Consider the following 123,542-nt stretch of genomic DNA (forward strand, 5'->3'; position numbering starts at 1 on the left):
TCTAGACCTCAGATTTCTCACGGCTGGGTATCTATCTGTTCTAGCAACAGCATTTTTACAATTGGGCAAATTATTCATTAGATTTAGGCGTCAACGGCCAAGAGTCTTCAAATAACGTGGGGAAATAACTACAGTTATTGGCAAGAATGGGGGGAGACTATTTCCAAGTAACTTCAATCCCTTGAGTGTCAGTTCTTTCTTTTGTGGAGATGTGGCCAAAATAAGGGGCTAATTGAGAAGGAACTGTAGCTCCCTAGTTGTAGCCTTGGTGTATTAAATGGATCCTCTTTGGCTTAGTGAGATGGAGAATCCATTCTTCTAATTCATTTAAGAATTGCTGCTATACTCTGTTCCTCTCTACCTTCTCCTTTCCCCAGTCTCAATGACTTTCAGGGGTGCATTTTCCAGAACACCTGGGAAACGCACGGGGGCAGAGGATGTCCTAGTCCAGTCAGCTGCTGCCTTTAGCACATGCTGGAAGGGCTTTAAGCGAACAGTGCAGGATGCCGATCCAGAGAGCTGCCCCTCCCAGGCCATTCCCTAGAGCTGGAGTCCAGCCAGTTCTCCCCAGCTGGCTCTGAAAGCCGATGCCTCAATGATTGATTTCACCATCTGACTCCAAGAGACTTGCACGCCAGGGTAAAAGGGACCTCTCTCAAGAGCGTGATAATCCACACTTCCTGATAAGGTTTCCAAACACCAGCTTCCCAGTTTTTTTCTCACTTGGTTGCGGCTCTTTCTCTTGATATCTGAAAACATCCCTCAATGTCTTGTATGAGGAAGTGGATTTTGTGGGGGGGGGGGGTTTATCCCTGGAATGTGAGGGATCCAGAATTCGTGGTTGGGCTCCTTCATGCCCACTTTGTGTGTTTCTCTCCGTTGCCCCATATCCGGATGTATTGTAATTATTTGTGTACTTCTTCATTTAACAGTGATCTCTTCGAGCTGGGTGGCATTTATTTCCTTAGATTCAGCAGCTAGCAACCCATGGTTCTCAGAACATAGTAGATGTTAGCTAAACAGTTTCTGAATGGCTGCTCTGCATGAACTACATGAGGGCTTTTGATAATTTCCAGGAAAAATGGAGACCACCAAATGTCAAAATATTAGAAAACTGCATGGTTTTAAGGTATCAGTGGGGAAAATACATTTGACTGAGTTCTGAGCCTGAGATAACTTTTGGTGTCAGTATAATCCAATTGGTCAAATCGGTTTTCTGTATTATTTGACTCCAGAATCTCCTAAGATAACATGAAATCCTATGAGGCCTTAAACACATAGAAGTAAACAGCCTGTATCTTCATTTATCCGTCCCTAAGTCTTTGTCAAATGCATGAAAAGAATGAGTCTCTTAATAAACAGAAGGTATATAAGCGCCCTTTAACTCTCTTTGAACTCCATTATTTTTTTAAAATCTACCTTTAAATCAGATAACACATATAAACTTGGTATGATGTGTGGCACATAAATGTTAGCTGTTTTGATCATTTTAATGTGGGTAATGAATTGGCCTGCTTCCTCATTCGGTACAAATCACAGCTAATGCCAAGAACTTCCCCACCCTTTTGTTACATTAAAAGCAAATTAAAAATCACTTTTGGGAAATTTTATAGCTAAATATACAGACTGTTTATATCCAAAGCCCTTTGTGTTTTGTGGTCTTTTTTTTGTTTAGGCACGCCTTGATATAGCAAGGCAAGAGATATTATCTTCAACTCATAGACGAGAAAATGGATGGTTTAGTAGCAGATGTGGCTAGATCTCAGGTCCCAATCTCTCTTCAGTGACCTGAGTTGGTAGCCCATTGTTTTTCTCCTTTTTACGTCTGCCTCATTCCCTTTGCTTCACATGGAGCCTGATGAGGCCGACTCTGTAACAGGCATACTTGTCCCCAAAAGTTCTTAGAAAATGGGGCTAGGAGTTCCCATCGAGGCTTAGCAGAAATAATTCTGACTAGTATCCATGAGGTCGCAGATTCGACCCCTGGCCTCGCTCAGTGGGTTAAAGATCCGGTGTGGCCGTGAGCTGTGGTGTAGGTCACAGACACAGCTGAGACCTGGTGTTGCTGTGGCTGTGGTGTAGGCCAGTGGCTACAGCACCGATGCAACCCCTAGCCTGGGAACCTCCATATGCTGCAAGTGCAGCCCTAAAAAACACACACACACGCCAAAAAAGAAAATGGGGCTAGAGTAAAGGAGAGAGGGGAAATGGAAATTGTCTTACTTATTGGTGTCTTCAAAACTCTTGAGAGAATTTAGCTAATTCTATCAGAAAACTAGAGAGGGTCATCCCCATGCAAGAAGGTCTGACACTTTTAATAACCCTAGTGAGCGAGGCCTTCTTATGGGACAGGCAGTCCCAGTCCCTTCACCCCGCTTCACCAGCCCCTCTCCCCATCTTAGTAGTGAGCCTGGGTTCCATCCTCCAAGCCTAGGTGGGGGTATAGGTACATCTCCCCCCTTCCTCCCTCTCCCTGTAGGAGGCACAGTTTGTAGGTACAGTTTCTGGCTTCACGTTAACCGGTTGTCCCCAAATATGGGCACATGAGCCACGCCCATTTCGAGGGCTGTTTTGCTATTTGGGACAGGAAGACAGACAGGAGATGACCCATCGTACCAGAAGCTCAGAGCCACCATCTCCGGAGCAAGGCTGGAATGCAAGTGAGGTGCGTGAGGCTGAGTCATGCACATGGAGAGTCTGACCATGTCTTTTTTTTTTTTTTTTTTGCCATGCCTGCAGCATGCACAAGTTCCCAAGCCAGGGATCGAACCCATGCTACAGCAGTGACAATGCCAGACCCTTAACCCACCGAGCCACCAGAGAACTCCCTGATCCCGTCTTTATTTAAAATTTGGGTATTTTGTTTATTGTGGAGATTTGGGCATTAAAATTATAATTGCCTGGATTGCTGACTTCTTTGCCCCCTTCCCCTCACATTTTGACTGAGTCAGCAGTATTTTAATCACCAGGACTGTCAGACGAGGTAGCTGTTGAATGGCTTCCATGAGGGTCTCGAAGCATACGCAGGCCCTGGAACTTCTGTCATGTCACAGAGCGCCGTGTCTTCTGAGGGCCCGGCCTGGGGGTGGGGGACTTGACAAGCAGCTTTGCTTCCTTTCACTTGAGTGGAATCGTCTCAAAGCTTGACGGGACCTTCTTCACCATAACTAACATGTCTAAAGCGAATATGGTTGGTGAGCATGTCTGCAGTCTGTTCTCCACTGAAACAGAAGAGTTGTTTTTCCTTCAGAGGGAAGGAAGCTATTGGCTTCCACCTTTGGGCTCCCACAGCACTTTGCTTCTCCTGGATGACAGCTCTTACGCTGCTGTTCACATGTCCTTTGTTCCCCCCCACCACCCTGCCCCATACCCCACTGTCCCCTGACTGTGGGTCTCTTTACCCGAGGATGCTATCCTACTCTGTCCTCCCAGTGTCAAGTCAGTGCCCGGCCAGAAACTGCCCAGTAAGTGTTTATGGAGTGAAGGAATCAGGTAGGCAGTGTTTCTGTCTCACACAAAATACGTTTGGGAGATACCTTATCATGGTGCTTTTTCTTGGCATACATTTTTGGTACCAGAAATTCTATAATAAATCCATACTTTCGGTGAATGCTATCTGGCTCTCACTTCCAATATTTTCATTTGTGAGAGTTCAATATATGTCGGATCTAGCCATTTTGGGATGTTCTCAGGACCTGGCCAGAATGCCTGTCCCTTGAAATCATTATTTTGGTGACTGAAAGTTTTCTTGAATTAATCAGGAATTTGGGGGGTGCAAGCAACAGATGCCAACTTAACCTGGCTCAAGCAAAAATGGGAATTCTCTCAAATAATGGAGAGGCCCCAGGGTGGAGAGGCTGAGATGATGTAATCAAGACCCCAACTCTTACTAGTGAAAATAGTTTTTAGCATCCCAAGAAGTCCTTCCCTTGAACTCCAGCAAGAAAGTCCTGGCAGAGACTGCCTGGCTGAGCCTAGGTCACATGCTCACCTTTGAACCCATCCCTGGGGCCTGGACAGACCTGGGTTAGATTCCCACACCTCTGGTGGGGGCAGGGCCAGACCTCCGGTTTGCAGGAACGCATGGCCTGGGAGGCTCCATTACCGAAGACTGGGGGTGAGTCTGGGCAGACGGAAGCAACAGATGCCCCTACACTTGTTACGTTGGATTTACTCATTTTCCATTTTTGCGTTGTCTTTTTTATCTTATCTTTACTTACGTTGTAATTTTGATTATTATTGGAGCAGTTTTATGGTTTGATCTTTACCTCTTGTTTTCCCCTTTGGGAAGTGGTTCCAGGCCTTTCCTGAGGTCGCTTGTTGTCTTGTTTTCCCACCCTCTGTCCTCAGTCTGCTTTTCTTTATTTTATCCTTGGTTCAGGGGTTGGTCTTTATCATCCACTGTGTATCTTGGGCTTCTGGTTATACACAGCCATGTCGTGTGTCTGTGTGTTGTTTCCAGTCCTGACTATCTTCAAATGTCACTTCTGATGGCTTCTAGATGGTTTCAACAAGCAGGCTGGTTCACTTCACAGGGCCTGCTTCTGATAAGCCCCACGGGTACTCCCTGGGAGTGTTGGTGAAGACACGTCTGTTCTCCTGTATATGCACTGTGCTCTCACTCTGCCAAGCATTTGTGTTGTCATCTCTGTCTGAAATGCCCTCGCCTGGCCAACTTCTACTTGTCCTTGTCCTTCAAGTGGCTAATGAGGCCTCGTTTCCTTCAGGAAGTCCTCCTGACCAACCCAACTGGGCGAGCACAGAATTCTTTCTTAATCAGCTGGGATGGCCATTTATGGAGCCATCCTTTATGGCTGGAGTCCATTCTAATTGGTCAGTTGAGACCCTATGGTCGGATCTCCTTCTCTGAGTTCCACTGCATCCCATATCCATCCCTGTTATGCCCTGTATTACATTGTTCTAAATTCATCTGTTTATCTTTTCTTTTCTTTCTTTTGTCTGGTGTATGGAAGATCCTGGGCCAGGGGCCACAGCAGTGACCTAAGCCACTGTAGTGACAGTGATGGATCCTTAACCCACTGCACCACAAGGGAACTCCTTCTTCTGTTTATCTTGCTCTCTTAGTAAATGGTGAGCAGCTTGAAAACTGGGAGTGTCTTTTACCTCTATTCATAGCATCAGGAGCGGACTAGGCCTTTGATAGATGTTTGGGGAGTGACTTACCCCTCCACCCGGGGTTTCTTAAGCTCTACCGTGGGGCCCTGCTCTTCTCAGGGCTCATACCTATTAGAGTACCACTGCTATTTATTTGTGTGTCTCATTTCCCCTATTACATTGTAAAGTTCCTGAGCTAACCAACTGTGTCTTCATTCATTTCTGTGATCCGGTATCTAGTTTACTGCCTGGCATATATGGCAGGTACTAAATGAGTGTAGAAAAAATATTTTAAACTCTAATTAAAAAGTTTTGAAGTGGCGGCTTATTATATACCATTTTTTTTTTATCCACTGAAGTGCTCAGTTAGTTTCATACGAACTACACCAGGTGATTTTTGTCAAGCGCTTGGTTTGGATGTTCCGTAGGTGTCCTCAGATACCAGACCATTCAGTAGCATGACTTGACTTCTGTTACTCTTGATATTAAGATGAGAACAAACTCTGAGGGACAGTGAGCACCATCTGAGCATTCTGTGCATCGCATCATCCTATGGATGTCCTGAAGTGTGTCTTTATTAGGCATTTTGCAGGTGGGTCCCAAGCCTTTGAGGAGCTGGGATTGCAAGACCTCAGGCTGGTAATGGAAGTGAATGGGGCTCGAGTTTGTATCCCAAACTGAAGGTAGGGTTGGCATCAAGTCCACACTAGTAGAGAGAGAGCAAGAACTGATTCTGAGCAGAGAATGCCAAGGGAGAAGAGGCTAGTGAGACCCCTGAAGGGGGTCCTGGAAGACTTCAGAGGCAATGGGATGCAGCAAGGACCTCATGGCTGCAAGCCTACCATTGGGTCTGTGGGAGGAGGGGGATGTTTGGGACCGTGGATGAGCTCTGAAAGAGGCAGGGAGAAGTTGGCCTCTTGGCTTTATGCAGTGGCGAGCCTGAGGGCCACCGCAAACACACCCTGTGTAGGACACGGTGTAGACAGAACACCCTAGATGAGCGTACCTTGAATTGGTCTCAGCCTGGCATCCTCAGTGCAATGTGGTGGGAATCAGTGTGGAAAGGTTGGTGGAGGGACTCTCTTCTGCGTTCTGAGCAGCCTGACTCGGGCAGCAAAAGCTCTTTCTCATCTCAGGATGGGGCCAAATCAGCGTAAATAAATGTGATTCATGAATGTGTCAGAAGAGTCCAGATAAAGGAGCTCAGACCCGGCCCTGGTTACGCAGCCTGTTATTCCTACTGGCTCCCTGGCAGTGGGCTCACAACCTGTGCTGGACAAATGAGGGGAGCCTGGGACAAAACTCCAGGGAGGAAAAAATGGGAAAACTCACCACCATGTTTTTATAATACCAATCAGGTGGAGCAGGACTGAGTATGGAGAAAACAGCCTCCATCCACTTTCCTCTGGGGAAGGAGACACTTTCTTTCCTAGCCAGCTTACGTCAGAGTAGAAGATGAGGATTTGATAAAACAATGTCTTTATTTCCTATGTATATTTCTTTGTTCCAAAAAGAGCTCTAATGTGTTTTCATGTTGGGTTCAAAGAAGAGATTGTCCTGGAAAATCACAGCTCCTTTTGGAAGGGCAACCGGGACATGAAAATCCTCCTGCTAAATTTTCACCCTGTTAAGCTGAGAACTGAATTTCCTGAGCCAGGGTGAGTGCTCTGGCTCAGGTGGTTTAGAATTAAAGCAATTTATATTCAAAGAGTGTGCACGCATGCCGGCTCACACAAAATCAATGAAGTCAAGAGAGGAAACAAAAAAGCTAATGTAACCAAGAAGCACTTTACAAGGAAAGGCAAAATAATGTGTGTGTGTGTGTGTGTTTAATTTCTGTTAAAGGATTTGCACATATAGTCTTATTTCAGCCAAAATTCTAAATGTGTTGCATGCTCTTTGCTATACTCCCTGTCCCCTGCTGCCCTCCATGAGAAACGAAGGCGAGGTTTCATCTTAGGTTGGGCATTGCTCCTTGTTTTTCTTACATTTAAAACAAGCCCACAGTTTGAGGGCTTAGCAGAGCACACGGAGTAATTTGCTGCCACTTTCCTTCCACCAGAGCCATGAGAGTGAGGTATGAATGAGAGCATCCTCTTAAACAAGCTGCACAGTTTTGTCCTGTCCATGAGGTTTGCGGGCGTATGAATATAACCCCACATTCTTTTATGAAATACATAAAGGCAGTGAAGTCGTTGCTTGGGTTCTTTTCTGGAAGCCAAAGGAGAAAAATGTCAAACTCTCATTGTTCAGTGTTTCTAACAGACCCCCTTTGTATAACTGCTATGACTTTTCCAGCACAAAGTTCCAAACTGCAGATAATAGCTTAAAAGGCTATCTGAACCCATTCTGTTATGGAGATGAAAGGAAGTCTTTACAATTAATCTGTGGCATCTCTGAATAAAAAAGAAGGGCACTTATCCAACTCATGTCCTTGGGCCAAGGCAGTGAGCAAGCAGAACGAAAATGTCCAATTCTGCTGCTCCAGACCAGCGTTGGACATGGCACAAGGGTAGCCGAATAGCAACCAGATTTTTGCTTCTGACCTGTCACTGTTTGGAAATCTGAAACAGCGTGTTATTATTCACTGTTTTCATTAGGCTAACGCCGTAATAAAAGGCATCTGACGTTTTCATTAGGTTAACGCCATAGTAAAAGTGCAGTGTCAATATTAAGAACCTGTTAGAGTGCCATTTTATAAGCAAATATTTTACGAGAGATAGGCATTTAAAAGGAGATGAAATAATCCTAATTTAAAAATCAGAAGATTATTTAAACCAAGGGAAGCAACTGGAAAACTACGTTTGTCAAATTGGAATGAACAGATGGGGAACTATGCCTGACACTTCATCCCAAAGAATCACTTTTATTAATACAATTGTATCTCCACATGTATTTATCTCACAAGAAATACCGTATTGAGGAATCAGATGCACGTAAGCGCAAAATAAGACATGTAGAGAAATGCTGAGTTAATGACATCAGTTAAAATGCATCTGCCATTTGGGGCATTCAGGTGAACCGACTCGGGGTTACTCGGTTATCAGCATGAATAAGCATTTAGGGGGATGAGTTACAAAATAACGATGCAGGTCAGTACTGTTCTATGGGCAAGCAATTTATGGAAAATGTAATAAAAATACAAATCCCGTCAATTTAATTTTAAAGTTTTTGAGGCATCTTTAAGGTTGAACTGAAATTCTTTCTCGGACAACAAGCTATCACCAGGCTCGTTAGCCTTTTCACCTCTACCTACAAGTCTTCTCACTATTTTGCTACATAGACGAGTCAGTTCTTTTAAACTGCTCATATTCCCCAGAAGACATGCACACACACAAAACGTAAAATACTTAGGATAAGGAATATGCTAAACCTATATTTAGGAAAACACCCAATTCCTTTTGAGACAGGAAAGGAAGATTTGAATACACGGAGAAACGTGTTCTGTATTTCTACCACCGAAGACACAATATTATTCATAAGTCAATTTCCTCACTTAAGTTCTGACTATTAACACGTTCCTAATGAAAACACCAATGTGATCTTAGGGAGAACTTGACAAAAATGTTCTAATGTTTATCTGAAAAAAAAATGTAGGAGTATCTAGGAAAATCCTGAAAAAGGAGAATAATGATGAAGACTTACCCAGGTTTAAAAATGTGTCAAAAACTTATTTTGATTAAAAGAGTATGATGCTATCATAGGACTAGGTAAACAGGACAGGAATAAATAACATATTGGTCACTCCACTAATAGGGTAGACATACTCAGAGGTAAACACATACAGCTGGAGTTTTTCCTCCCCAAACAAGCTTCTCACCTCCCAGGCAAATAGATTCTACTGGATATTCTTAGCTTTCTCAACTATGCTGTGGACCCTGAGGGTAAAAATACCATCAAATTCCTCCTTCTCATTCCTGCATGGTGCCTGGAAATAGTAGGTATCTCATGTTTGATGAATGAATAAATGAATGTATGAATACATGTGCCCTGAAAAAGAAAACTTTGAAAAATCTTAGGGAAATCCACCAGCTTTACATTTCTGCTCGAAAGTTACTGACAAAACTCCTTTAAAAGAGCTAACATTAGAGATTTTCTATTTAATAAACAAAACCCAGCTAATTGCTTAGTTCAATGTTTTTCAAATTAAATTAATTTATAAAGTGCTTTTCATGGAAAAAAAATTCTTAGTAGCCCAGGTGATGACTCGAATTTCCATTACTTTTAAAGTAACATTACTTAAATAGAGACAAAATTTGTAGACAAAACTAGGTATATACTTCTTCGGTTTATGACCCTTTAACAAGCATAGCGCCAAAAGACATTTATCAAATTAAATATCCATATGTGTAATATCAGTAAAACTTCAATAAGCAACAAAAAAAAAACATGTTGTGGAAACTGAAATTGTCAATGTTGGGTTTAATAATAGAAATACACGTTTCATCACTTCACATTTCACTAGTTGACTTGATTCTTTCTATCCTGAATATGATAGGCCATTGTTTGAGCCTTCATTGTTGTCACTGCTCTTATTTTTAGTTTTTACTATTGGGTCTCTAGCCATTGGTCCATTATATTCGTTGTCCAATCAGCTTAGTACATCGCCTTATATACAACCTGTGTCCAGTGTTGCAGAGAACACTGAGGGTTTAGCACTAGGTCCCTTGGAAACAGACACAAATGCAGATGCTGAACTCAAGACGGTGTTTGGTTATCAGCTGGTCTTGACGGTCCAGAACACTCTTGTATTATTTTTCTTAGGTCATAGTTTTAAGGAAAAGCCCAAATCAGAAAATTCTTTCAGAATTTGTGAATCTCAGTTTGAGAAACATTGCCCAAGCTTATTTCAAGTCGTGATTGACTTTTGAAAAACTTTGGAATAATAGAAGGCATTGGGCAATCTTTTGTGATTGTCATAAATGAAGTTTTGTGACTGTTGGGCTGTTTTCGATGCCCATCTCGGGCATGAACCAGTTGATTCTCCTTTGGAGACAGGCACTGAGAACCTTATTCTGCAGATGAGGAAACTGAGGCAGCAAACAGCACTGCAGGGGCACAGAGAACGTTGTGGTGAAATTTAAATGAGAGGTCAGAGTTACATCCAGTTGAGAGGGAAAGTGAAAGCTAATCAGTCGCATGGATTGCTCAGCCTTTGGCCGGCTGGGACATTCGTTTCAGCTGCACCTGTCTTCCGCCTAGTTAGGATTCATTGGTGTCTTAGACCACAATGCACAGAGCCTCATCGAGCACTTGAGCTAAATACACACCCCCTGTGCCTTACTCCCTTGTGTCCTATTCAGCTATAAGGGATTGAGTGAAAGCTCATCGCTTGTCTGAGACCATGAGAGCCAGCAATCAGTTTGCTAGGTGTTATGGCTTCTAATGATAGGTCTGCAGGGGTGAATGCTTAACCCGGGAGCTACCAGGCCTTCCCCAGTACAGGTGTCCCTTTTCTTGAGTGGCTGCCAGGTGCCCAGGAGCTTAGAAGCCCTTTAGATAAACAAGGCTCTGAGGTTACTTTGCCTCCCTGGCAGCAGGTACAGGCACAGTCCTCAAGTATTTGGGTATGGACTTACCTTAATCACAGTGAGACTGGAGACAGTGTTTCTTCAAATCAGACCAAGTTATAACCACCTCCCCAAATATCAGGGGGCTATCACCTAGCCATCGTTACTATTATAACCAAAAGGGGAGTTCCCATTCGTGGCACAGCAGAAACGAATCCAACTAGGAACAATGAGGTTGCGGGTTCAATCCCTGGCCTCGCTCAGTGGGTTAAGGATCTGGCATTGCCGTCAGCTATGGCATAGGTCACAGATGCAGCTCAGATCTGATGTTGTTGCGGCTGCAGTGTAGGCCAGCAGCTGCAACTCCAATTGGGCCCCTAACCTGGGAACCTCCATATGCCACGGGCACGGACCTAAAAAGCAAAAATAAAAATAAAAATAACCAAAAGAAATTGCCAGAGTACACAGAACACCAGATAGATTGTGCCAGGGAGATTCTTAATCAGTGTTAAATAAGAGCTTTCCTATGCTTGAAACCTTTCTGCAATTCAGCAGAATAGCATTGGAAAATGATTTGAGTTCCACAGTTCTTATTAACTCTAGGAACTCCGGAGTCCTAGAGTTCCCGTTGTGGCTCAGTGCAAACGAATTCAACTTGTATCCATGAGGATGAGGGTTCGATTCCTGGCCTCGCTCAGGGGACCAGGGATCCAGCATTGCCGAAAGCTGAGATGTAGGTTGAAGACGAGGCTCAGATCCCATGTTGCCCTGGCTGTGGCAAAGGCTGGCAGCTGTAGCTCCCTTAGTCTGGGAACTTCCATATGCCAGGGGTACAGCACTAAAAAGCAAAAAAAGAAAAAAGAGAAAGAGCTGAAATCCTGTTTCTAAATTACCAGATTTGACTTATTTGCATGTTTGAGATAACCTGACAAAGCTACTAACAGCAAGCCAGGGTGCCCTCATCCATATGTATATGCTTTTGTTTTTAGGATCCCCAAAGTTAGGCTTAATACATTGTTAAAGGGGACTTGACCTATGATCTTTAATGAGGAGCTTCTTTTGTCAACGTTTGAAAACCAAATATTTATAAGCATGTTCCAGCTTGCATAAAAGGGAGGATGTAAACTAAACTGTGAACAATGATTATCTCAGGGGAGTGGTACTGGACGGGGTGGAAAATGTCACTTTCTGTTTTGCACATTCCTATTGTCTAAGTTTCTTTGTTTAATAGTGAGTAGGTGACTCATACTTTAACTTTTTAAAAACATTGTTTTTATTTAGGATAACTTCATTCACTTACGAACGATTAAATTGGATTCACACTCATGCCAGGAGCAGGTGTGATTCAAAGTGTGTTAGAATACGTTGATTTGAATGGATTGACTTTAGAAGATGAGACTGACACCATCCAGGGTGGGGCCTCTTTCCTGAGCAGGAGAGATGCTTTTCCTCTGTTTCTTCTCATCCCAACCCCTGGATTAGAAGGAGAGTGAAACCAGGAAAACTGCAAGTGCTTGTGTGGAACCTGGGGGGGCAGTGACTGGTGACCATCGTGTCCTGTTCAAGTAGACAGGATCCCGCTCAGTGGAATGTGATGCCAGGACCCAGTCAGGGAGTCTCCTTGGCCTCTGCCTGGTGATGGCTTGGCAACAACTTGAGGGTTTCTGGGCAAATAGGACTTTCACGGTCCTGTTCCACTGCAGAGCCCTATGATTTCCAGGGTGTCAGGTTGCTGCTGAGAAAAAGAACTCGCCACCTCTATGCTGCTCTGGTCTGCTGGGGAAAATGCTTGGCAAGATCAGGGAGACTCATGATCCACTCCTGATGCTGTTGCTGATTCTTTATGGGCCTCAGTTTTCTCAGCTCTACACATGTGAGATTGAATTTAACATGATCTCCAAGGTCTCTCTTTACACAAAAACTTTATGACCTCCAAAGTGGTCCGTAAACCAGAAATTTTGAGTAGTGAGTACCACACCGTTCCCTTCTCATTCTTTTTTATGGTTAAGCCCAACTTTAATACAACACAGCGACTCCGTCAGATGTGTCTTTGTTGTATGTCCTCTGTGGTGTGACATATCAGTCAGAGGAAAGTCAGCCCAACCTGCTTTCTAGGAATGTAAATGGGAGAACCGAGGGGAGCGGGATGCTCAAGGATTCTCATGAAATGCGCATGGATTTGGGATGAGGATGCAGCCCTCGGTGCTCTAGCCTGGAGATAAGATGACCTCCAAGTCTCTCTTCATCAGCCCAGGACCTTAGCCTCAGGGACCATGTGGCCCATTTCCCTTCACATTATACCCAGGGGCAGAGCTGTGTGTAGGACAGGCAGTGCAAGCTGGCACCATTGTTGATATTCTTCTGGCCAAGGCCTTCCCATTCTGATGGGGCTGCTCTCAGGTGGGTTCCTGAGGGGAGCTGGTGCATCAGTCTTGGCCTGCCTCCCTCTGGTGTTTGAGCTGTCCCCCAGAGGGTCCTCTGGAGAGTGGGGGAGAGAGGCTGCACATGACCTACTCCGACTCCCGGCTGCTCTATTTGTAGTGCTCAACTTGGGTCCCTTCTTAACCAGTGTGTGATTTGATGATGACCACCCTGTTACACTCTATATTGTGCAGAATGAGAGAGCTCAGAGTGGCCTTGGGATGTGCCAGAGAGGTGAACGCTAGCTTGACTGCCTCCACTACGTCCAATATTTGTTGGTGTCTTCTTCTTCCTCTCTTTTTCTTCTATACACTTCCTATTTCTTCCTTCTTATCTGATTCATGGCTTCTCATGATATCCATGCGGGATCATTGGGTATTTGTGTGGGCAGCTCAGATTTAAAGAAGCTACTGAGCTCTGTTTGTCAACCATCCAAGACGTCCAGGTGATTTCTAAATTTCTCCTTGAACATCTTCAGGACTAGACCTTCCTTGACCTTCATCTGTAGCATACCAACAGACTCTTCCCTGGGTTCAGCAGAAAAGCTTTGACCGAAGCTCGTTCCTACTTCTATAAGTACAAGACATAATTGGGATTGGAAACCTTCCATGTTCTTGGAAACAATAAAAAGTCCCTTCTCAGCTTTCTTTTCTCTAGACCAAATAGCTCCACTTTTTTGTAGCTTCACTTGTAAGTCATACTTTAATCATCGTAATTGCTCCTGGAACCCTTGCTAGAAGCTCTGTATCTCTATATCTTTTCTTTAAAGGGTGCTAAAATGTCCCCGTGTGGGAGTTCTTGTCGTGGCTCAGCAGGTTATGAACCTGAATAGTATCCACAAGGATGCGGGTTAGATCCCTGGCCTCAATCAGTGGGTTAAGGACCTGGCATTGCCATGAGCTGTGGTGTAGATCACAGATGCAGCTCAGATCCTGCATTGCTGTGGCTGTGGCGTAGGCCTGCAGCTGCAGCTCCAATTTGACCCTTAGCCTGGGAACTTCCGTATGCCCCAGGTCTGGCCCTAAAAAGCAAAAAATAGGAGTTCCCGCTGTGGCGCAGTGGAACCATGAGGTTGCGGGTTTGGTCCCTGCCCTTGCTCAGTGGGTTAAGGATCCGGCGTTGCCGTGAGCTGTGGTGTAGGTTGCAGACGCAGCTTTGTTCCCGCGTTGCTGTGGCTCTGGTATAGGCCAGTGGCTACAGCTCCGATTCAACCCCTAGCGTGGGAACCTCCATATGCCGCGGGAGCGGCCCAAGAAATAGCAAAAAAAATAATAATAATAATAAAATAAAATAAAATAAAAAATAAAAAGCAAAAAATAAAATAAAATGACACTGTGTGCTAAGCAAGATTTGATTAAAATAGAAAGTTTTTTTAGGAGTTCCCGTTGTGGCACAGTGGTTAATGAATCCGACTAGGAACCATGCGGTTGTGGGTTCGATCCCTGCCCTTGCTCAGTGGGTTAAGGATCCGGCATTGCCGTGAGCTGTGGTGTAGGTCGCAGACGCAGCTTTGTTCCCGTGTTGCTGTGGCTCTGGCGTAGGCCGGTGGCTGCAGCTCCAATTGGACCCCTAGCCTGAGACTCCATATGCTTCAGGAGTAGCCCTAAAAAAGGCAGAAAGACCAAAAAAATAAAAAATAAATAAAGAAATAAAAAGAAAAGTTTTTTTAAACCTAGCTCTTAAAAACCATAATTTATGTAATGTATTCCTTTTCATGTAGATCAATATTGTATTGGGTTTTTTTAATTTGTTTGTTTTGTTTTTTGCTTTTGAGGGCCACATGTGCGGCATATGGAAGTTCCCAGGCTAGGGGTCGAATCAGAGTGTAGCTGCCAGCCTATGCCACAGCCACAGCAAGCATAGATCCTTAACTCACTGAACAAGGCAAGGCTGGGGATTGAACCCGCATCCTCCTGGATACTAATCAGGTTTGTTACAGCTGAGCCACAGGAGGAACACCTATATTGAATTTTTTAAACAATGGTTTCACATAGGTAAATGATTCTTAATTTTGCATTATTTTCTTATCAATATTTTTCTAAGCTATTTTGGAATAGAGGGATCTTGTCCAAAAGTGAACTGCTTTTCACCCAGTTTTTCTGTTTGTACAGAACAAAGGCTGTCTTGAGTTATCTAAGGCTGTGAGGCTCGTGGACTACAGTGGAACCCGAGAGCCACCAGAAGCTTCAGCAGCTCAAACCACGGCCACTGTCTGATTTCTTGTGTTCATTCATGTATACTTCTCCCTCCCTTTCTCTTTCACTGTATTTTTGCCTCATTCTTCCCTCTAAACTGACCACCTTGCTCTGCCCACTTAAAACTTCTGCTCCCTCGTAGCGTTAGCTTGCACATGACATGGCCACAGTGGCCTCCCCTTTCCTTCCCTACATCACAACTTTTGAACTTAAGTTACTATTGCCAAGGGGGTCATTCTGTTTTCCAAAGCAAATTCCCATGAGGGGGGATCTGATAGGCCCAGCTCATCTTTTCACTCCAGCCTGTGGACTGACTGTGACCCAGTGGTGACCTGACACCCATGGGTTAGGTGTTTTGTCCATGTCCAATCATCTGTGCTGGGCATGGGAGGTTGCCATTAAAAGAATATGCAGGGGGCAGTGGCTGGTTTGGCACTGTGATCAATAAACATCTCTGGGCGTTCCCGTCGTGGCGCAGTGGTTAACGAATCCGACTAGGAACCATGAGGTTGCGGGTTCGGTCCCTGCCCTTGCTCAGTGGGTTAAGGATCCGGCATTGCCGTGAGCTGTGGTGTGGGTTGCAGACGTGGCTCAGATCCCGCGTTGCTGTGGCTCTGGTGTAGGCCGGTGGCTACAGCTCCGATTGGACCCCTAGCCTGGGAACCTCCATATGCCGCGGGAGCGGCCCAAGAAATAGCAACAATAACAACAACAACAACAACAACAACAACAACAAAAAAGACAAAAGACAAAAAAAATTAAAAAAAATAAAAAATAAACATCTCTGTACATCTGGCACCTCTACATTATTTTCCCTATTTTCGGAGAGTTTGAATTTCCATTGTCTTTCATGATTATCAGTAATTTCATTAAAGCCATTATCAAGTAAAAATTTAGGGTCTGTATTCTAATTTTTTCTTTTTTTTGGTTGTCTTTATGTAATGATTTTAATTTTTTTCCATTATAGCTGGTTTACAGTGTTCCGTCAATTTTCTACTGAACAGCATGGTGACCTAGTTACACATACATGTATACATTCTTTTTTCTCACATTATCATGCTCCATCATAAGTGACTAGACATAGTTCCCAGGGCTACACAGCAGGATCTCATTGCTTATCCACTCCAAAAGCAATAGTTTGCATCTATTAACCCCAAGCACCCCATCCATCCTACTCCCTCCCCCTCCCCCTTGGCAACCACAAGTCTATTCTCCAAGTCCATGATTTTCTTTTCTGTGGAAAGGTTCATTTGAGCCATATATTAGACTCCAGATATAAGTGATATCATGTGGTATTTGTCTTTCTCTTTCTGACTGACTTCATTCAGTATGAGAGTCTCTAGTTCCATCCATGTTGCTGCAAATGGCATTATGTCATTCTTTTTTGTGACTGAGTAGTATTCCATTGTGTATACATACCTCATCTTCCTAATCCAGTCATCTGTCATTGGACATTTGGGTTGTTTCCATGTCTTGGCTATTGTGAATAGTGCTGCAATGAACATGCAGGTGCATGTGTCTTTTTCAAGGAAAGTTTTGTCCAGATATATGCCCAAGACTGGGATTGCTGGGGTCACATGGTAGTTCTATGTATTGTTTTCTGAGGTACCTCTCCATACTGTTTTCCATAGTGGTTGTACCAATTTACATTCCTGCCAACAGTGTAGGAGGGTTTCCTTTTCTCCACACCCTCTCCAGCATTTGTTACTTGTGGACTTATTAATGATGGCCATTCTGACTGGTGTGAGGTGGTATCTCATGGTAGTTTTGATTTGCATTTCTCTAATAACCAGTGATGTTGAGCATTTTTTCATGTGCTTATTGGCCATCTGTAGATCTTCTTTGGAGAAATGACTATTCAGGTCTTTTGCCCATTTTTCCATTGGGTTGTTGGCTTTTTTGCTATTGAGTTGTATACGTTGTTTGTATATTTTAGAGATTAAGCCCTTGTCAGTTGCATCATTTGAAATTATTTTCTCCCATTCTATAAGTTGTCTTTTTATTTTCTTTTGGGTTTCCTTTGCTGTGCAAAAGCTTTTCAGTTTGATGAGGTCCCACTAGCTTATTTTTGCTTTTATTTCTGTTGCTTTGGGAGACTGACCTGAGAAAATATTTGTAAGGTTGATGTCAGAGAATGTTTTGCCTACATTCTCTCCAGGAGTTTGGTGTCTTGTCTTCTGTTTAAGTCTTTAAGCCATTTTGAGTTTATTTTTGTGCATGGAGTGAGGGTGTATTCTAGTTTCTTTGATTTGCATGCAGCTGTCTAGGTTTCCCAGCAATACTTACTGAAAAGACTTTTTCCAATTTTATGTTCTTGCCTCCTTTGTCAAAAATTAGTTGACCATACGTGTCTGGGTTTATCTCTGGGTTCTCTATTCTGTTCCATTGGTCTGTATGTCTGTCTTGGTACCAGTACCACACTGACTTGATGATTGTGGCTTGGTAATATTGCCTGAAGTCTGGGAGAGTTATGCCTCCTGCTTGGTTTTTGTTCCTCAGAATTGCTTTGGCAATTCTGGGTCTTTTGTGGTTCCATATAAATTTTTGGATTGTTTGTTTTCTGTGAAAAATGTCATGGGTAATTTTATAGGGATTGCATTGAATCTGTAGATTGCTTTGAGTAGTATGGCCATTTTTACAGTATTAATTTTTCCAACCCAGGAGCATGTGATATCTTTCCATTTTGGGGAAACCTCTTTAATTTTCTTGATTGATGTTTTATAGTTCCCAGCATATAGTCTTTCACCTCCTTGGTCAGGTGTATTCCCAGGTATTTGATTTTTTGAGGTGCAATTTTAAAAGGTATTTTTGTATTCCTTTTCTGTTTATTTATTTGTTTGTTTGTTTATTTTGTCTTTTTTCTTTTCAGGGCCACACCCACGACATATAGAGGTACCCAGGTTAGGGGTCAAGTCGGAGCTACAGCTGCTGGCCTATGCCACAGCCATAGCCACAGCAACGCCAGATCTGAGCTGCATCGGTGACCTACAGCACAGCTCACGGCAATGCCAGATCCTTAACCCACTGAGTGAGGCCAGGGATCAAACCCGAAACCTCATGGTTCCTAGTCGGATTTGTTTCTGCTGCACCACGACGGGAACTCCCTATATTTCTTTTCTAATATTTTATTGTTAGTATACAGAAATGTGACTAATATCTGAATGTTAATCTTATATCCTGCTACTTTGCTGAATTTGTTGATCAGTTTGAGTAGTTTTTAAGTTGAGTCCTTGGGGTTTTTTTATATATAGTATCATGTCATCTGCATACAGTGACAGTTTTACCTCTTCTCTTCCTATTTGGATGCCTTTTATTTCTTTTGTTTGTCTGATTGCTGTGGCTAGGACTTCTAATACTATGTTGAATAACAGTGGTGAGAGTGGGCATCCTTGTCTTGTTCTAGATTTTAGTGGGAAGGCTTTCAGTTTTTCTCCATTGAGTATTATATTTGCTGTGCGTTTGTCACAAACGGCTTTGATTATGTTAAGGTATGTTCCCTCTATACCCACTTTGGTAAGTTTTTATCATGAATGGATATTGGACTTTGTCAAATGCTTTTTCTGCATCTGTTGAGATGATCATGTGGTTTTTGACTTTTCTTTTGTTAATGTGGTGTATGACATTGATTGATTTGCGTATGTTGAACCATCCTTGTGCACCTGGGATGAATCCCACCTGGTCGTGGTATATGATCTTATTTTTATGTTGTTGGATTCGGTTGGCTTAAATTTTGTTGAGAATTTTTGCGTCTATATTCATCGACGATATTGGCCTATAGTTTTCTTTGTCTGGTTTTGGAATTAGGGAGATGGTGGCATCATAGAATATCTTTGGGAGTGTTCCTTCTTCTTCAACCTTTTGAAAAAGTTTAAGGAGGATGAGTAAAAGCTCCTCTTTGTATGTTTGGTAGAATTCGCCTGTGAAGCCATCTGGTCCTGGACTTTTATTTGTAAGGAGTGCTTTTATTACATATCCAATTTCATTTCTAGCGTTCAGTCTGTTCAGTTGATCTATTTCTTCTTGATTTAGTTTTGGCAGGCTGTAAGTCTCTAGAAAGTTGTCCATTTCTTCTAGGTTGTCAAATTTGTTAGCATACAATTGTCCATAGTATTCTCTCACAGTTTTTTGAATTTCCATAGTATCTGCTGTGACCGCTCCTTTTTTATTCCTTATTTTGTTTATTTGGGTTTTTTCTCTCCTCTTCTTGGAGAGTGTAGCCAGAGGTTTGTCAATTTTGTTTATCTTTTCAAAGAACCAGCTCTTGGTTTTATTGATTTTGTCTATTGTTTTTTAAATCTCTATTTTATTGATTTCCTCTCTGATTTTTATGATTTCCTTCCTTCTGCTGACTTTAGGTTTTGTTTGTTCTTCTTAATTTTTTCCTACCTAATAAAAACTGATGTTGAATGAGATAGATTCTAAGAATGAACCCAGTGAGACTGTCTTCAGAACATCACAGGAGGACACTGTTCTACTGAGCACTCCTACCTTCTGAGTTTGATCCATAAGCCCTGACTCTAACTTGGACCAAAATAAAGTAAAAGATAACACTTTTTCTTGACTGATAAAGTCACCCAGTTGTTTAGGTATGTGGGTCATGCATGAAGGCTCTGGAGCCAGCCCACCTTGGCTCAAAAATCTGGCTCCAACACCTCTGATCTGTGTAACTTGGGGTACTCATGTAACCCTGCTGCTCCTCATGTATAAAATGGGATTGTTGGAGTTCCCGTTGCGGCTCAGTGGTAATGAACCTGACTAGGACCCATGAGGACATGGGTTCAATCCCTGGCCTCATTCAGTGGGTTAAGGATCCAGCGTTGCCAGTGAGCTATGGTGTAGGTCACAGATAAGGCTCAGATCCTGCATTGCTGTGGCTGTGGTGAAGGCTGACAGCTGCAGCTCCGACAGGACCCCTAGTCCGGGAACCTCCATAGGCTGCGGGTGCAAACTTAAATTGAAAAAAATTAAAAATGAAAAAAATAAAAACGGATTGCTAAGAGTATTTATGATACAGATTATTGCAAAGATTAAATGACTGAATTAATGAAAATCTTTGCTGGGAACAGTACCTACTACAGGGCAAATATCCCATGAATGTTAGATATTATTGTCATAATTAGTTCCATAACCTTTGTGGAATACGAGCTGTATAGTTTAAGCTAGTTTCCAGTGAGATTCTGTAAATTTTACAACCACAGTGGTCTTAGTCAAGAAAATGCAGGTAGGGAGTTCCCATCATGACTCAGTGGTTAACAAATCCGACTAGGAACCATGAGGTTGCAGGTTCGATCCCTGGCCTTGCTTAGTGGGTTAAGGATCTGGCATTGCCGTTAGCTGTAGTGTAGGTTGCAGACGCGGATCAGATCCTGCGTTGCTGTGGCTCTGGTGCAGGCCAGTGGCTACAGCTCTGATTCGACCCCTAGCCTGGAACCTCCATATGCCGCGGGAGCGGCCCAAGAAATGGCAAAAAGACAAAAAAAAAAAAAAAAAATGCAGGTAGACTCCTTGTCACTTTCTACCAGTTTACACGGCCATCATTTTATTATAGAAAGAAACTAGACTCGTTTATTAGGCAAAGCTCTTCACAGAATCATACTGCTAAATTTCTGTCACCTTCATGTATGTAATTTCGAGAATTCTGTTATGAATATTTTCAAATGCCTGGGATCAAGTTGAGAGCACTTGCATGGTTTTTGTTGTCTCCCAGAATAGAAGATATTTAATTTACTCCAATCAAACTTTCCTTAATATGAAGTGTTTAACAAAGCTAACTCTTTGAATCTTGTAGTAACATTGTTCTTTGTGGCTCCCCCCCACCCCACCCCCGTATTCCTCTGGATATAGTGACTTAACACTGAGAGTATATTCATACGATGTCTACACTGACATGGACGCAAGAGTCACCCTTGACTCCAAGTTCATGAACTGCTAAAAGCCTAATAAAGAAATGTTGTGTTGGTCGTATTAGTCTTGAGCTGAGTTGCAAAATTCTGCTCCAAGGTGCTGTCACACTAAATACACTCCTCTTGCTAAGTATCTATAGCAGGTTCACTGCCTCTAAACAGGCAGCCTCTCCTAGCTTAGTAGTAAACATTTTGATTAGTGAGAAGTGTTTTCACATCTGCTTATTTCAAGCATAAATGCTTTTCTCCTTCTCACAGAAAAGTGGGGATAAGGCAAATATCATCATCTCTCATTCATTCCCACTTGCAGTTTCAGCTGATATGTAAATACAAGGCTCGGAGCACCAGAAAATGTCTTAACACGGTACTTCAACTGCATTGCCCAGTGCTAGGGAGTGATGGGAAATTGGCATTCCTAATGGAGCTGTGGTGAATATTCATTTTTCCATCTGGAAACTAAGCACATGCGATTTAGGAGATTGAAAACTGGTGTGACTTCAGAACTGTAACTGTCTAAACTTTACAATCTTGAGAGTGTAAAGCACATTTAAAAATGAATGCGTTGCCATAAAAGTATACAAATGAGAACTAGAACTGAATTTGTTGCTGAAACTAGTTAAGTCCATTTATCAGCGGTAACCTGGAGTACAGCCATGTTAAAAAAATGTTCACGGGTAGGGATTCAGGACCCCACTTTGATCACTATTAGGAGGGGCCGGAGGAACTTGGAGGCCTTCTCTGCTCGTTTCTCCACCGGATTCCAGTTCCAGCAAGAACTGCCAGGATCTTCTTAGAAATGCAGAATATTGAGGAAATGGAAAGAAACGGAGTAACTCAAAGACATACCTTATGCCATAAATAAAATCCTGTAGTTAGAGCTTGGATTGAAAACCTCCTGGGGACTGCCGGTTCGCTCCTCTGTTAGAACCGCTCTCTGGAAATTAATGGGCTTGGCTTTGTATCTCCAACTGTTCTGCACAAATGAACCAAACTGGGAATCAGTTGGAGTCACTGAAGCTTAACACAGCTCCAGCTATTGTTTACACGGCTCCCATGAAACCCTGATGCCAAACTGATTAGATTTACAGTTCATTCGATAAGCTTGTCTGCTCATGGCACATAAGGCAGTGAACCTTTTCACAAAATGAAACTAGAGCTGGAGAGAGAAAGAGAAAACAAGGCCTTTAATGAAGAGGGAGGCTGAGAGACTTTGGTGGGGGATCGTTTACATTTTTCAGAAGCCTCCCTTGAGCTGAGATCCTTCTGCTCCGTGTTGGGACGACACTCTGGGATCTGCCCTCTTGCTTACCCAGAAGGTCTCCAGTGCCATTTTCAAATGTATTGTGATGGTGGATATGTGCACTGTCAATGGGTACTAGGGGCTATAGGGCTCTTAAAGATGAAGTGGGTCAGGGAGCACCATGTGGCTCAGTGGAAACCGTGACCGACCACACAGACAGAGCTGCTTTGTTTTCTTCCCTAACCCCTATGCTAGATGCTGGGAGAAGCCCTGAAAAGCCTAGCCTATTCACACATACTTGGGACCTCTTATTGAGTGGTTGAGAATTAGTCATGGAGCCTTGAAATCATCAAACCCCCCCCCCAAATTCTTTCTAATCACCTTTAATAAAAGTGTAACTGACCTCATTTCCCCAAGAGTGACTCAGTAGCTTAGTCAACCACAGCCTGGCACCATGGACTTGCGCCCACAAAGAAAGATGGCAGAGGAGGGGTTGGCTGAGTAGAGGCCGGTGCCCACCGTCAAAAGAGTCCCACACAGGAACTTTATACTACATGTTTTAGTTATCGATCGCTTCATCACAAACCACGCTGAAATTTTAGTGGCCTGAAACAACAATCACTTTATTAATATCTCATGATTCTGTTGGTTTGGAATTCAGATAAGTCTTGGATAAGTGATTCTTCTGTTCCACACAGCGTCAGCAGGGATTATCCTGAGGTGTCTAGCTAGTGGGTAGATAAGTTTGTGGGGTTTCAGATAGCATCATGCCCATACCTGGCACTTTGGTGTAGACGGCAAAAAATCTGGGCTCAGTCAGCCATCCCCCCTCCCCCGTGTGGTCTCATGGCTGCTCCACCATGGAAGCTGGACCTCTTATATGGTGGCTCAGGGTCCAAGAGTCTCAGGAATGAGCTATAAGGCTCCTTATGTTTTAGCCTGGACCATCCCAGAATGTCACATCTGCTCATTTTTGTTGATCAAGAAAGTCACTAAGGCCAGTTCAGATTCAAGGGTAAGAGAAGTCGATGCTACTTCTCAATGAGAGGAATGTCAAAAGATCTGTGGCCATCTCAAGTTTGCCTTTCTTGTGACCTTAGAGAAATAAGTCAGTATTATAAGTCATTTCCTTAAATCCTCTAACCCAATAATGGGGGGAAAGTAAAGGAAAATTCTTAAGAAACTCTTATATACACATCGAGTAGGTACTGAGTGCTTTATAATATTTAGTAAACTCTGGTATGCACTGGGTGCTTAATAGTATTTAGTAACAATGTAGACATCCATTAAATAGAATATATAGTCGAGAGTAATTGCATAGGTTTCAAGTAGGTAACACTTGGCTGACAATTTTACTGTCAGCCCTGAATAAATCACAGAGAACACTGATATTTGTATAAAACCATATAGCCTGTATGTGTGTATATATATATTTTTTTATTTTTTATTTTTTTATTTTTTTATTTTTTTGCTACTTCTTTGGGCCGCTCCCACGGCATATGGAGGTTCCCAGGCTAGGGGTCGAATTGGAGCTGTAACCGCCGGCCTACGCCAGGGCTACAGCAACGCGGGATCCGAGCCGTGTCTGCAACCTACACCACAGCTCACGGCAACGCCGGATCCTTAACCCACTGAGCAAGGGCAGGGACCGAACCCGCAACCTCATGGTTCCTAGTCGGATTCGTTAACCACTGCGCCACGACAGGAACTCCTAGCCTGTATATTTTAAACTCTAGGACTCACACACTGGATACCTTTTCCTTACTTCACCTGTATTCTTTCACCTGATTGCTATAACCATACTCCTTCACACACTATTCATGTCTCCAGAATTCTACGTAAACTATAGTTGTGCCCTGGAACCACACCACATCTTTACAGATGCAAACAGAAGCCTGTTTCCTGCAGTGTTTTAAACATCATTGCAAAAAATAAATAAATAAAATTAAATTAAAAATCTCATCTGTAGTATTGCTTCAGGCTCATAAGCCTCTGCTGTATTTGCTGTGATACTCAATGCATGCTTTCTCTCAGAAGTTGTTTCCTGAGAAGGCCTAGCTGGCGTTATGTATCCTCCCACGTAGGCGTGTGCAGTTGGAATGGGAAGAGGGCAAGGTCCGGAGACTAACCCAGTTATATGCTAGGACATACTATTGGGTGGATTGGCTGGTGGGGGAGCTTAGGGTAGTCTCCCACCTGAACCCATTCTGCTTCATGCCACCATGTCTTTTCTTTGGTGACTAAAGGACACCGAAGATGGTAGCACTGTTTGCACTTTGGTAGAGTAGACAAGAGAGTGAAAGAAATGTTTTCAATTTAGGAAACCTAGCTTTCTCAGGAAAACTCCTTCTTTGTTAGGAGGAGTTCTGGCTTTGCAACCTTCACGCCCCCACCCCCGCCCCCGCGCCCCCACTCCACCTTCCTCCTCTCCACGCTCCAATTTCCCCAAAACCCTTTGCTAAGAATTTCCACTCCCGATTAGGCAGCCCACTTTCACTTTTTCTAGTTGTCTTTGAATTGTTGGCAGGATTATAGCCTCAGAGACCTTGACTCCAAAACGGTGCCTTGTTAATTGGCTGACTTAATGCAAGGGTTTTCAATTTCCGTGAGGAAAAGAATTATTGATCTTTAGAGGACTCTGGATAGGGAGGATGTGTCTTTTGAACAATGTGCACTGTTGGGTATACTCTGTTTTAAGCACATAATACAAGGGCAATACACTTTCTAAAAAAACCCCCCAACTTCAAAGTCTACTGGCATAAAAGTGATGATTGGTAAAAACCCTTAGGTACCGTAGTCAGTGAATTTTTAGTAGCTTCCATGTTCTAGGCCTAGTTATTGGTATCCAGGATACAGAAATGAATAAAGTTTGGCCCCTGATTAGAAGGAACTAACAGTTTGGTAGACAGATATATAAGCAGATAAATCACAGTATTACTCAATATGAAGCAGGAGAGAGGTGAATGCAGATTGTTGATGGAGTCTGAAAAGGCATTGCCTGGGCAGATGGATAGGGTGTCTACTTATCTACTTAATGCTGCTCTCCTCTTTGAATATTTACCCTAAGTGGCTGATGGCTTTTATATATATATATATATATACACACACATACATATATATATATGTATATATAATTATACATATAAAATACACCTGACATATATAATTATATATTAATATATAATCATATAAAATTAATATATATAATTATATATAATTAAATGGGTATAAATGTATATATATCCACATATGTATATCGATACGTATGTGGATATATATATACACACATATAAGCCATCAGCCACTTAAAAAATATATATCCATTTAATTAACATTTGAAACTATTTCAACTTTGCAATATATTTTTAAAATATTCATAACACTCAAACTATTTTTCCTACATCTGAATTATTTAAAAGATACAGATTGAAAACTGTTTATAACTCCAAAGACATCGCCAGATGACTGTAGTCAACACATAAGGAAAGTCTCAGAGGAACAGATGTACATCTTTTGGTTATTTACAGAGTGTAAATTAGGAAATTCTAATAGCACTTCAGAAATCAAAGAGCTGACTGTCTCTCACTCGCTTACCTCCTTTTTCAAGCAATGTGGCATTTACTGGTTGGTTTCTGTAACCAACAGCAACGGGCGGGGGGCGGGGCGGGGTTGCTGGCTACTTGGGGAACCGTAAACTCTTGGAGCAGTGGGGTGGAGACTATTTCCTAGTGGGACACAAAAACTCCCCCTGCTTCATTGGACAGGGTAGGGAACGCAACCCCTCTGGTTAGCCGTTCTCCACTTTCCATGCTTCCGTGAGCAGCAGAAGCAAGCAGCATGTGCTCATGTGTGGACACCCCAACCTGATAAAATGTGATTGCTGGTTTTTTCCTGCCGGAGAACAGCTTTGATCAAGATTACACTTTATGAACTACTATAATTTCTTGTTTGGGAGGGAGGAAATCTGGTTTAAGTGGACTATTTGCAGCCAAGGTTGGAAAAGGTATGAAGGTGTGGTCTTGGCTAGAAAATCAGAAGTTGGGATATGCCAAGTCTTAATTAGGTCAGAGACCCTGACTTTCTCTCTTAAGAAAAGTCCCTGCTTCGATGTTTCCAGACGTAAAAGAGGACAATAGTTTTTGCCTTGTGTTGACATGCTGATTTTCTTTTCTCTTTTTTAAAAAATTTGTATTGCGGTAGAGTTGATTTACAATGCTATAGTTATTTCAGATATACAGTAAAGTGAAGACATTATACATATACATATAATCCATTCTTTTTTCCCATATAGGTTATTATAGTTCTCTGCATGCACTGATTTTTGAAAGGTTTTGGAAAATGAAATGGGGTATAAGTATCAGTGAGCCCATTCTTATCCTTTTTCACCAGGGAATTTTCAGAAATACATTGTATAAGGCAGGAACGTTGGCCCCTCACTTTGGATCATGGGATCTGGGACAGCAGAGCCATTGTTACAGGAACATTCTTGGCTGTTAGGTGGTCCATTTTTTTTCTCCTCCCTTCCCACACCTGTGGCACATGGAAGTTCCCAGGTCAGGGACTGAATTTGCACTGCAGCCCTGACCTGTGCCACGGCAGCAACATATGCTACAGCTGTGGCAATGCCTAATCCTTAACCTGCTGCTCTTTAAGGGAACTCCTATTTTCTTTGTTATTTATTCTTTAAAGTGGTGTGTTCACAGGGTAGAAGAAGTATTACATTGCTTTCAAAAGTGTTGTTAAGGTGCCAGGAGAAGCGACTTGTTAAATATAGCGAATACTTAATTATCTGTGTGCAAATGGCTTGCTTTCCAGACTCAGAAATTTTGAAGTTCAGGGTCTGATTTTCCTATGAAGTGTCCTGTTCTCCTGACTACTTTGACAATTCATTTTAAGTAGTATAAGCTGTTTGAACATTAGCAGAAAGATATATTCAATAAGATAAAGCTTCAAACAAAGTAACAGGATCTTTTAAGTTGGTCATAATTTTTTGTTTGTTTGTTTTTTTGGGGGCCTCACCAGTAGCATATTGAGGTTCCCAGGCTAGGGGTTGAATTGGAGCAGTAGCTCTTGGATACCACAACCATAGCCACAGGAACACGGATCCAAGTCATGTCTGTGGCCTACACCACAGCTCACAGCAACTCTGGATCCTTAACCCACGGAGCAAGGCCAGGGATGGAACTTGTAGCCTCATGGATACTAGTCAGATTCGTTTCCACTGAGCCACAACAGGAACTCTGAGTTGGTTATAATTTTTGATTATCCTTAGCACTTCTTTCTCCCTGGCTGGTCAGATTGTAGAAAGAGAAAGATCTTTATGTGTTTGAAAATCTCCTTCAGTTTTTCTCCCACCATGCCTCCTGGCTGGCTCATCCTTTGAATTTTTCTCTTCTGAACTTAGGATATTGAATTTGGGACCCACTGTTGCTTCTCCAAAGACTGGCAGGAGATGGAAGAGGTCCAGAGCCAGAGCAAAGCACAAATTTGCTTCCATCCAAACCTTAGGCACTGAGAAATTATATGAGAGAGATTATTTGCCAAAGTCTATTGGGAAGGAATGGTTCATCCTGACCACTTATGTCAAGTGAATATGGGGTAGAGGTGACTTCCTCTCCCTGTGTTTAGTGCCCATTCCCTGAAGCCTTCTCTTGCTTTATATTCTGGTCTATTTTCTTCTTCTTCATTTTCACAGCTAATATTTTATTCAGTGCATATTTAATAAAGGACACTCTGCTACACATCTCACATACTTAATTTCTTTCTTTTTTTTTGCCATACCCCTGGCATGACGAGGTTCCTGCGCCAGGGTTTGAACCCACGCCACAGCAGCAACCTGAGCCGCTGCAGTGACAGCACCAGATCCTTAACTGGCTGCTCCAAGGGAACTCCTTACATACATAATCTCATTTAATCCTTATAACAACTTGGTAAGGGAAGATTTCTGGCCATTTTACAGATTCAAAAACTGAGTCCTAGAAAAGTACAGGAATTTGGTCCAAGCTTTCAGCTGGGAAGTGTGTGAGGCTAAGCTGCCTTCCTTGAGTGCTTGCTTTGACCTGAATTGATATACACCAGAGATCACAGGGTTAAGTCCTAACTCGGATTCAGCTTGTCCTTTTTTTTTTTTTTTTTTTTTTTTTTTTTTTACTGAAGATGTTTTTATAGAAAGCAAGAAAAAAATTTAAAAACATCTCCTCCAAGTTTGGCCTTTGAAGACTACATTTGTGTGGCATGAGATACACGTAGCTTCATGTTTATTTCTGATGCAGGATGGAAAACCGAATTTTCCAGTAGGGGTTTCACTTCAGCTTTAGGAGCTCAGTTTTAAATTTAACTTGGTTCATTTACAGTTTGAGTTTATTTCTGGCTGTCTGGCAAAATGTGGCTTCCTGAATTAGAAAAGTTCCCTCGAAAAATTTTGAAAAAAAGAGTCCCACCTAAAACGGCAACACGAAATACTCTACAATATTTAATGAGCTCATTACTATTGAATTAGAAACATTCAACTTAAATTTACTTCAAAATAGATCTGGTGAACAACCTAAGGGTCTATTGATGGATGAATGGATAAAGAAAATGTGGTATGCACACACACACACACACACACACACACACACACACACACACACACACACAGAGAGAGAGAGAGGAATATTATTTGGTAATAAAAAAGAAAGAAATCCTGCCATTTGTGTCAATATGGGTGGAACGTGAGGGCATTATGCTAAGTTCAATAAGTCAGACAGAGAAAGACAAATATTTTATAATTTAACTTACATGTGGAATCTGAAAAAAAAAAAGAAAACAAACAAACAAACAAATTCATTGAAACAGAGAATAGATTGGCAGTTACCAGACACGGGTGGTAGAGGAAATGGGTAAAGGTGGTGAAAAGAAACAAAATTCCAGTTAATAAGATAAATATGCTGTGCGGTTGTAAGGCACAACATGGTGGCTGTGGTTAACAACACTGTATTGGATATTTGAAAGTTGCTAAGAGAATCAATCTTAAAAGTTCTCATTACAAGGGAAAAATATAACTCTGTGACGTGATGGATGCTAACTAGACTTATGGTGGTGAACATTTCACAGCATATATATTTATCCCATCATTACATGGTGCCTTTACCCTCCTAGGGTACCATTATACCGGAAACGTATACAGTGTTCTATGTCGACTATATCTCAATAACACTGGAAAAATAAATAAATAAAATAGATCTCGGTTTTATAATAAGGTAGAGCTGGCACGTGGATTCTCCCGATCCCAACCAAAGGCAGGTTCGCCCGTATAAAATGTGCTGTGACTTTCAGCAAACAAAAGAGCAAAACAAAAAGCATTAAGGTTCATTGTGGAAGGGAAACCCCCGAACACTTATAATAGAGACAAAAAGAGCAATGCGGAAAAATTGTTCCTTTTTCTGAAGCAAGAAGTCTGCCACTGAAGAGTTCCAATCTGGCAGAACAGTTTACTATATATATATCTAGCTGACAAAACTAGAGGTATATACCACGATGGGTCAGCGTCTAACTTGTGAAAACCAAATTTTGAAATCCTGTACACAGGTGGAAGTTCTGGTTTTGACACAACATTCTATGTGTGTCAGCTCACACCAGCTTTATTAACCCGTAAGGCAAGGCAACCAACACCGTGGTGTCTGTCTGTGTCCCCACCTCACAGCTGGGGACACTGAGGTGGAGAGAGGTTCAATGATTTGTTTAAGTCACCTGGCTAGTGTGGAAGAGAGACGGCATTCAAAGTGATAGGGGTTCCACAGACCACGTGCTACCCACTCTGACAAATGGCCTTCATTAAAGGGCTGCAGGGAATACACGAAGCCCTTTGGGTAGCACAACCAACAGAAGGAGAATAAAGAGATATTCTCAGGGAGTTCCCGTCGTGGCGCAGTGGAAATGAATCCGACTCGTCTCCATGAGGATGTGGGTTCAATCCCTGGCCTTGCTCAGTGGATAAGTATCTGGCATTGCTGCAAGCTGTGGTGTGGGTCACAGACGTGGCTTGGATCTGGCGTTGCTGTGGCTGTGGCGAAGGCCAGCAGCTTTAGCTCCCATTTGACCCCTAATCTGGGAACATCCATATGCTGTGGGTGCAGCCCTGAAAAGACAAAAAAAAAAAAAAAAAGAGTGAGAGAGCGAGAGGGAGCGAGAGATGTTTTCATTAGCTAGATTCTATGTTATCTGAAAGCAGCAAGTGTGATATCCTCTGCTGTTGGTGATGATGAGGTCACTAGAACAGGGAGCCTGAGAGCAAAAATGATTAAAGTCGGTTCCAGGAAAATACATCAGAACATGAGTTCTTCAGACCTCTGCACGGGTGGCCAATAGTTTAGTTATTTGTAAGTTCCCCTATTAAAGTTGCCCTATTAAAAACATTTCTTTTGAAAAGATATTGGTAAAGTACAGGAATTCAAAGGCGGCCATCTGAGCAAATGCCTCTACTCATTGCTTTCACTGCCTTTTTATTTAAAATTTTCAGTTTACCAAAGTTTCTTCTGTGCTATTATAATTGTTTTCTTGGGTATTCCACGTTGCTTTCTAATGAGCCTTTTTGGGAATGTGACACAATTTTGTCAAAACTGGATTTGTAGCGTCCTCCTTGCAATGTGCACATTTTTTTATATATACATGCATGGGTACCACACACACACACACACATGTCATCTAATGTTCAGCATGCCTTTATCATCAAGCTCTCTCTCCTTTGGTTCCAAAATGTCTTCTTGTCCCAGACTTTTTTTTTTTTTTTTTTCCTTCATTAAAACTATGTACCTTCCTCCTTGGGTCTTTATTTCACAATTTTTAGATTTCTTGATTTTTTTCATTCCTTTGGCCCCAGAGACTGACACTGGCCTCGGCAGATCCTGAAGGGCCTCTAAATCTCCCTTTTCCAAGAGACTCAGCCTTAACTATATTTGCCATGGAAATGACTAATTCACAAAACTTGATCGTTACAGTTAACCAGTCAGGAAGAGCTGACACTCTTCAAAGAGATTACTGTTGCGTCTGAAATTCAGTTTGACTCAACTTCAAATACATTTGGCATCGTAGACAGGAGATAGTGGGAGGCAGGAGTGTGTGTGGTTCATCTTCAATGGGCACTTGGCACACTCCAAACAAGTCTCTCATCCTTGGTTTTTTTTTTTTTTTTTTTTTTAATCCCTTCGTTCTCCCACACAAGTATTATTCACTTCAGTAGCACTGTATCTAAATTTACCATTATGTGAAATTTCAGTTAGAGCACAATCCATATTCGGGATTAAGTAGCTAACTCTGACTTTTCAAACATCATCGACGAAACATATCCTGGGGAGGAATCAATGAACGGTGCACAGAATTACTCTTGGAAGCAAGGGGTGATTTTCAATATAGTTAACAGCCGGTATGACATGGACACACCCAATCAGAATAAGCTCTTGCAGTGCCAAGCAAGGCTTAGGGGCTTAAATCTTTTAGTTGCTGCATTGTAGGGAGTTGGTAGGTCCTAGGAAAGAGGCCAGGTGGGGCCAGTTGAACTTGGGGAACTCAGAACATAGATTTTATAAACCAGTTTAGAAGTATTTCAGCAACCATTACAGCCCTTTCAGTGGCTCCTGCTGGGTGCCAGCCTGCAGTGAGGTTCCTTGCGCTCTAATTACAATAGCTGGCACCTGTCCCTCTGGAATAGTATGTATTTAACATGAAGAAGAAAGGCTAACTTGAGTGAAAAATCATATTGCAGATGTTTTTTAGCTTACTAGATTTTAGTCTCCAACAGTTTCTCAACTTTATCAAGGTTATCATGTACCTGTTAAAAGCAGTGTGAACTCCAAGACTGTTATTGAACTTGAACCCACTGTATCCCATTTTGGATTAAATACTGACCAGAGGTATTGATTGGTAGAGAAGTGGGACATGCCCCTCCTGTGCTGAGGGACTTGCTCAGGCTACTGTTACCACCTGTGGACCCTCCATGATGTTCAGGTGGCTTTTCTGTGTGGCACAGGCTGCTGCTCCCTTCTTACAAATATGCCTTGAGGTGAAAGGGCACGTGACTCCCCCACCCCCACGTGTAAACATACACAGAGCTCCAGCTCTTCCCTTGGCCTGCAGCTCCGCTTCTATTTCCAAAGTAGAGATGTCTGATTCTAAGGCAGGCTCACAGAGGCATTCCAGGAGACTCTGGGACCCCTTTGGCAGGCTACTTAAGACCATGGACCCCTTTTCAGAAAAAGGTTTTTAAACACATAAAATAAAATACATGGGATTACAAAGGAAGCCAATTATGCGGAAATACAGTTAACAGAATGTTTTTAAAAATTGTGATACAGCAATGTTATATACATTTTAATTAACATCGCATAACAAGATTCAGCCGAGGGTCTAGCTAATAACTACTGTCATTTAAGATATTTTCAAAAACTGTTTTGTGATTTTAAAAAACCTATGGGTTCTCCTGGAGACCAAGTCATGGATTCTTACTGCTCCTGTGGTGTGTTTGTGTTGCCTACATTCGGAAAGGAAGGAAATGGTAAATGTCAGAGGGTTAATGAAAAAAAAAAGTAAATTATTTGTCATCCAAATTCTCAGTAACCTGAATTCTCTCTCCTGCAGGAGAAAGTCACCCCAGGGGTCAAACCTTACTGGAGGCCCCACCCCTTGTCCTGGAGGCTGGAGGCTTTAGGCCACCCACACAGCTCAGAGCAGTGTCTGGGCTGGGATGTTCTCCTCCCAGCTAGTTCTGGGAATTTAGGGGCAGGAATGAAGGGCTCCTGAGCTTGTGGGTGCCACTTTAAAGAACGCATCCTTCACTCCTGAGGAGCGTCACAGCCTCAGAACACCTGGAAACCAAGTTTTAACTTGCCTACACCAGTGTGACTTATCCCACAAACTCTCCTTTTCACCTGGGCACAGATATCCCTGGATGCTCTGGAGCAAGGCTGAGCTTCAGTTTTCTCATCTGCAAAACTAACCACGGTACAGGAGTGTTAGACGCATGAAATGAGATGAATAGCTATGCGTTGTAAATTGCACAGCACTGTTAACGTTTGTGCTGTTACCCTTTTTGAGGTTAGGTCTTTGAGGGCGGAGGACAATCTTCGCAGCTCCATTCCCCAAGTACCTGGCCCGCATTATGCGCTCCATAAACACTTGTGGAATGAAAGAAGGAAGCCTGCATCTGCACGTGGGCCACCGTCGGAGAGCGCTCGCTGCTTGGGGCGATCAGGGTGGGTGCATCACCCGCGCTCGCCTTTACTAACAGGTAGTAAACGCCTTTCCAGCTCTGCGCCGACAGGCAATCACAACCCAAGTACTTCTCTCCAGGAGGACCCCCAGGCTGGGGCTGCCGGGTCCGCAGCAAGCCTCCGGGTCTCCCCGCCGTGGCTTCCGGGCCAGGTGCCGGGCGGCTCCGGGCGGCGGGGAGGGGCAGCGCCGGGCCGCCCCGCTGCCGGGTCGACCGGGAAGGTGCCGGCGGCGGGCGCGCGAGGAGGGGCCAGAGAGTGGGGAGGGCCGGGGCGGGGCCGGCGTCCTCGTCACTTGATAAAACGCCTGCGAGTCTCCAGAGAACAACGGGCTCATTCAGTGGTCGGGAGCTGCCCGCGAGGGGGAGCGGCCGGGCGGAGAGCGCGACTCGTCCCGGGGGTGGGGCCGGGCGCGGCGGAGAGAGGAGACCGAGGTGGCCGCGGCGGCAGCGGCACGGCAGCCTTGAACCGGCCCGGAGCGCAGGGCGGCCACGCAGCTTCGCGTTCCCCTCCGGGTGCGCCGGCCCATGGCGGCCGCGGGGCGGCTGTGGCTGCTCTACCTGTCGGCGGGGCTCCTGCCCCGGCTCGGTGCCGCCTTCAACTTGGACACCAGAGAGGACAATGTGATCGAGAAAACCGGGGACTCCGGGAGCCTCTTCGGCTTCTCGCTGGCCATGCACAGGCAGCTGGAGCCCGAGGAGAAGCGGCTGTGAGTTCCCCGACACTGCCCACCCCACAGGGGCGCCGGCCCGCGCGCGAACAGGGGCGAGGGCGCGCCGCGTTCCCGCCGGCCGGCCTGCCCCGCCCGGGACTCCGCCGGCCCCGGGGGCAAAGCGGCCCGGCGCCCTGCGCGCTCGCCTCCGGCGCCGCCCGGTGCCGCGCCTTCCCCCATTCAGTCCCGGAAGGAGGAGAACCTGGGGGGCCGACCCCTGCAGACTGCGGCCCCAGTGCTAGGTGGGGCGGTCCTCGGCCCCGGGAGAGTTTACTTTTTTTTTTTGAACACAGTGCTTTCCGGCGGTCCTTCCTCCCGGGCGTGTTTGCTGGGAACCCGGCAGGTGGCACGCTTTGGCGAGCTTCACGTGTGTGTTTGGGGCGGGGGTGACGTGGGGTGGGGAGTCGCTGTATCGCTGTGGTGAGGTGGCCGGGAGGGTCATTCATGGAGGTCCGGGCCTTTCCCAGGCTCCACAGAACACCCGGTCCCTCGCAGACTCGCACGACCCGCAGAAGTTAGCAAGCCACCTTTCATCTCGTCCTGCGTGGCTTTTCCCGAAGGGCGGGTGCCTCTGTAGGGGAGACTTGATCATGCCCTCCCCCACCAAAGATGGAAGTAACCAAGCACCTGTTTGCAGGACTAGATCAGCTCAGAAAACAAGACCCTCTTAATGGTGCGGCTGGCCTCCCCTACCCCCGCCCGAGCCCCAAATCGCCCAGCGCCACCCAAGACCCTCTGGGCCCCTGCACTGGATAGGCCCTGCCGTGAAGTTAAAGCAAGATGACTGATCTGGGCTGGGACTTTGCACACAAGGTTTGGAAGTGACAACCCCCCGCCAGGGCATAGCGACGCTCCTCCCTGGAGAAAGTGAAGACCCGCACTCTTAGCCTCTCCTTTTCTTTCTTAGACAGTGTTTGGTTCCCACAGGATCAAACTATTTAGGCTGGAGAGAGTATTTGGAAGCTTAGTCGCCTTAATCGCTGTGGGGCTGCATTCTTGATCTGTGCTGCTGAAAAATAAACTCACAAAGGTCCCCCCTCCCCCCAGGCCTTTAGTTGAACTGAGGTCCTTCCAGGACCAACAGACCGAAGAAAGCAAAGTGCAGCCACAGAAAAGAGAGGACTTTGTGTTTATGAGAGGGGAATGGGATTTTAGAGCTGGAGGAAACCTCTTGATTTCAGCAATTAAGAACTTTGAAATTGGTGGATATCGTGGGCCCCTGAAACTTAGATTTTTCTGATAACACCTGCTAGTGAAGTAAAGAAATTAGTTGGGGGGGGGGTGGGGAGGCTGAGAGCGGGTGGTCTGCAGGCCGGCCTGGCCAGCCGTTCAGTTCGGACTCTGTTTTCTCTCAGAAGAAATAATTGTTATGCTGTAAATTCAAAATGAAAGGTGGTTTCTGTTAGCTCAGTTAATGGATGACGCTTAGTGTGTCTGAATAGTTGAGTGTGTAGATGTGCATCCACGCATATGGAGAATGAACTTGTTAGTGCAGAAATGATCGTGGGCCAGCAGAGGGAATGCATTCTCCATGGCACTCACTGTGCCAGCCGCCTACTGAAGCTGGTGGTTTCCTTGAAATACTTGTTGAAGCAAACATTGTGTAGGGGGAGGTACCCGGGCAGGAAAATATCCTGGGGATGGAGGTTTGTGAAATGTGACCTTGGCCAGGAATCTCTTGTCGCTAAGGCTAGCAGCATGCTTACTAAGACTTGTTCTTGGTGGTGGGCTTCTCTGCTATTAGAGCCGCTGCAGTTCCTCCTCAGAGTAAGAAGAAGCCTGTGTTTGGGGTCTGCTGCCTTCTAGAAATGCTTTTTCTCGGGGCCGACAGGAGTGGCCTACTTGAGGAGGGCTGTGTCTTTCCCTAGAGCTTAAAGTGTGGCAGTAACCACGCTCATGGGGGCTGTGGTTTATGTCAAATGCTGCATCCTCACCGGCTTCTTTTGGTAAAGTTATTTCAGCAGCATTGGTCTGCCCAGGAGAACTAACACATACAGGCCAAACCCACAAGAGTTGTCACCTTTGTCAGTGAAGTATGTGGGGGACCTAACGGCCAGTGAGGTTGAGACCTCACAACTCTGCACTTAATGGAAAAGCTCTGCGGGTATATTTCAGAGAACTGGTGAGAGAGACCTGAGCTCAAATTCCTTCTCTGCATTTAGCAGCTGTTACTTTGAGCCTCAGTGTCTCTATCTGTAAAATGGAGATAGAACTGCTTAATAGGGTTGTTGTGGGGATTAAAAGATAACCTGCAAAGTGCTTCGTTCCTGCCTGGCATGGTATTTGCTGACTAAATGGCAGCTGTTGATGATGATACATCGAGAAGCAGTAATTGCATTCCTACTGTGTGCCTCTGCTCCTCAGATGTTAAACAGCATGTGACTCTTAACTCTGCCAGAGAATAAAGTCGAAGGTTATTGCAGTTTGGGTAATTTTAAACTCTTAGTCACATTTATGTAACGCATTTTTCAAAGCAATTTAACTTTAATCCGTTTTAATTAGATGTATAACAAAAGTACGTTTCTCGAACAAGGGACTTTATTGAGGCAGGAGAAGTAAAATATCAAAGATGTGTGGGCGTAGAGGATGAATGCAGCATTATGGAAACAGCCATAGATTTTTGTGGGTTACATTTTTCTACAGCACTCCTTAAATATGTAATAACACCCTAAACTCTAGTTAAGACTTCGTAACAGTACAGTGTTGTATCTGAGAGCCTTAAAACATGTTGGGTGTTCATAAAACTTTGGGGACGGTAGAACTGAAATGGAGACCATAAACTTGAGTTTTTAGTCTGTGTGTGAAAGAACTTTCAGACTTCAAAAGATGATTAGATGGTTGGCTGAGTTACTGAGGTCCGGGTCTGAGCTCTTTGGAATCTTTCATTTATTTCTCTTAGGTAGTTAAGGTTGAGTCACCCTGCCGAGGTAGAAAGTATGGGATGACGTCTGTGGGTATGTCCATCCTGTGAATCATGCCTCTTAGCTCTTCTGGGAAGAGATGGGTCTGTGTATGACTGCAGGGCAGGATCTGGAAGGGAGAGATCTATAAGTGATTCTCACAGAGCCATCCTGGGTTTACCCCATTCGCCATCTCCTTCTTGGGAGGAATTTTCTGACCACTGCTGTCCTCCCAAGTCTCTTCAGCCCACGGTCACTTTGGTTCTGACTCTGTGACGTTTGCTCTGGCTTTTTTGCGGCCGTGTGATGCTTCAGCTCTTAAAGTTGTGTTTCCGTTTCCTGAGCTAGAGATTATCTGGTCCGACTGGCTCCCTTTATAGGTGAAGCTACTGAAGCCAAAAGTTAGGAACTGTCTAAAGTCTCCTGAGTGCTTAAGCAGCATCTTAACAGAATCTGGATTTGAACTTGGTATTTCTGATTCAGGCTCATTCGGCCTCTAAAAGGAAGTCAGACATGGCCTTCAGAAATTGGCCAGCGTCTGGGATTGGGAAATGTCCTATGTTGGGTTGGTTGATTAAGCTGCTCCCCATGTGGGTCAGGGCTGTCTATTTAAGTACCTGTGCCCAGACGCTCTTCCTATTGACCCTTATTCTCACTGGCTTTGGATCAGCTTCTGGGTCCTTTCTTCTTTGCCTGATGCTCCTTCCTCTTCTGAAAAAGCCCATTGAGGGGTGACTGGAGCCAGCCCGGATCAGAACTGGGTCCAGGATGTGTACCTAAGCATTTGTTTCCTTGCATTCATTCAGAGTGCCTGTGGCCCAGCGCCAGCATCCAGGGACCGGCTCGGTCACCTTGAGTCCCAAGAGTGGGGAAAGAGCCAAAACGGGCAGGGAGACTTACTTAGAGGAGATCTTAGGATTCTGCAGGAAAGCAGAAATAGACAAGTTTAATTTTAACTGGTTGGTGTGAGCCTATCCAAGTAATGACTTAGGGTTTGTTTTTTTTTTAAGTTCAATATTTTTGTGGTATAAATAATAGTTGGGGAAGCCAGGTGAAATGCTCATGTAATAGTTTTCCACTGTTGTAAAGAAACAGCTGCTGTGTCCTTAATTGTATAATTCTCTATTCTAGAATAACAATAATAAGATTGATGCTTTTGTAACCAAAAAGTACTGCAACTATGGCGCATAGTTTCCTGAAGACCGTGACTCAACGGTCACTGTGGACAGAGTGGCCAGTGACTTCTGTGGCACTTTCAAGGTAGACAGTGGAGATGGAATAGAAAATACTATCCTATGCTTAGATGAGAGGGTCAGGTTTACCTGGGACACTGGTGGGTTCCAGGCTATCACATCTTGAGAAACATAATCACGTTGTCCTAAGAGCCAGTTTAAAATGGCTCCAGGAAAAGCCTTTTGAGCCCAACCCATATTACAGAATTTATTCTTCTTTTGAGTGTCTGTAGCCTTTAGTATCACGTCTGGCGGTTCTCATGGTTTGGGGTTTGTCATCTGCTGTGTTTAAAGGATGATCTAATCTCTCCCAGCTGGATTATAGGTTATGGGCGGTCAGGGGTCTTAATATTCATTTCTGAACACCTAGCATATGCTTTGCAAATACAATGGAGTCATATCACACACTCAGTTTAACTTGTGAAATCAACTTTTGCAGCTCGAGGTAGAGAGAGAGAGAAATCCCTTTCTTTAACCCTTTGCCCTTCCCTGCTCTCTATAGGCTTTGGTCTCTGCTGCCCCCAAGGAAATGGGAGCCTATAGAGGTAATGCAAAGAGACACTCAAGATGTTAATTCTTGGTTTTTGAGTTTTCAGGGGCCCAGGTCCCAGCTAAGGGATTTTCATGGGTGATGTTTAGTAACACTTGACTTTTGCCTTAAAGGCAGACTTCAGAACTTAACCCCAGAGATGCTAGCTGGCCCGCCCTGCAGTAGGTACTCAGGGTTTGCTGGCTGTTAAAATGAGACTAGATAGAGAAGGATGGCTTTAGAATGAGATCCTGAAAGCTCCTTGGCAAGGGTGTGTGGTCAGATGGAAGTTAGCATCTGAGGACACTGGTGAATTGATGGCTAAGTAACATTCCTGAATAGTAAGGGAATCTTGGATGTAGTAACTCTTTTATTTATGTATTTTTATTTTCCAAATACATTTTTTTTCCTACTGTACAGTATGGTGTCTCAGTTACACATATATGTATACATTCTTATTTCTCACATTATCATGCTCTATCATAAGTGACTAGACATAGTTCCCAGGGCTGCATGGCAGGAACTCTTTGCTAATCCATTCCAAGGGCAATATTCTGCATCTGTTAACCCTAGATTCCCAGTCCATCCCATTCCCTCCCCCTCCCCCTTGGCAACCACCAGTCTGTTCTCCAAGTCCATAATTTTCTTTTGTGTGGAAAGGTTCACTTGTGCTGTATATTAGATTCCAGGTATAAGTGATATCTATCATATGGTATTTGTCTTTCTCTTTCTGACTGCCTTCACTCAGTATGAGTGGAGTAATAATTGTTCATGTGCAGTGGTGGGGAAGCTGCTGACCCCTCCAGTGAGAGCTGTGGAATGCTGATCCGGGTGGATCATCTGTCAGAACCCGAATTCCAGTGACCTTTTGGAGGGAGCTCAAGGTTGAGCCCTGCAGTAATGGGCACTAGGAAGAGGACCAGCCCCCACTGCTCATCTTGCTCCTCTGCGTTTGGTTACAAGTTTAGAATCACATAACTTATTATCTGCGAGGAACCTTGGGGGTTCTTGAATCTGGCTGGTCATCAAGGTAACTTGGGGAAATCTCTTTATAAAACATAGAATTCTAGGCTCAGCCCAGATCTGTCGTACCATTTTCCACAGATGTGATCTAAGAATCTGTTCATAAAGTTTTCTAGCTTTGAGCTAGATGAGCTTTCCTTTTTTACACAGAAGGCAGAGTCGCATAGTGGATAAGAGCAGACTCTCGAGCTAGAGTCTAGGTCGAAGCTGGAGTTGAGAGCTAGATGGGGTCAAATTCTGCTCTGCTATTGACTAGCTGTGACGTTGCAGGATGCCTATAATTCTGCTCTCCATTCCAGTGCAGGGTGGGGATAGGGTCCCCATACATTGCCAACCAGCGGTGACTGGTATCTTGACACTCTACATGGAGGCAGCATCAGATCCCACAGATTAAGGGTTCAGTCCTTAAGACTGCCTCTTACCCCCTCTCAAATGCCCATGTCGAGTCCGAGTTGTCACCTGTGCTTCTGATGGACCGGCTATAGATTGGAGGTTCCCATGACCCCCTTGTTGGGTTTGTTTAATGTGCTAAAGTGGCTCCCCAAACTCAGAAACATTTACTAGATTACCAGTTTATAATAAAAAGATATAACTCAAGAATAGCCAGGTGGAAGAGATGCATATGTGTGGGGAAGGAGTTTAGAGTTTCCATGCTCTTTGCATAGCCATGATTGATTAAATCATTAGCCATTGGTGATTGAACTCCACCTCCAGCCCTTGCTCCTCTTTGGAGGTCAGGAGGGTGGGACTGAAAGTTTCAACCCTCTAATCTAGTGCCTGGTTCTCCTGGCAACCAGCTCCCTGTCCCCCCAGGTGCAGTCCGGCAGTCACGCTATTAACATAACAAAAGACACCTTTGTCGCTCTCTCAGGAAATTCCGAGGGTTTTAGGAGCTCTGCCAGAACAGAGGAAAACAAAATATATATTGTTATAAATCGCAATACTTCATCTCTCTAGATCTCTCTTTCCTCAGCTGTAAAGTGAAGATAATTGCACCTTAGACAGTCCTGACTCAGAGCAAGCACTTGCTGTTTGTTAAACATGGAAACCAAGGCTGTAGGGGGTGAAGTGGTCATGCACTTTGGGCAAGTTGGTTCTAAACCCAGTCTTCCTTGGGAGTTCCTGTTGTGGCTCCGTAGTAATGAAACCGACTAGTCTCCCTGAGGATGCAGGTTCGATCCCTGGCCTCCCTCAGTGGGTTAAGGATCTGGTGTTGCCGTGAGCTATGGTGTAGCTCGCAGATGTGGCTCAGATCTGGCATTCCTGTGGCGTAAGTGGCAGCTGCAGCTCCGATTGGATCCCTAGCCTGGAGCTTTCACATGCCGGAGGTGCTGCCCTAAAAAGCAAAAGATAAAATAAATCCACATCTTCCATGCTACCTGGTCTGGGACGTGTGTGCTTTCTCTCTGGCGGTTGGGTTTTGATGGCATTTAAGTGTACATCATTTTCCCTTCGCTTCCGTTCTACCATGTTTCAAAAGTACATCTCAAAACTACATCTTATGGCTTTTTAGTAGCTGCCACATGGTAGATCAATGCCAGCAGGGTTTCTATATTCGGAGGAGCTGAATGGCAGAGTGGTGCGGGGACGAGAGGTTCTGGACGGGCAGTGACTTGGGGTATAGGATACCCACGGAGGGTGGGTTGTGCAGGTCCAGGGTGGAGCTCTTCACGAGGAATATCAGCTGTCTGGTTTTCAGATCTTCACAGACCTCTGTGACTTTGAAAGTGTCACCCCACCCCTGTCCCTGGCAGGCTGGGTAATGTGCACTCAACCCAGGGCAGGGCTGGTGACCATTCATCTTTCTTAGTCCTTTGTTTGGCATCCACGTGGGGTAGGAAGGAGCTTGTGCAAAGCTGGGTGTGATTGTGCACGGTGAAGCTGCCTGAAGCTGACAAGATGCGTGGACAAAGTGTGGAAGTGGTGTTTTCACAGATTTCTGTTTGTTTGCTTAAACTGGTATTTAGAACTGCACACAGAGATTTCTTAGAACTAAATTAAGAGGCTAATTTGTTAATTAGTCCTCAACTGGGACCAGCTGATTGGCTCTTCACCAGTGTTGGTCCTTATTAGCCTAATAACAGGGTGGGATGATCCCCACGTAAACCACTGCTGTCTGGCTTTTCTGTTTGGATAAACAAGGCGAGACCGTTCGTTCTAAGTTAGTTCACCTGTTCACCGTTGGTGTGTTTGCAGAATGACACCTTTCATAGGCCCCCGTGTAGCAGGCGACCTTCCCCGTACCACACAGGCAGTGCATCCATGCACATGTGTGCGATTCCAGTGTGGATACAGCTGTCTCCTCATCTCATCCCAAACTGGCCAAACGACTGGAGAAACTTTTGAGTCTCTGAAACCAATTAAGCGGTACAGATGACTGTTCTGAATTAGAACGGAGAAGGGCCACTAAAGCAAGAGCAGAAGGCAAAAAAACAGGTGACACGGAGCCATAAATGTCTACTCCCGTGTTTATTTGTCAACCAGCTGGGTATGTTTTGCATGTCATACCATCCGAAGATGACTTTTTTTGAAAAGCCATTTCAGATAGAAGAAAACCTTTTAGAGAAATAGGCTTAGAAGCCTGGGAGTGGAGGAATAAAAATAAACTTTGGTATACTTTGCAAGGGGCACATTGGTTAGTGATATGAAGAATAAATAAAGCACTGGGTAATGCCTGTTTACCCGTGGCCTGTGCTTGCTTTGCTTGGTGAAATCAATGTTGCTACAGTTCCAGCATTTTGAAAAGGACATTCATTTGTACTGCGGTTATTTTAGTCATGTGTGTGACATACATGACAACAAACACTTCGGACCTAGAGGGTAACATGTCACTGAACTGTAGGTCTCCCTGAGCCAGGTAACTTCTTGTCTTTGCAGAATGAGAGTCCTTGTCTTCAGAGCTTGCTGCCATTGATCTAGTGGTCAGTTTTCTATGGTCCTGTTAAAGCAATGTGATGTGAAATTAACTGGAGAGTCCCATCAGGGTGAGTGAGCATGGTGTAGATGTGGGGTGGGAATGGCCTATTTGGCAGCACTGGGATTTTTTTATTTTTGTTTTTTTAATTTTTTTTTAATTTTTTGCTTTTTAGGGCCTCACTCACAGCATATGGAGGTTCCCAGGCTAGGGGTTGAATCGGAGCTACAGCTGCCGGCCTACACCACAGCCATGGCAACTTGGGATCTGAGCCACATCTGCGATCTACACCACAGCTCATGGCAACACCAGATGCTTAAGCCACTGAGCAAGGCCAGGGATCGAACCTGCAATCTCATGGTTCCTAGTCGGATTCGTTTCTGCTGCACCACGACGGGAACTCCATGTTGGGAATTTGAAGCTCTGTACTCCTTCTCTTTGCTGAGGAGAGTAAAAAACTAAAACCAAAAAACCTTTCCTGGGTTCCCTTCCCACTGATACCATCCTGTCAGATGATGGCCTGATCCCCTCCTACTAGCAATGCAGTTTTGTCTGTCCCTTGAGAACAGAGGTATTTTGAAATAATGAAATGGAAATGTTTAGAATTCTGCAAGGCTCTGAAGAGATTGGAGATAGGTAGGAAAAGATGTTTAAAATACCTAGGGTGGGAGTTCCCGTCGTGGCGCAGTGGTTAACGAATCCGACTAGGAACCATGAGGTGGCGGGTTCAGTCCCTGCCCTTGCTCAGTGGGTTAACGATCCGGCGTTGTCGTGAGCTGTGGTGTAGGTTGCAGATGCTGCTCGGATCCCGCGTTGCTGTGGCTCTGGCGTAGGCCATTGGCTACAGCTCCAATTGGATCCCTAGCCTGGGAACCTCCATATGCCGCGGGAGCGGCCCAAAGAAATAGCAAAAAGACAAAAAAAATAAATAAAAATAAAATACCTAGGGTGAATGTGAGCTCTTGAAAGCCTATTGATGGGGCTTAAAGACTCCAGCTTTGCTGGGATGCAGATCAACCTAAGAGTTTTTATTTTTTTAATTTTTAGAGTATTTTTCAACCTTGGATTATTTTTTTTTTTTTTTCCTTTTCTTTTTGGCCACCCTGTGACATATGGAGTTCCTGGGCCAGGGATCCGATCCGAGCTGCGGTTACCCGTCACCCACTGTGCAGGGCCAGGAATCAAACCTGCGTCCTGGCACTGCAGAGACACCTCTGATCCTGTTGCGCTGCAGTGGGAACTCCTGTAAGAGTTTTTAAAACAAGGAAAAGCTTAAAGAGGTTTAGATGTGATCAAGTGGATATGCAGACACATAATTCTAGGAGAACGGCTTTGCCACTGAGACCCCATGGCTGCTAGTTGAGAGTAGGCCCTTGGGCCAACTGAGGACAGTACTTGGAAGAAGTTGAGAGCTGGCTTTCAGATCTCTCTGATGATCTCTCTGCCAGTGCAAAAGGAGATGGGCCTGGACACTATTGGACCTTCTAGGAGCTCAAGGATAGGGACCTGGGGAAGACTGAATGAGATGGTCCAGCACTCAAGGGGGACTTTGGAGCCAGTTGGAGAAGAGTTTCAGTGCCCACCATGTGGTAAAGCCATTTCAGATTCCATATCAGATCAGACAATTTAGGAAGAAAAGTACTTTCTAAGCCTTGGACTTAGGGCTCCAAGCTGCTCCAGAGGTTAGCTGAGAAAGGGTGTGGAGTGTGGGGAGGTAGCCTGCAGATCCTCACTTAGAAGATGATCGGGAGTTCCCGTCGTGGTGCAGTGGTTAACGAATCCGACTAGGAACCATGAGGTTGCGGGTTCGATCGCTGCCCTTGCTCAGCGGGTTAACGATCCGGCATTGCTGTGAGCTGTGGTGTAGGTTGCAGACACGGCTCGGATCCTGCGTTGCTGTGGCTCTGGCGTAGGCTGGTGGCTACAGCTCCGATTGAACCCCTAGCCTGGGAACCTCCATATGCCGCAGGAGCGGCCCAAGAAATGGCAAAAAGACAAAAAAAGAAAAAAAAAAAAGAAGATGATCGATTCCCTAAGCTTAGCAGTGCCACCAACCAGAAGCCAACAGAGAAGGTTTTTCACTATCCTAGGGTAAGAGATGGGTCTCTGTAAGCGCATTCATTTCTGTGTGTACATGTATATATAAGTGTATATTTTATATTTCAACCTAAAAGAAATAGGGATTTTTATCCTTACTTGAACACGAGGACCAAGTAAAAACTTGGAGGGGAGTGTGCTCTGTATCTGCTAGAAAGACCATAAGCAGGAGTTCCTGTCATGGCTCAGTGGTTAACAAATCCGACTAGGAACCATGAGGTAGCGGGTTCGGTCCCTGGCCTTGCTCAGTGGGTTAATGATCCGGCATTGCCGTGAGCAGTGGTGTAGATTGCAGATGCGGCTCGGATCCCGGATTGCTGTGGCTCTGATTCGACCCCTAGCCTGGGAACCTCCATGTGCCGCAGGAGCGGCCCTAGAAAAAGGCAAAAAGACAAAAAGAAAAAAAAAAAGAAAGAAAAGAATAAAAGACTGTAAGCAGCTTTTTCTTTTTCACCTATCAGAGTTGTTAATAAATGCTCAGGCATTGTTCTAGGGCTGGAGATACAGCAGCAAACAAAATAGATAGAATTCCTGCTTAGGTTCTGCTGGGAGAGTCAAAATAAATAGGGGTATTATGTTAGATGGTCATGGTGATACAGAGGAAAATGAAGTGGAGGAAGGGAGTAAAGAGAGGGAGTAGGGTAGGGAGTGGTTGGCTACTAGACAGTTCTTGCTGAGAACGTGCAAGCCATGCCAGTGTTGGGGGGAACGTATTTCTGGCAGTGAGAACAGCGAGTGCAAAGGCCCTGAGGCAGAAGCATGCCTAGCATGTTCAGGAACAGCAAGGAAGCCTGTAGTCTCCTTGGAGCCAGATTGTGTAGAACCTTTTAGGTCATTGAAAGACTGGCTTTTACTCTTTTTTTTTTTTTTTGTCTTTTTGCCATTTCTTCGGCCGCTCCTGTGGCACATGGAGGTTCCCAGGCTAGAGGTCCAATCAGAGCTGCAGCTGCCAGCCTACGCCAGAGCCACAGCAACGTAGGATCCGAGCCGCGTCTGCAACCTACACCACAGCTCACGGCAATGCCGGATCGTTAACCCACTGAGCAAGGCCAGGGATCAAACCTGCAACCTCATGGTTCCTAGTCGGATTTGTTAACCACTACGCCACGACAGGAACTCCAAGACTGGCTTTTACTCTTGAATGAGATGAAGCCATTGGAGGATTCTGAGAGGAGTAGGACATATGCTGACTTAGATTTTAAATGGATTTCTCTAGCTGCTCGATTATTGAGAATAGGCTGTATAACAGTAAATGTAGATGAAATGATCTTAATGAGGAGGATCCTTTTAATAATAGGTAAGAGATGACAGTGGTTTAGATCAAGGTAGTAGCAGCAAAGATAATAAGAGGTTGGATTCTGGTTATATTTTGAAAGTTGAGTCAACAGGATTTCCTATGGACTAGATCTGAGAGAGCGAGCGAGGGAGGAACTGGAAGTTGATTTAGAGTTGTGCCAATTTCTGCTCTACAGCAAAGTGACCCAGTCATGTGTGTGTGTGTGTATATATCTATATGACTGGGTCACTTTGCTGTACAGCAGGAATATATATACACACACACACATTCTTCTCATATTATCTTCCATCATGTTCTATTGCAAGAGACTGGATATAGTTCCCTGTGCTCTACAGTAAGGTCTCATTGCTTATCCATTCTAAATGTAATAGTTTGCATCTGCTAACCCCAGACTCCCAGTCGATCCCTCTTCCTCCTCCTCCCCCTTGGCAACCACAAGTCTGTTCTCCATGTCTGTGAGTCTGTTTTTGTTCTGTAGATAAGTTCATTTGTGCCATATTTTAGATTCCTCATGTAAATGATAGCATATGGTATTTGCCTTTCACTTCTCTTTCTCATACTTCAGTTTGAGAATCTCTAGTTGCATCCATGTTGCTTTGTGCAAATGGCATTATTTCGTTCTTTTTTTTTGGCCAAGTAGTATTTTGTTGTTGAAATATGTGTGTTTTTAATAGAAAACAGGCTTTAAAGGCAGTTTGAGCTCTTTGTGGTCACCCTGGGCTCTACCTCTATAGGCGTTCATCCTCTCTGTGTTTGAGGGCTTCGGTGAAAATGGTTGAGAAGCATTGACTTGGCTCAGCCTTTTCTCTGCAGAGGGACAACTGACACTCAGGAGAGTCAGATGACAGTTGGGTAGTGGCGGTGTGAGCCCTGAAACCCAGCTGCCTGGTGCTTGGTCCACCCAGTGCTATGCTATCCATGGCTACATCCTAGTGATGTAGCCCCTTCCTGAATGAAACGTGTACATCATGCTCTTAATAGAACAGTATCTTATGTTCTTAAATGTCTTGCCCTTGTATGTCTTCCCCTGTAATGGCCTGGTATAGCGATAGGACCTGCATAGCCACTGGTGCCCTCTCCCCCTTGCTAACTGGGAGCTCACCAAACAACCACAGCACTTCTTCCAGGTGAGTCTCGCAAGTCTCCAGGTCAGCATTAGGTAGCCTCTGCTGATGCATGGGTGTTTTTGCACATAAGCCAACATCCGTTTTCCCTCTTGGCATGGCCAGATCCCCTCCATATGGAAGGCACTCTTTAAACGTCTGCCTGAGGGACGTTATCTCTGCTGCTTTGTGAGCTTCTTAAGAGCGAGGCTGATGGCTTATTCACTTTTGGTTCAGATCCAACAGAAATGGGTACCCAAAAAGCATTGGTTAAGCTCTTTGAGTTAATTTCCCCAGTACACTGAAGATTTGTAGAAAATAGGAAGTGGGATGACCATTGCTTTAGAATGATCCTTTACACCCTGTTAGAATGATTCTTTACACCCTGCTACTACTACTACTTTTTTTTTTTTTTTTGCTTTTTAGGGCTGCACCCGGGACATGGAGGTTCCCAGGCTAGGGGTCGAATCGGAGCTGTAGCTGCCAGCCTACACCACAGCCACAGCAACGCCAGATACAAGCGTTGTCTGCGACCTACACCACAGCTCACGGCAACACCAAATCGTTATTAACCCACTGAGCGAGTTCAGGGACCAAACCTATATCCTCTGGTGTAGGCCGGCAGCAACAGCTCCAATTAGACCCATAGCCTGGGAACCTCTGTATGCCACAGGTGCAGCACAAAAAAGACAAAAAACAAAAACAAACCAAAAAAAAACCTGTATCCTCCTAGGTGCTAGCTGAGCTGTGATGGGAACCTCCCCCCCCCCCCGCTTTTTTTTAATGTAAAATACACATAGGGTTTACCATCTTAACCACTTCTAAGTGTGTACAGTTCAGTAGTGTTTATTTAACATGTCCATGTGCTTGTGAACACTCTGTACTCGGATTTCTTCTGGAGAGCCCAGAAATCAGGATGGCCCTGTTAGGAGGCCATACAATATTGATAAACTGAAAATACTACAACATGGAATTGTGCTAAAATCTTATCTGCTGATATTCTAACATAGTGGAGTGAGAAACTGAACACATTTATGATGGTAAAGATTCCGTCTCTTAGCTTAGTACGTGTGTTCCAATCACTTATGTGAACTCAGCGGCTGTGTCCTTGGCTCTGCTTGTGGGTTCCTCACATATTCTTTGAGAAACCCAAGTCATTTAAGTTTTTTATTGAGCTATGAGAAAATTGCAGCAGGTGAAAACCTGTTTCTTAAGTCTTGCTACTCTTCCTACCTACCTCTTAGTAGCTTTAAAATGAAACCAATGTCATTGGCACACCTGAGTTCAGGTGAAGCTGAGGTCTGATAGGACAGGGGCACGTTCATGGGTTGAAGTTCAGAAGGAGGTGTGTGTGTCCGGAACATTAGGTTAGACTGACAAACTGTCCCTGTGGGTAAGACCAGCTTCAGGTTATCTTGCAAATAACTTTCCTTGTTGATACCACCCTCCCCACCCTGCTTTCTTTACAACTGTGTTAATCTCATACCTGGGAGAAGCTTTATTTTCTTCCTCTGTTCTTCCTCTCTTTGGTTTTCTAATGACTAATTTCTCTATTGCCCAGAACCTGTTGAGTTGAGCTTCATAGGCTTTCTTTGTTCTTCTTGCTGTTTGCATTATGAAATTTCTAGGAAGCTGTTTGGGAGCTGTCAGAATAGCAGCTTACTGATGGTTCTGAATTGTGGGCCCTCTGAAGGCAGGAGGTTAGGTCTGATTTGTCTGTGTTTGCCCAGAGCTTTAATGTAGAGCTCTGACATGTCATTCCTCAAAAATAGAACAAAAATGTACTTTAAAAGAAATATTGCCCCCCACCACGCATGCAAGCCATAGGTGTTTTCACCTGTGCAAAGAGTGATAATATCACCCAATAATGCTCTTCTAGATTTTTCTTTCTTTCTTTCTTTTTGCCATTGAAATAGTTTACCACCTGTGGAAGTTAGGAAAGAACCCAGAGGATGACCTAGAAAAGGTAGCCCATTGCTCTCCTCTAATCGATCAAGAACTGGAGACCTGGGATTTGTTGTCAGTCCTGCTGCCAGCTACTGGCAGAGTTGCACCTCCATCCCGCCTCCGCCTCGTGTCCAGAGATCTCGCCACACATGAACCCCTGTCCTCCACCTCCACTGCCCACCAGCAGGGATGGATCTAGCCAATGTGTCTTTTTATAACAATGTCACCAGAAGCTTAAGCAGATCTGTGCAAGTCCCAGCAAACTTCTTTGAAAATCTTTACTTGTCAGAAAGAGTTGCCGTCCCAAGTCCCTGAGATGAGCATTTCTCCGTGAGGATGGGGTAGGGAGTTGCGCCTGAGCTCAAATCCAGAAGCGGTTGCGTGTTCCCCATGTAGATCCCCACCCTCTCGGTTTCTGAATGAGCAGCTCAGGCTCTGTCCATGCCTCCCGTTCATGCTTTAGATCAGATGAAAGGTAAGGGGCTGACTCAGGTGGTGACTCACTGCCACTCCTCCCACGGCAGGTGGCTGCTGGGGGCTGGGTTGGGCAGTGCCCACAGGATCTTAAGATGAAGGCATTTATTGAACCCTGCAGCTATTTATCAAAAGTACTCACTGCGCCTTAGCCCTGCCTTGCGGGATGCCTCTGAACTGGGCACATTCATTCCCTTCGAAAGGAGGATGTGAGGGTGAGCATTTTGCCTTGTTTTTCCATAACCGAGGTGCTCCCCTGAATGCTATCTGTGCCATGGACATTTATAGTGAAGGTGAGAGGTCCTTTCTCCAATGTCATTGCATTGTGTTCTGCACCTCACTTGACGGTGGTGGAGAGCTTGTCCACCCTCTCAGCTGGTGGGATTTCCTCTCCTCGGCATATTTTGACCTCTGCCCATTTCAGTAAATTTGCACTTTATTGTAGTACCCAGAGGGCCCACATAGTGCCTGGTACACAGTAGGTTCAAATTTACGTGCTTCTTTATTGATGGGTTGTCAGGCCTCTGGAATGGGCTATGAAAGTTGGCCTGACTCTGCCTGCCTGTGGCTGCCGACGTAAACCTAGCACGCGTGAGCATGTCTTACGCAATTATGAGGTTTGCCTTCTCCTGATTTCTGGGCACTGATTTTTTCACCTCCGTGACCATCTGTCTCTGTCATTTTCTCTGCAAAGCTTTTAATGACCCACTGTCTGTCAGCTGACATCATTTTTTAAAATTACATTTTATTTTTTTATTTCTTGCTATTTAGGGCTGCACCTGCAGCATACAGGAGTTCCCAGGCTAGGGTCGAATCAGAGATACAGCTGCTGGCCTACACCACAGCCACAGCAATGCCAGATCCCTAACCCACTGAGCAAGGCCAGGGATCGAACCCGCATCCTCATGGATCCTAGTGGGTCTCGTTAACCACTGAGTCATGAAGGGAACTCCCTAAAATTACATTTTAAATTAATCTTTGAATAGGCAATATAGTCACGTGGTACAAATATAAAAACTAAAAAACATTTACCCTTGCGCCCCTGGTCTCTAGTGACTCTGTTCTTCCTCGAGGTGACTATTGTTTTACTAGTTTGTTGTTAATAAATCCTTTCACACATATCTGCAAATTTATAAGCAAATATAAACATACACTTTTTTATACATGCTAACATGCCGTGTGTCTTCTGCAGCTTGCTTTTTTTTTTCTCTCGGCGTGTTTTAGAGCTTGCTTGGTATAAAGAGCTCTCTTCATATTTTCAGTGTCTGCATAGCATTCATTTTTAAGGATGAGCCAGGATTCATTTAACCAGTTTGGATATTCTGGTATTTTCTAATCCTTTACTGTTAAAAAGCAGTGCTGCAGTGAAGAGTTTTATACCTCCCTCCTTTGACCTTAAGTAGAGGATCAGTTCCTAAGGCAGCGGCTTGCCCAGTGTTGTTTTCATATCATGGCTGATTCTGAAGAGTGTCTGGCTGCTCTTCATGACGTTATCATAAACTATATCCTATCATCTGATGTTATTATAGATGACTCAGCTGGTGGGGTTGCTGGAATCTTTTCAACAACTAGAGTCGACAGTCTTAAGCCCAAGCTTGGATTCCTGATGGCTTCAGCATTTGTGCCCCACCTGGACCTATGCTTGTTAAAAAGTACTTGTTAAAATTAGAAGCGCTTGTTGGAATGTGTGTTAACCAGATACTGATAAGAGCACATGGAGGGGCCTCATCATTGCATTAGAGTTTACAAGCTTATTTGACGTTTCATTTGATCCTTGTAACACTCTACCAGAAAACTTAGATAGGAGCGTTTCACAGATAACCCGCATGCATGACACCCAGCGAATAGGTGGTACTGCCAGGACTTGAACCTAGCGGGTCTTCTTGGAACTCCCTCATATTTCTGATTGTAGCTTTGGCTTGCCAGTCTGGTACAGGGCAGGTAAGAAGGCCTGGGCTAGCTGGAGGTGGTAGCTGCCATAAGCACATACTGTATTATTCTGATAATGACAGGCCTAAGTAAGACAGATGTTCAGCCAGTGTATACCAGTGAAGTAGTATTAGTTGCACTACGGAAATACTTGCGATTGGGAGTTCCTGTTGTGGCTCAATGGAAACGAATCTGACTAGTGTCCATGAGGACACAGGTTCGATCCCTGGCCTCGCTCAGTGGCGTTGCCATGAGCAGTGGTGTAGGTCGAAGACCGCAGCTCAGATCTGGCATGGCTATGTCTGTGGTGTAGGCCAGCAGCTGTAGCTCTGATTTGACCCCTTGCCTGGGAACCTCTATATGCTGTGGGTATGGCCCTAAAAAGACAAAAAATACTTGTGGTTGGTAAGAGCTTTGCCCAGTCCTCTTGAGTGACCCTTGACACTGCCCTTGGTCACTCTTCCCATGGGACAGCCCCCTCCTCCCATATTTCACCATAGTCCAGGAACTAATGGGGAAATGTCCTAATGCAACAGGGCTCTCTGGGATGGAGCCCCAATGCTACACCATCAGCTGTGCTGATTAACTGCTTTCTAAGCCATACTGGTTGCCAAATGTTTTCAAATACCATCTTTTTTTTTTTGTCTTTTTGTTGTTGTTGCTATTTCTTGGGCCGCTCCCGCGGCATATAGAGGTTCCCAGGCTAGGGGTCTAATCGGAGCTGTAGCCACCGGCCTACACCAGAGCCACAGCAACTCAGGATCTGAACTGCGTCTGCAACCTACACCACAGCTCACGGCAACACCGGATCCTTAACCCACTGAGCAAGGGCAGGGACCAAACCCGCAACCTCATGGTTCCTAGTCGGATTCGTTAACCACTGCGCCACGACAGGAACTCCCTCAAATACCATCTTTAAATGCAGGACTAGGCTGATACAATATAAATGTTTAGAAGTGTAACCTCTATAACTATTTATGTATTTATATACATAGACTTTTAAAGGTGTTTTTGTTGTTGTCCACAGATCCTATTTGTAAATTTTTTTCTAGCCTGGAATTGGTTTTGCTTTATGTATTTTGATTTTTTAAAAAAATTTATTAAAGTATAGTAGATTTATAATGTGCTGATTTCTGCTGTACAGCAGAGTGACTGTTTTATATATACATATATACATATATATATATATATTTTAATATTCTTTTCCATCATGGTCTATCTCAGGAAATTGGATATAGTTCCCTGCACTATACAGTAGGACTTGTTGTTTATCCATTCTAAATGTAATAGTTTGTATCTACCAACCCGGAACTCCCTCTCTGTCCCTCTCCCTCTCCTTGGCAACCCCAAGTCTACTCTCTGTGAGTCTGTTTCTGTTTTGTAGATAGGTTCATTTGTGCCATATTTTAGATTCCACCTATAAATGATGTCATATGGTATTTGTCTTTCTCTTTCTGACTTCCTCACTTAGTATGAGAATCTCTAGTTGCATTCATGTTGCTACAAATGCCATTATTTTGTTCTTTGTTTATGGCCAAGTAGTATTCCATTGTGTGTGTGTATATATATATATATATATATATACCACATCTTTTAATCCACTCCTGTGTTGTTTTTGTTGCTGTTCCTGTGTAGAGAAGTCTAGGAAGCTGGTCTTGAGGGGTTAGGAACCCCGAACTCCTTTCCCTTGCTGCCCCACCACGCCTCCAGCTCGCAGTCCATGGTGGCAGCATCTGTATTCTATGTGGGATAAACAAGGGGACAAAGAAGAGTAGAGCCAGGGGCCCATATGCACCAGCTTTCAGAGAAGAGTCCTGGAAGTGGCAGTGTGACACTTGGTCACACGTCCCAGTTAGCAGGACCGAGTTCTAGGGCATGACTGGCTGGAAAGGGTGGCTGGGGTGAGTAGTCTTTATTCAGGGTGGCTTGGTGCCCAGCTAAAAATGCTTTTACTGTGGAAAAAGGGGAGAACCAGCATTGGGTGCCAGCCAGCATCTGGCACAGCTACTAAGCCTGTTGTTCCAGTTATCTCATTTAGAAGATAAACTATGTGATCATATTAATTTCCCTTTCAAAACATTGAAAAATCTGGATTTCCTAAGCTATTGGAATAACCAAAGATATGGTGACCTACCAGGTGTGTGCTTTTTAAAGATATCTTTTCTCTCCTTGGTTTTTATTAAAAGTATTATTGAAAAATGATGGAAATTGGAAAGTCACTTTTTCTTTTGCAAATGTGCTGTTTGCTAACAGCTTTTAAGAAATGATAATTGGAGTTTGTCTTGTGGCTCAGAGGGTTAAGAACCCAGCATAGTGTCCGTGAGGATGTGAGTTCAATACCTGGTCTCACTCAGTGGGTTAAGGATCCAGCATTAGCACAAGCTGTAGCATAGGTTGCAGATGCAGCTCAGATTCCCACCCCTAGCCCGGGAACTTCAATGTGCCACAGGTACAGCCTTTAAAAAAAAAAAAAAAAGTTTTCTGAGTTAGCCCTGACTATATGCTCAGTCCACTTGGCATATAAAAACCGTATGATAACAACATACTTAAATTTAAAATTATTAAACCTAGTGGTAGTTATACAACTTTGTTCCTTTACCAGAAATTTTCTAAACACCCTTGTCCTGAGTGCTGTGTGAAGGTCAAGTCTGGGAGGGTAGGCTCATGGTCCAGTTCAGGCAGGTCCTTGGACTTGGTTCCTTGAAAGGACAATTCACAAGAAGGACAAATGTGATTTGACTTGGCACCTGGAAAGTCAGGTATCTGATAATGCAGAAGCGCAGGAAGTGGTCAAATGCCACATTGGACAAGCAGCTGTTTTGTAAACCTGAAAGAACAGGATTGCTGGGAGACTTTCATCCTTCCTTCTTACTGCGGAAGATAACAGTACTTTTATGATAACTCCTTGAGTGATGTCTTAACTGATAATAAGTTGCTTGGTCTGCAGAAAAGCCCTTTTCAGTCGATGACTTTATTTTTAAAATGAGCCAGTTCTAAGTTTATACTTTATCATGTTTGGTTGAATCAAAGTGGGATTCTTGGCCATCCTAAATGTAGGCCAGTATCTATTGTGGTGGTTCTCCCTTGTTGGGGGCTCACTATATTCTTTTTCCTTGAAATTATTTCAGTCTTTATTGTTGGGATATTAGAAGCAAGTGTGGAACCAAAGTCATTCCAAAAATTGATGCCAGGGATAGAACCAGAATTCCTTCCGGACCCCCTCCTCCCTGTGGCTCATCTGGCAGCTCTTGGTGGCATTCCAATTAAATAGTTGAAATTGATGCCATGATTTCACAATTCTTCCCCTGGTTGCTGGTAAAGGTTTCTGAGCTGGAAGAGGAGCTGCCTATTGTGGGGAATAAAAAACACGTTCTGCTTTGGGTGTTCCCTTCCTGCATGAGCTCCCTTGTTCTTGGTCAGAGACACACCTATAGTAAAATGTACCGACTCAGGTAAGAACTGGAACCCTCAGGCTCAGACGTCATAGGAGTTTCATAGTCACCAGAGACTGAATTTAGTTCCAGCATGTTTCTCCAAGGAGACAGGAAAAATGTTGGGAAGGCTGGGGCACGATTACTGGTTTTTTGATCCGCGTAAAGGCCACAAGTATCCTTGGGGCCTCTGTGGCACAGATCTCAAAGCTTTTTATGGACCTTAATTATAACCGGCCATGCTCTTGTAAAATAAATACTTTCTTTTAAAAGGCGTGATAGGGAGTTCCTGTCATGGCTCAGCTGTAGCGAAACTGACGAGTATCCATGAGCATGCGGGTTTAATCCCTGGCCTTGCTTAGTGGGTTAAGGATCCAGCGTTGGCTGTGGCTGTGGTGTAGGTCAGTGGCTACAGCTCTGATTGGACCTCTAGCCTAGGAACTTCCATATGCTGTGGGTGCAGCCCTAAAAAGAACAAAAAAAAAAAAAAAAAAAAAGGTGGATAGATCAGAGTACTTTAGTGATGTTATCCAAAGAAGCAGAAAGGAGATTTTTTTTTTTTATGGGTGTAGTGGTTTAGAGTTTTGGACACAACTATGTCATCGCTTACCAGCTATGTGACATCGGACAAGCTACTTGTCCTCTCTGAACCCCCATCCTCCTTTGTAAAATGAGTGGTAGTGATAGTGTCTACTTCTTAAACAACTCGTAACAGAGAGCCTAATACCTCGTAAGAGCAGGGGAGATGATAGCTTCAGTGTATTATTAATAAGAGCTTATTCGCCCTAATTTTCAGATAGGGTATTTATTTCTGATTCAGTTTCTTGGAAGGTTATTAGAAGTTGAGTCCTTTAAAAGTGAGATTGCAGGAGTTCCCGTCGTGGTGCAGTGGTTAATGAATCCAACTAGGAACCATGAGATTGCGGGTTCGGTCCCTGGCCTTGCTCAGTGGGTTAAGGATCTGGCGTTGCTGTGAGCTGTGGTGTGGGTTGCAGACACGGCTCGGATCCCGCATTGCTGTGGCTCTGGCGTAGGCTGGCGGCTACAGCTCCAATTGGACCCCTAGCCTGGGAACCTCCATATGCCGCGGGAAGCGGCCCTAGAAAAGGCCAAAAGACAAATAAATAAAATAAATAAAAGTGAGATTGCAGTTCATAGAGAAAAGGGAGCCTCAGCCTCTTAATCACCTTTCTGTGTAAACGTGAAAACACCAGACTAGGAGGTGAACAGATTTGTCCCACTGTGGATTTTTGCTCCTGCTTGTCCTACTGGATCAGCCAGTTAGTACACTTAAATAGGGGTTTGGGTTTTCTTGGCCAAACACCCCTTGAGGTTATTAAAAAAAGAGAGAGAGAGAGACTCCTGCCCTCAGGGAGTGCATAGTCTAAGTGGTGTTGAGAGAAAACCTGGTTCAGGGAAGTTTACTCAAGGTGACCTTAAGGCTGGGTCTTGAGATAAATTCATAGAGGAAGCCTGAGGCTGGAGTTTGGAAGGTGGTGTTGTGGAGAGATGTGGTTGGGGTGGAGGGAGGATGGTGTGGGCCAAGGCGCCAGGGCCTTCGTGGGTTTGGGCAGTGAGAGGAGGTGGGGCATTGGGTGGATGGCTGGTGTGGGGCCACGTGGAGGGGTGGCTTCCATTTGCAGTGGGAAGAGTATGGCATGTGCAAGGGTATCCAGCTTGATGTCCTACTCGTGTCAGGCAGTGTTGGAGCCTTGGTTTCTTCCTCTGAGATGCAAATGCCTCCCTCCTGCTTGCTGCAACATCTTCACATCTTCGAGTAGAAGTATATGTCAGGGGAGTTCCCGTCGTGGCACAGTGGTTAACAAATCTGACTAGGAATCATGAGGTTGCAGGTTTGATCCCTGGCCTTGCTCAGTGGGTTAATGATCCGGCGTTGCCGTGAGCTGTGGTGTGAGTCGCAGACAAGGCTCGGATCCCGTGTTGCTGTGGCTCTGGCGTAGGCGGGCGGCTACAGCTCCGATTAGATCCCCATCCTGGGAACCTCCATATGCTGAGGGAGCGGCCCTAGAAAAGGCAAAAAGACAAAAAAAAAAAAAGTATACATTAGGGACTTTGCAATTAGAGTGCCTTCCAAATGTGAGCAGTTTGCTCCCTACTTGAGGTTTGCTGTCTCCTCAGCTAAGACAAATCTTGGGCTACATGAGCAGTGTCTGGCTCAGGTACTGTTCTAGGTGTGTATTCAGGAAGCGAGAGATGAGTTGTCCCCCTCGCGCCCCCCCCGCCCCGGAGGCAGTAGCATTCTAGTGGAGGGAAGATGGGCAGCTGACACAAAGCACCTGACACAAACACACAGATCATTTCAGTTCATGGTCAGGGCTGTGAAGATCATTACAGAGGGAGAGTTCTAGCTAGGGCAATCAAGGAGGGCCTCTCTGAGGAGGTGACTTTTGAGTTGAGTCCTGAAGGATGTGAAGGGTGCAACCCACAAAGATTTGAAGAAAGAGTATTCTGAGCTGAAGAAAGCAACTGCAAAGACCCTGAGATGGAAACCAGGTTGGTGTGTTCAAAAGACAGGAGCCAGGGAGTTCCCTTGTGGTTCAGTGGGTTAAGGATCTGGTGTTGCTACTGCAGAGGCTTGGGTCACTGATGTGGTGCAAGTTTGATGCCTGGCCCTGGAACTTTCATATTGTCTTGGGTGCAGCCCCCCCCCCCCAAAAAAAAAACAAAACAAAAAAGACGGGAGCCAGACCAGTGTGGTGGGAGTGCCACACCTGAGCCTGTGAGTGGCAGGTAAATGGCAATTCATGTAAGGCCTCGTAGAACATGGTGGGAGATAGAATTTCATGCCAGTGGCCATGGGGACCCAGTGCGTGCTATAAGCAGGGGGATGATGTGATGTGACTAAAGACATAGAAAGGGCAGTTGGTGCTCTGGAGATGGGCTGGGCGGGACAAGAGTGGAAGTGAATGATGATGCAATTGCCCAGGTGCCACCAGATGGAGGCTCGGACCATCCTTACAGCAAACGAGCCACTGAGAAGTAGCAGAATAAAGTGTGGAGGCAGAGCCAGGAGAATGTACTGATGCCTTGGATGCAGGAGATGAGGGAATGCGAGAAGTCACAATGACTCTTAAGTTTCTGGCCTGAGCAGACAGCAGGGTGGATGGTATGCATTTAACGAGAGAGAGAAGGTGTGTGCAGAGCATGCATGGGTCGGGGGGAAGCTGAGTTCTGCGTTGAACATATTAAATGTGAGATTTGAGTGCAGACGTCTAGAAGACAGCTGAGTGTCAGTGTGGAGCTTAGCAGAGAGGTCTGGGCTGAAAAGAGATGTTCTGAGAGTCATCTACTTTCAGATAGTGTTTCCAGACCCAGGAGAAGAGAATAGCGAGAGACAAGGAAAAGGCTCCAAGATCCACCAGCAAGGGGGAGGATGAGTCTCGCAAGTATCCATGGGTCGCAAGGGCCCTGCTGCCCTTTGCCCCAGCTACTTGGTCTGGTTCTAACTGGACGAGACCAGAGGGTCAACATCGAACTAGACATGGGAAGTCTCAGACACTCTTGGGTCCCTCTCCTCTTAAATGAGGGACGTGAGTCCCCAGTTCAGAACTCTTCTTGGGGGGCAAGGTCAGAATGAATGGTGGACACAGTTCCTAATCTTCAAAAATACACAGATAATGGACCCTTTCAGTTAAATAGGGAGAGGCTAGAAAGGGCTCTCTCTGTGGGGTACCCTCCTAGAACTGTCATGAATGCTCTGATAGGGAGGAGGAGCCCCTAATGCTTGATCTTACAGCTAAGATTGGGGAGGAATCAACTATAATTTTAAAAATCAAAAGAAAAGTTTGTGGAGGAGTTTGACCCTCTAGAGATCCTGCTCAGTGAATGAGATGTGGTTTTAGAATTTGATTTGAGAAAGAGATGGGATGTAGTCCGTTTCCTTGTCCAGTTTCCCTCCATCTTCTAGCTTCTCTTTCCAGGTGGTTAATTGTTTTGACTATTAAGGTCTTAAATGCAGACCTGGGCGGATCGTCTTTGAACCTTTGCTCCTATTTCCTGAATTTAGGGGCTCAGATGAGATCAAGCTGGGCCCCGTGAGTTCCTCCAGGAAACCAGGGCCTGGTAGGGGTCGGTGGGCAGTGGGTCAGCCCAAAGGGATACCAGGGCTCAGTTAGGGTCCACCTGGCAGCAGGCACCTGAGGAGGCAGAGGAGGCTGGGTTTCACCGATGGAGGTGATGCTGGAGTCGAGTGGGGGTGGCGGGAGGAGTTGGACGGCGCAGGCATTCAGTGGGGAAGGGATAGCATCTGCACGACGTGAAAGTGTGAACAAAGAGCCTGTGAGAAGGACACATCCAGGAGCTCCCATTGTGGTTCTGACTAGGAACCATGAGGTTGCGGGTTCGATCCCTGCCCTCGCTCAGTGGGTTGAGACTCCGGCATTGCTGTGGCTGTGGTGTAAGCTGGCAGCTGTAGCTCCGATTAGACGCCTAGCCTGGGAACCTCCACATGCCATGGGTATAGCCCTAAAAAGCAAAAAAAAAAAAAAAAAAAAAAAAAAAAAAGACGGATGCATTCAGGTGGTCTGGGTGGAGGGGAAATGATGCTGGTCTCGAATTGCAGTGTCACAGGACCAGTGCCACATGGTGACCCCATGTATAGGAACATACAGGGTGATTCTCCTGTATTTTCTCATCTCTAAGTAGCCCTGTGGAGAATATAAAATGGACTGAGTTAAAGACATTCAAAAACATAAAGGCTGTGCGTTCTGTGTTTTTAAAACCAGAAACAGAGCTCAAGATTCATGTGACAAGTCAGTCTTTCTAAAGCTTCTTCTCAAATCCCATCTCGTGGGTTCATTTTGGTGTTGCAGCTGCTGAGTCACAGGTAGGAGCACTTGTGTCACTCAAATCTACCTTTGGACCCTCCCAGCCCACCCTTTGGTTTCCCCAGTGCAGTGTGGGCCATGGAGGCAAACTGCTGTCTGTTGTAAGGTGTTGCTAAATGTTCCATTTTGAAAGACCAGTTTCCTTGGTGTCTCTCAGGAAATGCATTCGTTAGTAGGAATCTTGGCAGCTGGAACCACTGACCCCAGCCAGTCCAGTCGAGGCAGGGAGGTGGCCCAGGGTGGGCAGAGCCATGGTATAGGAGGGAGCTCAGGGGGCATTTGCTGAAGGAGTGAAGGAATGAACAGGTGGGTGATTGAAAGCTTGTGCTCTCCTACTGGCTGAGCATCATTTACTCAGATTTGTTGGCAAAAATATTTCAAAATACCACTTTTTTTCATTACAATCTAGCTTTCATTACAAAACAGAATTCAGACTTTTTTTTTTTTTTGAAAACCAACTCGAGCCCTCAAAGGAATGTCTGACTTATTAGAATTAGGCTGTGGGATGAAGGGTGGCAGCAGGCAGTGTTGTTCCCCATTTTCTCTTGCCTTTAAGGGGTCCCTTATAGAAATGGTGGAAGGTTTCTCAGTTTACATCTGCTGTGTTGAAATTATTAACAGTGAACTTTGCCTGTTAACTGTGTAAATTACTATGATGAGCTTGGTTCATTCAAAATTCCTGTGGAGTGTCCTTTAAGTGCCAGTCCTGAGCTGGACACTGGAGGACCTAGCAGTGAACAGATCTGGCCCTGCCCCCATGGAGGTGACCTTCTGATGAAGGAGGTGACAGTGTGCAGTTTTGCTCACACAGTTTCTAACCATGGTCGTGCTGTGAAGAGCAGGTAAATGAGGACTGAAAAAAAAAAAAAAAAAAAAAAAGAGGTGGCGCCTGACCTAGCCTGGAAGGTCCAGGAAAGTTTTTTGTTTTTTTTTTTTTTTTTTCTTTTTTCTTTTTTGTCTTTTTAGGGCCACACCTGTGGCATATGGAGAAGTTCCCAGACTAGGGGTCCAATCGGACCTGTAGCTGCCAGCCTACCCACAGCCATAGCAACGCCAGATCTGAGCTGCGTCTGTGACCTATACCACAGCTCACGGCAACACCAGATATTTAACCTACTGAGCGAGATTGAACCCTGGGATTGAACCCGCAACCCCACGTTTCCTAGTCCGATTCGTTTCCACTGCACCACGACGGGAACTCCCCAGGAAAGTTTTTAAGCAGAGACCTGAAGAGGGTGAGTAGGAGGATTCCAAGGACAGAGGGCATGGTGGTTGAGGGGTTTAGAAGATGCCCAGTGCACTTAAAGGGTGGAAAGTGATGGAGAGGGTAAACCCAGAGTGTACTCTTCACATATACAGCAAAAGCATATTCGGTTAGCCTCCAAATTCAAGCTCTAGGTGTCTGATTATAATTCAGTGAGAAAGGGACTCTTTGGATTTCCTGCTGTAATAGGCAGAATAATGCCCAGAAAGAGTCTGTGTCCTAAGTGGCAAAGGGGAATTAAAGTTGCAGACAGACAAAGCTTGCTAATCAGCTGACTTTAGGATTAGGGAGATTGTTCTGGATTATCTAAGTGGGCTCAGTGTGATCACAGGGAACTTTATGAATGTGGAAGAAGGAGGCAAAGAGATTTTTATTTTTTTCTTTTTAGGACTGCACCTGCGGCATATGGAAGTTCCTGGGATAGGGGTCGAATTGGAGCTGCAGCTGCAAAGCCAGGGATCAAACCTGCATCCTCACGGACACTACGTCGGGCTCTTAACCTACTAAACCACAGTGGGAACTCTGCAAAAAGAGATTTGAAGATGTTTGGTGATGGTAGAAGGGGTTGGAAGTCAAGAAATGCAGGCAGCTCTAGGAGCCGACGGGACAGGGGAATATTCTCCCCTAAACTGCAGAAAGGAGCTGCCAACACCTTGATTTTTAGCCCAGTGAGGCTCACTTTGGACTTCTGAACTATAGGAACTGTTCCAAGCCATGAAGTTGATGGAAACTTGTTAATGCAGCCACAGAAAACTCACACACCTGCCCAACGCATGGTCTCATTGTGTTGCCACCAAGTCACTTAATGGTAATGATCTCTGATACCTTCTTTGCTGTTCACGGAGCAGTGGGGAGTGGCTCTTACACAGCCTACCTCGAGGTGGTTGAGCTCTGACCATTTTTCACTCAATACTTTGCCCAGCCACGTGCCAGAACCTGCTCTGGGGGCCTGAGATAGATCTGTGGGTTAAAAACAGCAAGATCTGTACTCTCAGGGAGCTTCATTCTAGCTGTCTCAGAGCTCTGACCTCTGCAGGGACCCGGTGAAGGCAGAGAGTTCGTGTCTAGACACTCAGCCAGGCAGCGGGGCTCTGCCACATGGTTGTGGGTAGCAGCAACTCTCCCTGCAAAAGCAGTCTGTTTTCCATCTTGACTACTTATGGGGAAACTACAGTTTTATCCAGCATATTTATACCTAGTTTTCAGGTTGTTTTGAAATGACTCTTCAAGACTAATTGCGCATATTAGACAATAATATTAATGCACAGCTCACTGCAGCTGGATATGAATTCTTGTGCAGGATTCTCACATGTATTTTTAGAGCTCCAAATGACCAGTCATTAAAATAAGAATAGTTTTTTAAGTTTTATAACTTTAATAATATACATAGTATATATACTTTGGGAAGTCTTAATACAGGGTTTAGTCTGATGATTGATTTTTCTAGTCCCAAAGGGGAGAGGAGCAAGCCTTTTCTCCTCCTGAAGGAATGTGACTTAGAGGCAGGGGTGCAGGGTTTAGATTAAAGCACAAAGTTTTAATGTCTCCTCTTCTCTTCACCAGGTGGAAAAGGAAGGGGAGGAAAGGGCAAACCTCCTTAGCAATCTGGGCAGGTTGCCAGGCTTGCTGATGTGGCCGGGGGTGGTGGGTGGGGTATGGACATTCCCCCGTTGACCATTGGGTCCTTGGAAAGCTGGCATTTCCCCCCACCAGCCAGAAGAGGGTCAGTGCTTCTGTCAGTAGATACCTGCAGATTCAGCCTGGCCGGGGGAGAGGGGCTTGCATAAGGCCAGTGGAGCATTGGTGACCAGCCAAGCTGCCCTCGGGTAGCCTGGTCTTGGGGAGACTGACTGTAGGGCCTCCCAGGCCAAAGTAATTCACCGGTTTCTATGAAACCATGGCCACATCCAGTCCACACAGTTGGAATGTCAAGGACAGCATTACTAAATTCAAGCTGTTGCATCAGTCAGGTTACACTGCTAGCTTTGTAGCTGAAGCTCGGATGACTGTACAATTTATCTACCAAGTGATGGTATTTTTGAGAAAGGGGGTCCAGGACGACAGGTCTCAATCAGAAGTGTCCTGGGGAAACCTGGACCTTTGGTCAGCCCAGCTTAAAGGCTGGCAGCCTTAACCACTCCGTGGACAGTCTGACTAGTAATGAATGACTCAGTACAACGTGGCCTTTGTGGACCTAGAGCTTGGCGAGGAAGAGAAGGCATGGCTGGAGGGCTCTTCCCTAAGATGCCATCCACAGCACAGAGGGCTCTCCAAAACCTGGGGGTTTTAGAGCTGTTTTCTATATAACTTTAAATAGAAGGCAAGATCTATTTTTTACCCCCAAATGATTCCACCTTATATTTGAGCCCTTCTAAAATCATTCTCCTTTGAGAGCTGCCCTCTTGATTACTTCATTTGAACAACAAAGCTTTGTTTGCTATAAACACATTAGCCTCAAGGGACCTCAATCAGTTATAATTGTGGATGCTGAGACAGGTTAAATTTATTTTAAAATATTTTAAATAAAATAAATTGATTTCAAAAAGAAGGCAAAGAAACTTAGCTCACATTTAGTATTAATTTCTCAGGATGTGACACCATAATTGCTAAGTCTTGGATGCTGTTATAAACTTGAAAATGTCCTAGAAATGCTCTGGAAAATTGGGTCAGGCATTGCCTTCCGAAAGTCCTGTCAAAGCAGCATATGGAGTTTGAATAAAATTGCTTCATGAAATAAGAGTAAAACTATTAGGTGAATGTTTAATAACGTTATTTAAAGTCTTTGTATAATCAAATGGTGTCAGTGGACTATTTCATCTACATTCACAAAGGCTTAAATACAAAGTGGCCAAAAACCCTTTTTTGGATCCCACCCCCCCACACACCCTCGAGCTGGAGTCTTATGAGGCATCTCCGTATGTGAGTGGTAGGAGTAATGAGAGATGCTTCGTAACAGCTGGGAGAGGCTTTCGCCTTCAAACTGCAAGGAATCTAGGCTGGGATGAGAATCAAATTCCTTCATGAAATTGATGGGTTTTTGACTTAGACTTCCAGATGGCTGTCTAGATGTCCAGGTTTCTCTGCAGGCTCCTCAGGGCTCCATGATGGCTGAGAGGTTATTACTAAAAGGCAGAAAGCAGGAGTTCCTTCGTGGCTCGGTGGCAACGAGCCCGACTAGGATCCATGAGGACTTGGGTTCGATCCCTGGCCTCACTCAGTGGATTAAGGATCCGGCGTTGCCATGAGCTGTGGTGTAGGTCACAGACACGGCTTAGATCCTGCATAGCTGTGGCATTAGGCCAGCAGCTGCACCTCTGATTTGACCCCTAGCCTGGGAACTTCCATATGCCACAGGTGCGGCCCTAAAAAAAAAAAAAAAAAAAAAAAAAAAAACAGAAAGCAGATAGGATCTGGCTTATGAGCATCACAAGGGAGGAAGCCACAGCATATATCACACAGTGACTGGGGAAAGGGAGCAGTCAGACCTTCCCTCTCTGTGGTCCTGAGACCACCCTGAGAACCATTCCTTGAGGCAGGGACTAGACAGAGGCATGGACTGGGAAGTGGAGGCCTGTATGCTGGACCACAGGTGCCAGATGACACGAGCATGCTCTGTCTCTCCGTACAGAGTAGAGGATGCTGGCATTTACCCTCTGGCAAAAACCAAGAACCCATAGTACTTTTGGGGGGCAGGGGGGCAAAGAGGATGGGAATGTCGACACAAAGCTTAAATTGATAACTCAGTTAAAAAGCATGGATTCTCATGGAGGTGAGCAAGGCACTTATAGTATTTAAAAAAACAGAGGGAATAGGACTTCTAGTATGAACTCTGGCACCCCAAGAATTAAGCCTTCCTCTACTAGCATTTGGGGACTGGTTTGCAGTCTTGCCAACAGCTCCCTACCCACTCAGCCTAAAGTGAATCCTTCTGTCAGCAGGCCCCACCCAGAACTCCCTTTCAGAATTCCTGATTGGGGTGAGACCAAGCCAAAATGGACCTTTTCAGACAACAGCCAAGCGAGAAGATGACCAAGGATTAGCAGGCTGTGATGAGAGCTAGCAGCCTAAAAGGGAATGGATGAAGTAAATCAAAAGAAATTGGAAGACAATGGAAAATCCAGGAAGAGAGAATGGAGGGAAAAAACACCTTCTGGGTAAAATGCTTAAAATTTTGAGAATATGTTCATCCACAAAATAAGAATAGAGTGCCTTGGTATGTGAGAGGCACAGTGAAACAAAGAGCTGTTTGAGATTACAAGCATAACTGCTGAAATGTACTTTCATTAGAAATAGAAAATTAAGTCAAATCTCAGAACCACAGAGAAGGAGGGAAAAAGGATTAATCTAGGAGATCCAGCACCTGACGAGCTAACAGAGGTTCCAGAAAGAACAGAAAATGGAACGAGTGATGCGATCGATACACCCAAGAGTTTCCTGGAAGCTAATGTCCTAAGTCCCTAGATTGAAGGAGGACACGCAGGGCACAGTGAGTGAGGAAGGGCTTACATGCAGGTACTGCCATGCTGCTAAGAGCACCTAGGGGTAGACAGCCTGAAAGTCACCTTTAAAGAAATTCAAATTGGATGTACATCAGAATTTACATTGGCAGCACTAAATATGACAGTCAAGTAGAGCAGTAACATCAAGGTTCTGAAGAAAGTGTTTTGCAACCTAGGGCCCCACACCCAAAGTACCAGGCAAAGAGGGAGAGCAGAATGATGTTTTTTATATAGGTAGGGACTCTGTGTGCATCGCATGTACTGTTCCTTAAGATGATACTTAAGCAAATCATTCAAATAAGAGGAAAGCATGAGTTCCTGTCATGGCACAGCGGAAACAAATTCAACTAGGAACCATGAGGTTGTGGGTTTGATCCCTGGCCTCAATCAACGGCTTAAGGATCTGGCATTGCCATGAGCTGTGGAATAGGTCACAGACATGGCTCAGATCCTGCGTGGCTGTGGCAGTGTCTGGTGGCTGCAGCTCCAATTGAACCCTAGCCTGGGAACCTCCATATGCCGCGGGTGGCCCTAAAAAGACAAAAGCCCCTCCCCCCCAAAAAAGGAGGAAACCATGAGATCCTAGGTCAAAGCAGATCAACCCAGGAGGGCAATGAAGTTCAGGAAGGGCTCTCCTGACCCTGTAGGATGTGGCACCTCTATGGTACCAGGAGGTCAAGGAGCTCTGAGGAGAAAACCTGAGCAAAGAAGAGATCCTGACTTGATACAAGGTACGACTGGATTGAGAGCTTAGAAACCAGTGAGGCTGGAATAAAAGCAAACAACCTAAGGGAGGGGGTGGGAGGGAAAGGTAAGGAAAAACGCCAGGAAAAGCAAAGGTCATGGTCCAAGTGTGAAGTATATCAGACAACTGACAGCTTGTAAGGAAAGCAACCCTGTTTGACCTTGATGCTGGGAACAGTATCCTTGGAGGCCAAGGGCTTCCAATATTGGTCCCAGAAAGAGGATAATCTCAATGCAGTTTGGTTCAGCACTGAATAATATTTACCTGGTTTCATAAAAGAACAGGTGACCGAGTTGTGGTTACAAGACCAAATGCAAATGGCAGTAGCTCAGATGATAGTGTGGAAGTATAGCCCATGAATGGTAGGACTTGGAGAAACCAAGAGGAAAAATGGGGGAGGCATCAGACCGCTGATTGTGTCATCCCCTCATCTGGAGAAGGGAGTGCTTGTATCAGAAGTCGATGAAGGGAAAGCAGAAGGTAAAATATATTAACACTTAAAGGGGAGCACATAGCTCTATTGCTTGTGTTCCTCTCTTAAACACAGGGAAAGTAATGAGTAGTTTAAATGTTCCCCTTTTCATATTGCAGGGTCCACAGTTAATTGCCAAAAGCTGATAAGAAATTTAGCAACGTAAAAGCTACAGTTATAGAGAATTAAATCCAGAATGTAAAGAGTTTATGCCCAGAGAGTGGGCCTTGGGAGAAAATGTTGCTTTCTACTTTTTTTTTTTTTTTTTTGAGTTCTTTTTGAGTTCTGTCCATTTGTATTTATTACTATAAAAAGTTAAAGATGGAATTCAAAGATGGGTTAAAGGTAGAGGTGACACTGTTGAATTATTAATGCCATCTTCTAATTTAAGGCTTAATTTGGACAAGCCAAGAAGGCTGTGTTTTAGATTCAATAACAGTGCCCTTGTTCTAATGAAGCAATATTTTGCATTTCCTGGGACAAAGTTGCATAGCTAGAGGCAGAATCTTTAATCCTTAAGGAAATGAATTAGAGCCAGAAACAATGAGGCAAGACTCTATTGTCCTTTGAGTTTTAAAAGTACCCCAGTGTTTAGAACTTTTGGTTCAAGTAATTATGCAAAAGTATACCAGCTCTACTTGGAAGAGAGCTTGACCATTGGAAACAGGAGTACGGCTCACGTGAAGTTTGAAACAACTTGTGGTTAATAGCATGGTATTGGATCCTGAGTCTTTGTGCTAAGAATTCTGATCTAGACTCCAAAGGCCTGAATTTATATCATGTCCTTGGTCATCGCCGCCACGCACGTGTAGTTTGCCTTTTACACTGTAGTTACTATTTCAGATTTTATTGGTTATCTTTAAAAGATCATGTGGTAAGAGGTGGTTAAGAACCTGACATGGTGTCCGTGAAGATGCAGGTTCCAGCCCGAGCCTCGCTCGGTGGGTTAAGGATCCGGTGTTGCTGCAATCTGCTGCATAGATGGCAGATGTAACTTGGATCTGATGTTGCCGTGGTTGTGGTGTAAGCTGGCCATTGCACCTCTGATTCGACTCCTAGCCTGGAAGCTTCCATATGCTGTAGGAGCGGCTGTAAAAAGAACAACAACAACAAAATGACATGGTTTTGCAAGTTTTGAGGTTTGTATTTTAAAGGTGAAATTCTACCATACTGGAATGCTGAGGCAGTTTTTATATATCAGTATAGCTCGAAGACAGTGGAGGTGATTGTCCCCTGGGTCTGTGGAAAGCAACTTGGGAAGTAATTTTTCCTGTTCCTTTTGGTCAAACTCAGATTCTTGCCCTTCGTTAATTACAGCCTTTCTTTTGACCTAATATGGGAATAGGCTTCTTTGACCCTGTTCTGTTCATTTCCACCACTTCCCTTTGAGGGCCATAACTCATGTGCCTTGGTCCTTGTCACTCTGAATGTGAGTTGTTGCTGTAGTTGTAGATTCCTCCATATGTATGGGGCGCTTCAGTGGAGAACAGCAGCTGCTGCTGCTGTTTCTTAAAAGAACACGAACCAGCCTGGCAGCTGCCGCCTGGGCCCTGAGAGTTGCTGCGGGCATCCTGGCAGCGCCCAGAGTGCCTGCTGCTCATACTGAACCCAGCCTCAAAGGGCATTGGGGCAAAGGGAAAACAGCTGGGATTTGAGTAGAAACTGGATTTTGTTGTAGACTGGATCCTGCCAGAAAGATGCAGACTGTCCCTTCTAGAAATGTAGTCACTGTGCTGACCCAGGGGCCAGCTGGGTTCCGAATGGCTTAGACCAATACCCAGGTCCTAAAGGACTTACTGAGGAAGTAGATGGTTTGTACTGGGGACAGCGTCATTGGCTGGATATGGTTCTATTTGCAATTATTTGTCCTTGCCAGCCATAGCCTCAGCTAATGGGCTGTGACTTCCTGTGATTAGGGCTGGTTCTAAGCAGAATTCAGAGTCGGCTTATTTCCTGAACCTGAGAGGGCAACTTTACCTTGAGGGTTAAGAGACCTGCCAGTTGTTGCATTTGGTTGGTGTTACCATGTTCGCCCATCAAGGTGCTTCCACTTTTCTATGGCTCAGAGCTTTATCTGACTTAACTCCACCCGCCTCCTCCATCATTGTTTTCCTGATTTTCCTGTAAGCAAAGTCCCAGGGAATGGGGTGCAGCCAGAGCAGGGGCAGCCCCCTACCCGCCGTGGGTACCTGCCTTCCTCTTCTGTCTGCCTGGGGCCTGGGGCCTGAGGCCACACTGCACCTCTGCCTCCTCCATCTGAGCGGAGCCAGATCCCCAAGTGGGCTCACTGCCCAGGGGACCTGGAAGGAAGGACAGTGCCAGGAACACGGGAGGCAGTGTGACAGCTAACATTACTCTCGAAAAGTACATTTCTCTTATTTTGTCAAGTTCTCTTTTCCTATATGTTGCTCCCCCCAGCCTCCCCCCCCCCGGGGGGGGGGCCGACAAAACACCACCCCTCCTGCTGCTTCTATCCTCCTGTGAGGCCAGCTTTCAAATGCAGTAGCGGCCACAAAGATGAGGGGAGGACTTCTACACGAGCTTGGCAATTGTAGCCCATGAAATTTTGTTGCCGCTGCCCCTGTAACCAGCAGGCAAACTGGAGTTAGAGGTCCACCTGCAAGGGTCTAGGACCGCATAAGAGGCAGGTACCCAGGAGGGAGACATCCTCTCACGTGGCCAGGGGACCAGGGCTTGGAGGGAGCGGTCGGCTCTGAAGGAGCGTCCATGTAAATGGAACAATCTCTGCATCTTTTTCAACAACAGGAAACCTGGAAGCACCTGTCCCCAGCCGGGCAAAACAGCAAGGGGGCTGCAGGGGGCTCAGGGGGTGCGCATCTGTGGCCCCAAGCACGGGAACATGGAACTCCGCGGACCAGGCTGCCCAACCCCGTCTTGTCGGCCCGTCCGTCCCGTCCCATTCCTACCCCTCCATTTCCTCTGGCTCTTTCCCTCTCAGCCTTCCTACGTGCTGTACCTCTCGCCAGGCCACCTGCAGGTCCTGTCATTTCTAGGTGCCACTCTTCCTCGGGGCAGGTTTGAGCACGCCCCATGGACCGCCTTCACATGGCTTCTACCTCCCTGTGGTTTAAAGACCTGCTTCTGGATCTGGCTCCTGCAGGCCTGGGGTTGGCAGGGAGGGGAGCAATCCTGATTCATCCCAGGAGGCTCTTGAATGTTTGTGGAATGAATAAGTGAACGAATGAGCAAGTGTGGTCAACAGGAAATAACTAGCCCAGTACCTGCCTTGGGGAGCTTGCCAGCCTCCTGGGGTGTGGATGAGGGAAGGAAGTGGTCAGAGAAGATACACTGTAATAACCTTGGAACTCCTGGCCTGCTCTTTGTAGCCTTCTTCTGGAGTTGGTTACCTTTACAGGAACTCTCCCTGCCTTCACCCCACCCAGCTGCAATAATGCTTTGATTCTTTGCCTTCCCTCACCCTTTGGGAATTAGTCTGCCACCTGTCAGTAAATGGAACAGTTCTTGTTTCAGTGTTTCATTTTGTTTAGGTTTTGCCCCTTCAACTAAATTGTAAACACCATAAAATACTGGGTTTTATTTCCTAGAATTTAAAGGAATGGGGAAAACATTGCTCCAAAGTGTTGTCTGTTTCCGCCCCCCCCCCCCCGCCCCCCAACTTGCTGTGAGATCTTAGGGGCAGGATAGTTGCAGGCTTTCTTCCTCTGTAAAGTTCAAGGGCTGGGTGCCTTCTCTGGTGCTTCTAATGCCCACAACCTGTGATTCTGTGCTTATCCCTCCAGGTACCAGGGTCAGGGTTCCGTCCCCACACCTGCTGGGTCATTGAACTTAGGCTAGTTTGCCGCTCAACTGTTGGAGCTTCTGGGTTCAGGGATGACATTAGTGGAGTAGGCATGGGGCAGCCCTTGGCCTTGCCCCTGCCAGAAGTTCCAGGTACCAAGGACCCCACCTTGATCTTGCCCCATCTCTGTTCTAGTTCTATACCCGTATGTGTGCTGCTTCGCCCCTTAAATGTGTGTTGGACAGATTGGAGGTGGAGGCTGATGGTGGCCTCATTGAAGGGTCTGGGAGGAAGGATGGTGCCAGGGACATGTGTTCCCACCCAAGCCAGCTGCTTTGCTGACTCTTCCTGAGCAGAGTCTGGCTCCTCTCTCTTGTTTTCTGATTGCATTTTCCTTCCATTGTACTCACTGAAGTGCATTGGTTTAAAAAAAAAAAAAAAAAAAGTTAAAATTTTCATTGGGATCAAAGCAGAGACAGAAATGGTAAGGACTGTTGTTTGGGGGAGGTTGTATTTTTTCTGTTTTGTTTTGTGTTTGTTTTTGGCATCAGAGATGTGTGGGTTTCTTGAAGGCCAGGAATGGTTTTTCTGTTTAGGGAGCTTGTTCACATTCGTGTTCCCAGCCTGGTGTCTCTTGCAGCTCTGTTTCTCTCTGTCCAGTCAGGCATATGTTCTTTTTGTTTCTTCTCTTCATCATCCGTGGGTCAGCCAGACCCCAAAGATCGTAAAACTGATGGTGAGTAAAGGGCATTAGCAAGAGGAATGCAGCAGAAAGGTGGTGGGTCTCTATAGATCCCTCTTCGGAAAACAGTGGGATTTTAAGGACTGTGGCTTTGGGTTACGAGCTCCTCTTACAGGAGATGGGAGGCGAAGGGGACTGTTATGATGCCTCCTACATAAGGTGCCCTCAGACCCTCCCCGAATCCTTGGTGGAAACTGATTGGATGATAGTCGGGGGTGACCAGGGTACCAGGAAGTAAGAATTGATGCAAAAGAGAGTCATTCCAGCAAATTGTATTGTGGGCAAAAGCTTGGTTCCAAATCAGTATTGTTAAAAATAAACTGAGGCATATTACCAATTGAACAAGTTTATTTGAGCACAAAAAAAATCAGTGCAAACTCAGCAGCGTCAAACCAGAAGTGGTTAGGGGCCCTCTGCCAGCAGGAGCGGGGAATAACGTAGAGGAAGTAAGGAAGCAAAGCAAGGAAATTATTTGATCAGCTAGAGCTTACAGCCTCCTTGGCTGTTAATGATTGGTTGTCCTTGGAGTTTGGTTTTGTAACCTTGAGGCATTTGCAGGCTTGAGATTTTGGTTTGCTTCCATAGGCTGCCACAGCATTAGAGCCTAGGGGCCTCCTGGTTTAATCAATGTAACTGTACATAAACTGGAAATCTGGGGTATAGTCAAAATTACCTTTGGGGAAAAAACCTCCTCAAGGCAGTGTTAGAAATGGATGTTTTATCACTTAAGTTTAATGTGACCGTTTTTTCTCCTCCAATGTGAGAGTGTTTGTTTTGTCTGAGTTCCTTCTTTGTCCTTGGCTTAGGTGTAGGGGGAAGGCTTTATGGAAAGTATGTCTTCTAAAACTCCAGAATTGTGCTCAGCGGAGGGTTGTTGATACCATGAGAGATGGCCTTTCTCCTTGTTTCAGCAGCTGCCTTTCTTGCGCTTGACTTGGGTGCGTGTGTGTGTATGCACACATGTGCGTTCAGAGGGCCTGAGTCAAGGGCTCTACCTTTATTCTCTCTCATCACCTAACCTGGTAGAGAACTGGCAGACTGTTTTACAAAGAATAATCCCAGTATCTCTTGATTCTGACTAACTGAAGTGTTAAATGCATATTCAACTCAGATCTCCAAATTCTGTTTTTGTCAACAGGGTGCTTGTGGGGGCTCCACGGGCAGTAGCCCTTCCCCTGCAGAAGGCCAACAGAACAGGAGGCTTGTACAGCTGTGACATCACCTCCCGGGGGCCTTGCACACGGATTGAATTTGATAATGATGGTATGTTCATCTGTACTCGCTCAAGTGTTCCTTTGGCCAGCTTGTCTGTACCCCACTTGTCCTTTCTAGGAGGAAGGAAAGGGGGAACAAGCATTTATTCTTGGAGAGAAGACCTCTTATTTTCATCAGCCTTGACTGTTGCTTGCTTGCCTCAAGAATATTTGCTTTCTAGGAGTTCCCGTCGTGGCTCAGTGGTTAACAAATCCAACTAGTAACCATGAGGTTGAGGGTTCGATCCCTGGCCTCGCTCAGTGGGTGAAGGATCCGGCATTGCCATGAGCTGTGGTGTAGGTCGCAGACGCAGCTTGGATCCTGCATTGCTGTGGCCCTGGTGTAGGCCGGCAGCTGTAGCTCCAATTCGACCCCTGACCTGGGAACCTCCATATCCCTAAAAAGACAAAAAAAAAAAAAAAAAAAAAAAAAAGAATATTTGCTTTCTAAATCCTTCTGGCTGCCTTTATTTGCTGCCTCTTCTAACTCTGCTTTCTAAACTGATATGGTGTGTCAATGTCGCCACCTAGTGATTTGTTGAGATCCTGCAAGAGACTTGAAAAACTGAATTCAGAGCATCCAAGAAGATTGAATGTCCCCAGATCTTGTACTCAGCAGCCAAAAGTTCTCATTTGCTGTTAAAATATTTGGGAGAAAGACTGTTTAAATATAAGATCTCTCTAAAGTGAGAGCTGACTAACATGGATAAATTTTGCCCTTCTCAGATAGAGGCTTGTTTTGCAGACTGTGTGGTGAGCAGAGCAATTAGTGTCTTGAGAGGCTCCAACCAAACCTAATTTGACATTCTTGGTCTAAGCAGATTTACAGATTTATGTTTATGTTTATCTCTTGCTTTTTTAGTGTAGAAACAATATTTTTTTAACTTACTGGAAAATAATACATACTAATTTTGGGAAACTTGCAAATGACATAGAACTATAAAGAAAAACCCAAACCCACTAGTATGTAGACTTAATCCCTCTTTATTTAACATTTTGGCATTTATCCATCTGTCTCCCTAAGATTGTTTAATTTACATATGTTTGTAATGATTCACGATTGAAAATCGTGCCTGCCTTGCTTCTCACTGAGGAAGGCATAAATTTGGATCTTAGGTCATAGTCTGTTTGAATCGATACCCGAAATGAGCACATGGTGGTACTTGTTTCTTTCTTGCCTTATGGCTTTCCTTTTTTTGCATTGATAGAAAGGTGGAAAGTGAATCTGAGGCCTTGTCTTCCCATCTGCAGTAAAGAAAAGAACAGAACAGTTCATGCTGTGATGTAACAAATTTGGTAGTAGGTCAGAGTGCCCACTTTTTGTTTGTTTAGATGGTACTTCCAGTTTGGAAACTAGATGTTTACATTGTTGCTTGAAGGGGCATCTATTGGAGGGCTTACCCCTTAGTCTTAATTTTTCAAATGCCTTTCTGGACTCAGGATCCTGGGAGTCAGAGAGGGTGAAAGGTCACCAGGTAAAGCTGGGTATTTTACAGAAAGAATTTTGTGAAACATTCACACCAAGAACCACTTACCCATTTTCTTAAGATGAGAAGTAATTTTTCTGGATTGAGTCACTGAATTTACTAAGCAGTTAGACTTGGAGTCAAGACAATTTAGAAGCTGTTTGTGTATTCTTGTTCACTTATTGTTTCCTTGCCTGTTGCAACTGCTTTGAAGTCCTAACTGTGTGTAACCTGTGCTGCTTTCCACAGCCGACCCTTCATCAGAAAGCAAGGAAGATCAGTGGATGGGGGTCACCGTCCAGAGCCAAGGTCCAGGGGGCAAAGTTGTGGTAAGTGTAGAGAAGTGTGTCCACTCCACAGTGTCAGAGGGCCTGTTGTGTGGCAGCGCTGGGCTTGCAGGAGTGAACAAAACAGGCAGAGCTCTGGTCTGCATAAAGCGCACATTTTAGATAACTGACTGCTTTAAAGCCGGAATGGATGACAAGAAGAAATCAAAGGGTCGTTTTTCCTGATTCCTGATCTCCTTTGACACAGCTCCACCATCTGCTTTTCTTTAGGACTTTCAGATTCCAAGAACTTATTAAGAACCTTTATTATCCCTAAAACTCTAGATGGTCTTAAGTAAGGGAAAGAAAACAGTTGTGGTTTCTGTCCTAGAAACTATATAACTATTGTAGCTAAGTTATAAAAAAAAAAAAAATACAGGAATGCTCACAGAAAGCGGGATCAAGTCATTTTAAACTCTCTAGTTATTTATTCTGAGTTTCTTCAAATAGACGTGGTAGCAAAGAAAATAGGGTTTGTTGCACAGATTGTGCTTGATGGCCTTGGAGGTGCCAGGCCAGATTAGGATGATCCTTCTGTGTCTCTTTCAAAATCTGGTTGCTGTCACAATTTTTTATAGAATTTTGAGAAAAATGAGGATTTTACTGAACACTGAATTTTTATACCTACGGGGCTGCATCGACTTGGACGTTGCAGATTATTTTTGGCCTGTGTTATATGGAGGGGAGCCTTGAATACTTTGTGAAGTTGGAGATGATGTCATCCCTCCTAGCAGTGTAATTCTTTGACTCTTTCTTTCTTTTTAAGGCCAAACCTGCAGCATATGGAAGTTCCTGGGCCAAGAGTTGAATTGGAGCTGCAGCTGTGACCTACGCCACAACTGCAGTAGCTGCAACCACACCAGATCTGAGCTGCACCTGTGGCCTACATTGCAGCTTGTGGCAACGCTGAATCCTTAACCCATTTGGGGATGGAACCCACATCCTCACAGACACTATGACGGGTTCCTAACCCACTGAGCTACAACAGGAACTCCTCTCTGCCTTATAAAATAAGCTTCATCTCTGAGTTTAAAGGATAATAAGTTAGTTCGGACTGAATATAAGGAAATAGTATGGGTAAAAGCCAAGTGTGTTTTAGCTGTGTTTGCTTGATCCCTGTAAAAATATGTCCATGATTTCTGTCCTCTGGAGCATGATTACTTATTTTCACAAACACGTCGATGTGAAGCTTTATACAGCTACTAAAAGCCAATTAAACTGAGAAGATGAAGTAGAGTGTTCCCCATTGTTTATATGACAGGTAGATTTACAAGTAAATGGCCCGTAGATTATAGACTGGCATTCAGTATTTGTATTGGAGCATTATTCTCTGGGTGAGGATAAGACAGAAGGCCTATGCAAGGTAAATGGTCTCCTTTGTGCTACTTTGGGGAAGATTTAATGGTTTTTGACTCTGATCTTGGCATGATGACACATGTAACATCCCTTTTTTTTTTTTTAATTCTTTTTAGGACCACACCCACGGCATGGGGGAGTTCCCCAGGCTAGGGGTTAAATCGGAGCTGCAGCCGCCGGCCTACACCACAGCCACACTAGATCCAGTCCATGTCTGCAACCTGTACCACGTTCATGGCAATGCCGGATTCCCCTGCACACTGAGCGAGGCCAGGGATTGAACCTACATCTTCATGGATACTAGTCGGATTCTTAACCCACTGAGCCACAAAGGGAACTCCTAACATCCCACTTAGAATTAAGCTCTTTATTGTTGACAATTTTATCAACTTGTAACATGAGATTTGCAGACATATACGGGCTACTTGATTCCTTCTGTTTGCAGACGTGTGCCCATCGATATGAAAAACGGCAACATGTTAACACAAAGCAGGAATCTCGAGACATCTTTGGAAGGTGTTATGTCCTAAGTCAGAACCTCAGGATTGAAGACTATATGGATGGAGGAGACTGGAGTTTTTGTGATGGCCGATTGAGAGGTCATGAAAAATTTGGTTCTTGCCAGCAAGGTGTAGCAGCTACTTTTACTAAAGACTATCATTACATTGTGTTTGGAGCCCCAGGCACTTACAACTGGAAAGGTATGGCAGGCGTATTATAGAGATTACTATAACTACATTATTTCTGTTATGTGCACTATGATTTAGTGTATTTTGAGTTAAAATGTGTTATAAGTCATTTGTTTATTATAGAAGTAAAGTAGGATATTAAAAGATCTAAAAATCTGATTTTTAAAAATATTGGTGGAAATGTGTTTTAAGAGATTTTTTCCCCCTCCACTAGCAGTTAATGTTGATAGAAGTAGTTAACTTTTTCTGTAAGACTATAATTTAGTAGTTCTTGCTGTTTTATATTTGCCTGTTTCATGGAGACGAAAGTTTTCATTTTAAGGTAGGGATGTGAAAACTGAGGACAATTGAGTGCTGTCGTGTACAAATAACATTGTATTAATACAGCCATTTGTTTCATTATGTGTTGTCTTAACGGCTGTATTTTGCTACTAAAGCAGTATATATAGTTAGAAACGTAGGTGACAGATGAGGGAACTTTGAGATGATAATTTAAGGTACCTTGTGGAAAGGTTGTTTAGTGGTATTGTTTAAATAATACCGTGATGTATGTCAGAGGAGACACTGGAGGGAGGGAAGAGAATGGCCCATGGTTTTTGCCTGGATGGACATGGCGAGTGGTGCTGTAATAAAAGTTTAACTTCTCTGAAGAAATTAAGCAGGTGTAGGAAACCCCTATGTTATAAAGGATAATTAACCTGACTCTAATCCATAATGAAGAGAAAAGCATCCTATTTGGACATAAGCCTTTTTATTTTTGAGGAATTTATTAAAGTAAATTTCTGTGTTACAACATTTTCACTAGTTAGTTCACACACTTAAGAAAATTTTCTCTTTTCCATTCAAAAATTTCCAAGTTTTAATTCCAGTTAGAAATGATCCTGGAGGAGGTCCCATTGCATGCAGCGGAAATGAATCTGACTAGTATCTGTGAGGTTTCGGGTTCGATCCCTGGCCTCGCTCAGTGGGTTAAGGATCTGGCGTTGCTGTGAGCTGTGGTATAGATCGCAGACACGGCGCAGATCTGGCGGGCTGTGGTGTAGGCCAGCAGCTGTAGCTCTGATTCAACCCTTAGCCTGGGAACCTCCATATGCCATGGGTGCGGCCCTAAAAAAAGCAAAAAAGAGGCAAAAAAAAAAAAAAAGAGAGATGATCCTTGAACACTGTCGTTGTCATCCATAGAAACCTTCCAAAGGAAATTACTACCCACCCCCAACAAATCTTTCCCATCACAGTATATGTCAGGTTCTCTTGACCTAATTAAAAAACACATTGAATTTAGAAGTAGTTTTATTTTAGCAAGAAGAGATGCCATACATAGTAAAACAAAACAATAAAAATGCCTACTAGTTATGTATGCCTTAATTTATGAGAAACATGTCTTATCTGCTTTATAAACTCTGACTTAAAAGATTATCATTAAAAAAATCACATAGTGGGCTTATTATATGAAATCTTTCTTCATGTTTTGTGAAAATTTGTTAAAGATTTTAAATCTTTGGTTAAAGTAATTTGAAGTAAAGATTAAAATGTTAATTTCAATTCTACATTATAGTTAAGGTAAATAGATTTACGATTATAAAAAATGTAAAATACCACATCCATATAATTAAAATTTTTTCTGTAGGTTTAGTTTACTAAGTAAACATTCCATTTTCCATCTAGTTTCATTGTGTTATAAGATACTTCATGAAAACACATGGGCTTTTTTTTTTTTAATCACTGAAACAAATATCTTTGTACAAATTTACATGAACATGTTTTTTTTTTTAACTGTAATAACTCCAAAGGTCATCTCTTTTTTTCTGCCTTTTCTTCCTCCAAACTTTCTTTCTGTGTTTAATGAGAACCTGAGGCGTGTTTATTAGGAACCATCTATTTTGTTTCACCTTCTTTTTTTTTTTTTTTTTTTTTCCCATTTCATTCTTTTAGGGATTGTTCGCGTAGAGCAAAAGAATAACACTTTTTTTGACATGAACATCTTTGAAGATGGGCCTTATGAAGTTGGTGGAGAGACTGACAATGATGAAAGTCTTGTTCCTGTTCCTGCTAACAGTTATTTAGGTAGGACGAGAGTAGGTGGCGTGCCTGCCTCTTCAGACGCCTGTGTGTGACCTGCTGTCACAGGCCTCTGAGCTTCCTGGGTGAGACGAGGCCACGTGGAGCCAGGGGCATGTGGCTGTATATACTGGAGTTGGATTTAAGCCTTGGGCAATCCCACGGTGACTTGACAGATGCCGGAGATCCTTCCCTTCTGAAAGGAGCTCCCTCAAAGCAGAAGGAAACCTATCATCTCCCAAATCCTCTGTCCTCTCAGGTGGAGGGCTTTCCTGAACTAACGTCAGCCTCTGTAACCTGAACCAGGCTGTTCAGGCAGCCATGAAGAAAATGCATGGGTATTAGCGGGAGGCTGAACTGCCTCCCCTCTCCCTTTAGCGCCTCTTTCTAGAGATATTCTTTAAGAGCTGCATTTATGAAGTTACTCTTAAGAGGCAGGTCACCACCTCCAGGTCATTTCCAAGAGCTGGCCTTGCTTCCGGATTGGGGCCCCCTTGTCACCAGGCCCCTTGCGGGTGGCACAGGGGCTTTGCAGCCGAGGCTGAGCAGGATGGCCAACACAGCTCTGAGGACACCCAGATTGTGTCTAAGTGCCAATTCTTTAACTCCTCAGGCTTGTTTGCATTACTAATGGGTGTCCTAAATTATTCATGTGCATTATGATAATTACACAAAGGCTTTTAAAAGCTTTAATTCTTGGTGTGAGTTGACATAAAGAATAATTACTGTGCATTTCTTGGGAAAAAATGTAAAAAAGTCTCCTAAACCTAAATAGTAACCTATTCTTTTTTTAAAAAAATAGAGATGTACCCATATGCTAGAGATATTACTAGAACAATGGAAGATTTTTTAAAAAGGAAAAAACTAGTTGTAGATCGAAGGTCTTAGTAAATATAGTCTTAAAAATTGTTCTAATTATATAAATACAGATGAACAATATTCTTTATTTTAAAAAAGAACTTTTCAGAAACTATCCCCCAAATTAAAAACTCAGTGGGAAGGCATAGAAGGGAAAAAAAGTTAGACTTTTCACTTGTTAAGCATCTACAGTGTGCTTTAAATCACACACCGAACTTACTACTTATAGGTCTTATTTGATCTTTCTAACAATATCGTAAACTAAGTATTATTGTCCCTCTTTTGTTGATGGGGAAAAAAACCCTGTGACTTAGGGAGATTAATTTCCTAGTCCAAGGTCATACAATTAATAATCCCCCAGCAGCTGGGTGTGTGAATGCTGTCGGTGGCTTTGCAGAACAGGAAGGAAACTCAAGGCTGACTGGTTTGCAGTCTTAATTATTAAATAGGGTTTTTCTAGGTAAAAATCCTTTTCAGGGTAACTATTATCAACAAACCAGTATTTTATTTGGATAGACTTTAATAGCCTCTCTTCAGATGTGTTCTATAGGACTTCATTTATGATTTCAATTCAGTGGTTCTGGTCAAGAAATCAATGCTTTGGTCTTTCAGACAGATGCCTGTGGATTTTATAAACTTAGTTCCTATGGGAACACTTGAAAATATTCAACATATTTATTAACCACATTTGCCACTTTTAGAATGGATTTCTTCATCACTGGGTACCTGGAGGCAGGAGGAGGGGAGTCCAGTTTGTACTTTATGTTTTGGTTGTCCATGCTGTCTGGGTATCTGGTCTTTCGGATAAATCCATGGGTTTTAGGAATGAAATGATCTGCTTGAGGTTTTGGAAGCTGGCAAAGAGGGTGGCTGGCCGGTGCTGTCAGCCTCATCATCCAGCCAACACGGCAGGAGCTAGTGTGCCTCTTACCAAGCATAATTGCTTTTTCTGCAATCTCTTCCGCCCCGCGCATGTGTCCAGGCCTGCTGTTTTTGACCAGCGTTTCCTATACAGATCCCGATCAGTTTGTTTATAAAACACAGCCTCCCCGGGAGCAGCCCGACACATTTCCTGATGTGATGATGAATAGCTACCTAGGTTCGTGACCTCTGAGATGACAAATAAATTGTCTTGGTCATGGTCATTTAAGAATTTTTTTTTTGATCCATACAGAGCATAAATCTTTTTATTTTCTATTTCATTTCAAGCGAAGCACACATAAAAAGCATGCCATGGTTGAGGGCCTGTAGCCAGATGGCTTCCAGAGCTGGAGTCGATCATACCACCCTATTCTAAACTTGCAGCTCATCCTCTTTTTCCACTCACTTCACAATTTGAGAACTGCTACAGTAGTGGTGAAGCTTTTTATAAATAAAGCCTAATCCAAAGGGTGAGCTTAGAGTATTCCACATCTGCCTCCCCTTGATGTGGGAAGATTTTGCTTAATTTGAATGATTTCGATGTGGGCATTGGTGTTGGCTTGCCACTCAACCTCAGCATGGGTAACCTGACATCCTATCTGATACTTTATGATGAGATGTTATATCATTTTTCTGCCCTCTCTCTGAACAAGTATGCAATTGATACAGCTGAGGATTTGCTCACCTCTATTGTTTATACCAGGTTCTCAAATACTCCAGCTCATCAGTCATGGTTTTGTTTGCATGTTTGTGTTGGAGGACTAAGTTGGCCCCAAATAGTGAAATGCTCTCAGCAGTATATTCATGAGATGAGTGTTTGTTCTTGCCTGACGGACAGCGGAGGAGATGGATGAATATGGAAGTTACTCTCACTACATTAGAGCAGAACCCTGTAATATGCCCTCAGCTACGCTACGTCGGGTTGTTACTTGGTGTATGGGATGTACCTGTCTAGAGATCATTTGATAATTATCAACTATAATCAAATACCTAGCTTGATCTCCTTTTTACAGCAGTCTCAGTATTAAAATGGGATCCAAAATGGGATTCTTGAGCTGCCTGAATGTGTCATGACTCAAGTTCCACAGAGGCTAAAAAGCATAGGTACTTTTCTTTGAAAGTCTTAACACGTTCCCATAGGAAGCAGTGCAGTAGTCTGCTGCTTTGAACTTGTGTCCAGTTTCTTGGCTCTGGAACTTTATCATCGATATGAGAGCTGGTGGGGAGGGTCAGAGGGAGAGGGTGGGAAACAAAAGGAAAAGGGAGTAAGGGAGTAACCACTGTTAGAGACCTCCTGAAAAACAGAGTTGACGCGAACTGTGTTTTGTTTCCCTAGGCTTTTCTTTGGACTCAGGGAAAGGTATTGTTTCCAAAGATGAGATTACTTTTGTATCTGGTGCTCCTAGAGCCAATCACAGCGGAGCTGTGGTTTTGCTTAAAAGAGACCTGAAGTCTGCACATCTTCTCCCCGAGCACATATTTGATGGGGAAGGGCTGGCTTCTTCATTTGGCTATGATGTGGCAGTGGTGGACCTCAACAGCGACGGGTAAGAGCCTCTCAGGTCATTTTTCACTTGCAAAGAATGCATGGCTGCTCTGGCTATGGCAGGTCTTGAGACGATCAGGTTAGTCAGTGGAAAGAATATTTTTGCTGTCGGATTTTTACTATCCCCTCCTATCTTCATCACTTATACTTTGGCAGCATACGTTCATTCAGTACCCTCCCCAGGGGGTAGGAGTACATGTTCAGTCTTCAGTTTTTACTATGTCTTGGTGTCACAGGTCCGTGACAATTAAAATTTGGAGATAAAGTAACTCAAAAAAATGACCCCTGTGTGGTTCTGTTCTGTGGTTTTCTTCCCACCTCCCTCCCTCTTTTCCTTCCAGCAGCATATGGACGTTCCCAGGCTGTGGGTTGAATCCAAGCTGCAGCTACCGGCCTATGCCACAGCAACCCCAGATCTGAGCCACGTCTGTGACCTGTACCGCAGCTTGTGGCAACACCAGATCCCTTAACCCACTGAGTGAGTCCAGGGATCAAACTTGCATCGTCATGGTTCATGGGCCGGTTCTTAACCCGATAAACCACAACAGGAACTCCCTGTTCTGTGGTCTCTTAAGCATCTAGAATGTCCTGTGGAAAGTAGCAATTGGTGCCACAAGCCCCTCTATAGGTCTCTCTGGCTGGTGGTGCCAGTATGGGTCTGTGGTGGTGGGTTGAAGGTGGACTGGGAGTCTCTCTGCATTATAGATGTAACTTGGGAACAGCCTTCACGTTTTTACCCTTGATATTTTTCTTTGGGTGTTTATTGGAGGCTACCTTGATTTATTTAAAAAAAAAAAGGGAGTTCCCGTCGTGGCGCAGTGGTTAACGAACCCGACTAGGAACCATGAGGTTGCGGGTTTGATCCCTGCCCTTGCTCAGTGGGTTAACGATCCGGCATTGCCGTGAGCTGTGGTGTAGGTTGCAGATGCTGCTCGGATCCCGCGTTGCTGTGGCTCTGGCGTAGGCCGGTGGCTGCAGCTCCGATTAGACCCCTAGCCTGGGAACCTCCATATGCCGCGGGAGCGGCCCAAGAAATAGCAAAAAGACAAAAAAAATTAAAAAAAAAAAAAAAAGAAGCTTTAACTGATAAAATACAAAGTCCAGATTCGAAGTCCTTGTATCACATCAATCTTTGTGTCCTTTGTACCTGGGCTGGTGGGATTTTCCCCATGCCTGCTGGTATTTTAGCTAATGGTTCACAGTTCTTCCCCCTCGTTATGTTTTCAGGTGGCAAGATATAGTTATTGGGGCCCCACAGTATTTTGATAGAAGTGGAGAAGTTGGAGGTGCAGTGTATGTCTACATGAACCAGCAAGGCCGATGGAAAAACGTCAAGCCAATTCGTCTTAACGGAACCAAAGATTCTATGTTTGGCGTTGCGGTCAAAAATATTGGAGATATTAATCAAGACGGCTACCCAGGTAGATGATAGATTGTGAGATGGTCATGATTAACAGGTGATAGATTATTTGACAGTGTTTATGGCATTTTATTTCAAAACATTGTGTTGGAATGCTTTTAAAAGGTAGTGTTTGTTAAAATGTGGTATCATCGACAGATATTGCAGTTGGAGCACCCTACGATGGCAAGGGGAAGGTTTTTATCTATCATGGATCTGCAAATGGAATAAATACCAAACCAACACAGGTAACCAGACCGTCTGGATTTCTGCAATAAGGGGCTCAACATTTTGCCTTGGTGTATGTGAATTTTCACACTAGTGATGTTTTATTTACAAGTCTACGGTAGTATAAATTTTGTTGTTATTTAAAGAATGTATTAAAAGAGACCTTGGAAATAGATATAAATACAGTGACCTGCTAGTTTTAAATTGTAAAATTCCTTTGGTAAATTAGGAATCAAAGCCAAAGGAAAAGACGCTTCTACCCTGATGGCATAAATAGATGGAAATGTGGTAATATTCCTTTTAGCAGCATACTAAATAGAGGTGAAACTGAACAAATGTAAGAGGTGATTGTAATTGCATAGAGAATTCAGATACCAAAAACTAAAAATTGCTGTAGAGAAAAATAAGACATTGAGAGGGTGGGTAGAGAGAGGTTTGGTTTGAAAAATGGTGATTGACTTCATGTAGTACACAAACTCATAAAAAAATGCCTCTTTTGTCTTTTGAGGTACAACATAGATCAGGTACCTTTTAGGAAGTAAAATGTATGAAGTGTTGGATCATATGTATATTTACTTGTAATTACTTGTTATAAGTAAGCTCTTAAACTTTAGTTCAAAAGAGGCTTATGTGTCTTTTTTCAAAGCGTGGGCAAGGGGTTCATTTGGGTGGCCTAGTGTCCATTCCGATGTCTGGTTCCTTTCAGGTTCTCGAGGGTAAATCGCCATCTTTTGGATATTCAATTGCTGGAAACATGGACCTTGATAGAAATTGGTACCCTGATGTTGCTGTTGGTTCCCTCTCAGACTCAGTAACTATTTTCAGGTGTGTTATCTCTGACTTTAGTTAAGCATGTTCCATAATCCGCTTACCCAATATTTTTTTTTTACATTTTGAATTGAAACTTAGAACAACTATACTTCAAAGGCAAAGGCTTCTCTGGGTTTTGAATATTTTTTTTCTCTTGAGGGTAGTATTACAATATAATAAAAACCTAATTCTTAAAACCTGGCTATAATTTTGAAGTAATTTTTTTTTAAAGGCAGAATTGGTGAAAATTTTTACTCAATCTCAAAAACCTTTATTTTCATAAAAACTGAAACACACAGAAAATTTGACTGTAGAGAAGGAAATAAAAAATCTCCTCTATTTCACCACCCTTATTAAACTCCCAAATTTTGGTTTTATAGCCTTCTGATTTTTAGTTTTCTGTGACCATACATGTATGTTTAACACAATTGAGATCACAATGTGCGTGTCACTTTGTAACCTGCTTTTGTTGGTTTGTACCATATTGTGTGACCTTTTTCTGGGAGCAAATTTATAATGCATAGTCGCTATTTCCCTGTCATTGAGTACTTTTCTGAATTGAAGTTAATAATTGTCTGAGGCATCACGCATGGCTGGATCATAGTTTATTTAACACCTGCCCTACTGTCACTGGGCATTCATGTTGCTTTCCAGGTTGGGTTGTTTGCTTTCATGATACACATTGCTGAGGTAAATAAACATCCTGACTTTCATTCATGTCCTGGATTATTTCCTTATGATGACTTCCCAAGAGGGAGTTGCTAAGTTGAAGGACACGTGTGTTTTAAGATTTATTATTCAGCTTTACCAAAATGACCTCCAGAAAGGCTGCAATGGTTTGCCCATCCACTGTGTCCAAGTCCCCTTTTCCCAGCAATTCTGTCACTACTGGAAGTTACCAGTAAAAATGGTTTTATTAAAATTTTTTTTATTTAAAAAATGCATTCGGGAGTTCCCATCATAGCACAGCAGAAACGAATCTGACTAGTATCCATGAGGATGCAGGTTTGATCTCTGGCCTCGTTCAGTGAGTTAAGGATCTGGCCTTGCCATGAGCTGTGGTGTAGGTAGCAGACATCGCTCAGATCTGGCGTGGCTGTGGCTGTGGTGTAGGCCAGCAGCTACAGCTCTGAATCGACCCTGGGAACCTCCATATGCTGCAAGTGCAGCCCTAAAAAGACCAAAAAAAAAGGAGCACATTCTTGTTAAGTTGATATAAAATTGCAGTAAGTGCTAGTTCTCCAATACTCTCTTCTTCCATGAACCAACTTTTAATAGTATTGAATATCTCCCAACTTGTAGGGTGTCATCACAGGCCATGCTATCATTCCTGTTCTCCATTTTGGTGTTTAATTAAAAGTCTCTTCCAGTTATTTCTCCTTGTTAATACAAATACATTAATCTTGTTTAATAATTTAATACTATTCCATAATATGCATTTAATGAATCCTCAGTTGATGGAATTTTTAAATAGTCTCTGACTTTTACCTATTATAAACAGCATGCTAGAGTATATTTTATATACCTATATGTAATGGATTATTGTTTCTTTGAAGAAAAGTTCCTAGAAATAGAATTGCTGGGCTAAAGGTTACCACATTTTTGTATTAATACGTACACCCACAGAAAAGTGCTCACAGCAACAGCCTACCAGAGGGCCCATTTCCTCACACCCGTACCAATATTGAACATGATAAATCTATTTAATTTTTGCCAGTGTGATATGTGATCACATCTTTTGATTGAATTTATATTTCTTTAATCATTAGTGAGATGTGAACCATTTAGGGTTTGTTTGTATTTTTTTAACTATTTTTATAGGCATTTTTATCTAAAGAATCTCTATAAAGAAATGGGCAATGATGTACAGTGAAACCCTAAATGAAAAAAGCTGTGTCCTATATACCCCTGCTGCCTTCACTGCCCTGCAGTCTTCTGGGAAGTGGCAAGAGGAGATGTGGCCTCTATTATCTAGAAAGAATCCTGGGGTTCATGCTGTGGGACAGTGGGTTAATGATCCAGTTTGTCTCTTTGGTGGTGCAGATTCTATCCCCTGCCCAGCACAGTGGGTTAAGGATCCAGCATCACCGCAGCTGTGGTGGTTTGCAATTGCAGCTCAGATTTGATGCCTGGCCTGACCCAGAAACGTCCGTATGCCGTGAGTGTGGCCAAAAAAAGGAAAAAAATAAATAAAACAAAATAGAATCCTAAGCAAAACCCTCGGGTTAAGAAAGTGAAACCGGGATACTTCTTAAGAAAATAGTATAAAAAACCACAATAAATAATACGTATATAGAATACAATAGAAAAATAGTTATCTGGTTAAAGGACAAGATCTGTGAGAGCCATTTTATGTGAAAGCTAAGAACCACAAGAGAAGTTACAGATGGCAAAAATCGGAGACGGGAAAATAAGTAGGGGAGAATGGATCTGGGATATTATGCCAAAGAAATAAATAAATAAATTAGTTAACTAAATGAACATGTGTTACTGCCTTTATATGCCCGTTTCTCTCTGTTCGTATAGGTATTAGGCATCAACCTTAAAAATAGTCAACACTTTTAACAGGTGGAAAATTATAGAATAACACTCAACTGTTTTAGCAAAAGCAATTTGAACTTTTGAGTTCTCGTTTGAGAGATAGACCTCAGGTATCAAGAAGACTTGAATTCCTGTAGCAAAATTCACTTACTGAGTCTTTCCCAGCAGCTAGCCTGTCATAATTATTTGGCTGTATATAATTGATGTTTTAATATCCTTACTTTCCTGTCCTCCTCCTAAGTTGGTTGACTGTGAACCCTGTAAAGTTGTTCCTTCTTTCCTCGTAGACAGTATGAAAGTAAATTTATTTATTTATGTATTTTTAATAGGGCCTCACCCGCAGCATACGGAGGTTCCCAGGCCTCAATCCCAGGTTGAATCAGGGGCTATAGTCATCAGCCTCCACCACAGGCACAGCAACACGGGATCCGAGCCACATCTTTGACCTACACCACAGCTCATGGTACCACAGCTCACTGCAACACTGTATCCCTAACCCTCTGAACAGGGCCAGGGATCAAACCTGCATCCTCATGGATACTAGTTAGATTCATTTCCACTGAGCCATCATGGGAACTCCTGAAAGTAAATTTCAAAAGCCTTTGAAAACAAAAGATGAGAAACAACTCTCTTATTTTACAAACAAAGAAAATGGAGGCCTAGGACTTGCTTGAGCTTTTAAGGCTGCATCCTGTGTAGTACCTGAGTCTTCCCAGCTTTGGTCCCTGGGCATTCCTCCCCACTAAATCCTACTAGTACTTCTGCATAGTTAATAAATGATGCCGTTAAACATGAGGCAGCTGAGCCAGTAAGACATTTTTTTTATGTTCATATGTGATGTGCACTCAAAATTGTGTGTTTAAAAACAAACATGAAAACAGGATTTAGGTGAATGTATGTTAAAATAGTTCCTTTTGAAATGTATGCCACACTTCTATTTGTAAAACCCTCTGGCATCCGGAGCAACTGGTTTTAAATTATTTGTGAATTTTTGCCTTTTAAATATGCTTTCTCAAAACTTTATATATCTAGGAGTTCCCATTGTGGCTCAGCAGATTCGAACCCAACTAATATCCATGAGGATGTAGGTTCGATCCCTGGCCTTGCTCAGTGGGTTTAAGTATCCAGTGTTACCGTCAGCTGTGGTGTAGGTGGAAGATGTGGCTCGGATCTGGTGTTGCTGTGGCTGTGGTGCAGGCCGGCAGCTGCAGCTCTGATTCAACCGCTAGCCTAGGAACTTCCATATGCCTCAGGTGTGGCTCTAAAAAAGACAAAAAATATATCTATAGGCATACCTTGTTTTATTGCACTTTGCAGTTACTGCATTTTCTTGTTTGTTTTTTTAGCAAATTGAAGGTTTGTGGCTAGGTGGCTTTTTCCCAACAGCATTTGTTCACTTCATGTCTCTGTGTCACACTTCGATAATTTTTGCAACATTTTTGAACTTTCCTTCTTATTTATTATGATGATCTTTGATGTTACTGCTATGACTTTCTGAAGTCCCAGGTGCTTGGTAGCATTTATTTTTAGCAATAAAGTGTTCTTAAATTAAGGCATGTACATTTTTTTAGACATAATGCTATTGCACACTTACTAGACTACAGCATAGTGTAAACATAACTTACAGAAAATTCATGTGGCCCGCTTTATTGCTACCCTTGCTTTATTGCATAGGATCTGAACCCACAGTATCTCCAAAGTATGCCCGTAGTTAGGATCTTAGAAATTAGTAGCTGTCTAAATGTAAAATAACAATGGAAGGGTAAACAGTTCAGATCAAGGGAAATGAAGGAATGAAATGTGAGCAGCCCTTGCCCTTTTGCTGGCTCCCGCCTTCACCATGCGTGTACTTGCATCCTTTAGCCTGTTGGTAGTTAAAAAGTCCAGCAGTTCAACCCAGCTGTTTGGATTTGGGAATACATTTTTCTCCAGGATGGCGTGGTTTACCACAAGCCCGCTAAAGTCATTGTGACCAAATCCCTGTGGTACGGAAACCATAGGACCTGCTCGGAGTTCTGGCTGGGGAGTGAGGGCGGAGAGCTGGGCGGTGACTCCCAGCCCACTTGCCCCCCCTAAACCACCATTCACTTGTATTTCTTATGCTGAGGCAGGGGTGACCCCTTTGGCTGCAGGGAGTAGGGAACAATACATAAAGGAGAAAGATCATGTTTTTATATGGTGAAAGGCCTAAAGGTGGGGAATTCAGCTTCCTGCTTGTGTTTGTGAGGTTGAATTAGGCAGAGCAGAGATGGGAAAGGATGGAGGTTTTGCTTACAGAGATATTGCAGGGTAGCAACTTGGAGTCAGTCCTGGCAGCAGCAGGACAGAGACTTAAGCAGAAGGATGGGAGCTTCCCAGGGAGGATAGGAAGGGCGAATATCTGTAAGATGGGGACCTGTAAGCTCAGGATTTGCCTGGTTACCAACATTCACGTGTAGGTAGAAATCCTGATCATGAGCATCCCACATGTTGGGTGTGTGTTGGTGTTACCTTTTTGGAGGGTTTTTGGGCAAGATTACTCATAATTCAAAATGCATGTATCCTTTAACTCAGAAATTCTTCTTAAGAACTTACCCTACAGATAAATAGACATATGTACTTAGGACTCATAGATGTGCATAGATGTTTATACAAGGATGTTTGCCAGAGCAGAAAGCTTAAGAAATTTGTAAATGTCTACTGATTAAGGACTGGTTAAATAAATGATGTTATATTGGCACATGTGAAAGGCAGCTAGATTTGTGTGTAGATATAAGACCTCTGAAATGTCAGTGAGAAAAAGCAACATGCAGAACAATAAGCATGGAAAGCTCCCCTTTAGAAAAACAAAATTCATGTTACTATACTTAATTGTAGATAATGTTTTTAACCAAAACAAACTGATAAGTCTGGAAGGACACGCAAAGGCTTCTTGGGGGTTTGGGCGGGGACGAGACGTAATATTGGCCTGAAAACACTGGAACTTTTATATATTGCCCATATTATTCTTTCATTTTAAAAACTCTAATATTATAAAGCATTTATAATTATATGTAGTAAGATATAAATTACAAAATGTAATTTATAAAATGTATATTTTCAATAAATGACATTTCAAACTTTTTATACATAGCATGTAATTATGTTTTAAATTATGTCTGTTAACAGTTATTTCCTTTAGCAACAGGAGGGGTGAATCACACTGAGAAACATTTTTTCTTTCTCAAGTTTTTAAGATGCCGCATCCAAGGATGCCATCTAGTATGTGAGTTCATCTTACATTCAGGTAGCAAAAGGCTGAGCTTGCTTTTTACTCTTTTTTGTCTTCAGATCCCGGCCTGTTATTAATATTCAGCAAACCATCACAGTAACACCTAACAGAATTGATCTCCGTCAGAAAACATCCTGCGGGGCTCCTAGCGGAATATGGTGAGCATTGGCGCTGTGTCCACTTGATTCCCCCAGAGTTTCACGCCTCTGCTTTCTGATGACCCTGTTGCCCTAAGGAGCCCCGAGGAAGATTGAGAGAGAAAGGGGCAAAGGCAAGAGGAACCTGTTGAGCGCCCCTTAAAGCATCTGACTCATCAGTAGTCAGTGGAGGGATTTGAGAGTTGGGAAACGTGTGGGGATTTTTTTTCTAGGGCAGCACTGCATCTCTTAAGAATAATGTGTTTGATTTTATATAGCCTCAAGGTGAAGGCCTGCTTTGAATATACTACCAAACCCGCTAATGACGATCCTTCAATAAGTAAGTACCTAGTCCTTTAAAAATCGTGTTTTTCTGCCAGGTTGAAAGTTCTGCATAAATAACAGAAAAATAAAACTGAAATGGGCAAAATGAGTCCAGAAATTCTTGTCAAAAGAACAAAGTCTGTCCGTTGTCTTTAATCAGGAAGGTGACGCACAGGAGGGAAAAACTGCATTTGGTCCTCATGGGAGTTTTCCCCAAGCAGATGGCTTAGGGCAGAACGAGTGCCTCGGAAAAGTACTCATTTGCTACCACAACTGTTTACTCCACTTCTGTCTTTGAAAAGCAGTGTGGAGAATTGGTTTTGTGGTTGTGAGGTGGCAGAGGATGGTGGTAGGACAGTGACCACGGGAGCCTGAGTCCTGCTAGGATAATTGGCAGTTGATAGTCTCTCAGCAGCCCAGTCCCGCCCAGACCTCCCTGGCCTGGTACATTCAGGCTGTGTCCCTGAGGGCAGGCCTAGGGGAATCTGAAGGCTGGCCTTGAGGACTCAGCGACTCGGACTCTGCTTCTCATTTTAGCGCTGATGCTAACTGACCCTTTAGCACAGAGCAAGGCCTTTAATGCTTGGAGTTTTTATTTTCCCATCAGTTAAAAAGCCTGTGATAGGAATTACTACCCAAGATTGTGGTGGAGGAATTCTCGTGTGGTGCAGCGGGTTAAGGATCTGGCATTGTCACTGCAGCACCTTGAGTTGCTGCTGTGGCGCAGGTTCAGTTCCTGGCCTAGGAACTTCCATATGCTGTGGGTGCAGCCAAAAAAAATTGTGGTGGAGATCAAATGAGATAAAGGGGTGAAAGCAGGTTGTCATTTACAAGGTCTTATGCTGCTTCCTTTCTTTATAACCCAAACAGGAGTTTGGCCATAAGTTTTGACAAATCTGTAACGATGCTCTAACAATAGTGATTTTCATGAAGTCCTTCTCTGAGATGCTCCAGCCCCAGAGTGCAGGTGGGGGCCTGGGAATTTAGGGAAAATCTCTCCCCCAAAGAGACAGTTAAGTGAGGGTGGTTTCCTTACTGGGTCGCCCATAGTCCCAGGGGCTCGGAACTCCGGTGTAGCAGTGCCACCAAGGGAAGCTTTCTGGAAGGACCCGGGGTTTCTGTCCTCATGGTTTTCAGTTTTTACTCCACCCTGAGGTACAATGAGTTTTCTGAAAGTTTCTCCATGTTGTCTGAAGTGTTGCTCTCTTTCTTCTTAAAAGATGTCCCTTTGGAGTTCCCGTTGTGGCACAGTGGAAGCGAACTTATGGGAACTGCTATAAACTGCAGATGCGACCAAAAAAAAAAAAAAAAAGAAAATAATTCTTTGTGTGGTTTTCAGTGGCAAAACATACTTTATCACTGCTCACAATCTGTCATCTTCTCAGTATAGTTTATGTTGTTTTTACCCAAATGCAATACCTTATACTTTCCAGCTGGGATGATGGACCTTTTACTGTTGTATTTGGAAGTGGCCTAGAAAGACCAAGAGAGGAGTTCCCATTGTGGCTCAGCAGTAACGAACCTGGCTAGTATCTATGAGGATGCAGGTTCGATCCCTGGCTTCAGTGGATTAAGGATCCACCGTTGCCGTGAGCTGTGGTGTAGGCTTGGATCTGGTGTGGCTATGGCTGTGGCATAGGCCAGCAGCTGCAGCTCTGATTCGACCCCTAGCCTGGGAACCTCAATATGCCCCGAGTGTGGCCCTAAAGAGACATAAAAACCAAAAAAGCAAGGAGAAACAGTGGTTCTTTCACTAGGCGAGGAGATGGAAATTTATATTCTCTTAGTCATTTTCTCAGACTGCTCTCTGTTTGCCTACAGATGTGAAATTTCATCAGAACACTCCTTACCTTCCTCCAGATCTATCACTATCAAATAAATTACACACTTTCTCCTAGCTTTAATGCTATGTTTGACACCATGTGTATTAGTTGTATATGACTCCTCCATTAACCAAGTGTTCCTGGATGGCCTATTAGGGTTAGAACTTTTTTCTCAGAAGACATTGAGAGAGGACCTGCCTTCATTGCCTGTGCTTCCACGGTTTTGGGAAATCCTAAATCAAATAAATAGCAGAACTCGCACAAAACTGCATAAGTTAATACGTCTAAAATCTGTTCTCAGTGTCAGAGAGGGTAAGCTCACTGTTTTAACGCAGCCGTCTTTAGACCTGGTGTTTCCACACATTCAGATATTTATAATTGAGCCTTAATGAGTGTTCTACTTGGCTTGCCCCTCAAAAGGTCAGCAGCGGTGGCCGACGAGGAGGATTTTAAGATGATGTGAACTGTCTGGAGGGTGAGGAAAGGTTAGCGTGGGTTTGGTAGATAAACGGTTTTAATGCCCCCACGCCCGCCCCTGCTTTGGCTGAGAGGGGCACTGGGTGCGGGAGCCTCCGTCTGGCTCGTCGTGGAGTTAGCAGGTCACTGATAAATGGATGATGTCAGGGGCTCACAGACAGCTGAAGATGGAGGCACATTCCATTTGGCAGCCGTGACATTTAAGAATTCTTCAGATGGACCCCGAAATTGCAAGTGAAAAACTGTCGTTTCTAAATTTGGGTCTTAACGTTATCGGAACAGCTGTGGTTTCAGCATAAGAATAACATCCCGTCGTGTGAGTGCAAACGTGCACTGGTGGGTAGGCTTCGGTTGACCTGTGCTGCAGATCATTTTCATGTCAGGTGCTCTTGCTGGGGAGTACAGTGGTGAACAGCCCAGGTGGTCCCTGGTGTGGCTTTGCCCGGGGAGCACCGTCAAGCAGCCTGGGTGCAATGGGCTAAGCGGAGTGATGAGAGACGCAGAATACTGTTGGGCCTGCTAGGAGGGGCAGGAGAGGCTTCCTGGAGAAAGTGATGCTCCCGCTGAGATCCGAAGGAAGAGTAGGGTTAGCCAGGTGGTGAGGGGGAGGTAGCAAGGAGAGGGTCCCGCTGGCAGAGAGGGAAAAAGACTCATGCAGAGGTCTAGGGGAAGTGGGCAGGTGCACATCTAAGAGGCTTTATATGTAAGTCAGTCCTCTTTTGTGTTTGTGACAGACTCAGGTGCTGCCTCTGTCCCTCAGGGCCAGTCACCTAGCTCTGTGGGCTTCCATTTCCTCACCTGTGAGAAGAGGACCTTAAAATAAATGCTCTCAGAAGGGTCTCTTCCAAGCTCTAACGTGAATATTAGAGCATGGGTTATTTTTCTATGTTTTCTGGAGCAGATTTTATTCCCCAGAGGCTGCCTTCTCTGGCCCCGGACACACTTTGGTTTGTTTTCCCTGCCTAATGGTTCATGAGTGATTAATAAATGCAAGTCGTTTAAGTATTGGCCCTTAAACATAGTTAGCAGCTACATCTAGCAGCTGGCAAAAGAATGCATTCTGAAGTCAAAAAAGGAGATTTTTTTTTTTTAAGGGTCGTATCCTTGGCATATGGAGGTTCTCAAGCTAGTGGTCCAACTGGAGCCAGAGCCACAGCAACGCAGGATCCCAGCTGCGTCTGTGACCTACACCACAGCTCACAGCAATGCCAGATCTTTAACCCACTGAGCGAGGCCAGGGATCGAACCTCTGTCCTCATGGATGCTAGTTGGATTCTTTAACTGCTGAGCCACAACAAGAACTCCCAAGAAATGAGATTTTGATCATTCAAATCCTAGCTAGTCTCCAAGCTCCATTAATGCAGGCAGTCACGAGCAGGATGTGCCTTCTGGGGCTTTGGAAGTTGAAACTTTGGTTGTGGGAGTTTTATTAGCTGACAGATAGGTCCTCTGCCCACTGAAAGGAGTATGTCCCTACCTTTTAATTCTTATTTTTCAAGTGAAAAATCTCATCCTGTCATCAGAAGCCGTCTCCCTCTCTCATACATATTAATAGAAAATAATGATATGTATGTCCTCTTTTAGACAGCCATCCTTACAAATCTCCTTAAACTTTAGTGTATTTAAGAACCACCTGATGATTGATCATATTAAAAATGCAGATTCAGGTAAGGAGGTCTGGCTGGGGCCTGAGGTTCTGCATTCCTGACACACCCCAGGAGAAGCTGCTGCTGATCTAGAGACTTTTTTTAAATTTAAGAATCAAGACTGTTGAAGGGGAAGCTGGTTTAGAGCCTTTAGGGAGGGTTGGGTACTCTATAGTGTACTGAGTTTTTGAAATGTGGTCAGAAACTGAAGCCAAGATGCTACTCTGAGGTTTTGACTTATGCTTGAGCTCCCCCAGGTGGCCCAGTGGAAATGTAACTTTTAAAACATCGTTCAGCTTGATTTGAAACGTCAAAAATCAGAATGTACATTAACAGGAAATGTGAAAGGAAACTGGCCCTGGGGAAAAGTGTTCTTCCAGGAATTAAAATCTTTCCCAAAGAGACCCAACAGACTTAGCGCTCACTGTGCATGAATGCACCATAATTTCCTCCGATTTGCTGGTTTTTATCTAGCCATTGTGGGCACGCTGGAGGCTGAAAAGGAAAGAAGAAAATCTGGGCTGTCATCAAGAGTTCAGTTTCGAAACCAAGGTTCTGAGCCCAAGTATACGCAAGAGCTGACTCTGCACAGGCAGAAGCAGAAGGCATGCATGGAGGAGACCCTCTGGCTCCAGGTGAGGGCTGCAGACAGATGGGTTTCTTTAAAGGGGACAGAAGTGGGGTTTGCAGTGATGTGTAGATTTCTGCCATTTACACTAGCAACCTGTTATCCAGGACAAAGTAAAGCATTGCTTTGGTGCTCCTCAATGGTGTTGGTACCATGCATAATGGTATCTCTGCATACTTTTCAGGAAAATATCAGAGATAAATTACGTCCCATTCCCATAACTGCTTCAGTGGAGATCCAGGAGCCCAGCACGCGCAGGCGAGTGAATTCACTTCCAGAAGTACTGCCAATTCTGAATTCAAACGAACCCAAGTCTGTTCACACAGATGTAAGTCTTCCTTTCATGTTTGCCAACATTTTTGTGGTGTTGTTCCTCTAAGTCGGACATCTCTGAGGGCAATAGGACTAGTGATCAATTTGCTCTGAAGGCCATTCCTTTGTATTAAATAAGCTTTTTAATATGTGTCTGGTTTATTGGAGAACATTTGTGTCCCAGATTGGCAGCAACTATAGAAACATACAGTCATCAGTTTGGAGCCAGAGAACATTTTTAATAGCTTTTGGCCACTGAAACTTACTGAGACTACAACTGACAGAACTTATTATTCTCACATCAAGTTTCTCCTGTAGCTGTGTATGTAGGAAGAAATGTACATTGTATTTTACCATCGAGAATGTTAAAATGTAGAAAACAAACTCTGGTTAGTCTGAACATTAAAATCAGTTCAGAATTCAGCAAGACAAAAATATATTAGCAGTGACACAGTCATTTAGTGCCTAATGTAGCCTGTGTAATCTTAGGAAGAAAAACTTACCTGGCTTGCTGTGTACCTCCTATGAGGTAGCGTCTGTTTGCTAGGGTTAAGGATGGCTGAGGTGCAAGATTAGAGAGCTGTGACATCCTGTTTTGGCGTTTTGTACGTATCATCAAAATCTAGTTGATAACACGGAGTTCCCATTGTGGCTCAGTGGGCTAAGGACCCTACCTAGTATCTGTGAGGATGGGGGTTTGATCCCTGGCCTTGCTCAGTGGGTTAAGGATCTGGTGTTGCCCCAAGCTGCGCCATAGGTCGAAGACACAGCTCAGATCCCACATTGTTGTGGCTGTGGCTTAGGCTAGTAGCTGCAGCTCCAATTCAATGACTACCTGGAACTTCCATTCATATACCACAGGTTTGGCCTTAAAAAGAAAAACAAGAACAAAAAACCTAGTCGGTACAGGAGTGTTCGCTCTGAGACTCCTGGTTCTGGTGGCCCACTGACAAAGCTTTTCATGAATGTGTTAGACTTAGGGCTGATGCCTAAGTCTACACATTGTCAGAGTTCCCATCATGGCTCAGTGGAAAGAAATCTGACTAGCATCCATGAGGGCGCAGGTTCGACCCCTGGCCTCACCCAGTGGGTTGGGGATCCAGCATTGCCATGAGGTCGTGGACATGGTTTGGATCCCACGTTGCTGTGACTGTGGCGTAGGCTGGCAGCTGCAGCTCCGATTCCACCCCTAGTCTGTGAACCTCCATGTGCCTTGGGTGTGGCCCTAAAATAAGTATATTAATCTACACATTGTAGTATTTTTTGTCACCAAGTATAGTTCCTTGTATACTTTTTAATATACTTTCAGTGCTATTGATTGTCACATTAACATCCCTTGTATATATCCTCAGCTCCACAGTCGTGTTAAACTTATGTTGTTGCTTTCAAGCAGGGAGATGGTGTTCCTCACTGGGTGTGATTATTGAGCCCCCCCCACACAGTGTGGGCTCCTTTGCCATTTGCTTTCATGACCTTAAACTCTGTTTCTCCATCTGTGCAACGGGCTCTTAATAGTATCTGCCTCCTTGGTCCCTCCTTGGTCTGTCATGAGGAATTATGTGTTAGGTGGCACTGTCATTATTATCGGTACATCTCACCGTAACCCTGTCACGTAGGGTGGTGGTATCCCCATGTCACCTGGGATGAAGTTTAGACTCTGCAAGGTTAAGTGACATGGCCAAAGCCCCACGCTGAGTGAGTACTGGAGCCGGGTTTAATCTTCACTATCCCACACCACCCGAGTGCCCTGGTCCCAGTGGTCCGAAAACACAGTTTTTGTTAAAGGGCAGAGGGAGAGTTCGATGCTTGGCCAAGTGTATATGTAGCTTGATTTCTGCCCTGGTAATTGTCACCCTGGGACGTCAACTGTATGGAAACAGTCCCCTCTTTAGAGTCCTGAGTGGCGTAAATTACAACAGTTTCATTTTCCTACAGGTGCACTTCTTAAAAGAAGGATGTGGAGCTGACAACATATGTAACAGCAACCTGAAGCTAGAATATAAATTTTGTACCCGAGAAGGAAATCAAGACAAGTTTTCTTATTTACCAATGTAAGAATGGCTCTGTAGTGCTAGTGAAAAGGACTCTGGCTCTGCAGTGACTTTTTTGCTAAAGGTTAATGAAACTGTACTGAAAACTCTTATCGTTTTCCTTTTTTTCCTTTTTACTAGTCAAAAAGGGGTACCAGAACTAGTTCTAAAAGATCAGAAGGACATTGCTTTAGAAATAACAGTGACAAACAGCCCGTCCGACCTGAGGAATCCCACCAAGGATGGCGACGATGCCCACGAGGCTAAGCTCATCGCCACTTTTCCAGACACCCTGACTTACTCTGCATATAGAGAATTGAGGGCTTTCCCTGTAAGTAGTTTTAGAGACCAGCTGGGAGGAAATAAATAAACATCATGGGGCAGGTATCTATACGGTGATCTGGTGTGTTTTTCTGTTACAGGAGAAACAATTGAGTTGTGTTGCCAACCAGAACGGCTCTCAAGCGGACTGCGAGCTGGGGAACCCCTTTAAAAGAAATTCCAGCGTAGGCCATGTTGTGCTTTAATGTTTTAAATGCCATTATCTTGTCCATAGGCTCAGCCTGTGGTAACAGCTGTTTCTGTTTTTTAGGTTACTTTTTATCTGATTTTAAGTACAACTGAGGTCACCTTCGATACCACAGATCTGGATATTAATCTGAAGCTGGAAACGTAAGCTTCTTCAACCTTCCATTCAGAATTATTTCATGAAAACACAGCCAGTCAATGAATTGGCCTTTATCTAACTCCTAAAAGCAGTGTAATTTAATGAGAAAACTGACTGTTAAAATAAAACCCTATTGTTTCCTTTTCATTTTCAGAACAAGCAATCAAGATAATTTGGCTTCAATTACAGCTACAGCAAAAGTGGTTATTGAACTGCTTTTATCAGTCTCTGGGTAAGTGTTTGTGTTTAGCATAACAAATCAGTGTTTGAAAGAACCATTTACAGGCCTCACTAAAACTGGTGTTTTTTAATTTAACAGAGTTGCTAAACCTTCCCAGGTGTATTTTGGAGGTACAGTTGTTGGTGAGCAAGCTATGAAATCTGAAGATGAAGTGGGAAGTTTAATTGAGTATGAGTTCAGGGTAAGTGGCCATGGTTGGCCCTCTTATTATATATGTACTGGAAACTAACAAATGTGCTGCTGCTGTATGGTCTTGAATATGTAATTTTAATAAATGATAACAAATAAGCATGATAACTTGAGTTTGCTAGGTTTTGCTTCTCTTTTTCTTTTCTGGCCACCCCAGTGACATATGAAAGATCCTGGGCCAGGGATCGAAGCCTGAGCTGACTTAAACCGTAGCTGCAGCAACATTGGATCCTTAACCAGCTGTGCCGGGCTGGGGATCGAACTGGTGCCTCCGCAGAGACAAGCCAGATCAGTAACCCACAGTGGGAATAAAGAGTTTGCCAATTTTTAAGCATCATGCTGGCTTAGAGTAAAAGCTGTATCTTCCAGGGTGGAGAACCACAGCTGTCACTCAACATAGAACTTTGTTCAGATTACAGTTCGGTTTGGTCTTTTTCTTTTTTCTTTCTTTCTTTTCTTTTCTTTTCTTTTCTTTTTTTTTTTAAAGGCCGCACCCCTGGCATATGGAAGTTCCCAGGCTAGGGGTCAAATCAGAGCTACAGCTGCTGGCCTACACCACAGCCACAGCAACGCCAGATGCAGACTATGTCTGTAACCTACACCACAGCTCACAGAACACCAGATCCTTAACCCGCTGAACAAGGCCAGGGATGGAACTCGCATCTTCATAGATACTAGTCAGATTCATTGCTGCTGAGTCACATCGGGAACTCCTGGTCTTTTTCTCTTTTTTTGTGCTTAATATATGAAATAATTTTATTATTTTTAGAAGGTTTTTATTTTAATTTTTTATTCCTCAGTGAATTTTATTGCATTTATAGTTGTACAGTGAAAATGACAACCAGATTTTATAGTGTTTCCATCCCACGCCCTCGGTGCATCTCCCTGGTCTTTTTCTTATTAGAAAGTTTTAATGTATATATGGTGTAGAGGCAAAGGGATGCTTGATTTCCCTCCACCCTCCAGAGTCTGTCTATAAAACAAAAATCCCAAAGTAATTTCTAGCTGGCTTTAGAATATGTTAGGATTTATTTCTTCCTCTGTTATAAGGTCATCTCTTTTACTGCTTGTGGTTAATGTTCACTAACTCTCCCATGCCCAGTTTTGTGATGGTGCATGTGGGTTTGGCATATGCCAGTGAGGAAGACTCATGGTTGCTCTGACCCCTTTCACAGTAAGCCGTCCCAGTAAGTCTAGTTAAGTGAACATAAACTCATGGGGCAGAGAGAGGCGGTTCCTAACTCACGTGGGTTTGGGTCGCTGTGGCTCAGATCACATTCCTGCAAGCGTAGGACCATTGTTGACGTGCAAGTCTGAAGTAGCAAAACCGGGCTCACCCTTGGCTCCAGCAGGATAAAGGGACTGAATTCTCTGTGCATCTCTTCGCTTTGGAGACACAGCTGTGACAGGCAGTGGGCACTGGTTATGTCACCTGTGCAGGTGTGGCTGAAAAGAAGTCTGTGGGTTCTAGAGCAGTGCTTCACACAAACACTTTCAGTTTCTGCTGCAGGGAGGTGTTCCTTGCCCCGCCCCCAGCTTAGTCCTACTCTAAGTCTCTTCATTGTTATCTCTAGCGTCCCCTGGGTAGTAAGGACGGTGGCAGCCTCATTTTTTTTTTTTTTTTTTCTTTCTTTCTTTTTTGGCCACATCCATGACATGTGGAAGTTCCCAGGCCAGGGATGAAACTGGAGACCACAGCAATGACCCGAACTGCTGCACTGACAGTGCCAGATCCTTAATCCGCTGAGCCACAGGACAACTCCTAGGCAGCTTCATTTCACAGTAGGAGGAGGTTCCCAGAAGCAGGTGGTGGTTGTAATGCCACCACACAGACTTGTCATCTGCCAAGGAGGGTATCTGCAGAGCAGCACACAAACCACATGTGACTTTCCTTGGGCATGTTGAGAGCACTGCGTATCTACACAACAGACTCTAGGGCTTATAGAAGTTGTCCCTGGATTGAATGCATGATCATTTCTCTCTCTCTCTCTTTTTTTTTTTTTTTTTTTTGTTTTTTAGGGTCAAACCCGTGGCACATGGAGGTTCCCAGGCTAGGGGTTGAATCTGAGCTATAGCTGCCCGCCTACACTACAGCCACAGCAACGCAGGATCCAAGCCACGTCTGTGACCTACACCACAGCTGATGGCAATGCCAGATCCCCAACCCACTGTGCGAGGCCAGGGGTCAAACCTGTGTCCTCATGGATGCAAGTCAGATTTATTAGCCACTGAGCCACGACGGGAACTCCACGATCATTTCTCTTTGTTATTTTCCTCCTTTTTATTTTTATTGACAAGAATCTTTAAGCCCCAATCTCTATTTTGAATACCCTATCCCATGGTCCATTTTTGGAGCTTGTGCTTTTATTATTATGCTTTTATTAGTAGTAGGATTATGCCAGGTATTTTGGCTCTTTTCTCTTGGCACTAGGAACTGCTTACTTAATTTTATGTTGAGAGAATTACACGGAGATAATACATACTATTTTCTAACAGGTAATTAACTTGGGCAAACCTCTTAAAAACCTCGGCACAGCGACATTGAATATCCAGTGGCCAAAAGAAATTAGCAATGGCAAATGGTTGCTTTATTTGGTAAAAGTAGAATCCAAAGGATTGGACAAGGTAGCTTGTCAGCCACAAAGGGAAATAAACTCGCTGCAACTAAAGGTATGTTGGTGGATTTTTCTTATGTCTCCATAGATGTAAATAAGAGTAGGGGGGAAATCATTGCTTTTCCTGGGAAACTGATATTTCTGGCATGGTGATTCCCGCCCCGCTCCCCTTTAGTGTCAGTTTTTCTCTCTCTGCTTTTTTTCTTTTTGTCTTTGGTCTTTTCGTTAGAGCTGAAACCTCAGCATATAGAGGTTCCCAGGCTAGGGGTCCAATTGGAGCTACAGCTGCTGGCCTACACCACAGCCACAGCAATGTGGGATCTGAGCTGCATCTGCAACCTACACCACAGCTTACAGCAACGCTGGATCCGTAACCCACTGAGCGAGGTCAGGGATGGAACCCGAGTCCTTGTGGATGCTAGTCCCGTCTGTTAACCACTGAGCCATGACGGGAACTCCATGGTTGTCACAGTTTCTCTTTTATTGTTGAGTAACCAAGTCATGCTGAGGACTTCTGCTGATCAGGGCCCACTGTGCACATAAGTCAGGGTCATTCAGTGCTTGTTGAAGCGAATGACATTTTCTGAAGTTTTAAGACCCAGGGTGATGTCCATGGAGGACAGGACCTGTTCTTGGGGGTGGCCAGGCAATGTTAACTCCCAGTGAAACCACTCCTTAAAAAAGATGTTGGCACCTTAGCAGGTGACCTTGAAGGCTGTTTACTCTTTTAAGAATGATACATATTTATTGAGTACTTGTTACATCTCAGGCATTTTGTTGGCGTTTTCTCATTTCATTCTCTTGAGAGTCTGAGGAGTTAGGTTTCTCATCCCCACCATTTCATAGAAGAGGACATTGAAAATCAGAGAGTAACTTTCTCAGAGTCATTTGGCAATTAAGGGGACAGTGCATTCATGCTCAGCCCTGCTTGTTATCAAAGCCTGCACTGTTAACCTTTCTCTGTAACCCACTATTACCCCTTCTGTTCCACAGTGATGTAACTAGCTTCTAATTTACATTCCAGTTTGATAAAGATGTGCTTCATTATTGCATGTCTATTTCTTTTTTTAACTCAATGAATTATATTACATTTATAGTTGTACAACCATCATCACAACCCAGTTTTATAGCATTTCTAGCTCACCCCCCTACAACCTGTCTCCTTTGGAAACTATAAGTTTTTCAAAGTCTGTGGGTCAGTATCTGTTCTGCCAAGAAGTTCATTGTGTCCTTTTTAAGATTCCACATGTAAGTGATAGCATATGACATTGGTGTCTCACTATCTGACTAACTTCACTTAGCATGATAATTTCTAGGTCCACCCATGTTGCTGCAAATGCCATTATTTCTTTCCTTTTAATGGCTGAGTAATATTCCATCATGTGTATGTACCACATCTTCTTTATCCACTCCTCTGTCAGTGGACATTTAGGTTGTTTCCTTGTCTTGGCTATTGTATAGAGTGCTACAGTGAACATTGGAGTACCTGTATTTTTTTCAGTCATGGTATTCTCTGGATAAATGCCCAGGAGTGGGATTGCTGGATCATATGGTAATTCTGTTTTTCATTTTCTGAGGAATCTCCATACTGTTTTCCACAGTGGTTGCACCAATTTACATTTCTAGTAACAGTGTGATAGGGTTCCCTTTTCTCCACACCCTCTCCAGCATTTATGGGTTGTAGACTTTTTGATGATGGCCATTCTGGCCAGTGTATGGTGGTACCTCAAAGTAGTTTTGATTTGCATTTCTCTAATAACAAGTGATGTTGAACATCTTTTCATGTGTTTTTTGGCCATCTGTATGTCTTCTTTGGAGAATTGTTTGTTTAGATCTTCTGCCCATTTTTTGATGGGATTGTTTTTTTGTTTGGTATTGAGCTGCAGGAGGTGTTTATATATTTTGGAGATTAATCCTTTGTCAGTTGCTTCATTTGCAAATATTTTCTCCCATTCTATGGGCTGTCTTTTCGTTTTGTTTAGGGTTTCCTTTGCTGTGCAGAAACTTTTAAGTTTAATTAAGTCCCATTTGTTTATTTTTGTTTTTACTGTCATTACTCCAGGAGGTGGATCTGAGAAGATGTTGCTGTGGTTTATGTCGGAGAGGGTTTGGCCTATGTTTTCCTTCTAAGAGTTTTATAGTATCTGGTCTTATATTTAGGTCTTTAATCCATTTTGAATTTATTTTTGTGTATGGTGTTAGGGAGTGTTCTAATTTCATTCTTTTCCATGTGGCTGTCCAGTTTTCCCAGCACCATTTATTGAAGGGACTGTCTTCTCCATTGTATATTCTTTCCTCCTTTGTCATAGATTAGTTGACTATGGGTGCGTGGGTTTAATTCTGGGCTCTATCCTGTTCCGCTGATCTACATTTCTGTTTTTTTGTGCCAGTACCATACAGTTTTGATGACTGTAGCTTTGTAGTATAGACTGAAGTGAGGGAGCCTGATTCCTCCAGCTCCATTTTTCTTTCTCATAATGGCTTTGGCTATTCTGGGTCTTTTGTGCTTTCATATAAACTTTAAAATATTTTGTTTTAGTTCAGTGAAAAATGTCCTTGGTAGTTTGATAGGGATTGCAATGAGTCTGTAGATTGCCTTGGTTAGTATCGTCATTTTGATAATATTGCTTCTTCCAGTCCAAGAGCATGGTATGTCTTTCCATCTGTGTCATCTTTGATTTCTTTCATCATCATCTTGTAATTTTCAGAGTACAGGTCTTTTGTCTCTTCAGGTAGGTTTATTTCCTAAATATCTTATTCTTTTTGATGTGATGGTAAATGGGATTGTTTCCCTAGTTTCTCTTTCCGATCTTTCATTGTTAGTTTATAGAAATGCAGTTGATTTCTCTTGCATGTCTATTTCTTTTATTTAAATGCTAAGAGGAGTGGGTATGATCAGTGTTCATGATTGGTGGCTTATAGAATGATCCTCTATTCATCAACTTGGAGAAATCAGATGGTCCGTTATTCCTAATCCTTTTTTTTTTTTTTTTTTAAGAAAAATGCAGTTTTAAAACATCTTCCTAGGCTTAGTTTTCCATATTCCATTTAGAATAAGTCACATGCTAGATGTTACTCTACTTTCCCTGTTCTTCAGTGTCACTTACACATTCAAGATGTGCTGACTGTTTTGTTAGTTAGGTACCGAGCTGAGTGCTTAAGGATACAGGAATGAGATTTGGTCCCTGATCTTGGGATGCACATAGAGACAGAGAACAAAGCCTCTGTCTCACTCTGAGTTTTAAGGTCGGAGTGGGAGTAAATTACCTTAAGTTGAAGTGAGGTTGGTAGTAACACTTGGTGGATTTTATACTTATTTCTGTAATGATGGGAGAAAGCAAATAGGAATTGTCAATCGTGTGAATTTGGCACTGTTTGGAGGGTTTACTCCAGGTTTGTATGTGAAAAAGAATTACATTGGGGGAACTATTTTGGATATAATTCTTTTCAGGAGTCTCACAACTCCAGAAGTAAACGAGAAATTGCTGAAAGACAGAGGGATGATGGCAGAAAATTTTCTTTATTTGCTGAAAGGAAGTACCAGACCCTTGTAAGTATTTTTCAGGAGCCATGCGTGTCAGACAGCGGGTAGCAGGCAGACTTTCCCCAGCCTGGTGCACTGTCCCTCTTCCTTCTCTCCCCAGAACTGCAGCGTGAACGTGAACTGTGTGAACATCAGGTGCCCGCTCCAGGGGCTGGACAGCAAGGCCTCTGTGGTTCTGCGCTCGAGGTTATGGAACAGCACGTTTCTGGAGGTGTGGCCCTGCCCCGAGGCTCTGCCCCCCTTGTCTGCCGCCTCCTAGGATGTGTCTCTCTCTTTCCACACCAGTGCTTTCACTGACTTTGTCTCCACACAGGAGTACTCCAAAATGAACTACCTGGACATTCTCGTGCGGGCTTCCATTGATATGACTGCTGCCACCGAGAATATCAAGCTGCCAAACGCAGGCACTCAGGTGAGGGTCCCCCATCTTCATTCAGCTCAGGGTGATCCCTTTCCTCCACCCCATGCCCACGGCCTGAGGACATGCTGCTCTGGCATTCATTTCTCCCACAGCACCGTTACCCCCTTAAAGAGAAAGCAGATCGTGTCATAAGGTGCAGCCACCCCAAGCTGTATTTCAGTAGTCATTGAAAAATGGCTGGAATGGATTTGAGAGCTGTTGTGCTGCAGTGTCTGGGATGGATTTGAGAGCTGTTGGCTCAAGGAGAGAATGGGTACACCTCCCAATTCTGTAAGACCCATGTCCTGTTCTGCCCCAATGCAATCACTGTTGGGGTGCCCCCAGTGATAGGGACCTCACCCCATTAGAGGGTAGCCTGTGGTATGTGTCAGCAGCTACAGTCATTAGAAACGACTTCTATATGAATCCAGTCCCTGGTCATGGACTGGTTATGCTATTGCGGAACAAGTGCAAAATCGCTCCTCTCTTGGCCACATAGCCTTGGATATAATCGAAGGAAACTCATGCCCCCTGGGACAATATGCTCTTCCTCTCTTCATTGCTAAGCACCCAGCTCCTCAGCTCTCCATCCTGCCTGGTGCAGCTGAACTGGTCCCAGGTCTCTTTCCCTTCCTGGGCTGGCCCCACTTGGGCATCTTGACTCTGGAGTGGGCAGAGCTGATGTGTGGTCTGCCCAGCTCAGCGTACCCTGAACTGCCTCCCAGGGTTTCAGCCCCATGCTTCTGTTAGTTTAGTCTGAAATTGGGCTTTTAAATGGTTGCTGAGGATTGTGTTTGTATTTCTAGCAGCCACTATTTTTGTGCTTTGGATCCTGCTAAAACTTCCAAGTGTCCTCATCAGAAGGTGGTACCAAGCTGTATTTCCCACACCCCACCCTTGAGCAATTTGTAAAACTCTAAATGCATGCCTTTATGTGTATCCTCACATTTTATGTGATTTGCTTTATGAGATTTGCTTTTGGATTATTGTTTTGGTTTAGAGTGTGATTTTTTTTTTTTTTTTTTTGTTTGCCTTTTCTAGGGCCACTCCTACGGCATATGGAAGTTCCCAGGCTAGGGGTCTAATCGGAGCTGTAGCAGCCGGCCTACACCACAGCCACAGCAAAGTGGGATCCAAGCCATGTCTGCAACCTATACCACAGCTCACGGCAACGCCAGATCCTTAACCCACTGAGCAAGGCCAGGGATCGAACCTGCAACCTCATGGTTCCTAGTCAGATTCGTTAACCACTGCGCCACGACGGGAACTCCTAGAGTGTGATTTTGAGACTTGGTCATTTGCTGTTGTTAACGTTCTAGCCCTGCAATCTTTTTTAAAACCAAGAAGCATGCCTTCTGCGTCTTTAACCAGGTAATTAGGAAAAACATTCAACAGGACCAGGAGCAGAAGCTTGTGTACCACTAGAGAGGGCTTCCTTGTTAGGGTCTGGCACCCACAGGGGCTTGTATCAAGCTCTCAAAGTAAATGACCGTAAGTCACAGGTGGGTGTGTTTTGCAAATGACAGAATGGAGAAGGAGTGATTGTGAATTACTGTCCTTAAGCTTGACCTGCTAATGTACTGACGGCAATGTCCTGGCTTCAGTCCTTTCACCAGCTGAAAATCCAGTGAGAGTACCCTGTCGTGCTGGTTTCTTAAATATAGTGGCCCATAGCTGTTAAAATTTATCATCCAAATGTCAACTCATTTGTCTGGAGCACATGCTAAACTGGGCAGGATGCTGGGGCATGTGGGGGCAACCAGGACAGTCCCAGGCTCACCAGGACATGCCTTCACCCTGGCCTTAGGTTATCTTTGCAAGTGACTCCAGGCCATCTTTCTACCTCTTATCAATAAGGCATCCTAAGGGACTGTCAACTGAACCACACCCACCCTAAGAATCCTTTCTCTCTGTCTGAAGGCAGTTGATACAACTTTCTGTGACTTTAAATTAGCAACCCCAAGAACCACTAAGTTTTTAGAGCTGCAAAGAGAAAAACACTTTAGGGGGAAGGGACTAATACTAATAAAGCATTAATAAATGTCTACCATCTACTAAATGCTTTACCCATGTGCTGCTTCTTTTTTGTTTTGTTTTTTTTGTTTTTTTTTTTTGGCTGCAACAGTGGCACATGGAAGTTCCTAGGCCAGAGATCAAACCCATGCTATAGTTGCAGCCTGCGCCAGAGGGAACTTCTTCTACCTGTGTGCTATCAGTTAAACTTCAGAAGACAACCACAGTAAACATTGTACCCATTTTACAAAAAAAGGAAGCAGGCGCAGAGAGAGGATGTTATTTGGGGTCCTGGGTTTATACCTGCCTGACTTCAGGGCTCCTAGTTTTTGATTCTGCGATGATTGCTGTCCATTAAGACCTCACATCTCAAGTTTAGATGAGAAAACTGAGTCCAAGGAAGGTTGCCTTTCTCTTACGGCCACAGGGCCAGCCTAAGAAGGTGAGACCAGACCTCAGGCTCCATTCCTCATCAGGTGCTCTTGTTTTCTGGAAGATGGAATTGCCCCCCACCTCCCACCCCTGGTATCCAGTCACAAATGTAAATGAGGTTCTCTGGGGCACTTCATGTTCTTAGATCTTGGACAGCTTAGGCCTGGGATCTTTGCTATAATCCTACTTGATTTTTTTTTTTTTTTGATAATTGGTAGATTTGAAAATAGATTATCAGTCTCATATCTAGACCCCATTTCTTTTGAAAACAGAAACTATTTTTAATCTCTGTCTTCTGATACTTCTGTTAACTGTGATTTCAGAGATACAGTAATTCAGATATCATGTTTACATGTTTCTTAGTATTTTTAAGGTTCAGGTTTTTTGAAACCAAAGATTCAAGCTTAAGTCAAATGTCAAGATGCCTTTTTTTTTTTGAGCTGTACCCATGGCATGTGGAAATTCCTGGGCCGGGGATCAAACCTATGCCACAGCTGCACAGTTGCACAGTTGGAGCAACACACTTTGATTTTTTCTTCCCTCACTTATCGGGGGTTTCATTTTCATCTTTATCTTGCTTTATGTATCCTTTCAGTGTCTAGATCATTTTTCTTTGGAGATAGAAGCAATGGAGGTTGAATAATCCAATCTTGTCTTTTTGTCCTAATATTGAAATTTTTTCCCATTGCTAGCTTAAGGTAAAAAACTTTTCTGTTTCCTTATAACCCAAGCAATTTTTAAGAGTTTTGTGTTCGTTTCTTATTAAAACACTTTCAAGATATTGTTATATGACAGAGGCAGAGAGAGCTGGTCACCTAGTAAGATGGTTACATTTTAGCACCAGTTAAATTAAAGCCATCCAGTTAATAAGCACTTACTAAGGACAGCCTGTGTGCCTTTCCTGTAAAAACACTAGAGAAGCAAAGTTGCATAAGATTGTGTCAGTTGCTACGAATTTCATGATCTAGGAGACAGTGAACCAGGAGAGAATTGTTGAATTAAGCCAAGGAAGGAGGAGATGATTTCTTTGTGGTATTTTTATACCCCTACTTCATTCCTAAGGAGGTAGGAAGAGTGTATCTAAGCTTCCTGGCTGCCAAAGAGAAGAGGAAATATGATGCATGAAGATAGGCACCTCATTCTTCAGGGAAAGGAGAATTCTTTTTTAGTTCTAAATTCAGAGGAGAACTTGAGAGACAGAGCCTTTTATAAGTTCTGATGTGGGGAACACTCACTAAAGGGGTGGTGTCTTTAAGAGAGTTTTATAAAAGATACGAAAATCCCTTCATCAGGTGATTTCTTACGCTGATGTTCAGTAGAGCAGAGGGTATTACATTACAGAGTGATTTATTTAGGGAGACAGGTTTGGCCGTGGGCAAGCTAACACGGTCTCAGCCATGCTCACTGGTGGTGGAATTTAATGCATCAGCAGAGCCCAAGGCCTTTCCCCCCATTACGGGTACATGATGGGCAAGGATCCCGTGCCCAGGTCATCCCTAGGGAAATGCCTTGATTTTAATGAAACTAAAAAAATTGTTGCTGTTGGAGTCCTTTCGACTCACCTGTCCTTGTCCCTCAGTAACGGTTGCTGTGACAAGATGGGACAAGGCTTCCCGAGCTCAAGGTTGGTCCCCCCTCACCCAGTTCTAAGGCCAGCTCCCTGCTCATTCCCAGCCCCCGTGGAGAATGGCTGTCATACAAACAAAAACGATACCTCAGTTGACAATTTAAGAAAACAAACAATAAAATCTTGCTGACTGGCCTCTTCGTTTCCCTGGATCGCAGTATGGCCTTGGACACAGGCTGGGTTTACAGAGCACATCTGGCCTTTAAATGTGTGGCCCATCCCCTGGCTGCAGTCCTCCGTCTTTGATGCACAGTGAATTGTTTGACAGTTAAATAAAATCTAGTTTGAATGGTGGCCAGACCCAGGGCATAGAGCTCTCAGCTGGGTTCCCACCCACACCCCACCCTACCCCCAACCCTGCAAAATCAAAAACGACCTTGTTTAGCCATTTACGGGAGTGGTGTCCCCCTCTGATCATCATTAAAAAGGCTCTGGTACAGGTGTGCCCCTCACGCTGATTCTCTTTGCCACGCACCAAGCTCCACTTTCCACTTGGAGGTTTGATCAGAGTTGATTCTTAGTGGACGGCCCTTCCAAACCGTCACCTTGACTCAGGGACCCACTGTGTGCCCTCCCTATGCTCCATACCAGGGAAGCAAAGGTAAATGAGATACAGCACAGGTGAATTGAGATCATCTTTTTTTTGGGGGGGGTGTCTTTCTGCCTTTTAGGGCCACACCTGTGGCACATGGAGGTTCCCAGGCTAGGGGTCCATCGGAGCTACAGCTGCTGGCCTATGCCACATCTACAGCAGTGCTAGATCCAAGCCACATCTGTGACCTACACCACAGCTCACGGCAACGCCAGATCCTTAACCCACTGAGTGAGGCCAGGGATTGAACCCACAACCTCATGGATCCTAATTGGGTTTGCTAACCACTGAACCACAATGGGAACTCCCAAGATAATCTCTTTTTATTTTAGAATAGTCTGTTTTAACCAGCCACATCAACTATATTATTTCTTCACCAGTCTCTCACCATTCTTTTTTCCCTACTTTGTGGGTACTCCGTGTTTGAACCAGTTTTTTCAAGAAAGGGTTGTTTTAGCTTAAAGCTGGGACACCTCTTGGGGGAAGGGAGGCATGAGGAAGTGAGCCCTGAGGCCCTCCTGGTGCTGGGAGCTTGAGTGAAACCTCATTGAGAGCATAACAGGAAACGTACTAGCTGATAAAGATGTTTATGCTGAAAAATAAATGTGAGTTCCTTCCTATTAAATGTTTAAAGAAAAGCAGTTCTTGGAGTTCCTACTGTGGCATAGGTCACAGCTACTGCTCGGATTTGATCCCTGGCCCAGGCACTTCCATTTGCCTTAGGTACAGCTGAAAAAGAAAAAATAAAGAAAGAAAAGCAGTTCTTGCTTTAAGTATATTCTATAATAAGCTAAATGAAGTTGAGAAGCTGTTTTCTAGTATAAGTAGGAAGGGACATACTTGAAAGATTTTTTTTTATGAGTTTTAGTATACAGTACTGGAACATAGCGTAGGCACAAGGTTTTTGGGTGGTTTTTTTTTGTTTGTTTTTTGTTTTTTTGCTTTTTAGGGCTGCATCTTCGTGGCATATGGAGGTTCCCACCTAGGGGTCAAATTGGAGCTACCAGCAGCCATAGCAACGCCAGATCTGAGCTGTGTCTGCGACCTCACCACAACTCACAGCAAAGCTGGATCCTTAACCCACTGAGTGAGGCCAGGGATCGAACCTGTGTCCTCTTGGATACTAGTCGGGTTTGTTTCCACTGAGCCACTATGGGAACTCCAGCACAGAGCATTTTTAAACAACATCTAGAATTCAATACAAAGAGAGAAAACTTGACTGGAACCACTTCTCAGAAGTTAAATTGCTTCCTCTAAGTTTTCTTTGCCTTTCACTTTGTATTCTCTAAATTCAAAAATATCAGAAACTTCACACTTGTACATCTCTAATCAGTATAGTTTACAAAACTGTATTTGTAGCTTTCAGCAGATCTTTTATGTGCTTTGAAAAGTATCCTCCTGGCATCACGAAAATCCACTGGAATTCTAAACCATGGTAACTAAGTTGTGGCAAATTGCCATGATCAACTTTTTAGATTTCTGAATAAACACTATTTATTCTTAACTGGTATTTTTCAGTTCTCAGATGTTTAGAGCTTAAGCTTCTCATCAGCTTCTGCTTAAAGCTCTGAGCTGCCTCTCAATGAATCCAGAGGCTAATTCGTCCATACGCGTTGTTGTAGAGGAACCACACTATGCCATTTCAGGACATTTTACTTTTTTGTTGTTTTTTTGGGTTTTTTGTTTTTGTTTTTGTTTTTGTTTTTTGGCTGCCCCATGGCATATGGAGTTCCTGAGCCAGGGATCAGAGCCAAGCACAATTGTGACCTGTGCTGCAGCTGTAGCAACTTGGGGTCCTTAACTCACTGTGCCAGGCGAAGGATCGAACCTGCGTCCCAAGGCTCCAGAGAGGCCATCAGTCCCATTGCACCACAGCAGGAACCCCCAGGACATTTTATTCTTTATGAGAGTCTTTAGTTTGCTCTCCCGTTACTAAGCTCAGCTTCAGCTTGGTCATTGCTCAGAATCCAATACTGAGAGAAAAGTGTCAGGTAAAAGGAAAGATGGCTTCATTGAGAAAGCCAACAATCCTGGGGAGAAGATGGGCTCATGTCCCAAAGAACCAACTCCCAACTGCCAAGGTGTTGCTCAGAGATGACGTAGGGAAAAGAAGGAGCTCTTTGTTGAGGAGGGAATAGTCTTCTATTTTCAGGGATGATTGTCTTGATCCTGTGGTTCCAAGTAGCCATCAGGTCTGAGCCATAAAGCTCTGGTCAGCTGAGGGGGCCTGCTCGGTTTCAGTCCTAAGGAAATGTTAAAATGCTATCAGTACAGCAGCTCCATCCCTATTTTTATTTTTCATCTTTAAAATCTGAGTAAGGAATGTAGGCTAATTGTGCATAAACCGACCCTTTTGTTGCCATTGTTGAAAACGTAATTCAAAGACAGGGTGATCCCTCTCTAGAAAACAGCAGATGATACAGATGTAACAAGATTAGCTGTGTGTTGATAATTGTTGAAACTTGGTGATGAATAAATGATGCTTCATTATACAATGGTCTCTACTCGTAGCGATTACAAAAATTTTTAAATATAAGTTAGCAAAGAAATTATTACTTTGTCAAAACTAATCCAGCACTTTCCAGGTTTGGGGAAATCTCCAAGACCTCTGGAAACAATATTCCATTATTAAAGGAAAGGATCTCACATCAAGAAGACATTTCATCTGTCCATGGGCTACACTGTCCAAAATGTGTCTGGAAGCAGAACTAGTAATATAAACTGGTTTAATTTTCACCCCAGTTTATGATGATATTACCTCTTTCGTGTCTGCAGGTTCGTGTGACTGTGTTTCCCTCAAAGACTGCGGCTCAGTATTCAGGAGTCCCTTGGTGGATCATTCTAGTGGCTATTCTTGCTGGGATTTTGATGCTTGCTCTATTAGTGTTTTTACTATGGAAGGTAAGTCACATCTGACCCTTGACTTTTGTGATAGAAACTTTATTTCAGGTTTTTTAAAAAGAAAATCAACACCGATAGTATATACATTGTTTTTCATTGCTGCCTTTCCCCTGCATTTTACTATGAAACATACATATAGCAAATGTGAGGATTACATACTGAACATCTGAATACCTACCTAATATTTTTTATTTAAAGGTATAGTATTTGTACATTATAAGGAGCCTAAGTGTATAGATGTTGGTGTTTTTTCACATCTAATTTAGCATATTTGGCAGATAACAATTTTTAAAATTTTACCACTGTGGCATTCTTTTCATCAAAGATCAAATCTAAGCCAAACTGTGTTGTGTATCACATTAGTTGGAATCCCAGTTAATTTCAACTTTTATAAAAAGAAATGTTCCTGGCAGCCATTGAAGCTTGTTACAGTTGCAGCTGGATTAGGAATAGAAAAGCATGAAATTAATGAATCTCACAAAGTGGTCATCATAGCCTATATCAAACATAAGGAAGATCTGTGTTTGATATCATCTTCATTAGAATTTGGTATCATCTTCATTAGAATTTGGTCCTGCAAATATAATGTAGTATCTTCCCCCTGCTTTCTACCAGTAAGTCTGCTCATGCCAAGACTCCTCCTCTCACTTAAAAAAAGTATGAGATGATTGCATACTTCTGTTGCCACAATTTACTGCCTGTAGATTTTGAATTATTCTTAGTAATGGAGGTCCACAGACCTTTATCAACTTGTAAAACACTCAGTTTTTAATAGCTTATTTGGCAGCACAACTTGATATGTGAAGAGAGGTTATTTATAGTCTTTCTCCTTTATTCATTAGTCTCACTGGAGAAACGCTAAGGTTCTAATCACTGGGACATTATGTATATTCAGTGTATTACTTTGCTAAAATGCCACAAATTCTGAATTTCCAAACATGTTTGGACTAGAGGTAAAGGATTTTGAAACTCAACCAGTAGTCTCTAGGATCAAACTATCCTTATCTTTTCTTCCGATCCAAGAGTGTAATGACAAGGGCTTCCACTGTGTTGAAAAAATAAATAAGTAAATAATGACAAGGTCTTAGGATATCCTCACTTTCCAATATTGGGCATCTTTCTTTCTTTTTGCCCATCTGAGATAGGATTCTGGTATCCTCCAGTTGTGTGATTGAAGCTTGATGTCTGCTTATACCAAGACTCCTCTCCCATGAGATGGTGGCCAGTACTAGCTCAGATGTTCACTTCAGGAGTAGTTTTCTTTGGTGAGCACAGCCAGCCAATATAGGAGATGCTCTGGAGATTACTTTAATATCAAAAATGCAATGTGAGGTTTGATATTTGAAGATGGGCTACTGTTCTCTGGAAGAGGTCACAAGGACAATCTTTTTCAGAGTAGCCCTTATTGGCGGTCTTGAATGAGGGTAGATAGAGAGTTGAGAAATCCAAGCTGTACAATCTTGAACAAATCACTTCACCTCCCTGGGGCACTGGTTTGCCTTATTAGCTGCTTAATAAGTTGGTTGGGCTAGATGATCTCATAGTTTTTTGTTTTTGTTTTTTAATGCTCTAAAGTATGCAGACTTCAGGTTTCTGTTGTGGCTCAGCGGGTTAAGAACCCGACATAATGTCTATGAGGATGTGGGTTTGGTCCCCGGTCTTATTCAGTGGGTTAAGGATGTGGCATTGCCACAAGCTGTGGTGTAGGCTGGCAGCTGCAGCTCTGATTCAACCCCTAGCCTGGGAACCATCTGCTGCAGTGCAGCCGTGAAAACAAAAGAAAATTTTTTAAATAATAATAAAGTATCCAGACTCAAAAGTGAACTCTGAAGTAATCAGACAACTTCTACAACCCCCCACATGAAAATCATTTCTATCACTTATACTTTTCTTTCTGAAACGCTGAACTATTTGCTTATGTCCTAAAATAATAGAATTTGAAGGCCAGAGAGGGCTCTAGTTCCATATCCTTTAAATTGGGTTTTGCACATCCACTTAGGTGCCAGGATTGAGCTAAGCAGGTAGGGGTGGGGCCAATATCCCCACTTAAACCAGAGCAGTTCTGACTTTATCTGCTTTAAATATAGGATTCTGCAGAGGGTTTTGTTTGGGGGTAAAAGAGAAACATCCTCCAGCCTGATCCAGTCACCTTCATTTTGTAAACAAAAATGCTCATTCCCATCAATATTAAGAATGTTGCTAAGTTATGGGGCAAAACCAGGACTCTTAGTTTGTGGTTCATACCTTTTCCCACCCATTTACTAGCATATGTTATTGAAAGCTGGCTGGGTGTGCTAACTGTGTAATAAATTGAGAGTCACAAGTAAGTATCAAAGTAAATAAGCTCGGGAGTTCCCATTGTGCCTCAGTGGGTTAAGAATCCATCTAGTATCTATGAGGATGCAGGTTCGATTCCTGGCCCCTCTTAGTGGGTTAAGGGTCTGGCGTTGCCATGAGCTATGGCATAAGTTGCAGATGTGGCTTGGATCTGGTGTGGCAGCTGCAGCTCTGATTTAACCCCTAGCCTGGGAACTTCCATGTGCTGCAGATGTGGCCATATAAAGCAAAAAAAGAAAGATAAATTGCCTAGAAGTTCCTGACATGGCTCAGAGGAAAAGAATCTATTATCCATGAGGATGCAGGTTGGATCCCTGGCCTTGCTCAGTGGGTTAAGGATCTGGCGTTGCCATGAGCTGTGGTGTAGGTTGCAGGCGCAGCTCGGATCCCATGTTGCTCTGGCTGTGGTGTAGGCCAGAAGCTGTAGCTCGGATTTTACCCCTAGCCTGGGAACCTCCATATGCCTCAGGTGCAGCCCCAAAAAGATTAAAAAAAAAAAATACAGAATTCCCCTTGTGGTCCAGTGGAAACGTATCCGACTAGGAACCATGAGGTTGCGGGTTCAATCCCTGGCCTCGCTAAGTGGGTTAAGGATCTAGCGTTGCTGTGGCTGTGGTGTACGCTGGCTGCTACAGCTCTGATTCGACCCCTAGCCTGGAAACCTCCATATGCCATGGGTGTGGCCCTAAAAAGTACAAAAAAAAAAAAAGATAAATAGCCTAGATCAACACAGTCCAATACAACTTTCTGTAATAATGGAAATATTCCAAGACTGCACTATTCATCATAGTAATCACCAGGCACAAGTGACGGTTGAGCACTTGGAATACGGCCAGTGCAGCTGAGGTATTGACTTTTACATTTAATTTAAATGTGAATAGCCACACAGTTAGTGGCTACCGTATTGTACAAAGCAGATCTAGATTTTTACCTTCATGAGTTGACAGGCTAGGATGCAGAATTTTCCTTGAGGGCAGACATTTGTTCAATCAAGTTATATATCAAAGGCAGTTCCATGCCTTATGAACTAGATAAAAGTAAATAGAAAGAGTTCTCCATGGTGGAATGAGGAAATTATAGCAGAAAGTGGAATTACACCTTTATACTCAGTGACCTAACCTGAGGAGCATGGTGGTTCAGATTTTGGGGAAATGATAGCAATCACTGTTTCACGATGGTGTATTCGAATTTATATTGTGATTAACCCACAAAGGCCTCAAGTAGATGGCATTTATTCCATAAAACCCATTGTGAAAGGCAGAAAAATACTCACAGTATCTATTTAGATTTGTGCCAAGTCTTAGAAAATTTATTCTTTAAACTTTGAATCAATAAACTGCCAGTGTCAATCTTCTGCCTATTTTTAGGATCCCTGTTTCCTGCAAGAAGAAACTACCCAAAGCTAGGATCAGATGTGTATCTATTTTCCCTTTCAGGGTGATTTTGGCCCTCAGGATTTGTTACAAATAGAAAAATCAGCTGACTGATGTCATCATCCCTATAAATATTTGACCAGAGACCCATGGTGTAGAGTTGGGTTAATTGCTGTCACAATTTAATACAGTGCAGGGGCCGTTCGCTTTTGGTGAATCCATAATGATTGCTTTGTAAACAAGCTATAAGTCAAAACAGGTGCAATTCTGAGATTTTCTTTTGCTTGGCTCTTATACAGAAAACTGTGAAACTGACTAAATGCCTTGCTTCCTTGTAGTGTGGTTTCTTCAAGAGAAATAAGAAAGATCATTATGATGCCACATATCACAAGGCTGAGATCCATGCTCAGCCGTCTGATAAAGAGAGGCTTACTTCTGATGCATAGTATTGATCTACTTCTGTAATTGGTAATTGATCAATGTTTTTTCATTGCTAGCTGTGGGACCTGCTATGGTTGTGGTGGCTAACTTTAAAAGCAACAGCTTGCTGTGTGTGTCCCATTAACAGATGTTTCCACATGTCTACAGTGGCTTGCCTTGCTTGGATTTATTTTATTGTATTTTATCTTAATTCTATTCCACTTGAAAGCTTACCGTTTTAAATATACACCAAAAATCTTTTGTTGCAGGTGAGTTATTTTGTCTTGTTAAACATCACCCACAGCAATGAAGAAAACTGCAATCTGTGTACACCCAAGAGGAGGTGCCAGACCTCCGTGGTAGCCCAGTTTGCCCCATGTTGTTAATCCAGTTTGTAGCACCCCACTTGGAATTTCAAAGATGCATAAGAAATCATTCTAGATTTCTTGTCCATTTTGGAATTTCCCACAGATACATGCTTATGTTGACTGCCTGATTAACCTGTTGCATGTTGGAAACATTGTGTTTCTCTTGAACAGAAGGCTTTCTCACTCTCTCACCTTTTTGATCTCCTTGCTATAAAGTGTTGGGGGAAGGCTCGGAATGCTTTTATTGTTGCTCAGAAATTGTTTTATGCTGGCTAAGCATGCAGCTTCCTTTTTTCTGCATATCTACTACAGGTCAAAGGTCATTACAACATGTCACTACTGGCATGATAAACATTATGGCCAACTTCAGAAGATGCTTTGCCAACGTGGCCTTCAATACGCAAAATTCTAATATAAAAATGCTCTGGACAGTTTTTATTTCAATATGTTGTAATGGAGTTTGATCTTGTTCCATGTTCCTGGAGATTTCTTCAGCGTTGGGTCTCAATTGATTTTGAGTTCGTGTTTGACTTCTTTTATTGGTAAATCATGGAAACAGGAATTGGCAGTGATTCCTTTTTCCATTTCTGTGGGCATGAGAGGACAGAATTAGTCCTCTAATCCCTTGCCATGTCACTTCACGATGAATCCCGACAGTTCCATTTAAGCTTCTCTAGATCATCATTGGTTTCTTCCCTTGTTTAAATGGGGCAAGAGCCACATTTTGTAATAGATAGGTGTTTTGGCTTTTCTGCAGAGAATAGCAAAGGCCTTAGAACAAAACTTCTTGGTCCATTTTTTTTCCCATTGATTTAGTGATAACTATGTACATGATTTATTTTTGCCCCATGCCATTTTTATAACTTAACGTCATTCAGAATTAATGTTCTGGAGTTCCCATTGTGGCTCAGCAGGTTACGAACCCACATAATGTCGATGAAGATGCAGGTTCGATCCCTGGCCTTGCTCGGTGGGTTAACAGTCTGGCATTGCCATAACTATGGTGTAGGTCACAGACACGGCTTGGATCCTGCGTTCTCGGATCCCGTGTTGCTGTGGCCTGTGACCTTGCTCAGTGTGTTAAGGATCTGGCGTTGCTGTGAGCTGTGGTGTAGGCCAGTGGCTATAGCTCCGATTGGACCCCTAGCCTGGGAACCTCCATATGCAGCAGGTATGGCCCTAAAAAAAGACAAAAGACCAAAAAAAAAAAAAATTCAGTCTGATTTTAAAATTTCCAGATATGTTCTCAATTAAAATCTACTGTGGATCTGATTGAATATTTTTAAAAGATTAATAAATATATATTCATTAATAATTTAAATGTAAAAGTTCTCTTTACCTACCACCAAAAAATCAAGCAATTAGGGGATGCTCTGAAATTCAATCGAGTGATAGCTTCCTCAGATTCTTTGCGGTACATGAATGACTTTATTTCAGGACACAGTTACGACATGATTTATTAATGAAACAGCTAAGTTTGGAAGCACAACTGGAAATCCAGGCAGTATAAATTACCTTCCAGCTATTGAGAGATGTGTACTGGAAGAGAGAAGATTCTTAAATTAACCCACTTGAGTGCTGGCATATTCAAATAGTAATTTGTAAGAGAGGTGTCACCTGATTTCCATTTTGTTCGTGGAAGAGGGGCATGAAATCATCTTTGGTTTATGGCCTTGAAAAAACTTGTTCTTGAAATTAACATGGTGTTCTAGTTTGAAAATAAGATCTTTCGCATACAGTATTGTGATTATAAAAAATGGGAGCACTATTTCAAAAACTCTTCAATTGTTAGAGGTAACTTACATTGTTAGAAAACGTGGACAAGGTTAAAAGAAGGGGCTTTTCTTCCCAGTTTTACAGCTGTTCTCTTCCATTCATCCCCACCGGCTGTTATCCTTTCTTTTTGACTTATCAGTTCCTTCTTGAAAGAAAAACCAAGTCCAGGTTTTCTTTTATTCTTTATCCAAGTCCAAAGGTAGGCATAGCTGGACAGAAAGCTTAGATAATACCATTTGGTGTACTTGCTTTTATTGGACTCAATTTCTTTGTTTCTTTCCCTCCCTTCTCCAGTGTGGATTCTTTAAACGCTCTAGGTACGACGATAGCGTTCCCCGATACCATGCTGTAAGGATCCGGAAAGAGGAGCGAGAGATCAAAGATGAAAAATATAATGATAACCTCGAAAAAAAACAGTGGATCACAAGGTGGAATGAAAATGAAAGCTACTCCTAGGGGTGGCCACAAAAGCTTCACAATATCCAAACTGCTTATTTTTTTTCCCTCCAACTCAGAAAATCAAATGGATGTAACAGCCTGTTCAATACCTGAATATTGATTTCAGACAGACTACACACAGTACGAGCCTACAGTTTTAGCTGTGGACATTGTCACATGGCCTGAGGCTCCTGTTTTGCACAGCCAAATTTGAGGCTGTTGGAGTGGATTTGTCTTTAACTGCCTTAATTTCACGTTCCGGATTGCCTTTGTTTTTGGTGTGACTGACTTCCCTGTGCTGGGGAAGGGCCTGCCCCATTACACTCACATGACATCCTCCCCATAGCATAGCTGGAAGAAGGCCACCGTCGCCGCGCCAACAGAGTGACCGTCCCAGCCACGGCATTGCCTCTGCAAACACTCTTCTAGGACTGGAGAACCTGCATGTAAACTGTCCTGCATCACAAGACGGCACCATCAGGGTAGTTGTGTTCGATTTAAAGTGCTCTCATAAATTAAATGTGCAATAGAAGGTGATGTTGCCATCCTGCCCTCTTTTTCCATTTCCTAGACGTGTGAATACCTGCTCACGCCAAATACATACAGGTTTTTCATTCCCCTTTCACTAAAACACACGGGCATAACAGATTTGAATGCTAGGTATACTTATTTGTGTATGGTATTTATTTTTCTTTTTTATGAACCATTTTGTTACCGACTAACAGGCCAAAGATTGTCCAGTTTACCCTTGAGGTTGGATTAAGCAATCAGAGTTAGAACATGAGAGGTCATGGGTTGGACCTGAGTTACTGACTGCAAAAAAGAAGATAATACGTCTTTGTATATGTACCAGAGAGTTGTTCTACTTTACAGATGTTTTAAGTTATTAAAAATCTCCCTTCATGACAGCCCTCACCCCCTCCCTCCAAACCCAAAACGTTTAAGAAAACAGGATTTAACTGTAAGATGTTTAAGTCTTATCAGACATCGGATGATTTGTAGCTTAGAATCCTGTGTGATATTTCTGAATTTCATGCTATAACCTTTAGGAACTCTTGGGAAATAATGGGAGTGTTTGTTGAACTGTAGTGCAGTTGAGTCACTGCTACAAATACTGTAAATTCAGGACTTGAAAGAAATGCTGAGTACCTACGGGGATCCAGACTGATCCAGTCTAAGACTACTGAATACCTGATACCAAAATCAGAACATTGTGGCTTTGAAGTTTTTTAACGTTCTGGAATCATTGAATCAGTAAGCCGATGTTCAATTTTTTTTTTTTTTTGCTTTTTTGCTTTGTTTCCTCCTCTGTCTGTATCCCTCCACCCTCAAATACTTTGGGACTACTCTAACAAGAACTTTAAAGTGTTTCATTTTAAAAATGAAGGGGAAGGAGGACGACGATACTATAAACATTCAGTAGAGATTGAATAGATAATAAAAGCTGAACTTTAAAAAAATTATTATACTTCAAAATGGTAAGTTATATAGGGAGCAGCAGCAACCAGGTGCTAATTTATTTGGGTGTGGTGTAAGCAACATCTCCGAATCTTTTAAAAGAACAAAATACTACAACCGTGTGTGTCATTGCGGCTTTGATATTTTAATTTTCTTTTTTCCTTTCAGAAATCTTATACCCTTATTCTAGTTGTACTTTGGAATTTTCATTCACAAAAAGAGTTTTAAAACTTTTTTTGTGTTTTCATTCACAAAAAGAGTTTTACAAGTGAGACTTTGTTTACAGAAATTTCTCTAAAACAGGTCATAACAGTGTTTAAAATCTCAGTTTCTTAGGTGACTTGGAACCTATTGCACTGGCTTTATAGGTTACTGAGAAGCTGATATTTTGAAAGTGTTTATAGACCTTTGTTATAAAAATGAATGTCCTGAAAAAGGGGGGGGGGGGTGCAAGTATGGTTCAATAAATAAAGAAACAAGAATGTAGTGGTGTTTAAATTTATACTTGTTAAAAATGTCATCTCAAGTCAAGTCACTGGTCTGTTTGCATTTGATACATTTTTATACTAACTGGCATTGTAAAATTATTTCATGATTAGAAAATACCTGTGGATATTTGTATAAAAGTGTGAAATAAATTTTTTTATGAAAGTGTTCATTGCTTAGTAACACAGCATTTTATATGTGAAATTATAAATAACCTGAGTTGCCTTTCTTTTTATGCCATCAAGCTAAGCTGTAAAGTTTTTGATGTTTTTATTTATATGGGACACTATGAATAATCTCAGAGGAGCCAAAGATATTTTTAAAAGAAAATGATCTTAAAGGTGATTCGTTTCAAGATACCCACAAATTGAGAGATCTCTGTATGCACTAATTCATCTGCTTCCCAGGCTTTTTATGCCTATGAAGAAGAGAGGTATGGCTTAGCAATGATCCCATGGCACAAAGAATAAATGTTCTTAGGGCTAAGTTGCTTTCTTTTGAGAACACATTTTGGATATACGAGCAGTCCAGCTGTGACGTGTCATTATATTGCTCACCAAGAACTGGTAGAATTGACAGGTCAGAAAAATTTTTTCACCAATGGATTTCATTTAATTAAAGTAATTTTATGAAATTCCTCTAGCTGGATTACACAATTTTTAATAAATACAAGGCATGTGTATAGTGTTCAGACAATATAGCATGCCCTAACCAGAATAAATTTCCAATCTAAAATGTCCAGTCTATTAGGTAATAGTTTCCCACTTTACTTGCTGTTACATATTAAGCTTTAGCCTTCTTAGTTCTTTGAAGATCAGATAGATGTCATCACCCAAAGAAATGAGTGATTGGCACTTTTTAAAGACAGGCTAGTGGCTGTGAACTTGCATTAGTCCTGTGGGTAAACCCAGTTTAAATCACTGTAATAATTTGTAATCAGCATCACAGTTACTGACACTCTTAACGGTGGTTTGGTTAGAGTTGTGGCATAAATGACCTTGGCCTTGACCTTGACCTCCTTGGCTGATGGTCATGGCAGTGCTTATATGTCTCCTGTGATTCTATTCCCTTCTCTCCCTCTCAAAAAATACAGGGACACCTAAGAGTGATAATGGCATTATTAAGGGGCCATCCTTGGATCTGTCTGCAAACACTGACATGTCATTGTTGGTTGTCGATTATTTGTTACAACCTTGCGATGGTCATGCCTACTCATGGCTCATGTCATGCCTTTGTGTTTGAGAATATTCTAGAATGTGGGGCAGATGTGAGGAGTGCCTTAAATTGTCCAGGCCAGTGAAGTAAGGATAAGTTTGGGCCTTCTACCCTAAATGAAAACAGCTCATGGAGAAACTGATCTCTAGTACACTACCCACGAAAGAACAATGTAGAAGGCAGTCCGGGACTGATGGACTGTTTTGTTCTCAAGAAGGAAAAGCATGAAATACTGTAGGTGGCTGACTTCTGCATAAGCACATCCCCAGGGCTGAGAAAACAAGAATGTGGAAGAGTTGTTTGATCAGCGAGGGGCTCATAAGCAAAAGATTAAAGGCAGTTCAAGACCAAAGGCTGGGTCCAACCACTATCATGGTCCAACTACTTGCACTGAGGAGGAGGCAAGCTTCAAAGGGATGGAGAAAATGAACTGGAGAGCGATTTCAAAAGAATAGCTTTTGCAAAAAAGCTGGTAGGCATCTGTTCCTCCAGTAGTTCCTGGCTACGGTCAAATGGCAAGTAATTTTTCTTTATCTCTTATACCTTAAAAAACAGGTTTTGCTGACTCTGATCCTGCTGTTAGAGTGTAAGAATGCTGGGTATTAAGTGTCTGCAGAGGAGTTACCCACAGACCCATGTAGGAGGAAAGTTATAAAGGGATTCCTGGTTAAATGCCCTAAGGGTAAGTGAACTGCAAAACACAAGTCACGGTGAGAAAATTAGTCTAGCACAGTGCAAGGTGGACCAGGCGCCACAAGGCACAAAACTAACCAGCTAATGATTAATGGCTACCCTGGGCCTAGGGTTACAAGAGACAAGTGCAATTTT

The 123,542-nt window shown here is 43.5% G+C and overlaps 1 protein-coding gene across 2 annotated transcripts; it reads left to right on the top strand.

The window, feature by feature from the left end:
• The first annotated feature begins 33,953 nt into the window (after nt 1-33,953).
• ITGA6 (integrin subunit alpha 6) lies at nt 33,954-121,671 on the top strand. Of its 2 annotated transcripts, XM_084999521.1 has the most exons (26): nt 33,954-34,336; nt 72,683-72,807; nt 74,513-74,592; nt 76,391-76,646; nt 78,567-78,698; nt 81,808-82,018; nt 83,245-83,438; nt 83,576-83,664; nt 84,351-84,469; nt 90,305-90,403; nt 90,661-90,722; nt 95,127-95,287; nt 95,465-95,608; nt 97,528-97,643; nt 97,764-97,953; nt 98,045-98,128; nt 98,215-98,294; nt 98,444-98,521; nt 98,609-98,711; nt 101,216-101,389; nt 104,786-104,884; nt 104,979-105,089; nt 105,192-105,290; nt 112,718-112,843; nt 116,892-117,021; nt 119,412-121,671. In XM_084999521.1, exons 1-25 carry the CDS (start codon nt 34,155-34,157, stop codon nt 116,997-116,999), a joined length of 3,222 nt encoding a protein of 1,073 aa, XP_084855647.1. In that variant the 5' UTR covers nt 33,954-34,154; the 3' UTR covers nt 117,000-117,021; nt 119,412-121,671. The 2 variants fall into 2 exon arrangements, with proteins under 2 accessions (XP_084855647.1, XP_020931738.2); XM_021076079.2 differs by lacking the exon at nt 116,892-117,021.
• Nucleotides 121,672-123,542: the final 1,871 nt, after the last annotated feature.

Source organism: Sus scrofa, chromosome 15 (assembly GCF_054392235.1).
Source record: "Sus scrofa isolate SSC_HxYL_T2T_F1_AM1 chromosome 15, Sscrofa_HxYL_maternal_Yorkshire_Landrace_v2.0, whole genome shotgun sequence".
Classification (NCBI taxonomy): domain Eukaryota; kingdom Metazoa; phylum Chordata; class Mammalia; order Artiodactyla; family Suidae; genus Sus; species Sus scrofa.

What these genes read in the sequence shown, in the direction of transcription:
- ITGA6 (XM_021076079.2), top strand. Translation starts at nt 34,155, where the DNA reads ATGGCGGCCGCGGGGCGGCTGTGGCTGCTCTACCTGTCGGCGGGGCTC. An exon ending in GTCCAGGGGGCAAAGTTGTG is followed by an intron (nt 74,593 to 76,390) that starts GTAAGTGTAGAG and finishes TTCTGTTTGCAG; the next exon opens with ACGTGTGCCCATCGATATGA. An exon ending in GGGGCTCCTAGCGGAATATG is followed by an intron (nt 90,404 to 90,660) that starts GTGAGCATTGGC and finishes GATTTTATATAG; the next exon opens with CCTCAAGGTGAAGGCCTGCT.